General features: G+C 47.8%; 1 protein-coding gene and 1 pseudogene across 4 annotated transcripts; one reads left to right on the forward strand and one right to left on the reverse strand.

The window, feature by feature from the left end:
* Positions 1 to 18,398: 18,398 nt before the first annotated feature.
* Positions 18,399 to 38,183, reverse strand: EPHB3 (EPH receptor B3). Of its 4 annotated transcripts, XM_022570483.3 has the most exons (16): positions 37,483 to 38,182; positions 28,831 to 28,895; positions 26,931 to 27,603; positions 24,442 to 24,597; positions 23,298 to 23,648; positions 23,023 to 23,147; positions 22,701 to 22,860; positions 22,514 to 22,622; positions 22,075 to 22,127; positions 20,907 to 21,029; positions 20,550 to 20,797; positions 19,825 to 20,040; positions 19,564 to 19,713; positions 19,278 to 19,471; positions 19,019 to 19,174; positions 18,399 to 18,913 (listed from the first exon to the last, which is right to left on the reverse strand). In XM_022570483.3, the coding sequence occupies exons 1-16, from the start codon at positions 37,586 to 37,588 to the stop codon at positions 18,805 to 18,807; spliced, it is 2,994 nt and encodes a 997-aa protein (XP_022426191.2). In that variant the 5' UTR covers positions 37,589 to 38,182; the 3' UTR covers positions 18,399 to 18,804. The 4 variants fall into 4 exon arrangements, with proteins under 4 accessions (XP_022426191.2, XP_089766869.1, XP_089766870.1 ...); XM_089910743.1 differs by having other exon boundaries at positions 19,564 to 20,040; positions 37,483 to 38,183; XM_089910744.1 differs by having other exon boundaries at positions 22,514 to 22,860.
* Positions 37,587 to 120,511, forward strand: LOC111186932 (transmembrane epididymal protein 1A-like; annotated as a pseudogene).
* Positions 120,512 to 144,179: the final 23,668 nt, after the last annotated feature.

Consider the following 144,179-nt stretch of genomic DNA (forward strand, 5'->3'; position numbering starts at 1 on the left):
ATTATTACTAATAATTACCCAAACAGGAGGGCTGAGGCAATCATGCCCACGCACCACCTGCAATTCTAGGGCGGGTCTCCAGTCCTCCCCCATGCAGTGACCACCCAGTCTGTCCCTGAGGGCCCAGCTGATATGGGTGGTAGTGGAATGATTAGATGGTGGCCCCGATGCTGACAGCCCCCTCTGCCACCCTGCTCAGAACTGAGGGGATGCCCAGTCCAGAGGTGGTAAGGAAGCTGGGGGCAGGGGTGGGCTGGGTCTGGAGGAGGGGACAGTGTGCCCAGCTGATGGGAGTATGAGCCTCTGGCATCACTCCAGGGAGAAATCCCTCCCTGCTCTGCCTTCTGACCAGGTCCTCCCGTGTGCACTCTGGCACTCTCCCTGACTCTTCAGGGAAGGGTCTGTGTAAAGTGCAGTAGAGCTGGACAGGCCCTGCGTTGAGGTCAGACAGCCTTGGCCTCAAACCCCACTTCAGCCGGTTCCTGACCTTGTGACCTCAGGCAAGTCTCTTGGGACCCTTGAGCCTCCTGTCCCCTCTCTGTTCTTGGAGAGGGCAAGAGCCTAGCCATGTATGGCTGTGAGGATTTAATGAGCTCATGCACGGAAAGCACCGAATATAGTGCCTGGCCCCATGGTTCGCCATTAATAAATGGCAGCTGTCACTCTGATTGTATAACATGATAATTAATATATAATGGTAATGAAAGAAACCTCACTCATGCCCCCTGGGCTCCCACCTGGTTCCCTGAGCCTCTCTGGGAGGTCACTCCCATGGTCGACCTCCTGTGAGAAGGAGCTTTAGAGGTCTGTGAAAATCATCTCAGCAACCCCAGAATCTCTTGAGGTCAAGTCAGGACACACAGTGGGTGCTCAGCATTGACTGGGGTAGCTGGGGAGGGGTGGGGAGGCAGAGTCTGGAAGAGGCCCATGTATGCTGCGGGGGACGGCACCTCCTGGCTCTGAACCCCAGGCTCTCTGAGCACAAGGCGGACTGTCCCACTGTACTGGGTAGGGCCTGGCCCAGCTCTATACTCTTCACAGGCTGGAGGGCCAGGCTGGAAAGGTCTGGCCCAGTTGAGCGCTCCCAGTCAGTGGGGCAGAGTCACAGCCAAAGCCACCGCAGCTGCTTCAGCGGCTGCAGGGCACAGGGCACACCTGGAATCCATTAGGCCCGGCCAGGGGCTTGTTCCCTCTCGGCATAAATAGAGTGAAGGGTTTGTTTTGACTCCTTTAAATTGTGAAGATTGTAGGGCCTGAGAATTGGAAGCCCCCAATGCCCTGATGGACAAACAGACCATGAGACAGAGGGCTGAGATAGCAGGATGAGAGTCCAGTCTGTTCTTGGTTCCTTGTCACCTTCCCTGCTTAGCTAGGCCTCTGGTAATGATAATCACAGCCATGCACGGGCATGATGCTTGCTCTTGTGCCTTATCTCCCCAGCAACTGTGCAAGGTAGAATTTGAGGCCCAAACTTCTAGATGAGGAGGGGCAGTGACTTGCCTAAGGTCACTGGGCTAGTAAGGGCAGATCTGGATTCCACACCAAGCTTGTCTGATGCCAAGGCCAGTAGAGGTCTTTCCAGGGACCACCAAGACTGCAGTGAGGGTGGAGTGGAGCCCTGGGTCACTTTCAGGAACTCTAGACACACAAAACTACAGTTGCTCAGACCCTCACCTCAGCCAGAAGACAGGAGTCTGAACCTCTGCACTGGGCTCCTTCTCCCAAGTCACCAGCTCCTGACCTCAATTGCCCCGGGCAGTTGTGCCCCCCAGGTCAGGGTCAGGTTGACCTTGGCGGGAGGGAGAGTCTGTGGGCCCTGGGCTGCTGCCAGAGGCCTCACGAAATGAAAGGGAACCTTGTCCCGTCCCACACAGGGCCCATTCTCTGAGCATCTTGTGCCAGCCCAGCCCCCATGGACCAAGACCTGATCCCTCTTTGCCAGCCATTCATAGACTCACGGAAGAGCATCCGTCGCCAGGGGCAGAGCCCTTAGAAGTCCCCAGGCCCAGCCCATAGGGTTTACAGTTATGGAAACTGAGGCCCAGGAAACGGAGGGACTTCCTCAAGGCCATACAGTTAGTTATTGCAAGAGCAAAGACTCAAACCCTGTCTGTCCCTTTTCCCCAGGATCTGGGCCTCACCCTAAACAGGCAGTCTGCCTTACCTCCCTCCCTCATGGAGAATCCACAACTGCACTCCCCGACCCTTTTTCACTTCCACAGAGAGACCAGCAATGCAGGTTTGTTGGATTCTCCATTTCTAACTTTTCAATCATCCCAACTACCCAACTTAGAAGGGGTTGTCTTGTGAGGCAGTGATTGCCCCGTCCTTGGGAGTGGTCAAGCAGAGGCTGGTTGCCCGCTGGTCATGGAGGTTGCAGAGTGCGGACCCTGCTGTCTGAGAAGTGGTCTCTCTAGACATTCCCAGCTGACCTGGCTGGACTCCTCACAGCCCTGGGGTGACCCAAGTGAAGATGAGGCCTCTCAAGAGCACTGGGCCCAGAGGGCCAAAGTGCTCCCACAGTGTGCGTGCACTGGCCCCGTCCTCTGGTGGAGAAGACAGATTTGTAAAGGTTCCCTCTGAGAGCCTGTAAGCCATCCCCTCGCCTCCAGGCTTCTCACGCTTCCTTTGCCATGGGGAGCCCACACCTTCAGACAACAGAGGTTTGGTCCCCACAAGAGCCACCCAGCAAAGTCTAGGCCTTCTTAGGCCTTTGATCCATTGTCCTCCTCATCTTGGGGAACAGACCCTTGGGGCTGAAGCAGGGTATGAAATCCCAGAGGAAAGCAGGGCCTCCTGGGAAAGGGGAACCCCCGCCCATCCCAATTCTCCCCAGGCTGAGCCCTGGGCTTGGCCCAGCCCAGCGGGTCTGTTCAGACTCCAGAGTAGGGACCTGGAGTGGCATGGGCCATTGCTTCCCCACTCCCTACACACTCTGTGGTTCCCCTTGAAGAAAGGGCCCTACCGCCTGGAGAGGAAGGTAAGCCTGGGAGTGGGGAGGGGAGCTGAGAGCAGAAGGTGGGTTGGTCAAAGTTATTTTCCTGGGAAATAATCACATAATGCAGTTGCAAAGAAAATCTTATTTTCTAGGAAATAAACACACTGCTGCCCCTCAGCACTCTCACAGAGGCACATACAATACCTCAAAAGTCGGCCCTTTTGCTGGTTGAAATGTCTCCATGTATCATAATGGGGATCTGGTTGAACCGGGTGAGGCCCAGGTCCAGCAGGGACTGGAGGGCAGCCCAAAAGAGGTCCTCAGGGGCTCTGTCAATAGCCACAGGAACCTGAAGGGGGATGGAGTAAGGGGCAGGAACAGGACATTGGGAGGAGTACCTGGAGGGGAAGGGCTGAGAAAATGGCGCTGTTGGACTTTTGGAGGAAGAGGCCAGGGGCCAGCGAGACTAGGGGTTAGGACAGCAGTGGCTGATATTCAAGTGAACGTGCTTGGCTGCACTGTGCTGGCGGCATCCTTCTGCCACAGCCTAGACCTTGGTTTATGGCCCACGAGGCACAGCCCAGAGTTCCTGTGTCCTGAGTGGGGCAACGATTCAGAAAGACACCAGCCGCCACAGCAGCGGGGAGGAGAAGCACAGACATCTCAGGAGTCCTTGGAAATACTGACGGGGTGGGTTGTGAGGGTTTCCTGTGTTGCTGGCTTGGGAGCTTGGGCCACTCGATTATTATGAATACTTGAGCATTAAAGGGAAGAGGCGATCCTTGGAAGGCTAAGACTTGCAGACACCCAAGAGGTGGACACAAAATAAACAACGGCTTTTAACTAAGAATCTGCCATGCCAAGCACTTAACATACATTGTCTCACTCACTGGCATAACAGCCCTGCCAGGGAGCATTATTATGCCCAGTTGATAGATACAGAGACTGAGGATCTGAGAGGTTGTGTCCAGCCCAAGGCTGGTTATTAAACAGCAGAACCTTGACTCTTAACTGTTGTCCAGAGCAGTATTCTTTCCTCTGCTCTACAGCACCGAGAAGGGCCGGAGCATAGTATCAGGGGTTGCCAGACCCCTTGCCATGCCCATCACACACCCTCTCACATCTGCGGAGAATGAGGGGCCTGGAGAGGTGAAACACTTGTCTGCGATCACACAGTTCCTCAGGAGTTGAACCAGGCCAGCCTTCAGGGCAATAAAAGTGTTCTGAACTGCTGACCAGAGGGAAACTCCCGCCCCCATCAATCTGTCACATCCACCCTGGTTCAGCTTCTGTGGTTGTAAGTCGTTTTCTTAGACCACCCCCCCGCACACACACCTGTTGTTTGGGGGGTCTTGAGACAGGGCCCTCTGAGCAAGATACTGCCCCTCATTTCAGCCTTTCTTCCCCCACCATCCACCCCAGCGGATGGCTTGCTCCCCGCTCCCTGGCCCCAGCCCCCAAGGGACCCTGGGTCTCTGGTTTTTGTCAGGCCTGAGAGCTGGTGGGATTGATTTATGAGACGAGCCCCTAACCCCCCCTCACCCTGAGCCCTTGGTCCTCCTCCCCCTTCTCCTCCTCTTCCTCTTCCAACTCCTCCCCCCGCCCGACTGCCTGCTCAGTTTTCCACAGAGTCAGGATTTCCCTGGGGCTGGGGGCTCCAGGCCAAGAACAACACAAGACCGGTTCCCCTACCTCCCCTGCCCCTCCCATCCCCCTCTAGCTCACGCACCGCCGCTGCACGGGCCCCCTCAGTTGAGAGGGGGAGTTGAGAAGAGAGGTCTGGGCCCAGCCGGGTCCCCAAGGAGGGGCCAGAAGCCGAGGCCCCTCCCATCCTGAGCCGTGGCTGCCCTCCGCCCCCCTTCATCCCCTCAGAAGTGCCTTTCTTCAAGGGCTGCCACTGGGGAGTACACAGAGGAGGACTCTGGAAGTCCACACTGGGCTGGGGGGAAAACAGAATTCTGAGAGCTCGATGAGGTCAGGTGGCGCGTGTCAAGAGTGGTGAACACATCCTGCACTCTGACGGGGCAGGTCCGTGAAGACCCTGGGAATCTACACTGAGGGCAAAGCAGAAAGGAGTCTGGGAGCCTCTGTTGGCTCTGGGAGGGGGCAGGCAGGGCAGAGAGGTGTCCGACACACCCACACTGGAGGTGGGTGGGGAGCAAGGTCTCCAGAAGGTTAGTGGGCTCAGGTAGGAGTGGGAAGGGGGGGTCCCGATCAGTCTCTGGTTTCCTCTCCACAGGGTGGGACTTGAGTCACAGGGAGGAAGGAGATAGAGGACAAAAGGTATGACAAAGGCAGAAGCCTGCACGATGGGGATAGTGTGAGAAGAGCAGCCAGCAGGCAGAGCCCAGGGCAGGGATCAGGGTAGGGAAGGGTCAGGGCCGAAAGGGGGCTGGAGTCGTGGCCTGGGTCTGCGTCCTCCTTCCATCCCGATCCCAGACTTGATTCTGGCCCTTGAATCTAGACCAGGAGGTATGGGAGTGGGGTGGCTGAGGAACATTGTTTCCTGCTGGAGAAGGGGTCCAGACACCCAGACCATGACAGGCAGACTGACAGAACTTCTCCCTAGAAAAGTACTTCCTCGGGCTTCCCTGGTGGCGCAGTGGTTAAGAATCTGCCTGCCAATGCAGGGGACACGGGTTCGAGCCCTGGTCCGGGAAGACCCCGCATGCCGCAGAGCAAGTAAGCCCGCGCGCCACGACTACTGAGCCTACGCCCTAGAGCCCGCGAGCCACTACTACTGAAGCCCGTGCGCCTAGAGCCTGTGCTCCACAAGAGAAGCCACCGCGATGAGAAGCCCGCGCACCGCAACGAGAAGAGTAGCCCCCGCTCGCCACGACTAGAGAAAGCCCGCGCGCAGCAACGAAGACCCGAGGCAGCCAAAAATAAATATGTTAAAAAAAAAAAAAGGAAAAGTGCTCCCTGGAGCTCCGCCCACAGCTGGCCAGCCAGCAGGACAGGAAGCTGGCGCTGGAGGAGCGAGCGACCTGCTGTCCCGCTGGCCACTCCCTCCCTTAGCCCGTTCCCTAGCCGCTCCCCCACCCCACCCCCATCAGAAGAGGCCTTAATGCCTCTCCAGGCGGTGTGAACCCGGTGACCCCTTCAAGGTTGCCTCTTTCACACAGCAGCTCCTTTGATGAGTCTCTGAAGGCCTTGGTTTTCCTCTGCTGTGTGTGCCCCTGCCTGGCCCCGCAGTGAACCCCCCATTGCTCACCCCTCCCCTTATTTCAGAGCAAGGCCTAGTCCTGGCGCTAAGTGGGGAGGAGAGGCCCTCCCCAGGCTGCCCAGGGCAGCTCTGCCCCGTGAGGGCCAGCCCCAAGACACCTCCGCAGCTAGGACAGGGAATGAGGATCCATCTTCAAGTCACACCTCAGAGCCTTGGCAATCAACTCCTCCCCAGTCCGCTGAGGGCCCTCAGCCAAGTTCATCCTTGTACCCTCAGGCTTAGTACAGAGCCAGAGACTTAAAAGGGAAACGGAAATTTTGAATGAATACTTGGTAAGATGGGGAGTCACAGGGGCTCCTCTGCTTCAGAAGTAGAACAGGAACAGAGACAGGGGGAGGGATGGGGCAGGGTCACAGCTGGGCAGTCCTAGGGAGTCAACGATGGCCTAGCCCCGTCCCCTTCAGGAAGGGCACATGGGTGCCTGGGCACCTGGCTTCTCCCTCCTGTAGCACAGCAGGCAGCCCAGGGGATGGCTGCCCCCTTCTACCCATGACAGCCCAGGCCTGGGCTCCTCCTGGGAACACACGTGGGAGTCCTGTCCAGCCCCTCCCCCCTCAGCCAGGGCCCAACCTCCTCCACCCCCCTAGTAACCCCCCTTCCCCTCAGGCCAAATCTGGCCAATTTGTTCTGAGACAGGGTTCTGGTTTCATCGCCTCATTTGAATGATTTCCAACCAGAATTCCCTCCTCCTTTGCAAAGCTCTGCCCTCCCCTCCCCCAGCCTGCCTCTGCCTGAGCTGCTGCCTCAGCCAAGGCTGGTGTGGAAGGAGAAGGGATGACCCTCCACCCCCAACACTCAAAGTGACACCGGCCACCACCACCCCCTTCCCCACCCCAGGCACTCCCAGCCTCCACACAACTTGCGACCCCAAAAGAGAGGCCCTGCAGGCTGGCTACTCAGAGCTCTGTCTCAGGTCTGAGAATGTGGGAGCTTGGGCTCTGCTATCTGTCCTTTCTGGGGCCTCAGTCACCCCACCTGCCCCAGGAGCCGATGATGTTCTAGAGCTGAGCCCAGAGCCCAGCTCTGCCCTCAATAGAGTTTAGCTGCCAGACTAGAGCAAATCCCCATCCTACTCACCGCCCCCGCCTGCCTCCAACACATTCTTTAGTCCCCTGGAGCAGGAAAACTCTGTTCAGATACCACAGCAAGGGTATCAAGAGCAAGCTGTCCCTGTGCACAGCCAGACTTGTGAAAAAATTACAGGCAGCCCCCGGGGTGCTGTCTCATGCTTCCTAACACTCCTTACCAACAGAAAGATCAGGCAGAGATCCGTTCCCCCACCTCTTTCCTAAGACTGTGTTCTGACCCAAAGTCAGACCTGCACGGTGTAGAAGGTCTCTCCCTCCAGGCCCTATGCCCAGAAGGTAGGCAGAAGAAAATTTCTACCTTTGTTTACAAACAAGGAGCATGAAGCCCAGAGATATTTAGTAACTTGTCTAAGATCACACAGCAGGACTTGAGCCCTGGCCAGTGTCCGCCACCCCACACTGCTGGGTCTGGGTCAGCCTGGAGGGCACTCTTCAGCCCAGGACACCTGGCCCTCCTCCCTCTTAGGGACCGCTGAGCCACCATCTGCAAACTCCTCTCCTGGGAGGTGATCCTAGAGATGGGTCCAACAATCTGTTCTGCAGTGCAGGTGTGTCATTTCCTGAGCCCTCGGGTGGGGGCTGGGTTGGCACAGATTCAGCGACTTCGTTTTATTTACTTATTTATTTATTTATTTTTGGCTGTGTTTGGTCTTTGTTGCTGCGCGCAGCCTTTCTCTAGTTGCAGAGAGCGGGGGCTACTCTTCGTTGCGGCGCGAGGGCTTCTCATTGTGGTGGCTTCTCTTGTTGCAGAGCATGGGCTCTAGGCGCACGGGCTTCAGTAGTTGTGGTTTGCGGGCTCTAGAGCGCATGCTCAGTAGTTGTGGCGCAAGGGCTTAGTTGCTCCACGGCATGTGGGATCTTCCCGGACCAGGGCTCGAACCCGTGTCCCCTGCATTGGCAGGCGGATTTTTAACCACTGCGCCACCAGGGAAGCCCCAGCAACTTCGTTTTGCACACACAGAAGAACTAGGCTCCCTGCACAGAGTGGCATGTGAAGCCAGAGCTCTGGCACTGAGTCAAACAGAAAAGCACCCCACTCCTCCCTGTGCTGCTGGAGCTTCTTGCCTCCTCTCCCAACCCTCGTGGGGGTCCCTGTCTTCAAGGCCCCCTCTCTAAGGTACCACTTTTGCCAAGTGTCAGATACCCTGGGTTCAAATACAGGCTGTAAGCTTCAGTAGGCACGTGCCTTCAGATAAGGCAGTTTCCTTATCTGTAAAATGGGGCAATAACAATTTCCTTATAACCTCATAGGGTTGCTGTGGGGATGAAAATACATTAAAAAAAAAAAGTCTAGTACAAGACACAGTCATTCCCTTCTCCTCCCTTCATACATTCTGTGTTCAAGCCCAGTACAAGCCCAGTTTAGGAGGAGAAAGTGCCCCCAGCAGAGTCAAAAATCCAGCTATTCAGTATTAGAGATCTCCGTGAAACCCAAGGCAAGATGCCCAGCCTCTGTTCTTCCACCTGAAAACATATCAACATGGTAGAGATAAAATGAGACAAGAGAGGTGAAAGTAAGAGCAGTGGGAAAGGGAAAAGGTACAAATCCCAGTTTCTAGCTTCCTTTAATCCACATGCTCCCCACCTGCTCACACACTGTGGGAGAAGGCTCATTCCTGGATAAGAGGAGGAACCTTCTGCCCCTCTTTTCTCCCAGGGCCATTCTAGGGTCTCCATGACTCATCCTCCACAACAAGCCGCTCTTTTTTGTTCAGCACTGAGCGGGGTGCCCTGCCTGCTGGTGCCTGGCCCAGAGAGGCAGGAGCAGGGGCTGTGGGGTGGGTCTGGCCTCCACAGGGGTTCCACGGCTAGATCCCGGTCCCACCTGCACCCTGATGCCACTTCTTTCTGCCCAGGCCTTAGAAATTGCCAAGGGGCAGAAGGCAGGGGAAGGGCTTCTCCAGGAGGATCCCATGAGGCTGTGCTGGTCCCCAGAGGCCATGGGGACCCTAGACCCATGACATCATTGTCCCCCCAAACCTACACTTCTTCCTAAATGGACGCAGAGCAGAGAGCCTTAGCTATCTACCCCTACCCTCAAGTAAAAAATGAAACCTTCACACTTTATTACCTCTTGAAAGCATTTGTTAATGGTCTACTATGTGCCGCACACTTTCTTTTCATCATCTTGTTTCATTTTTTCATTTTCTCAGTGACCATGTGAGGTGGATGCTATTAGTTCCCCTGCGGTAGAGCTAAGGACTTATAATTGGATGCCTTCAGAGATGGGTCCTGCCTTCTAGCTCAGCAAGGCCTCATTCCTTCCAGTCTGCCTGACCGCTACTTCCTAAAACCCCTTCTCTACCTGAGAAGAGATATGGCTGTCCTGCCAGCCCCAGAGAACACCCCTCTCCCCTTAACACTGTGCCCCTAACACCTTCTGTGATGCCTGTTTCCTACTTTAATAACAACCTTCCAACCCTAGCATCTGCTTGTGTCCCGGGGCTCTGGGGTTACGCCTATTAAAGAGACCACACAGGGGACAGAGGGAGGAGCCCCTCCTCTACCACTCACCTTCTTCCTAGGCTGGTTATTTGGAAGGAGCTTTCCCAGGACATCAAAGCAGAAGACGAGGAAAGGAATCAGGGTTGCTGGAATCCGTTCCAGGATGTCTCTGTACTGGGGGGTGGGGAGGTGTTTAGGACCAAGCTTTGGTGTCTGGTTGTGGGTTTGTGTGGGGTGGGTAAGACAGGACAGATTCCATACACCAATGTGGAAGAAATGGCCAAGAGAAGTCATAGATATATCTAGGGAGAAGGATAGAGGCTATAATTTGTGGGTTTTCTTATTCTCTTTTATAGCCCTAAATACAGGAATTCATTCCTTTATCCAGCCAACCATCTAAACATCCACTCATCCATCCAACCATCCATTCATCCAATCATCCAGTCATCTAATCATCTAATTATCTGTTCATTCATGTATCCTTTCATCCATATACCCATTGTCTTATCCATTCATCCTACCATTCATCCATCTTTCCATCCACCCATTCATTTATCTACTCATCCATCCATTCATCCATCCATCTGCCTAAAAATCTTCTCATCTATGCTTGTGTATCCATTCATCTTTCCATCCCTCCATCCATCTTTCTATCCAACCATCGATTCACCTATTCTTCCATCTCTTCTCATATTCATCCATCCATGCATTCTCTCATCCATACACCAAGTTGCCTATTCTTTCATTCATCTACTATTCATCCATCCATATATCCATTCATCTATCCATTCACCTACCCGTCATCCATTTATTCAACTATCTATTCATACAGACATTCACTTATTTATCCATCTATCCCTCTATCCATCCTGTGATTTACTTTCTCATCTACTCATTCCTTCATTAATCCATCATTCATCCACTTGTTCATATATACATACAAACATACATACATATTTTACTCCATCCATCCATACATTTATCTGTTAACTCATTTATATAGAAATAAATTAAATAACTTAATCAAGTTCTTAGCACAGTGCCTGGCACAGTAAGCATTCAATAATGGTAATCAGAGTAGTTGTTCTTATTCTAAGATTTTATTTGAGAAGCAGAATACTGTGGGAGTAAAAAGAATCAACTCTAGAGCTAGCCTACCTGGATTCAAATCTTGGCTCTTCCATTTACTAGTTCTGTGACCTTGGACAAGTTATTTAACTTTTCTTAGCCAAGTTTTCCCATGTGTAAAATGGAAATGGCAAGAGTACATTACCACTGAGAGTTGGAAATGTAGAGTTGTCCCGGAGACTAAATGAATTACTAAATGTAAAGCACTTAGAATGGTGCCTGGCACATAGTAAGCCCTCAACACATTACTATTATCATCCATCCATCCCTCAGGCATTAACGTGCTTCTGTCTTGTGCCAGACCCACGTACATCTTCCTGGGAAATATGCTTCATAAGGGCATGGTGCCTCCTTCAAGGAGCACACATCCAGGCAGAGAAGACAAGCAGGAACACTTATAATGCATGTGATAAGAGCTCTCGGAGAGGCATGAAGGATGCCTAGGAGTAATGAGGGGGACATTCCCCACATACCCACCTCAGCCTCTTCTCTTCTCTATAAACTCTCTTGGGCAATCCTACCCACTATCTGAACTTCATCCCTGGACTCCATCCTATGCCTGATACTCCAGCTCAGACCTCACTCCTGAGCTCCAGATCGGTATATTGAATGGCTTACTGGCCATCTCTCCTTGAAAGCTTCAAACTGAGCCTACTTTTCTCCTTCACACATCCTGTTCTTCTTCCTGCACTCCTGAATCCATAAATGGTGCCAAAGGACACCCAATTGCCCAGTCCTCAGAATCACCCAGGCCCAGACATCTACTATATTTCCCCTCCCACATCCAGTCAGTCACTAAGCATGTTGCTACTTACCTTTGCAAGATCCCTCACACCCTGTCTTCTCCTCACCATCTCTACAGCACCACTTCCTCACCCCATCTCCATCCAGGACCTTATTACCCTTCCCCCAGACTGTGGCCTCCTCCCCTGCCTACCTGCCTCTATCTCAGTGTCCTCCAATCCATCCCACACCTGCCTCACTCCACTTCCCAAAACAGTGTGCTCATGATGTCACTCTCTTCAAAATCCATCAGTGACACCTGGAATATTCCTATATCACCCTGTCACTTGTCTTTCTCCTCCCCTGGACTGGAGGCTTCTTGAGAGCAGCTCACTTATCTACATTGCCTGAGGCTCCATGCCTGGCAAAGAAGAAGTCTAAGTGTTTGTTGAGAGGATGCATTCTTTTAGTAAAATAGGAGGTGAGAATGGAAGAAGGTGCAAGTGGGGGCTCGAGTAGTGTAAAGTCTGCACAGCTGCTGCAGAGGGAATTTTATTGAAAATTAGAAACAAGAAACAAGAAAAGGATTGCTCAGAGAGATCATGGTGGGAATGTTTGGGAGTGGGAAGAGTCCAGGTTGGGCAGGGAGAGAAGTGCACCTCAAAAGGCCCCCAGGTGAGGAGAAAAAGGGGTTTGGGGACCAGAGATTTTGAAACTAGGCAGACGGGAGGAAGTGGTGGGAGCCAGGGGTATCAGACTTGCAATCTCGAGGAGATGGCTAAGTGATAACCAGGATTGCAGTGTAGCCCACTGTGCTGCACTAAATGGAGGCCAATTAGAAATGAAAGAGGAGGTCACCGGAGGTGAGAGGTCAGCATCTGGGTGTGAAAGCCAAGAGGTTGGAGCCAGGAAGAGAGGTTGGCCAGGTACCAAGTCCCAGAAGAAGCTTAACTGTGAATCTGAGGCTCAGAAAAGTCAAGGGAGGTGAGGATGGGAGGAAGGTAGTACAACGGAAGAGTTCAAAGGTGGCTTCAAAAGTGAGTGGAGGGTTTCCCTGGTGGTGCAGTGCTTGAGAGTCCGCCTGCCGATGCAGGGGACACGGGTTCGTGCCCCGGTCTGGGAATATCCCACATGCTGCGAAGAGGCTGGGCCCATGAGCCATGGCCACTGAGCCTGCGCATCCGGAGCCTGTGCTCCGCAACGGGAGAGGCCACAACAGTGAGAGGCCTGCGTACCGCAAAAAAAAAAAAAAAAAAGTGGAGAGGATGGTGGGAGAACAATGCCTGGGAGCAGTGCTGGGGGTGGCTGAGAGGAAGGAGTGGCAGGGTGTCTGGAGAAAGCAGGCTCCAGTGTCCCCCACATTCCTGCAGACACTCCCTTCCTGATCCCCTCAGGCAAATACCACCTCTCTCTCTCGCCCCAAGTTCAACGCCCAGGGAAGGAAGACGGGTCCAGGGAGAGTTGTCTCCTGCCTTTCTCCTTCTCCCTATCAGGCCACGACAAAGCAGGGAAGGGGGTCTTCCCCAGCCCCCAATAGTCAGGGTCAGGGCAGCCACCTCCGGGCTGATGTCACAGCAGGCCTCCAGCCAGAGCCCAAGTCTGTTTTCATTCCTGCTCCATGAGACAGGAATAATTAATGAGAAACAGAGAAGGGCAGAGAGGCAAAGCGGAGGGACAGAGCTGCTTGCCTGTCAGACCGCCCCCTCCCCCAAGGTGGAACCCTGTACCATTCCTGGACTGTACTCCTGACAAGGGCCTTCAGCACCTGGGCGCCCAGCTCTCCTCCTCCCTCTCCACTCCATTCTCTGAAGAAGGAAAGCTGAGGCAGCCCTTGCCCATGTGTGCAGAGCTCCCCCCCTTGGGGGGAGAGTGTCACTCTGAAGTGGCCCAGGTGAAACACTTCTAGTTTCCCTTAGGCTCCTTTCCAAGCTATCCTGTAGTGGGAAGAACACAGAATCGTGGGTAGGTTAGGTCTGATTCAGATCTTGGCTTTGCCATTGACTGGCTCTGTGACCTCAGCCAAGCCATGTCATCTCTCTGAGCTCTTCTGTAGAATGGGGATAGAAGGCATCAGGTGCTCAGAAACGCTTGTAGATAAATGTGCCTTGCAGCAGGGAACAGGTAGAGCAGAGGGCTACAGAAGTAGCAATGGAGAGGGTGCCCAGGTAGAGTTGTAGAACTGCTGGGACCAGGTGCCCAAGACTAGTCTTCTGGGCTGTGAGAAGTGAAAGGCCCAGCTGGGGAGGAATTATGGGAGAGGGGGAAGTCTTGGTCAATGTCATTTGTCCATGACCCTGTTGCTTCCTCATCCTGAGTTGGAATGTCCTGTGTGCCCCTGGACTGCCCTGCTCTTACCTGGCACAGGACCTTTGCATATACTGCTCCCTTCTCCCCTCTTGCCAACTGCAAACAGCCTCCAAGGCTTAATTCAAGTCACCTTCTGTGGCAACCTTCTTTGATGGAATTCCCAGCCCAGGTCCCTTCCTTCCAGCCCCTGGTGCTTACCTAGCTGTAGCACTTACCTCACCACATTGTATTAGTTGATTTATATATCAGTGTCCCCCTCTGAGCTGTGTGTACCTTGAGGAAGTGGGAGCTGTAACCGGTTCATCCCCACACCCTCAGCTCCATACACTCGGACTGGCATATGGAAGAGCCCAATGAAGGTATGTTGAATAAATGGAGGGAGGAAGGGAGGGAGGGAAGGAGGAAGGGAGGGAAGATATACTCAGGGTCAGACACCAAAAGGCTAAATAAAGGGACCTGGATAGTAATGGGGGTCCCAGCTTCCTCTGCTGGGCATCAGATAACTGGTTAGAGGACCCCTGGCCTTGTCCTAGACTGGCTCAGGTCACTAAAGCTGTGATTTTATCCTGCACCCATAACATTTACTTTGCCTTGTAATTATATACATTTCTTTGCATGATTATTTGAAGAGCATCTATGTTCCTATTAGACTAAGCTCTTTGAAGCAGCATCTGTCTTTGCTCTTGTTCATCACAATATCCTAGTGCCCAACACAATGCCCGACACATAGCAAATATCCAGTGAATATTTGAAAAATGAATGAATATTGGAGGGAAGGAATCCCCTCCCCCACCCCCAAACAGACCCAGGATCAGGGCACTAAGGGGAGAAATTGCAGAAACCATGGTCCCTCGGTTCCTTGGCAAGTTGCTGCATTCTCTACCCCTTAATAAGCTTCGTCACCCTCACCCTCACTGCCATCAAACCACCCAGGCCCCAGCAGCCCTATCCCAGGAAGTGGGCCAGTGCCTGGGCTAAGCCTGCAGCATAATGTCCAGCATCCCCGTGGCTGAAACAGGGTTGGTGGATTTCCCCCCGTGCCTTGGTTTCCCCCCTGCTATGCCACCAAGCACTACTCAGCATTTTCCTATCTGTTCTTATGTTTTATTCAAACGTCATACTAATAAAAATGGTAGCTGACATTTTTGAGTACTTACTATGATCCCAGCACACACTTTACATGTATTAACTGATTTAATGTTTGCAACAATCTCATGAGGTAGAAATGATTACTACACCTTTTTATAGATGAGGACATCCAGGCACAGAGAGGTCAACCTGCCCAAGGTCAAAGACTAGGAAGCTGGGCTTTGACCCCAGGTCTGCCTATACTCTAAATCTGCAGCCATTCCCACTGCACTACCCCAGTCACCCCAGATCTCCGGGTTCTAATCCAGGGTCTGGCCACCCAGACTTAGATCCAACAGCTGCTGTCCAGGGAACTCTCCCTGGGGTCATCCTGGAGGAGGGGGATACTGTCAGGGGCTGAGCACAGTCTAGAGCAGCTTACTCTCTCTACTTATCCCTACTCTCTGTGTTCAGGCACAGAGAGAGGCACGAAATGTGTCATTTGGGGCTGCAACTCCCTCTCTGGGGCAGATGGCATGAGGGAGGTGAGGGGAAGCTGCCGGTACCCCAGGGCTAACACTTCCCCCCAGCCCCCATCCCACTGGCTTCCCTTTTTAAGCACTAACTTGGGAGATCTAATTTTCTGCCCCCAGGAATGTGTAATTAATTAACGAAGACTGTAACCAGATTAAGACCTCACTACCTCTCATTCCTCACCTGGCCGCAGGAAAGCCAGACCCCTCCGGAGTACCCTCATCCTTCCTATGCCCTATCCCCATCCCTCTTTACCCAACTGCTCCTGGGTCTGAGGACTCATCCCAGCCCCCAGTGAGACAGACACAGGTTAGCAGGGTTAGGTGGCCCAGGTGGGAATGCACTGGGGGGGAGGAGCCTTCCAGGAAGGGGGATGGCTTTTGTCCTTCCTTCTCGGCATCCCTTCCCCCACCTCTTTTCAGTCGTGGGAAGCTCTTATGGTGTGTGAGTTGGGAGATGGGGCCAGGGAGGATCTTGTAACAGGACGTGAGAACCTGGGTAAGGGAGGTGACTCGGGGACATAGCGTGCATGCAGGGGAGTACAGATCTGATCACACGTGAAGGGAGGTATGTGCCCTGTGCTGCACAGGGCACATCCAACAGAGTACCTTATGCACCCCGATTGCTGAGCTCCAGACGCCCCTTGAAATCTTCAGCCTGGAGCGCACACACCAAGTGTCCCTTCATTGTGCGGCTCCCAACCCCCTACCCCATCCCCCCCACCAGCCCCGCCCCCGGCGCTCAGCGCCCAACTGTCCCGCTCCCTCTGCCTACCCAGTAGGCGGCGATGCCTTACCTCTTCGTGCGGAGCCCCCAGCCCAGACTCCCGCTAAAATGATTAGAGTGAAGGAATAAGTTAGGGGGTCACTCCAGGAGACGCGGGCCACGAACCCTCCCCCATTCCGCAGCCTCGGGAGTAGGAAGTGGACACTTGAGCAGGAGCTTGGAACGCCCCCTCCCCTTTATCTGAGCCCTCAGCCCGGGAATGCGGCGCAGGTTGTGCAGGACGCCACTCAGCACCGCGTCCCCTCCCCTGGCCGCCCGCCACACCTCGCGCCGTTGACAGCGGCGGCGCCTGGGCCCAAGGCGGCCTCGGGGCCCCGCATCGTCCCTTCGAGCCCCCGCCCTCAGCAGAGTCCGCAGCCAGGGAAGAAAGGAGGGCTCGGTGGAGGAGCTCCGTCCCACCCGATCCCCGGTCCCCGGGTCCTCCCCCACCCCCACCCGCCTCCTGCCCCACCCCCTCGGGTCCGCCCCTCCCCCTCTGCAGCGCTGCTGGGCTCCGTGGGGGGAATGCTAAGGAGCGGCGCGGCGGGAGAAGCCCCAGAGCCCCAGAGCCCCAGAGCGGGAGCGCGCGGCGAGGGGCAGAGCGGGCCCCGGAGCCGGCACCGCGCGACAGCCGCGCCCCTGACCCTCTCCCCGCCAGGTTTTGAGCCGGCGGGCCGAAACCCTCCACCTCCGCCTTAGACCAACTCCATTCCCGCCGTCCTGGCCTGCCTCCCGGGGCCGGTCCCCTGCACCTGAAATAGCCGCCTGGGCCTCCCCCTAGCTGCAGCATCGCCTCCCCCTAGCTACTGCCCCCACTTAGAATTCCTCTACGGAGCTCTGCCCTGCCTGGAAAGATGTGCGAGATCTGTGAGGCTTTGTCCACACTCCCTCCCGGGTCCAGCCAGACCCGGATGGGCAGATTCTTTAGAAACCTGTTCCATGCCCCACCAAGGTTTATTGCCCAAGGTTCCCTCCTTCTGACACTGGGAAAGTGACTGCACACACCTCCCACCCCGCCTCCCTGCGTGTGTCTGCATCTATGGGGCCTCTGAGCCCCACGCCCACTCCACCCCCTTTCTCCTTTGACATTTATTTCCAGAAGCTGTTTTCCTAACCCTCTCCCTGGTTCTGGTTATTTATCCTCTGAACCTTTCAAGTGTGCAGGCAGTCTCTGGGTGGGAATCCCAGCCTCGGGCCTCACTTACTGGCTCAGCGACTTTGGGCAAGTTACTTAACCTCTCCCTTTCCTCCTCTGTAAAAAAGAGATAAAAATACTTCCTTCCCTGGCTGGGTTGTTGTGAGATTAAATAAGATCCGTGTATAAATGGAGCGGTTTAGCCCAGTGCCAGGAGCATAGTAATCGTTCAGTAAAGAGGAGCCACACTTCTCCACTGACACTTGCTGAAAGGAGCTGGCCTCTGCATCCGAACACCAGTGGGTTCTCATCCCCTTTGTCCAGGGCCATGTGACCCTGGGAGCTGACCAACTCCCTCTACCCCCAGCCCCCTCAGAGACAATGGGTGTGAAACACCATCCGTAAAACACCTTCCAGACTCCGACAGCCCCTGGGAAGGCCTGGGCCTTAGAAAGAAGGAGCTCTGGGGTAGTTTCCTCTCTACTGTTACTGCCCCACTTCCAAGAAGTTAGATGCAGCAAGGCTGAAGCATAAAAGGGAAGTTGTACTTGGAGAGGCTTGCATCTGGCCTCCCAATGACTCCTGGGAATTCTGAAGGGCTGGTGCTGAGGGACTGTGAACTCGAGGGCATCAGGGAACCCTGCCTTGGGAGGTCGAATGAGAAGGGGCAAAAGAATCATCTTATTGCCTTTATTTCGCTGACGGCCCAGCTGGCCCCACGGCAGGGCAGAGCGCCAAGCTCTCACCCATACTCTCTGTGCAGGCCAGTGCGTACACGTACACACACACACACACACACACACACACACACACACTCACATCCGACCTCTGGCTCTGAGAGTCAGTCTCTGGGGGGCAAGGGGTTGCTCCTCAGCCTGCCCCTGCCTGCCCTTTTATGACAGCACCAAGGGCGGGGGTGGGGCAGGGCCCTCAGCCCCCAGAACAAGTCCCTGTGCAAACTGGAGGGGCCAGCTGGCTTCGGGATGGGGGTGTCACATTTCCCCATTCCCGGAGTTCCCTCCTCCAGTTCCTGAGGGAGGGACTGCTCTCTGCCCACCTGGGGGTCCAGACCCCTGCCAGGGCTGGGCCCTATGGAACCCAGGTTTATTCCCCACCTGACCGCGCCAGGACCTCCAGCACTGAAGAACAGCCAAGTCTGAGGTGGTGGGGATCCCCCACTGGAGAACAGGAAGGCCGGGGCCCCGAGGGGCTTGGGAGGGGTCATCAACCCCCTCTCCTAATCCATCTTCAATATGAAGAGGTTTGGGGCAAACTTCCTGGGGAGGGAGCACAGGCCTGGAGGAGAAGTCCTAGCTTGGGCCTTCCCCAGACTTCCATCTTCTGGGCCACAGCCGAAGGCCAGACATCCCAAAGTCCCGAAGTCCAGCCAGCTGGTCAGAGTCCCTGCACAGTCCTTGGAGGGCACCCATCCAGTGGGAGCTGGGTGTCAGACCTGCACAGGCAGCGTCTGGTTCATCTGCAGCCGCATGTCCTGGATACTGCTGAGGATCTTCTTCTGGTGGCCCGCCAAGGTGACCCCGATCCGGAGCAGGTCTCTGCAGACGGGCCAAGGGCACAGTCAGTCCCTCCCCGACTGCCCACCACTCTGGGCCCAGCTCAGGGCCCCCAGCCCTGCCCCTCCAAATGGGAGGCACACTCACTCTGCGGTCATCTGGGCCACCAGGTCAAAGGATGCAAACCCCGCACTGACAAAGCTCTCCTTGTACCGCCCCATCTTGATGGCATCTAGCCAGTCACCAACTGTCGTGAAGGTCGTGTAGTCTGGGACCGTGCGGTCCAGGAGGGGCTGTGACATGCTGTGGGGAGAAGAGAGGGACTTGATGAGTCCTGACGTCAGGGGAAGCAGGGGTGGTGCTGCTGGCTCGGGAGCAGGGCAGGGGCAGAGGCAGAGGAACTGACCCAGACTGGGCACTGGCGATGACCTTAAGGCTGGCGGCGTTGCGGATGAGCTTGTCCAGGGTGTTGACGATCTGGGAGAATTTGGGCCTGAGGTTCCGGTCCCGCACCCAGCAGTCCAGCATGAGCTGGTGCAGTGCTGTGGGGCAGTCCATGGGTGGGGGCAGCCGGTAATCCTGCTCCACGGCATTGATGACCTGAGCCAAGAGCAGGGAACCCTGGAGTAAGCCACCACTCTGCTCCCCAGCCAGTTCCCACCCACCCGAGCGCTCTGGCTGGCCCCACTCACATCCTGGTTGCTCATGTCCCAGTAGGGTCGCTCGCCATAGCTCATGACCTCCCACATGACGATTCCATAGCTCCAAACGTCACTAGCAGAGGTGAACTTCCGATAGGCTATAGCCTCTGGGGCGGTCCAGCGAATGGGGATCTTCCCGCCCTGGTGGGGGGGGCACACGCCCTTCACCCTATGTCTCCGGGCTGATCCCCAGCCCCGAGCCCCTGCCTGGTTGGCCCCGCCCCCAGTCTCCCTCCCGGCGGCTTCCTGTACCAGGGAGCTGGTGTAGGTAGGATCAGAGGGATCATCCTCCAGGAAGCGGGAGAGGCCAAAGTCTGAGACTTTGCAGACCAGGTTGCTGTTGACAAGGATGTTGCGGGCAGCCAGGTCTCGGTGCACGTAGTTCATCTCAGACAGGTACTTCATGCCGGCAGCAATGCCCCGCAACATGCCCACCAGCTGGATGACCGTGAACTGTCCGTCGTTGAGCTGGAGGCAACAAGCAGGCTCAAGGGGGTGCCCATTGCCTCCTGCCTGGCCCCAGGCCCACCCGAGACCCTCCTGCCTGCCCGCCTGCCCACCCTCTCCAAGTCCTCCAAGACCATGCCTCATCTACCCCTCTGACCATGTCCACCGTGCACTGAGAGTAAGGAAGCTGCCCTCCTGTGTGGCCGGCATCTGTATATATCAACCCAATTAACCCCTGTGAGGACCCAAATAACTTACCATTCTCATTTTACAACCAAGGCAGCTGAGACTCAGAGAGGTTAAGTAAGGCCTGAGGTCACACAGGCAGTAGGGGGTGGGCAGAGTCCGGATGAGAACTCTGGTCTTTCTGGCTCTGAAGGCCCAGCTCTTTCCCTGCACCATGCCACCTCAGTAAATGTTTGGACTTGAATAGTGTCTGCCTGACTTGTGGGAGGGGGTGGTTTGCCCAACCTAGCTCTCTGGGGGGGTGGGGGGAGGAAGAGGGGGAGGGGCCAGGGGCTGGCTCTTACCCGGAGGAAGGAGTCCAGGGCACAGTTCTCCATGAACTCAGTAAGGATCATGACCGGCCGACTTTTGGTGACCACGCCCTCCAACCGGATGATGTTGGGATGGTCAAACTGACCCATGATGGAGGCCTCGCTGAGGAAGTCCCGCCGCTGCCTCTCTGTGTAGCCCACCTTGAGCGTCTTGATGGCCACAAACACTTCCCGGCGGCCAGGCTGTTTTAGCCGACCCCGGCACACTTCCCCGAACTCCCCTGCAGGGCACAGGGCACAGATAGTAAGCTATTTCTGTACCCAACCACCTCTGCCCTCCCTCGGGGTCACCACCAGCCTCTCCTCCCCACCGTGCCCCAGGGGACTCACCAGCTCCAATCACCTCCTCGATCTTGACACAGGACACATCGATCTCCTTGGCAAACTCCCGCACAGCCTCATTAGGGTCTTCGTAGGTAAAAGGGTCGATATAAACCTTCATTCCAGGAGCAACTAAGGAAGAAAAGGTGGGTGTGAGAGGGGGTGAGATCCTTGAGCTGGGGACAGTGAGGGAACTCTGCGACCCGGGATACTGCCCCAGGCTCTTCCCCCAGACAGGAACACATTCCCAGCCTCTCTGCTAAACCTGCTCCGTATTCCTCTGTTGAAGCCAGAACTTGCCCCTCCCCACCCCGCCACTGTCCTCTTGGTGAGAACTAGTAACCATGACGGCTAGACACCTAGGATTCTTCTTCTTTCTCCCTCATCTCTCATCGTGTCAAAACCTATTTCAGATCCGTCCCTCTCCTCATTCCCACTGCCCCCGACCTTGTCTAGGCCATCAACACTCAGACTACTGCAATAGCCTCCCAGCTGGGCTCTCTGCCTCTAGACTTTGCTCACCAATCTAGCCCACATACCTGTCTTCCTACAACAATACTTTCATTGTATTGCTCCCCAGCTTGAGAGCCTTTCAGATTACCAGTGGTGCAGTCAAGTCCCAACTCCTCTGCCTGCCTTTCAGGACCCTCCAAGGACTGGCCGCAACTACCCAGCCTGGCTTCCCAGCAGCTGTCAAACCAGCCTTCTCACTGGCCCCCCTGTCGGGCACTCTCCCCACCCCACCCACTACCTTCCAGAGGCTCCTCTAGCCAGGAATGCTCTCCCCCACCTCTCTAAACCCTGCTTATCCCACCTGGCTCAGCTCAGCCCAAGGCTACGTCCTCCAGGAAGCCTTCCTCTTTTCTGAACTCTCACTGCCCTCTGTCCCAGGAACACCCGGCTTAACACTTAATTGTTCTCTCATTGTTTCCTGTGTATACCTATGTCGTCTTTCTTACAAGACTGACTACCCCTGAGGACAGGGGTCACATCTCACTCATCTCTGGGGCTAGCAGGCGTGAGGTAGGGGCTCAGGAAGTGGCACTTAATTGGAAGCAGGAGGGGGCAGCCAGGGCAGGAGTTAAAGGAATAAAGTCCCAGACAGGGAAAGGGGTGCCTCCAAGCCCTGCAGGGATGAAGGGAGCTTTGGGAGGTTGGGATGAGGAAGGAAACTCACTGTATTGCTGCAGCTTCTCCGTGTACTCTGAATCAGAGCTGTGCCGCTGCTTCCTGGAGGGGCAGGGTGGAGGGTAGGCATGAGACAAGTCCGCAGCTCCTTCCCTTCAGGGGACCCTTGGGCTCACAGGAGGGGCAGAGAGCATAGGGGACCACCCAGTGCCTGGTGCTATGGTCAGTGGCTACAGCTGCCACTGGGTCTCCGGGCAAGAGGCTCAGTGGACTTGGTCCCTGAGGGAATCTGCCAGTAGATTCAGGGGACAGGGAGGGGACAGGACGAGGACACAGGCATGGACTGGAGAGAGGCTTTCCGACAAGGATAGCCTGGGCCTAGGAAGGCTGTGGTTCTAGGTCTGACGTGGGTGATGGTTCACCTATGTGGCGAGAGGGTTCTAGGGCACTAAAGGGAGGCTCAAGTCAGCCCCTGGGCCTGGGAGTACCTGAGGCAGACGACAGCAATGACCACAACAGCTACCACGAAGACAAGCCCAGCTGTGGCAGAGCCCACAATGAGGGGGAGCTGCTCCTGGAGCTGCTGGGCACCAGAGCCTAGAGACGGGGAGGGACAGGTGAGTGGTGGGGTGGAAAGTGTGGCAGGGGCAGGGACGGGTGTGTGGCGGTGTGTACCTCTCTCACTTGTGGTATCAAACTCAGCCGGGTGGCTGTACTGCCCGTAGCCAGCTACGGTGCGGGCGCGGACCTGGACCACGTAGCGGGCGTCAGGCCGCAGCCCGTCCAGCTGCACGGAGTTCTTCTGGCTGGTCACTGTGGAGGCGATGCCCTCACTCTGCAATACCAGGAGGAAGGCTATGTCTCAGTGGGCCCTGACGCCCATCGGCCCCTGCCCACCCCCCACTCAGTACCCAAGGCTTTGCTCTCAAGGGCCCCTGGCACTATCTGGGGTAATCTTCTTGTCCCAAGGCTTCCTCCTGCCCCTGGAGGCTCTGACCTTCTCAAAGTACTTCATCTCGTAGTCCAGGATGACTCCGTTGGGCCGCTCTGGGGGCGCCCAGGACAAGGTCAGGCTGCTTCCGGAGCTGCTGTGCAGGTGTAGTGTTGGCACTTCAGACGGGGCTAGGGGAAGAGCGGGGGGCTCATCACGGGCCCTGGCACCCTTCCCAAGCACCCAGTTCCCCTGGGACCCCCGATGATCTGTGCCGCAGGCAACCCCAGCTCTATGTGGGGAGATGACCCAGGCCCTACCCTCCTGTGTGCCCTCCTCACCAGCCTGGTTGGTGGTGATATTCACAGCCGCGTAGCGGGGGGGCAAAGGGCTCTTGCCCGAGACACCGTTGACGGCCTGCACCTCAAAGGTGTAGCGCGTGTGGGCCAACAGATGGCTGATGTGGACCCGGCGTTCTGTGAGGCCCAACTGCCGAGGCACAAACTCCACGTTGTCATCACAGCGTGAGCAGGTCATGGTGCCCCCGGGCCCAAGGCCCCCATGGCACTTCTTGCAGATGACATTGTATAGGAGGTCGTCCCGGCCACCCAGGTCCCGGGGCTCACTCCACTCGAGGATCAGCGAGGTCTCATTCACATTGGAGATCACACCCCGGGGCGGAGACGGCACCGCTGTGGGAATGGTGGAAGAAGAGGACAGTGAGCTAGGGCCCTAGCACCGTCTGTGCAGAGTTCCTGCACACTCCAAGCTGCTTCCTACCTCCTTGCCTTTGCCTCTGCTTTAATAAGCGGAATACCTTTCCTATACTTCTTCACTGGGCACACTCCTATTTATTTGGCCTTTAAGGCTCAACTTGAGAGGTCACCTCCTCTTGGAAACCTTCCTTGATTCATTCTCTTCCCGTCCTCTGCATTCCTGTAACAATTCCTGGGCATCCCTCCAGCCCAGCACTTAGCACATTATATGGTCATTATCTGTTTCCACATCTGTTTCTCCCACCAGGTTGCAAGCTCCTAGAACAGTGACTGTATCTTTTCCTCCACATCCCTGGCGCCTGGCAATTCCTGGCACTAAAGGCTGAAGCAGGGAAAAAGCAGGACACCAGGCTGCCCCAGGGTTGTGAGGTCCCCTCTCTGGTTAGAGTTGGGCCAAAAGAATAGCAGTTCTAGACAGAGGAAAGAGTAATGGACTAGAGAGTCCTAGCCAGTTTCTGATACCCAGCGAGGAGCTAACAAATGCTTATTAAATGTTGGTGCAAGGGCTAAGCCTTTCAGCTCACCTGGATTCTGGCTCAGGGCCGGTCACTTCCTACCTGTGCCATGTTGAACACAACATCTAAGCCCCCTGAGCCTCAGTTATCCTATCTGGAAAGTGGAGCTATTCATAGAGACTGTTTGGGCACCCCCGGGCTGGCCCGCAGAGGGAAGGCCTGGAGTGGGAGAGTATGAGGACGCGCTCACTCACTGGTACAGGCACTGTCTGCGGAGTCGGAGTCTGCGCGGTAGAAGTTACTGTGGCAGGTGCAGATGCTGGAGGCTGGCGAGGTGGTGCGGCTGTTGGGCGGGCAGGGCAGGCAGGGCCCCTCTCCCTGCTTTGCCTTGTAGCTCCCAGGCGGACAGGCTGGGGGGGAGAAGAGGATGGACGTCTCACCTCTATCCCTGCAGACACCAACCCGCCACACCTCTGCGGGAATCTGGCCCTTCCCAAGCACAGGTCTCGGTCCCCCACCTCCCAGACTGCGGGGGCCGTGCTGGTACTGCCTAAGTCCAGCTGCAGCTACAAAAGGCCCTTTTGCCCCGTGGAAACCCCACGTCAGCGGACTCCTCCCCGCCCCTGCCCTGACCCCGACCCCCAACTCTGGGGCCTCACGGACGAAGACGTCAGCTCCATCACCCGGACAGCCTGGACTTGTCGAGGCAGGGATGAGAGGGAGGAGGAAGAGGAGGGAGGGGGACGGGAAGAGACCATTAGTGGGCTGGCAGCAGCCTCTACTCTGCTGGGGTGCCCCACCCCTCCCTGAAGCTCGAGGATAATTATTCCTGAAGATCCTGAAGAACGCCCCAGAACAGCCAGGAGGTGGGGCCTCTGAGTTTCACAGCCAGCCTCTCTCCCCACCCAGCCAAGAGCAGGGCAGCAGCTCCTTTCTGCCCTGGGGCAGGGGTGGGTGCTGAGGAGGGGTGAGAAAAGGAGAGAAAGAAAGCAGGCAGGAAGGCTGGGGTCACCTGGAGTTCAGAGGCCTCAAAGCATCCACGAGGGGAACCCCAATCCCCAAAGGGAGACCAGAGCTCGGTGCCTGAACACCCCTTCAGAGCCTCTATTTGGGCCTGGCTCTGGAGAGTCCCCATATCTACGATGGCCATATAATTTATTATTCAAACTGCACTATTTTGAGAGTGAAAGCGGGCACTAGTAATAATCACGTTAGCATGACAGGCATAAACCAGGACTGCCCTGGACACACTAAAGCATATGGTCATCCTGCCCATATACAAACTGCCTTTGGGGAGGTCGTCCGGGGTGTTGGGTCTGTGCCCTTCTCTGGGGTTTAATCTCCCTCGACTAAGGTGATATTCCATCCCAGCTCTTTTGAGCCACTGGGAGAGGGGGCAGGGGCCAGGCCAGCCTGGTTGCTATGGGAACCATAGTGCATTTCCTGCTAGGGACCTGCAAAGTGTTAGCCGCTCTTCAGGTTGTCAGGCTCATCACCCCCACCCCTTTCTCCACTTAGGAGGAGGAAGTCTGGGGGCAGGTTCCCATAGAGAAGTGGAGAGGAGCAGGGCAAGGCACTGTTCACCTTCCCACAACAGCACCCGACACTGGGCCTCACAGCCAGGTTGGGCCTCCAGCCCCCTTACACTGAGGGTTGTGCTAACAGCCAGCTCCCACCCCTAGTAGCTTCAGGTTGCAAGTGCCAGGTGGGAGAACAGGGCAGAGGGGACAGAAGACAAGGCCCTCAGCACCTTGGCCTGCATGGTACAGCACTGGATGAGGCTGCAGTCCCAGCTCCCACATTCCCAGCTATGAGGCCTAGAGTGCAGAACCTCTCTGGGCCTTCTTATTGGCTAAACAGGAGACGTAGCTGGAATCTACCTTACAAAGTTGTGGTAAGCCTCAGATGAGAGAACCTCTCGTGAACGGGTGTTATAGCTGGAAAATCTAGCACACCGTGAGATCTTATGAGTCTCGGCAAGCCACCCAAGACAGGCCTCCTAACCTCCTCGTATATGAAACCAGGACCAAACAACCCTTGTCCCCCATGCATCCCAGGGCTCCCAAGAGTCACAGCTAACACTTACATGGTGCTGTGCTTCCCCACGTCCCAGGCACTGTTCCAAGGGCTGCCATGCACTGATTCAGTTAAGCCCCACTACAACTCCACGAAGGAATAACCATTAATGTCCCCATTTTGCACATGAGGAAACCGGGGCTCAAAGAGTTAAATAACTTGCCCAAGGTCTCACAGATGGTAAGTGGCAGAGTCAGGACTCAGGACTTCAGAGACTGGGCCCCTAACCTCTGTGCTATAAATACTGCTTCTCAAGATGCAGATGAGACCCCTCAGGTTAAACGGCCAATCACGAGGTGCCTGCAGCTCTGGGTCCCACCTAATACTTGCAGGGTGAAACGTAAACGTGGCACTGGACAAACGGGCATCTCTGCTGGCCTCCCGAGACTCCGAGCACGTTCTTCAGCTGCCTCCTTGTCAAGGATTCTCCATGTCTTCCTTCCTCTCTCTTTAGTTTCATTTTTTTCTCCTGGTATTCTGGTGTCTCTCCTCATTTTCTCTCATCTCCCTCCTTGCACCATGTTTTCTGCACCTGATACCCTTCCTCCCTTTCCTCCCTCTGCCCCAGACCTAAGGCCAGACCCCCCTGTCTGGCAGGTAGGAAGCAGTGGGTAGGGGGCAGCGGGCGGCTGTGGCCCAGACCCTCCCCAGGCCAGTCCCCACTCACGGCGGCATTGGGACTCCTTGGCGGCTGGCTCGTGGCCGGTGGCACAGGTGCAGGCACCCACAGGCACCATCCACTCCCCGTCACCGTTGCAGTAGAGCTTGAGGGGTACCGACACCTCCACGGCATTGGCGATGCAGGTGCCAGGGGCAATGACCAGTGAGGTGGGCTCAGCCCCAGTGAGGGTCTCGGGGAAGAGTGCAAAGCCTGCGGTGGTGGATGCGCACTTCTTGTAGAAGGCACGCACGGAGATGAGCGACATGCAGGCGCCCTGGTCCTGGAAGGCCAAGTAGAAGCCGGCCTTGGAGAGCGGCCCGAAGCTGCGCACCTTGGTGTTGACACGGCCGGCATCGAGCCGCGAGAAGCTCTCATCGGGCGCGATGGTGTCCACCTTCACGTAGGGGTTCTCCATCCAGAAGGGGGAGGAGGCCGAGGCCACGTCGCTGTCAGCCTCATAGTAGAAGAGGTTGAAGGTCTCCTTGCAGGAGCCAGGGATGTTGGGGATGCTGTTGCAGTCACGCACAGTGAACTTGAGCTCCACGTAGACCCGCTGCACGTCCTGCCGCCAGATGAACCCTGTGCGAAGCCAGTTGTTCTGGCTTGACTCGCGCACGTTACACACCTGGTACGTGCGGATGGGGTTCATGGCCTCGTCATAGCCGCTCACCTCTTCCCACTGTGCAAGTGAAAAAGACAGAGAGTAAGCACCGGCATTTGCCGGGTGCTTATCACATGCCCAGATCTGCTATATTTACTTCACAGAGATGCTTCCATGGTGTAGTGGTTGAGCACACAGACTACGTGGGCTCAAATCCCAGTTCTCTGCTTGTGGTGTGACTACAGGTAAGTCACTTAACCTCCCTGTGCCCCCACTTCCCCATCTGTAACATGGTAAGAAGAAGATGTATAAGGAATAAATGACTTTAAATGACTACAGCACTTAGAATGGGGCACTTGGTAAGTACTATGTGAGAATTAGCTATAATGTTTATTATCTTTATGCCTCAATTTCATTGTCTATAAAGTGGGACTGATTGCAAGTAAATGAGGCTGTGAGGAATTAAATCAGTTTAATATATGTAATGGGCTTGCACCAATGCCTGGTACAGACAGAGCAAGCATTCAGTAAACTTTGGTTATCACTATTACCATCACATTTAACCTTCACAGCTCCTTAATAAGGTATTGGGCTGGCCAGAAAGTTCGTTCAGCTTTTTCCGTAACATCTCACGGAAAAACCCAAACAAACTTCTTGGCCTATCCAATACATCTGTTGTCCCCACTCCAGAGGAAAGGAAGTCAAGACTCACAAAGGCAGGGACTTGCCCAAGGTCACAGAGTCAGGTCTGGTGACTAAGGGCCCATAATATCACCCAAATCCAGTGTTCCAGAACTTAGTGCAGTTGTGAAGGACATCTAGGGAGGCTAATTAGAACACTTTAGAGACGTCAGGACTACAGGAATGTAACAGTCAAGAAATGGAGGCCCAGAAAGGCAAACTGTCTTGCTCAAGGTCACACAGCAAGTCAGAGATCTGGAACCAAGGTTTCCTTGTTCCCAAGCACCCAGGAAGGAGGGAGATGGGCAGAACAGACATGCAAAGGGACGTCAGGCAGGAGAGGGATGGAAATAGGCTGAAGACAGGCTGGGGGGTGGGCAGAGGGAGAATGAGCCAAAGGTGGTGTGTATGGGGGAGGGGGGACAGAAGCAGGCTGAAGAGTCAGAGATGAAAACACTCACAGAAATGGACCATCGGGCAAAGGAGGAAGGTGACAGATGAAGAGGACGGGGATGCCGCAAGAGGGGGAACTGACAAGCAGTGGGCAGAGGCAGCCCTTCTTGAGCCCTGCTGCAGGGGTTAATTGGCAACCAACACTCAGGAGAAATGGTGGGGAAGTCTTACCCCACTTTCTGGATGAGATGTCCATGCCAACTCAGACGTCACCCATTTTGTATCCATGAGGGTCTCTGGGGGAGCAAAAGGAGAAAAAAGGTCAGGGGCCAAGTTTAGGATGAAGAGAAAGAGGAGGTTGCCCAGGAAAGGCCAGGACGCCAGACATTGATTCCCACCAGGTACTCCCACCCCATCCCCAAGTTCCCCAAACCCTCAGCTCCCCTGTCCCAGAGGAGACCCTGCAGCCACCCCCAGAGATGTCATAGCCCCAAAGATGTCTTGTCCGGCCAGCTGGGAGTGAGTGTCAGCTGCTGACCCCAGGTCTGGGTTAATGAGGCAGAAGCCAGGGCCAGTTCACACACCTACAGGCTCTGCTAATCTCCACACAAAGGGGCTGGCAGGGCCTTTATCCTGGAACAAAGGGCCGTGTGCTTCAGACCCTGTTGCTCAGGCCTCCCCTGACTCCACTCCCAGCACAAAGGCCCAGCTCCACACACGCCCAGAGGAAGGGAAGAGCAGTCACAGGCCAGAGCCCACTCTCACCCAGCCTCCCACAGACCATCTCTGGAGGACAGGACAGGAATGCTCTTTGAGGACGGGGTGAGGGCCACCAAGGCCCAGGCTAGTTCCTCTAGTGCTGGTTCAGCTCTTCCTGCAATCTTTGGATAAAAGTACTGTTGGCGCACCTCTCTCACAGGTGAGGAAACTGATGCCCACATACAGTACATATAGGGCGTAAAGTAAGACTGTTAGGACTTGAGGTGAAAACTTGAAAGGTGACTCAAATTCAGGTCTATCTGATTCCACAACTAACCCCTTAACCAGGGCACTCTGACTGCAATATGCCCCTCTGTAAAGGGGGAACAGAGAAAACCTGGAAAGCTCCTGTGTATACTTTAAGTCCCAACCAAGATGTCATCTCCTCCAGGAAGCCTTCCCTGAACCACCAAGTCAGGGTTGGATGCCTTCCTCTATGCATCCAGGGCCAGGTGCTTTGTCATAGCACCGATCCTGTTCTGAGCTTTGGATTTTTTTATCTGTTTCCTTTTGCTTGGCCACAGGAGGCGCCTATTAATGTTTCTGACTTAAACTTGCTCCCCTAGGAACCTGGATCGTGGGTTCTGGCTTGAAAACTCTCCTGACAGTGTGACCCCAACATTAGACCTAGGAGCAGAAAAGAGGCCCGAAGTCCTTTCCCATAGCCTGGAAGACAGCCAGCAGTTCTCCCCTCAACTCCAACCTGGAATGGGGCAGGGCCGCCCCAGAACTTCTGAAGGCCTCTACCTCAACAATGGGGCAGGCTGGAGGTATCCAGGAAGGGAAAGACCCAAACCCCACAGGCTCCAGGCTTTCGGCCTTCGCCAGTTTCCTGCAGTCTGGGTCTGAGCCTAGGATGGTGGATGAGGCAGCTGTGGCCCCAGGCCCTCATGTGAGGCAAAGGGAGCAGCGAGCAGCAGCCATTCACTTTGGGGAGTGAGGTTCCCTCGTCTTCCTGCAGCAGCAGCTGGTCCCTGGAGGGCCCGGCTGCAGGATGCGCTATCCCAGCTTCATCGTCGGTGGCCTGACAGGCCCCTCTGGCAGACAGACAGACACAGACATTTAGCAGGGGGGTAGAGGGATACGGAAGGGAAGACGGGATGGGCAGAAGCAGGGGCCCCAGAAACAGGCAGGGAGGAAGACAGGCGGGCGGAGCAGGCGGATGGTGGGCGGCACCGAACTGGAGGGATGTGCGGAGCCGGCTGGCTAGGACCAGACAGCCAGGATGGCCGGCGGTGGACTACAAAAGACAGCGAGATGGAGAGACAAGGAGGCCCCAGGAGACAGACACAGAGACAGAGAGGGAGGCTGCCAAGTAGCCTCTTCGCTAGCCAGCGGCCCAGAGTACCGCTGTCCCTGGGAGCCGTGGAGCCAAGCGCGCCCCCTCCCCCCAGCCAGTCCGCCTGCTTGTCTGCCCGCCGCCCGCCGCCGAGCAGGCCAGGGCTCCCACCGCTCCCTCGCGCTGCCTCCCTCCTCCATCTCCCTCACTTCCTTCTGCTCAGCCAGCGCCAAACCCATCTGGAACTGTTTAAACCCAAATATTCAGCCCCTCCCCCCTCCAGCCAGATTCCTCCGCAGTTTAAAACAAGCCCTGCGCCGGCTCGGAGAGGAGTGGGGGGAGGGGGCGGGGGGGGTTGGTGGGGTAGGATCTTCGTTTCTGTTTAATTTCTGGGGAGCGAGAGAGGGAGGGGGCGGGGATCGGCCCTCGGCCATCGCTCAGCCTTGGCCATCGCTCAATCTCGGCACATTTTTCCCATTAATGAGGAGAGGACTTAGATTTCGAGTCATGTGTGCCTGAGGAAGGGCTCGGTCACCCTGGTGGGGAGGGGCTTGCTCTCTGGGGGAGGGGAGGGGCCTGCTCGCTTCAGCAAGAGGGAGACCCTGAGGTGCCTGGGTCCCAGCCTCAGGAAGAACATGGGGGGGGTCCCCAGAATCCATCTGTCTGGGGGTGGGGCAGGGAGAGACCCAGCCCAACAGAGCCCACCTTTTCTATGTGTGTGGCATGTGTGGGTGTGGGTGTGTGTGTAGGTACACACGCGGGGGTAAAGGATACAGGTACAGGGGACAAGGACAAAAGAGGAATGAGGGAGCAACCTCCACATTCCCCAGCTGCCAACTGCACCCGCACCCTCCTCTGTCCCACCAAGTGGCTGCTCCCCGATACAGCCCCGCCAACCCACGAAGCAAGCAGGGAAGTGGCCACCAGGCCTTTCTGGGATGTTCTGGGACTGGGGCTTCAATGCTCAGAAGGAAAGCAGCACCCCTTTCAGGTTTCACAGGGCCGCAGGGAACAGCCACGTGGCAGCAGCCGTGTGGCCCCGGCCTGTGCACACACAGATGCACACACATCACCCAGTTCTCAGTGGCTGGGCTCGTTCCCGCCACTGGGGCCAAACAGCGACAAGTCACACGTATGGTGGACAAACACACACAAAGCCACAGCCACCCGCAAACACACACACGGCTTCACACACAGCTACAGTCTGTTTTGGACGGACACACGGATACATATGGTACAAGCAGATCAGTCTTCCTGAGACATTCGTATACAATGAGCCTTTCCTACACACAGACCGGGCTTGCCTTAGGCAAGGACCCACTCTCACAGCCCTCAGATGCGCGGATTTCCTGAGACATATGCATACGTGAGGGCACGTGCATTCAACAGTGCGTTCTCCCTACACACCCAACTGCACACTGTTGCCGACCACAAGTCACAGTCTTGAGTGTACTCAAGTACAAACACAAACACCAGTTTCTCTGTGCAGACACGGTGACATGCTCTTACAGTCACACACAACTAGCATCAGCTACACATGCACAGACGCCCGTTTGCACCAAAACATTCCGCAAGAGCGTGCAGACACAGTATAAGTATCAACATCTAGAGGTTGTGTAAAGCCTCAGAGGTGCATCCTCCATGCACATCTCACACACACCCACACACCCACACACACGCTACAAGCACGATCTTTCTATGAGGTGAGTTTTCAAGTGGGGTGGAGGAAGAGTTGGGAGAGGGCACTGTCTGCTGAGAAAGCAAAGGTACTGGGGCAGCCTCGGCCAGAGGCTCAGGGAAGGAACAAGCCCCAGACCAGCTTCCTGTGGCCCTGACCCAGGCAGGAGCTGTCACAGGTCACGAGGCTAGGGGTGGGGCAGGGGCATGAAGATGATTCTGGGTGTGGCTGGGTGCAGCCTCCCCAGGTGCAGCCCTTGCCCAAGCAGCAGGCCACTTCCCGGCCAGCACAATGCCACCATCCCCAGCACTGAGCCCTTGGGGAGGGGGTGGCACGATGAAGGCATTTAGCCTCAGGAGCTTCGGTCAACACGTAAGTTGGGGACCCAGGAGGAGGAGAACATCGTGGGCACCCAGCCTGTGTCTGAGGGCCTCACTGGGCCGCCCTGGTGCTGGGAGCCTGCCACCTGCCCTAGTGAAGGGCCAGGGACACACAACTTTATGGAGCTGCCAGACCCCACAGCGACCCCAAGCCCCAAGTCACACAGAGCACCCCACCCTGTGAACAGGCATGCCAGTGAGACCAGAGAATCAAACAAATCTAGAGACAGGAGCAAGAAACCCACCGGCCCAAACTCCAGACCGAGGACGTTGAGGTGGTGGGAAAGGTCACGCTCCTGGGCTGGGCCAGCAGCGCGTGCAGGGGCAGGAGGACAGAGGGGCAGGGTGCGGGCGAGAAGGCACACCCTGGAACCCTGCCTGCAAAGAGAGGGAGGAAACTCCCGGTCACCTCGGAGTTGGTCCCCCTCTTCCGCCTGGGGTCCCTACCTCAGCCAACCAATCCAAGGGATCTGTCCCGTCTTCTCCCATCCTTCTCCTCCCCTGCGTGTCGGTGTGTGTACACGCGTGTACCAACCTGCACACTCCGGGTGGTCAGCCCAGGGAGAAAGGGGTCTTAGGCAGACCCTGCCATGGGACCTGGAGGGCCACCTCCCTCCCCCTGCCATGGCCCCGAGGGCCTCCAGTCTGGGATGGAGGAGAGGGGAGCATCCCAGAACAGAACACATTTTGGTTCTCATTCTTCCCCTCAGATCACGGAGATTTATAATTAAATAAACCTGAGAGGGAGGAGAAGGGAGGAAGAAGCACAGGACAGGAGCCCAAATGCCTCAGTGCTCATCCATAGCCCCCCATAGCCCCCACCCCAGTTGTGGCCCTGCCAGCAGCCAGAAGGACGGATGAACAGCTAGCTTTTGAGCCCTTCCCTGGGATCCCAGCCACAGCGGGTCTGACCAGGAGTCTGGGGGCGGAGAGGCAACAGGAGACCCGATGCCAGGGCCAGCCCTTGGGGCAGGGGGCCTCTCCCACCCCATCAGGTGCCCAGATGTATCCAGTCTCCCTCCCCCCACTCCCAGCTGCCCAATCCCGACAAACCAGTTTGACTCAGCACAACAGGCAGGGCTACAATTTTCAAACTCTGCAGGCCTGGTGATTCAGCCTCTTCATGCTGTTTAATTAGCGTAAGGCGGGTGGCGGAGGCCTTGCCCACAGCAGCTTTGGGTTAGCTTGCTGCTGCTGAGGCCGCAGTGGCCGTGGTGGCAGCAGTTCTGGTTAAAGGGAAGACAGCGACGGACAAACTGTTTCCCCCCAATCCCTGCTGCTGTCCCTTGTCGCAGCTCTGAGGTGCCAGCTGAAGACAAACAGGGGCGGGGCGGGGGGGCTGGAGAGCCAGAGGCCACTCGAACAAGTGAGGAAGCCATAGAGACCCCAGCCCGCTGTCCCCTCTTAGCTGCCACCTACTCGGTAGTCACTGCTGCTGCCTCTGAGAAAGAGATGGGTCACACACTGCCTCTCCCCCGCCAGGGCCTGCTTCCACTACAGCAGCAACTCAGCTACAGGGCTTGCCTGGGAGAAGGCTGTCCAGCCCCCCCCTTACATCTGGTAACTGTTTCTTTTTTCTCAAAAGAGTCTCTTCCCAGCAGGGACCTCCTCACCCCATCTGAGGTTAAAGGACCCTATGGTCCAGACATCCTTCCTATCCCACGCCTTGTTCCTGGTCCGCTCACCTACTGGACCCCACTCCCTGGTTCATGGTCCTGAAGGGGAGAATGGTCTTGGCTTGGGGGACTGGGGAACATTACCTGAAAGCAGAGTGAGCAACAAGGTGGCCCTGTTTCCCTTGTGAGTGAGGGTAAAATCGAGGGCAATTTGTGTGTGTGTTTGGTGCGGTGTATGTGTGTGTGTGTGTGTGTGTGTGCGTGTGTGCAGGTGGAAATCAGAGGGCAAGAAGAGAGGTGTTTCTTCAACCAAGGAGGATAAGCAAGGACCCTGGCTCCATCCTCATGGAAAACTGATGAGATATTTGGATGCAGAATCTTCATGAACCCCAAGTGTATAGGGAGGAAGAACAACCAGGTGCTTGACAGCATCTAATCAATGAGACCATGAGGGACAGCACCCACAGCTCAAGGACCCTGGGCCTAAATATAATGACCTCAGAGGCCAAGAGCCTAAAGGCTCCCTAAGGCCAAGGGCAAACCAAATCCTGGCAAAACCAAAGGGAAGGCTGGATGGAGCAACGGAGTGAGATCCTCCACCCATAAAGCTTGGGGGGCTGAAGAGAGCTTCAGTGCTGGGCATCCCACCCAGCCCTGTCCTCTGGCCAGGACCCCCAGGTCCACCCATCCCGCCATTGGAGCTCCAGAATAGGGATGGGGTACAGGCAGGAGTCAAGGACAGCTGTCTCCTGACCCAGCTCTCTTCCCATCCCATCCTTTCCCTCCCAAAGCTGGAAAAAGATGGAGGTGGGGGGACAACTTCCTCCCCAGACGAACTTTTCCTCCTCCCATTATTGCGTCCTCTAAGCTCCCTCCAGCAGGGCAAGGGTACACACCAGTTTCACTTTCCGGTGCTCCCCAAGAAGCAGACCCTAGGGTAATAATAATAACAGTTAATCCTTGAATAACAATGGCTGTGCTAAGCACCTGACACACATTAAGGATTCAATCTTCATAACAGCCCTAGGAGATGGGTTCAACTACTATCCCATGTCACAGTGAGGGAGAGCAGGAGTGTGGTTAGGTAGACCACTGGGCTGGGGTCAGCACCCTGAGGCGTCATCTCTCTTTTCCCTTTCATTCTCACGCCAGCGGAAGACCCTAAGTTCTCATATATGGCAAAAGTGAAGGAACTCGTGAAAGCCACACTTGGGAGGCACTGCTACCTTCCTAGGGGCACCCCACACTGGCCTGGCCTCCCAGCCACCACCCACCCAGCCAGGGAATAGCCCCAGATCCCACTTCACAGCCTGAGGGAGGAGGGGACAGAGTAGGGGCAGTGGCCCCACTGTCCTCTCTTTCCTGGGCTGCTACAGCTCATCAGGCCTCTGCCTCCTGGTCAGCCCCTCGGGTCCTGGGCCTGGAGGCCTGGATGCCAGCTCCCAGCTAGGGCCTGCCAGCTGGGGTCTAGAGCGACCAGCAGATTGTGAGGGGTGAAAAGGAGGACGAAAGGAAGGGAAAGAGGAAGAAGGGAGGGAGGAAGGAAGGGGTGAGCCTTTTCAGGTACCCCTTGCTCACCTGACCCAAACCACGCCCCCACTCCACTCTCAGAATCAGCACCCACCACGCCCCACAACAAGGGCTCTGGGGCCTGGCACACACAGTCCTGTAAGTGTGTGTGCCTGTGTCGCCTCTCCTGGGCTAAGACACAGACCTGGGAACTCCAGCAGGCTCCCTGGCTCACACCCTTGAGGCAATCAACAACAAAGCCCCACACCGGTTTCTCACGCCTGTGATCCTATCACACACATGTGGGAGAGTGTGCACAAGCGTGGGCGTGACCTCGGTGTGTCTGTCTGGATTTGCATGCGTCCACCCGTGTGAATCAGTCTGTCAGCACCAATGGGCTCAGAGATAAAAGACGTTCAGAAGAATGTTTTTTTCCCCCTGGAGAAAATGAGAACGAACCAGAGAATGCCTTTCTCTCCGAACTCTGTTCTTTTTTCCTTCCAACCTTCAAGTTTACCGATTACGAACATATGAACAAACCAAGTCACATGGAATTCATGTGTTTGTTCTCAAACTAAGAAAGTGACCGGATTTGTTAAAGATACCAAATATAAGTACTGCCTATAATCCCAATTTCCCCCAAATTTCTGTGGTGTCCTTCCCTCCACCTTAAGGAAGGTTTTTTTCCCCTCATTTAATGGCTCCAAAAATTTGGGGAACTGTGCGTTTGTGTCTGCATCTGTTTGTATGTCTATTGTTTAACCAGTGTCAGTGCCTCTGTCCCCTCAGGTTTGTGTCAAGTGGATGTGTGTGAACTCTCCCACCGGGGCCAAAAACACTTGGGCTGTCCATCCAGCCACAGTCGTTTGGAAGTTAGAGCAGTCTCGGCAGGTTTTACAGAACCCATCGAGAGAAGCCCGGCCTTTTCCCACCGGCTAATGCGTAAGGCACCGGCTCCGGCACTACCTGGGACAAGCCCCGGAACCTCAGGGGTTCGGTGGAGACCCCAGCACACGGGATGTCCTGCTAGAAGGCAGAGGGGGTGCCGCAGAGCCGCGTGTAACGCCGGGTGAACACAGCACCTCGTGGATAGTTGGCGCTCGTAAACCGTAAACAATAACAGGCCCCTGCCTCTCCATCCCCGCAGTCATTCCCTGACAAAGCGGGGTGCACGCACTCACTCTCACTGATCACTCCAAGGGGTTCCGAACCAACGCCGCCCCTCAACCTGGGGAGTCCCGCTTCGCCTCCACCCTCCACAGCCCCGCATCAGCCTCAGAGCCCCCGCCTTGCCTGGTGGGTCGCCCACACTTCCTTGCCTCCAGAAGGTGCCCGGGGCCCCGCTCCTCTGCCCTGAGTGCGGGGTACTCCCTCAGAAGCTCACGGCCGGGCCATGACATTCGGGGACGCTCTTCCGAGTCGAGCAGCCCGCGATCCCGCAACTGGCGGACTGCCTGCCACAGAGGTAGCTAGAGCCTCCGAGGCGGCGCCGAGAGCGTCCTCCCCACCCCATCCTCCGGACCCTGGAAAGGGCGCGGGTGACCGAGCTTCCTCCGAAGTGCGCCCAGCCCTCATCGGACCAACACCGCAGACCCTCCCCGGCCCACGCTCGGGCGACCCCGGACACCTTAACCCTTGGACGCGCCCCCCGACGCCGCTCACCTTCCAGCGCCCGGCAGCCGGAGGGCAGCAGCAGGGGCAGCAGCAGCAGCGGAGAGAGCAGCGGCAGGAGCCCCGGCGGCGGCGGCGGCGGGCGGGCTCGGGCCATGGCCGGGGCGGGCTCCGGGAGCCGAGCCGAGCCGAGCCGCGCCGGGCCGCGCCGGCGGGGCTGCGGGCACCCGCGGGAGGGTCCGCTCGGCGGGCTCCGAAGAAGGCTCGCGCACGGTGGTCCTACGAGATCCAGGCAAGGAGAGGGTGCAATCCAGGCAGGCGGCTCCGGGACCGAGGCGGCGCCCTGAGCCGGGCGATGCTGAGGGATGCGGGCAGGTCGGTCCCAGGGGAATCTGGACGGACCGGTCCTGGAGGATCCGGGGCGCTTGGAGAGCTCGGAACCAGTGGACTCGGGGGGGCGGGCCGCGGAGGGAGTGCGCAAGTGGTGGTAGTTCGGTGTGCACAGTAATCCAGAGGTCTGCTGCGGGTCCGACTCGGATCGGGGACTCCGGGTGCGCGCGCCGTCCGGGGTGCGATCTGGGCTCTTGCTGCGCCGCTCACGTACTCACTTCTGCTGTCCCCAGCGCTGGCGCGGCCGCTCGGGGCGAGAGGGGTGGGGCCGGCCGCCTGCCTGTCATCTCTGAGGCCCCACCCTTAGCCATTCTCCACCCACTCACAGACCGCCAGGCGCGCTGGTTCGGCCTCGAGAGCACTCTGCCGGAGTTCAGTTGGCGGCGGCTCCATCACGCCCACCCTCGTTCTCTGAGGACTGGGGTGGGCGGGGCCAAGGAAAAGATGAATCAGATTGGGCGGAGCGATACTGTCCGTCAGAGGGAGAAGCCCGCCTCCTGTCCCCCATTGGCGATTAGTAACCGAACCTGAGTCCGGCGAGGTGCCATCCACGTACAACGAGCCGGGGGCGCCCCCGTGTGGTCTGTACGTGCCCGGGGCCGCCGCCATGTGGCTGTGTTTCCAGGCACGTCCTGACACTAACGAAACTCGGCTTAGGCAATACCAGGTGGGCGTCCTCCGCGACACATCCTGCAACGAGGGCCTTCTCGCTTGTTTATTTATTCATTCATTCATTCAGCTGTGTATTTCATCATTCTTTGAGCCAAAGACTCTAGGAACTTCTGGCGATACAGCAATGGGTAAGACAGAGGTTCGTGTTCTCTTGGAGCTAGTTTAGCGATGGAAGCAGGCATGAAGTTATCACAGCAGAGTGTAACTTATTATTATGGAGGAAGGACAGAGTTGCTGGAGCACATGTGAGAGGGACGGCTATGTCTGGCCCTGAGGAAATGACATTCAAGCTGAAATGTGAAAGATGAGTAGCAGGTGAAGGATGTGTGTTTGGCGGGGGCAGTTTCAGGCAGAGCAAACACTCTTTGTGTGAAGTCCCAGGGGCAAGAGAAACATTTATCGGAGGAAGCCGAAAGAAGTTCAGAATATCTTAAGTGTAGAGTTGGAGGCTGAGGGGGGCCAAAAGGAAGCTTGGAAATCGGTGTGGGGGACCAGAGGAATTTTTTTTTAGATTCATAAGGCCTTCCTGGGGTAAGGGGGGAAGGTTGGGATTGACATATGCACACTACTATATATGAAATAGATAATAAGGACCTACTGTATAGCATAGGGAACTCTACTCAATACTCTGTAATTGCCTACATAGGAAAAGGATCTTAAAAAGAGTGGATATATGTATATGTATAACAGATTCACTTTGCTGTACAGCAGAAACTAACACAACATTGTAAATCAACTATACTCCAATAAAAATTAAAAATAAAAAAGCCCTCCCTGAGAGCTAGGGTTTGAAGCAGAGCCATTACTTTATCAGATTAACATGGCTTCTCTGGGAAAGAAGAATGGGAGGAGGAAAGGGTGGAAACAGGGAGATCAGAGAGGAAGCTGTGCAGTGGTCAGGCAGAGGAAGATGGTGACTTGGACTAGGGTGGTGGCTGTGGGGATGGAGAGAAGTGGGCAGGTCTAAGATATTTTAGGAGGGCTTCCCTGGTGGCGCAGTGGTTGAGAGTCCGCCTGCCGATGCAGGGGACACGGGTTCGTGCCCCGGTCTGGGAAGATCCCACATGCTGCAGAGCGGCTGGGCCTGTGAGCCATGGCCGCTGGGCCTGCGTGTCCGGAGCCTGTGCTCCGCAACGGGAGAGGCCACAACAGTGAGAGGCCCGCGTAACACACACACACAAAAAAAAGAAAATAAGATATTTTAGGAGGGCTTCCCTAGTGGCGCAGTGGCTAAGAATCCACCTACAAATGCAGGGGACACAGGTTCGAGCCCTGGTCCAGGAAGATCCTACGTGCCGCGGAGCAACTAAGCCCGTGCGCCACAACTACTGAGCTCACGTGCCACAACTACTGAAGCCTGCGCACCTAGAGCCTGTGCTCTGCAACAAGAGAAGCCACCACAATGAGAAGCCCACACACCACAACAAACAGTAGCCCCCGCTCACGGCAACTAGAGAAAGCCTGTGTGCGGCAACAAAGACCCTTCGCAGCCAAAAATAAATAAATAAATTTATTTTTTTTAAAAAGATATTTTAGGAGGTAGAGTCACAGGATTTGTGATTGGGTGGTTGAGAGGTATGGGGCAGATAGAGACATCAAGAAGAACTCCCAGGTTTCTGGATTGGGCAAATGGACTTGTACCCCATTTGCTCAACAAACATTTGCAAAGTGCAATAAACACTCTGAAAAAAAGTCTTGTTTATTAAGAAGTAGAAGTTATTATAGCCTCATTTTACAAACAAAACTGACATCTAGAAAGGCTTAGTGACTTGCCTCAAGTCACAGTGCTTATAAGTGGCAGGGTGGGATTTGAATCAACGATTGTATAGCTTTTAGACTCACTCATTCTACTTAATCAGAGACCTAAGGATCACCTAGATTCTTGTTAAAAACTAAGAAGTCTGAGCCACCCACCCATCTTGGATGTTGGGACTCAGAATCTCTGGGGTATGGGGCCCAGGATTCTGCATTTCAAATAAGCATTCCAGGTGATTCTGATGCACATTGAAGTTCAAGAGTCATTATCACCATGCAGCCTCTTACTGTCCTAACTGGAGAAACATCGCTCCATGGTCCCTCTGAACCTTCCCCAGCTACCCTAAGATTTCTGAGGACAGAGAGTGTGAGAGATCAGATTCTAGGTGGCCTTGGAAGCAAGATGGTCACTCTTAATCCTCTGACCATGAAGTACCCTAGATGTGGTGCTAAAAGCTCCATTAGTGTAAATGAGGTCATGGATCCATTGCTTAAAGACATTGCTGCTCTAGAGAGCTCAATCCTCCTGGCCAGAGGTATGCATGGGTACCTGGGGCTGGGGTGGGGGTGGGGGGAGGAGGATGCCATGAGATTCCCAGATTCCACACCCCCACCCCCACCCCCATCCCCAGGAACTTCTGCCTTCGATCTCTTCTTAAGCCCTAGAGACTCCCAGCAACATCATTCAAGGTTCTAGACCACAAAAGGGATCTTGGAGATCATCTTGTGCAACTCCCGCATTGTAGAGCTAGAAAGCCTGAGGCTCAAGAGATAGGTCAGCTTGCCCTAGAGGCCCCTCTGCCCTGGGGCGCTGGTTGCAGCAGGGCAGGGTAATATTTCAGCAGGTGGCCTCGCAGTAGCAACACCTCCCAGCGGAAGCCCTGCTCGTTGTAAGGCAGATCCGTGAGGCCGACACTCCTGTTTGCCCAGCATCTGTGCCAGGGTAGGCCTCGCCCTGGACAAACACAGCCTGTCTGGCAGCAGGCACAGTCTCCTTTGTTCTTGGGCCTGATAGCAGAGGCAGCCAGGCCAGCAGGTAACAGAGGGCCCGTCCTCACCGGATGTTGGCAGCATGGTTCCCACGGGAATGGTTCCTGATCAAGAGGCCGACAGGCTGGAGGGCACCTGAGTACTGGCTACAACAGCCTGGGGCAGGAAGTTGACCACCTGGCAACAGAACAGACATGAAAGGAGGGTAGGTGGAGGGATAGGAACTAAAAGCCAGGCCAGATAAGGAGAGCTGGGACACCTCCATCTCTCCAGGCCTGCATGGGCAGAAGGTCCTAACCCTCTTATCTTTCCAGGCTGACGAGGTACCAAGGAACCCAGGGAGTGGGCCACAACCTTTGATCCGGAATGAAGGAAAAACGTCCAGACTGAGGTCAAGATGCCTCTCTCTGTGCCCATCATTCTTTGTCCATTTGTTTCTAGGAGGAACCTGAATATAGAAGCAAGACCTTGGGCTTTGGCATCAGAGGGACCTGAGTCCAAATCCTAGCTCAGTCATTTACCAGCTGGGGAACTCATGATAAGAAGCTGAACCTTTCTGAGTCCAAGTATCTACAGGAATGAAGGTGGGACAATAATCATACCTCCCTTGCAGGGCTATTATGATGCTCTGGCCAAAGGGTCAGGAGCACTGCAGGTGCCTAATAAATGCAGGTGCCTTATAGCAATTAACACTCAGGCCCCAGAACCAATCTTGAAACACGATCAGTTTAGGGATAATTAGAAGAATGTGTGTGAATTGAATTGGGGCTTAATACTCCTGTGGCTGTGACCAACTCCAGATTCTCTTTGAAAAAGATAATAAATATGTGTCCCTGGGTTTGCGGTTTGGGGATAGTGGCAAGAAAGACAAAACTGGGAGAAGAGGGCTTTGGGGCAGTAAGTGATGGAGGGATGAGTGCTCTTTGGGCTTCAGTTAAGAACTAGGGTGGTGGCAGGGAGACCAGTGAGGAGGGCACAGGCAAGATGTGATGGTGACAGGGCTGGGGTCATAGCACAGTGGTCTGAGCAATGGGGTGGCTGGTCATTTATGGGAAGAGAAGTAAAAACTTGGGGAGGAGCAATTTGGTTGGGGGAGAGGGGAAATAGGGACTGAGGGTGTCATTTTGGACTGGCTAGGATCGGGAGGCCTGTCAGCATGGAGCAGATGGCTGGCTTCACCACTCCCACCTCCTCCACTGACCCTCTCCATTGCCATCTAAGCAGCCTCAGTTCTGCTCTCTCTCTGTCCCTTGGAGGCACCACCTCAGGACCTTGGCACTGGCTGTTCCCTCTGTCTGGATCTCTTCTTCCAGCTCTTACAGAGCTGCCTCTCAGAATTTAGGTCTCCGCTTAAATGTCAGCTCCCTGACCACTTTGATCTCCTCCCTCCTCCCCCACACCATCACTGTCTATCCCATTGCACTATTTTATTTTCCTTATACTACTTAGCACTAGTTGAGATTATATTAGTTAGCCATTTGTTTACACGTGCATCGTCTGTCTCCCCTTCTAAAACGTTAGCTTCCTGAGAAGGAGGGCTTGTCTTATTTCCCACTAAATCTGCAGTGTAAGGACCACTGCCCTGCATGAAGTAGCAATTTACTAAATGAATCAGTAAGTACAGCAAATATGTGCGATTCCTGCTGCCACGTCCTCTTCCCAAGCCTATGGCAGACGTTGTTCATCAATTATGGGCTCTTTCCTCAACGTGATGCTGCAGACAGCCCTTGTCAATCTCAGAGTTGGCATAGAAGTTCCACCTACCTGCCATCACTGTAGTGGACAAAGGCCCTCTGCTGGCTACCGTGTGACCTTGCATGAGTCTTTTACAGTTCCTTGGGCTTCAGTTTCCTCATCTGATGTCTCATCCAAGAGGTAGGGGAGATTTCCACCCCTATGGGCGGGGCCTCCTGTCAAGAACTGACATCACGTGCAGACATGCCAAATCCCCTCAGACAGGATGCTCAGTTGAGTCACAATCACTCCTGCACTTTTCTGTCTCTCTGCTTTCTCCATTTTCTCATCAGCCCCAGAAGGCAAGCCTAGAAAGGACCTTTGACACCTGGCCCAACAAAACCCTCATTTTCAGTTGAGGAAACTGAGCTCAGAGAAGAAAAGTCAATGGAGCCAGAAATCTAACAAAGCCTAGTTGTCCACACCCAGTGCTTTGGCCGCGGCCATCCCTCTCCCTTGATCCCCACCAGGCCAGGCACTCGCTGCCATCAGCACCTCCTCTCCCGGATGGGAGCCGGGCCGCAGCTTCCTTATTCTTGGGCACATTCCCAAACTCCAGGAGGAGGGCGGCCTGGCTTCCCTCCAGGCCCTGGACAGTTGGCCGGAGAAGGATGCCCCGTGGATTCCTGGCTCCTTCCTCCACTTCTGAGCTGCCCATTCAAGGAGATGAGAAGGGTGCCAGCCTCCTCCTCCACAGTTGCTTTCGGAAATTGGAAATTGCCTCGGGGTGTTTGGACCAGGGCGAGGTTCTCAGCTGTTCCAAAGCCAGCTGATGCCCTGTTGGCAGCTTCTGGCCCTCATCTTCTTCTGATCCAACCTGGATCATCCCCTCCACTCTCTTGAAACTATTCTGCAGCCAGTATCCTCCCTGACAACAGCTCAGTTCTGACTTCCCTTGAGAAAGGGCGGAGGAGGAAATAGATGTGTTGACTAAACCTCTCTGTGATCTTAAGTGGAGGTGCTCTAAACATGTCCCAGAGGGGGGGACACCTCAGTTGCCTTTGAACCTGCCTGTGCAGAACTCTTGTTTGCAAACTGTCTTTTCTTGTGGAGAAGCTGCACTTCCTTTTCTAGGAGCTATTTGGGGAAATGTTTGCAGGAACAGAGAGCCAGCTCCCTGCTCAGGAGGATAGCAAGCACCCAGAGGGATCCAGAAGTGCTAATTAAAGACCAATACCCATAGACATTTGGGGAAAGTTTCAAACACAGAAAAGACTGGGCCTTTCATGTTTAATTAGGAAAGAAGAAATATCAGGGACTAAGGGTGACTTTTAGGGAGACAGATTTTAACTTGATATTTATCATTTCAGACATTTATTGAACAGTTACTGTGTGCCAGGTGCGGGGGAACAACGGTGATCAGGGAGGTCATGGTCAGAGGAGGAGGGCGCGTGTCAAGAATTCACAGGACAAGCCCAGGACAGCATGGGGCCGAGGCACAGATGGGCACCCAGTCCACCTTGTCAAGGAGAGTACCGTGACGGGGTCCAGGAAGGCTTCCCAAGGAGGCAGACATGGAGCTGAGACAGGGCTGAGGCCCGGAGAATAAGAGGAGGTGGCCAGGAGAGGGTGACACGGGGGAAAAGTCTGAGCAGCAGGGGTTCTCAGCTTAGACACATTGGAGTCACCTGGGCAGTTTTTAGAAATGAAGGCTACCCACTCCCAGGGATCCCCGGCTGGGGGCAGGGTCTGGCACTGATGTGTTTTAAAAGCTCCCCAGATGGGTCTAATGTTGGGGGAAGGTAGGGAGAAACACCAGATCATAAAGCATGTTTTGGGGGTGGGGTCAGCAGTGGCCACGTTGCAGAGGACTTCACCAGCCATGTGAAGGAGTTTGGAGTTCAGCCCGAGGGAGATAGGAAGCCCCTGATAGGTTTTAAGGTTTCAAGCAGAGAAGTCAATCAGTCACATTTGTTTTTTAAAAGAATGCCTTTCAGTCTTGCATTTCCCTTCTTCCTCCCAAACCTCCACCTGATGTGGAAGGATCCCTAGAGAGGCCCACTCAGGACCTCTCTCAGTGGGACCCCCTGGGGGCTCTCCTTTCCTCTGCAGAGCTCAGGCCTTTGCCAGGTCCTGCCTCGGGTCCCTGGGCAGTGCAGGTCCTTTGTACCTGCCCCAGGTGGGGAGGGGTCATTGGAATGTCCAGTCCTTTCTCCCCGATTATCCCTGCTCTCCAGCACCTGCCCTGATACTGGCTCTAACCAATTTCACCCCAGGCTTCTTTCCCAGCCCAGCCAGAAATGGTACTTGATCTGCCCCAGAGTTCCACAGGCAGAGGAACAGGTGAGGGATTTTCTTCTCCCTGTTTGCCGAAGCTACCATTCTGGGGTCAGACCTAACAGCTTTTTCCTTCTGGGAATGTATTTTGTCAGGCCCGTCTGGGTTCCTGCTGCTACTGTCAGAATCCGCACCACACCTCCTGCTCCCAGCTGAAGGGAGAATAGCACGGCGAAAGAGCAAGGGCTTTGGAGTACATCAGACCTGGGTTACAAACCTGACCACACCTTTCATCAGCTTTGTGACCTGAGCAAGTTGCTTCATCTCTCCGAATCTCCATTTCCATATTTCTAAAATAATGACACCAACCTCATAGGACAGTTGGGAGCATTAAATGGGAGAAACATGTAAAAGCTGAATGGAGTACCCAGCACACAGTAGGTCATCAATAAATGGTAGTGCCATTTACCATTATTAGTTAATGTTAATTATTATTATTGCTAGCGCTGGGCACTCTGCTAAATGACAGAGTTTCTTTGAACAAAAGTTGTAGAATAAGGGGAAGACATGATATTAGCTTGTAGAGTTGCTGTGACATGTAGCATGCAGGCAGTTTGAGAGAATTTTTTCAGATCTGGAGGCTAGTCGTGGGCCAAGAAAATGCTGACTACCTAATAGGCCCTTCAGACCTTTGGACTCCTGCTCCGTTCTGGAGGTTTCCACTGCTACTTGCTGGCAGACCGGCAGGAGCCTTTCCAAATGCATCAGGATGAAGCCGGGGACTGTGGTAACGTCACCATCGTCTGGCACAACGTGTGTGGACTGTGCCCATGAGAGCACAGCCCAGGGTTTGCATTGTATTCGAAGCTCCAAGACAGATCCTCCCAGGGACAGATCGTCATAAACGGCTGGAGGGCAGAAGCCAGCTCTGGTCTGTGCATGTCTGCCTTCCTTCTTTCCTTCTTTCAACTGATTAAATGAGGTAAGTGGTCTAGTAGATGGCCAAGTCTTGCCCTCCCATCACCCCCCTTTCCACAAAGTTTCCAAGGCAGTGAGGATAAAAACAAGTGAGAAACCAACTTGCCTCTTTATTATTAGCTGGGTGAGTGCATGACTGCCCCAAAGCGGGTGTCTCTTTGAACCGGTGGGGCACATTCTCAGCCTCACAGCCCAGACCAGGGCCTTACCAGGGGCACTGGCCTAAATGAGGAGCCCTCCCAAGTACCCTGTACTCGTGTGGAAAGACAGGAGAGGAGAAGAGGCCAGCTCCCAAGAGAGTGCAGGCTGTCACAGATTCAGGAGCACAGGTAAAGGAAGGGGAAGAAGAGTCACAGGAATGTGGGTGCGTTTTAATACCCTGTGACCCTGTCCCTATCTGAGCCTTGGAATCTGACCAAGTAAATGAGCATCCTGGAAAAGGGAGGGGAGTTTCTCCACCTCCTACAGGGATACAACAATAAGCAAGACAGTCATGGTTCCTGCCTTCATGGAACCTCAGGTCTAGCAGGGAAGATATTTACTGACCTCGTTAAGTTATTACAATGTAGTAAGTGCTGAGGTGTCATAAAGCTCGCTCCAGAGGCCAGGCCAGCTATGCTCAGGAAATGCTGCAGACACTGAAACGTTAAGATTGACTTACAGGCCGGGTGAGGCAAGGTGGGGAGAGGGGGACAGGGCAGGAAGAGGCAGAAGGAACCACAGTGATGCGCAGTAATGAATGAGATCGCTTCCCTGATGTTTTCTCACGAAATCCAGGCCCTGGAGAGTATTCTGAACAACCCTTAGATGCTGTGATCCCCAGGCTTGCCTTTCTGCTCCTCAGGCCTTTGTGAGTCTCATGCTACACAGTGCCCTCGGGGACACCAGCTATGCCTGTGGCTCTTTCCCATGCTCCAGACCCCATCTCTCCACTGGCTCCTGGACATCTCCATCTGGGTGTCCTTCAGGCTCCTCAAATCCAACATGTCCAAAGTTATCCTCATCTCCCTTCTATGCCCAATCCCACCACCTCCTCCTCTGGGTTCTGCTTCTCCAGGAAAGACAGTCCCATCCACCAAGTGCCCGCATAGGAACACTGAGCGTCTGCACAGACTCCTTCTTTCTGTCCTACATCCCACTTGTTATCAACCATGACAGGTTTTAGCTACTTAACATTCCTTTTCCTGCTCTCCAGTCATTCATGTCCTCCTGTCCATCTCAGCTCCTGCCTTGGTATAAGTTAGTTCTTCCTCTCCTGCCTGTTTGATTGCAATTAGCTTCTAATTGGTCTGCAAACTCTTAACCACTATGTTATTCTGTTAAATTACTATTTGTGGTCAAGTGAGGTATCCCCGCAGTCCCCCTTCCCTGGCATAGAGGTTAAGACTATGGGCTCTGCAGTCAAGCAGGTTAGGTTTAAGTCCTGTCACTCACTGTCAGTGTGACCTTGATCAAGCCGTTTAACCTCTCTAAGCCTCAGTTTCCTCACCTGGAAAATGGAGATAATAACAGCCTCTAGGTGGTACACAGCTGCTGTTTTTGTCCGCCCCCAATACACTTCTCTCCTTCTCACCCTTCCTTTGGATGACAAACCCTTCCTCAACTCCACATGACAGGGCTGCCAATCACAGAGTCTGATCCCAGAGCTGGGCACCGGCCCAGGTCAGGCCAGTCAGAGCCTTGCCCTGGGAACTGAACTCTTGAGAGAAGTCACAGGGACTGAAGGTAGATGATGCCGAGCCAGTCCACACATAACCATGGCAAGCCCTGGTCCCGTCCCAGCCCACCCCAAAGCCTGGCTGTTCATGGTTTCCTTCAGTTCTGTGAACGAACTCTCTCTCTCTCTCTCCCCCCACCCCTCTCCCCACACCCCTACCTCCTCTCTCCCTCTCTCTTTCTTTGCTTACCTTAGGGCCTGTTTCTGACTCTAAATCCTGAAATCTGCATCACAGCACTGTTGCCAGAGTGAAATGGAGCCGTGCCTGTCAAGCCCATTTCCAAGAATGTTAGCTGTTGGGAGGATGACCCCACCCCCATCGTCCTGGAACGAAAGCCTGCTGGGAGGGGAGGCTCAGTGGAGGCCATTCAGTGGACATGGGCGTCCAGTAGAGGGCGAGCCACGGGAGGGCAGGGATGTGTCCTGTTTGCTGACCGCTGACCACTCCCACCCCCACCAGGCCTGCACGGTGGCTGGTGCGAAGCAGACCCTCAATAAACATCAGCCTACTGTTGACCGATGTCCAGAGCCCGCACATATGACAACCTGCTGTTCTTGCAGAGCGGATGGTCCTTGTAAAACGTGGCTGGGCCCACGCTCCTTGGCTGTGGTTATTAGAGGCGCAAGTGTCATTCCTCCTACAAGAACGGTCCTCCAACTCTGAATCTCTCTTCCTAGGAATTCCTCAAGCCTTGACGCTGTTGCTCTAGATGTCCGTTATCTCTGTCTCTTCGGGATCACCTCACCTACCCCCTCTTTGGAGAACTGCTTCCTCCCCACGGCAATCACAAGATTCTAGTGGGCTCTCCAGTCAGAGGACCCTGCCCCATGGCCTCAGGGGTGGTCAAGGAACTAGGGGAAGACCATGGAGCTGCCTTCCTTTCCCAAAGCTGAAATGCTGTGATTTAGGGCTTGCTGGTGACCATCCTCCCCAAACATGGAAACATTCTGTTTGCATAACAGAAGATGAGAGAGACAAGAAATGAAGAAAGCAAAAAGAGACTTGACAATATCATTTGAGTTCCTCTATCCAGTCAGCTTCCGGGATTAACCCCCTTTCGGTGAAGGACTGACTCATTTCTTCAGTTAACAAACTTGTATTCAGCACCTAGTGCATAAAGGGGAATACAGAAATAAATGAGATACTGTCACTGTCCTTGGGGGAATAAGTGTACTGTGACAGGAACGTGCATGTGTGTGTACACACACACACACACACTCATCATGGATCACGGGGCAGGCACCAAAGCAAGAGGGTACACTATTATCTGGGCCTAGGTCGGGGTGAGGGCAGCTCAGTAAAGACTTTGCGGAGGTGGTGACCCCCAGAGGCATCTTGGAACGCCACTGGTAGGCGTCATCCTCAGTGGGTCTACCCTTTAAAGTAAGAGGCTCGGCCGCTGCGGCTGCTCAGTTGGAAATCCCATGTGGATTTATTTCTAAGGATAAGCCTTTGTCCTATGAGCACGCTGCTGAGCTGGTGGCCTTTACCTGGGAGGTGGCCCCATGCTGGAAGGGAACCCCTGAATGCTGGTGCCCTGAGCTGTCTCCCACCACAGATCTCCCATTGTGACCTGTCATTTCCTCCGGAAGTTTTAATGCTGGAAGGCTGCCCTGACCTACCTCTTCAGGTTGATCAAATGGCCCAATTATCCATCTAGGATCCCAGATTGTCTTGAACTGAATGGACGGGAGTGTGGGGGCTGTCTAGAAAAGAAAGCACCAGAGGGAGTTCAGCCATCCACAAGCTGTTAGCTGGAGCCGGCTGTCCACAAAAGATCTCTTTGTAATTCCAGGAGGTGTTGTCACAAGAGCTTGGCCACAACTCATGCAGCACATCCAGGAACTGTTTTTGTGAAAAGGCTGGCAGGGAGCACTGTCTGGTGGCTTGGAACGGATTCTGATCTTGAGGAGACGGGGAGGGAAGCACCCGCCAGGCTGCCCGGCACCACCCGCCCCTGGAGCTGGCCATGGGCAGTGACCAAGAAGCACGGCCAGGCCTCCTCACTGAGAGCACCAGACCTCCTCAGGGGAAGGGCTTCTGGGCTGTGGTCAGCTCCCTCTCTGAAAGTTTCCGAAGGCTCCTACCTCCATCTTAAATCTTGCTTTGGCAGCAACAGTGGATTCTCAACACCTGGGCTCTTGGACCCTCCATCATCTCTACATTGACCCCAGCAGAGTATCAGAAATCTGAATACTTTGGATAGGAAGCTGATCTGAATTGTCACTCATAGCTACAGTGACCGTATAATTTATCTTTCAGACCTAAGCACTTTGAAGAGTCAAAGGACGTGCTCTTAATAATTTCTCTGGGACAACTGGCATGAACTGGGATCACCGCAGGCAAACCCAGAAGTTTGGGCTCCCTATTTATTGCCTCAAACCAAGGTCAAGACAAAAGGATGGTGCCTTGAAGCAGATTGCTGGTGGAGAAGGCCGACAGGCCCGTCCAAGTTCCCAGCGCGCTCCACATCTCTCACTCCATGTCTCTTAGCAGGATGTTCTTTCTGAATTAATAACGGCACAGCTTGCCTTAGCGATCTCCATCCAGACTTTGCTGAGGACTTAATAGCCAATAACATGGTCTAGATGCATTCCCTGTGTAACTGTTCTTCTGTCGTTTTCATCACGAAAGGCTATTCGGCACAGAATAGGAAGGTAGGCTTGTACATGTGAGATCTGGCTCCACCAAGTGTGGGTGAGGGCATAGGGCAAAGGGCACACAGCTGGCATGTAGACTACACAGGAATTTGAAGTGCACAATGTCCTGAGCCCTGTAACTCCACTTCTGGATGTACACCCACCCTTGTGAAACTCTCATGTGTGTGTACAAGGACACCCATACAAAAATGTCTGTGGCAGCACTGTCTATAATAGCAGAAAATTGAGAGCAACCTAAGGGTACCTCAACAGAATCATGGCTTTTAAAAAGTGATGATACTCCAAAATATACAAGCAGCTCATGCAGTTCCATATCAAAAAAATAAACAACCTAATCCAAAAATGGGCAGAAGATATAAATAGACATTTCTCCAAAGAAGATATACAGACTGCCAACAAACACATGAAAGGATGCTCAACATCACTAATCATTAGAGAAATGCAAATCAGAACTCCAATGAGATATCATCTCACACCAGTCAGAATGGCCATCATCAAAAAATCTACAAACAATAAATGCTGGAGAGGGTGTGGAGAAAAGGGAACACTCTTGCACTGCTGGTGGGAATGTAAATTGATACAGCCACTATGGAGAACAGTATGGACGTCCCTTAAAAAACTAAAAATAGAACTACCATATGACCCAGCAATCCCACTACTGGGCATATACCCAGAGAAAACCATAATTCAAAAAGACACATGCACCCCAATGTTCATTGCAGCACTATTTACAATAGCCAGGACATGGAAGCAACCTAAGTGCCCATCGACACATGAATGGATAAAGAAGATGTGGCACATGTATACAATGGAACATTACTCAGCCATAAAAAGAAACGAAATTGAGTTATTTGTAGTGAGGTGGATGGACCTAGAGTCTGTCATACAGAGTGAAGTAAGTCAGAAAGAGGAAAACAAATACCAAATGCTAACACATATATATGGAATCTAAAAAAAAAAAGTTTCTAATGAACCTAGGGGCAGGACAGGAATAAAGACGCAGAGGTAGAGAATAGACTTGAGGACACGGGGGGGGGGAACGGCAAGCTGGGACGAATTGAAAGAGTAGCATTGACATATATACACTACCAAATGTAAAACAGATAGCTAGTGGGAAGCAGCTGCATAGCACAGGGAGATCAGCTCGGTGCTTTGTGACCACCTAGAGGGGTGGGAGAGGGAGGGTGGGAGGGAGACACAAGAGGGAGGGGATATGGGGATATATGTGTATGTATAGCTGATTCACTTTGTTATACAGCAGAAACTAACACAACATTGTAAAGCAATTATATTCCAATAAAGACGTTTTAAAAAAAAAAAGTGATGATAAAAACAATTGAAAAATGGGCAGAGGATCTGAATAGACATTTTTCCAAAGCAGACATAGGCAGATGGCCAACAGGCATATGAAAAAGTGCACAGCCATTTGCAACAACGTGGATAGACTTGGAGGGTAATATGCTAATTGAAGTAAGTCAGACAGAGAAAGACAAATACTGTATGATCTCACCTATATGTGGAATCTAAAATATAAAACAAACTAGTGAAGATAACAAAAAAGAAACAGACTTACAGATAAAGAGAACAAACCAGTGGTTACCACTGGGGAGAGGGAAAGGGGGAGGATCACATTAAGAGTAGGGGATTAAGAAGTATAAACTACTATGTATAAAATAAATAAGCTACAAGGACATATTGTACAGCACAGGGAATATAGTCAATATTTTATAATAATGATAAATGGAGTATAACCTTTAAAAATTGTGAATTACTATGTTGTACACCTGAAAGATATATAATATTGTATATCAAATATACCTCAATAAAAAAAATTTTTTTTTAAACTGTATTTTTGGCTGCGTTGGGTCTTTGCTGCTGCGCCCGGGCTTTCTCTAGTTGCAGAGAGTGGGGACTGCTCTTCCTCGCGGTGCGCGGGCTTCTTATTGCAGTGGCTTCTCTTGTTGCAGAGCACAGGCTCTAGGCGCGCGGGCTTCAGTAGTTGTGGCACTCAGGCTCAGTAGTTGTGGCGCACGGGCTTAGTTGCTCCACGGCATGTGGTATCTTCCTGTACCAGGGCTCGAACCCGTGTCCCCTGCACTGGCAGGCGGATTCTTAACCACAGCACCACCAGGGAAGCCCTCGATAAAAAAAAACTATTAATGCACTATGTACAAGGTGCAATGAAGTGAAGCTCAATAAAACGAGGTATGCCTGTACCTTTAAAAAAAATAAAAAGAGAAGTTGTTCAGGACTTCCCTGGTGGAACAGGCTACTGAGCCTGCGTGCCACAACTACTGAAGCCCGCGCGCCTAAAGCCCGTGCTCCGCAATAAGAGAAGCCACCGCAATGAGAAGCCTGGGCACCGCAACAGAGAGTAAGCCCCTCTCGCTGCAACTAGAGAAAGCTCGGGCGCAGCAACAAAGACCCAACGCAGCCAAAATATAAATAAATTAATTAATTTTTTAAAAAAGGTGTTCAGCATCACTAATCATCAGGGAAATGCAAATCAACATCATAATGAGATCGTTACTTCACACCTGTTAGAATGGCTATTATCAAAAAGAGATAACAAAAATGCAGGTGAGGGTGTGGAGAAAAAGGGAACCCTCAGTCACTGCTGGTGGGAATGTAAATTAGTGCAGCCACTATGGAAAACAGTATGGAGAGTCCTCAAAAAGCTAAAATTAGAGCTACCATATGACCCAGCAAATCATGTCATTCTGGGTATTTATCCAAAGGAAACGAAATCACAAATCTCAAAAAGACACCTACACACCCCATGTTCAGGACAGCACTACCTGCGATACCCAAGACATGGAAGCAATCCACTGACAGATGAACGGATAAAGACAATGTGATAAATATACACAATGGAATATTACTCAGCCACAAAGAAGGAAATCCTGCCATTTGCGACAACATGGATGGACCATGAAGACATTATGCTAAGTGAAATAAGTCAGACAGAGTAAGACAAATACTGTGTGATCTCACTTATATGGGAAATCTTTAAAAAAAATGAATTCATAGATACAGAAAGCAGACTGGTGGTTGCCAGAGGCGGGAGGTGAGGGGTGGGCAAATGGGTGAAGGCAGTCAAAAAGCACAAACTTCCAGTTATCAGATAAGTCCTGGGGATGGAACGTACAGCCTGATGACTATAGCTAACAACACTGAATTATAGATTTGAAAGTTGCTCAAAGAGTAGGTATTAGAATTTTCATCACCGGAAAAAAATTTGTAATTATGTGTGGTGACAGATGTTACTTAGACTTAATTGTGGTGATCATTTCACAATATGTATAAATATCAAATCATTATGTTGTACACCTGAAACATACAATGTTATATGTCAATTATATCTCAATTTTCAAAAATACATAAATAAAAAATTTTAAGTGATGATAAAACATTAATTAGAGATATATGTATCAGCATGGATAAATGTCAAGAACAATTTTGAGAGAAAAACACCCAACTGCAAGAGGATTTCATTGCTATGACACTGTCTTTATATACCTTTACCATACACTGACATGTATGGTAAAGGTATATAAAGATGCATGAAAATGATAAACACCAAATTCAGGAGAGTGGTTGTAGGGGAGAGAGGTAAGGCGTTCAGGAGGGGAATACAGAGGCTTCGACTGTGTCCATAACATTTTATTTCTTAAGCTGGATGGTGAGTAAGGCAGACTCTTTCGGGTTTTGCCTGAGACAGGTCTGCATTCTAATTCAGTCCAGTATTTAACTTCAGGTGCCTTAGACACACTACTTAACCCAGTGCACCCATTTCTTTCTCTGTAATGGAGGTACTCCTGGTACCCACCTAATAGGGTGGCAGTGAAAATCCTTCCACAATGTTTTGTAAGGATTTACCGTGGTCCCTACATGAAGGCGCCATCTTGGCTCCTTCTGCAATGCACCTGGCAGCAGATGCTCCAGAAATGACAACAGGATTGCGTGGCCTGGGGTGCAGCCAGGCCTGTGTGATGTGGCCATTTGCAAAGACCCCTGCCCCCAGCCTGGTGTTCTCTGGCCAGGTATGCTGCTCAAGAAATCTCTCCTTGTCTCCTTCTCTCTCCCTCCCTCCTTCCTGTTCTTCCTCCTGATCATTCCCAGGACCACAGAGGTAGATGCCACAGGCACAGCTATCAAGACGCAACACCAGGATCCTAATCCAAGTGTCTCAAAGATGAAACTCTTCCCAACTAAACCAGGGGTCCACAACCTCATTCACCTTAGAACCTCCGAGGATCTTTAAAAACCTGCCAAGCCTGGGCCCCACCCGTGGAATCTCCAGATACCACAACCACATGGTTCCCTGGGTGATGCCGATGCCCAGCCAGGGTTGAGGTCTGACACACTCCAGTTCCTGTGTGCTCTGCCCCTCACTTACCCACCCCCCTTCCCCAGTCCAAGTATCATCCTTAAGGGACTGTAGCTGCTAGCCAGCCTAATCCCCCTGGTCTGTGAGCTTCCTGACTGCACAGTTTGCACTTTGCATCTTTATGCCCCAAACACACCATCTCCAGCATACTTTTGGAAGAGTGCTGAGAACTCTGCAAGGAGGAAGAACTGGGGCCGAGAAGAGGAAGTTTTGGGGAGGCAGACAGACTTGGCCTGCCCAACATCTCAAGTGTTGACCGACAGAAAGGGCTGCCCATCAGCTACTGCGCTCTTCCCTGGAGGAAGTGTTCCAGAAGAACCAGAGGCTAACACTTCCTAAACAGCTACTGCCTATGTTCAGATTCTATTTATCTTGCCACCACCAGTAAAGAGGGAATTTCCTTCTCACATTTCTTATTCCTAGAGATACAGAATTCTGGTGCGGGAAGGCAGCAGGAGATTACCCGCTCCAGCCCCCAGGCAACCTCGCACAGAGATCTTCTCAGGAGCAGCTCTGCACTGTCCACAGCAGGACCTTACCCCTTATTGGGAGGACAACCTGAACAGCTTTGATTATTAGAAAATTCCTCCCTTCCTTGGGTCAAAGTTCAAGCTCTGCAACTCCTATCATTTGGTCTTGGGCCCACCCTCTGGGGTGACATCTTTCTACACAATGCATCTCGTAGGCCACAGGAAAGAGTTTGGATTTTATTTCAAGGGAACGCGGGCCTCTCACTGTTGTGGCCTCTCCCGTTGCGGAGCACAGGCTCCGGCTGCACAGGCTCAGCGGCCATGGTTCACGGGCCCAGCTGCTTCACGGCATGTGGGATCTTCCCGGACCGGGACATGAACCCGTATCCCCTGCATCGGCAGGCGGACTCTCAACCACTGCGCCACCAGGGAAGGCCAAATGAAGTATTCTTAAACAGGGGCATGACAACGTGATCTGGTTTATGATTTTAAAAGAACATTCTGGGGCTTCCCTGGTGGCGCAGTGGTTAAGAATCCTCCTGCCAATGCAGGGGACACGGGTTCAAACTCTGGTGCCGGAAGATCCCACATGCCATGGAGCAACTAAGTCCATGTGCCACAACTGCTGAGCCTGTGCTCTAAAGCTTGTGAGCCACAACTACTGAGCCTGTGTCCTAAAGCCTGCAAGGCACGACTACTGAAGCCCGTGCGCCTAGGGCCCATGCTCCGCAACAAGAGAAACCATCTCAATGAGAAGCCTGTGCACCTCAGCAAAGAGTGGCCCCTACTCGCCCCAACTAGAGAAAGCCCGCATGCAGCAACAAAGACCCAATGCAGCCAAAAATAAAAAAGATAAAAAAGGAACATTCTGGTGCTACATGGAGTCTGGATTGTAGGGGAGGAAGAGTAGAACCCAGAGGGTGGGCTGGGAGGCTACTTGGATAACTCAAACCAGAGATGATGGTGGCTTGGGCAATGGTCTGGCAGTAAGAATGAATTTGGGATGTGTTTTGGATCTAGAACCAACAAGACTTGCTGATGGATTAGATGTGAGTGTGCAAGCATTAGCCTGATACAAGAGAATTTTTATCTCTGTGTGCCATCTTGTCTTAAGTACCCTTTTTAAATTAAGAGAATCAAGGCATCAATTGAGTCATTTCTGCCTGAGAAGAGAAAGAGAAGAGAGGGATGGGGAGAAACTATGTGGTCTGGCTTTCCCCTACTACCCTGCCCACAGGCTCTCATCTAGTTGGCTGACTTCAACCCTCTCCCAAGTATGACCCCAGCCTTGCCCCCGCACAGCCTCAGCTCCTACTGAGCCTTGCTCTCTGCAAGGCAGAGGAATGACCAACAGCAATGGAGGCCAAGCCCAGCTGGATTCCCAGGACTGACTTCTGAGCTTTACAGCTCAAGGACTATAATTTAAGAAGTTCAGAGAGAACCCACTAGAGGGCACTGCAGCACTACCCAGAAAAGACCATCCCATGACAGCTTTTTTTTCTTTTCTATTCAGTTAGGGAAAAAGTACTACAGAATTGAGCACCCATTTAGCCAAGGCCCTAGGTTAGACGCTTAGATACAAATATCAGGGCACAGGTGCTGTGTGCAGTCAAGTTGGAAGAGCAGGGAGGGGCTCAGAGCCCTCAGAGGTGGGTGGTGGTGGCGCCCAAGGTGAACCCAAGTCTGTGGTTCTTTCCTGCTTCTGGGGACTTAACTGTAGGACACACATATATACATACAATACATAAACGGCACACACACATACATACAAACAACACACTTATGCACACACCACACAAACCACATACATACACGCTGCAGTCCTGGACTTGGGGCAAATGTGAGACCCCAGGCTGCAGAGCAGGTAGGCTGGAGACCCCGAAAAGAATGTGGAGCAGAGCAGTGGCGGGTTTACAACCTGAGAGAACCCCACAGCCCCCAGATTATCCGCACATCATTAGAGTCACTATAAACGAGCCTATTAAAACGCACACACGTTAACCACAGGTGACCCAAGGGTTCCATGAACTCATTGACGCCCACTAACACATTAGCATACATTTACTGAGCACTGAGCTTGGGGTGGATCTTGTGTCAGAGGGTCACAGGGAAGGACGCTAGCCAGCCCTTAAGGAGTGCTGACTGTGTGCAGACGCCACTCCGGGGCCTGTGTGTTTTCTCTCTCTTAAGGCTCACAGCGCCACGGTGGGCTCTGACTTTATCCCCGGTTTACAGAGGGGGACACTGAGGCTCTGAGAAGTGAGGTGGCTTGCCCAGGATCGCAGAGCTATATAGGTAGAGGAGCTGTGATCCTACTTCTGCCCTACAGGAAGCCACAGCTCGTTGGGAGATGTATACATAAAAATATCCAAAGCAACACACGATGGGCCGGCAAAGAGCAACTTCATTTTCTTTCCCTTTTTCTAAGAACTTAACACGTTTAGCTTGCAGAGCCTCACCTGAGAAGGAAAGGGAAGCCCCTCTCCGGGGGCCCCACTCTAGTGTCTGCCAGTGGCCCTGTGTTACCCGACATGCAAGCAGCTCTGTCACCTGAGCCATATGACCCAGCCGACGTCATGGTGCTGAAGGTTTCAGTGGTGGGAAAGGTGCCTTGTGGGGTTGGTGATAAGCTCCAGTGGGACGCACAGTGAGACCCCTGGCTTCACTAGCAAGGCCATGTTCTCTGCAGCAAAGAATTCTGCTTCCACCAACAAAACAAGGCAAACATCTACGGGGCACCAAATGACCATGCAGCCAGAACTGCCCATTGCGAACTGGGTCTTGTCAGACCTTCCAAGTTTTAAGATCCAGCAGGCCCAGCATCGGCTCATTGTAAGGTAGAAATGGCACAGCCAGGGCTGAGCATGGGCAGGACCAAGAGCAACAGGCCAGCTGCACGGCCCCTGCCACTGTGGTCCCAGTGCCCCTTCTTCAGCTCACGCACAGAAGGGATTCCTGTCCAACCAGCCAGAGGAGGAAGAAAAAGCCCGTGTTTGGGTTACAGATGGGCCAGCTTTCTACGCACGTGTGAACTGAAAATGATGAGAGCTGCACTACAGCCTCCTCAGGGGTGGCCTTGAAAAAACAGGGAGGAAGCCCTCCAGTATATAGGCAGAGTTTCAGATGGTGCATCTCATCATCCTCTTTGTGTGGAAAGAGAAGAGTCCTGAAGATAAAATACGCACAACGTCCAGGCAGTGGCTGATGGCTTGGCTGACTGGTCAGGGAACTGGAAGGAAAGATATTGGAGGATGAGGACCAGGACTGGGCAGAGGATGTGAGTAGATGTATGGGAGCAGGTCCCAGTGTGCAGATCTCGGTATCACATGGTAATATCCATCAGAGAGCATCTAACATTGGAGAGGCACAGAACAACCAAGTAGATGAAATGACCCAGTCAACAGACATCAGCCAGCCTCCGTCATTGGACACCCCAGCACCAGCATGATAGGCACAGTGGAGATATGGAAGTTACACATGGACCCAACGGCTGGATTCCCCTTACCACACTCCATCTATGTGCACCTAGGTACTTCCTGCCCTGAACACCAACGTTCCAGGATACCCGTGAAATCAGAGCGGTTCCTAAGAGTCACCACCAGGAGGCACTAGTTGAACAGTTACAAACTTCGGTGGCAAATGACCCACCAAATGTGGAGAAACCCAACGTCGGCAGGACCAAGTGTTTCTCTTTTCCTAGGTACAGAGAATGGAGCCATGGAAACTCTGGGAATTGGGAAGACACGGACAGAAAATCTACCTCTACCCGGACTCAATCTCCCCACAGTTGGATCTGTGGTCTTAAGCAAGAGTCTCAGGCTTTCTCTGTGACTCTGTTTCCATCTAAGGGTGGAGAATGAGGTAGGCTTAGTCATCACTCTTAAAGCTTTGATCAAGTACCTTCACTTGTGCAGCCAGTGGTGCACTGGACCCAGAGTGCATCAGAGACCCTTGTTAAATGTTCAGAGCGCAGGACACTGCATGCAGGCAAAGGTGCAGTTCTCCACCCTCACCTCAGGTGGGCCTCAGCACTGCCCAGCAGCCTGATTACAATCCTCCAACCCAGTGGCCTTCAACCTGGCTGCACAACCGCATCTCCTGGGCAGCTTCTCAGTGATGCCAGGCCCAGCTCACCCCAGGCTAAGTGTGGGGCCCTTGGCAGCACAGAGACTCCCAGGTGATACTGATGCAGGTCAAGGACCCCATTCTTCCACCACTGAGGGGAAGAGCCGAAGATCCCGTCTCCTCTGGATACCCCCTTGTCAGCACAGAGGAGGGGCTATGTGACTGAAGAGAGGGGGAAACAAATTTATCCAACGTCTTTCTTCATGAAGCATCAGAGCAGTTGACACAGAGGGAAACTGAGGCACTGAGCACCCCCATCTCCCCCTGCCTAGGACACACAGAGGTTCACAGATCAAGCCATGGTAGTCCTGGGGTGTAGCCTCAGGCCCTTGTCATAGTAGAAGCCACGTGGTTTAAAAGGCCCAGGTCACCCTGTACACCTTAAACTTATACAGCAATGCATGTCAATCATTTCTTAATAAAACGGGTAAAAACTAATAAAGGGCCCTGGGATCAAGGCTAGGCTCTACCTCCTCTCTAACCATGAGCTGTGGGACCTTAAGTCAATTAACTCCTCTGATCCTCTATTTCTTCATCTATAAAATGAAGATAAATACCCACTTCTTCAAAACAACTTCAAGATTGTTTTGAAGTTCGAATTAAAACCATCTATATATGGATGTTCTGACAACCGTAAAACACTAATACAATACAGTATGTTCTTTTTAAAAACTTTAAATTTTACTTATTTTTTACAAAACAAGAAATAGATGTATATGGAAAAAATTCAAAAAAATAAATGGGCCTCCCTCCCTTGTCCCCGGTAACCATTTCCTCTTCTGGGAGGCAACTACTGTTAGCAGCTCCTCTGGTGGAAACTAATGTATTCCTAACAGGAGTTCTGCTGCGCCAGGCAATTCCCTGTACAGACCACGAGGCTCCCGAATGTGCCAGATTCAGGCTTCCGTAATGTTATGGAGCACTTAATACATGCCAGGCTCTTGCACACATAACCTCTCTTTTAATTATCAAAACCAAAACAGAACAAGAAAACCTATAAGGTAGCATTAAGACTCCTGCTTTTCAGATATAGAAACTGTGGTTAAGCAGTTTGGCTAAGGTCACTCAACAAGATAGTCATAATACCAGGACCCAAATCCAGGTCCTGTAACTCGCACGCCTTAACCACTGATCCACGGCCACCCCAGAAATCCACCCACATGCCTGCCGTTCCCCGCCCACAAGCGCAATCCCAGCTTGCTGAGTCTCCGCAGGTCCCTAGTCAGCCAGGTCTCCACTGCGCATGGGTGTTTTCACGTCATTTACGCTTTTAGTGAATAAGGTGCTCGTAAGAAAGCCAGCATCCGTACGTCTTTCCTTTCTAAGAAGACTGCACTCCCTGAGGAAGGCAGCAGGTGCGGTAACTCCCGTGGGCCTTTGCACCCAAGCCAGTGCAGCCGCAAGACCAGATGCATCAGCGGTATTGGCTGGGACCAAGGCCTCTTACTACACATACACCCACACACCCCACTGCACAATCATTCTGATCTTGTTTTGCCTGGAATCTCCTCCCCTGCCCTAGAGGAGGTTGCCACATCCAGGTGGGGACACCGGAAGTCATGCGTCCCGAATGTAGGACGTGATCCAAACTGCATCCAGTGTCTGGCTATCCTCAACTCCATGCTGTGCCCACAGGAGCGCCAGAGAGAAATCTCTGGGACCTGTCTTCCCATCAGTCCCTTGAGAGCAAGCGCTCAGCTTCCTATGGTATCTGAGACTGAAGGACAGTCATCAGGGGACAGACAGCCCCTGTGACACATCCCTGTTCCACATGAGGAAAGGGAGCCTTGGGATAAGGGTTGGGATCTAGGAAGGAATTTCTCATTTAAACAGATGGGGCCTGTTGAAAGCCAGCCTCTCCCTTCTGAGAAGTTCAAGAAGGTTCCCAAGGGTATGGCTTGAATGACAGGGAAGGACTGAGACAAGCAGGGAGGGTTGGGCCTGGGAGGGGCTGGGAGAGTCTGTGGGAGTGGGTGAAGGAAGAGAAGGAAGGGGGGAGGGTTCCCCAGACACCTGGAGGGAGAGCTTTGAAACAGAGAAAGAGCAAGTGACGGAATAGAAACTACAACGGACTTCCCGGTGGGTCGGTGGGTCGCCCCTTCTTGGAAGGTCATCAATCAATCAGTCAACATTACATAGCCCATCCCTCCCACTCGCTTTCAAGAGAGGTTAGATTTTCACCAGACTAGTTAACTTTCCATCCTATTCCATATTTTTACCTGAGAAACTAAGAGTATTTTAGGATTTTGGAATTATCTACCTGAGTGGAATTCTCAATCTACCCTCAACCCTGTCAATGGAAAAATCCAAAAAGAGATAAACTGTGTTAATGAGGTTTCAGAAGCTATTTTGTTGGGGGCAGTTTTCTGCTTTTAAAAGTAGTGTATCCACATTGAATGTCTCCAAGCCCCAGCCCCCTCATTTGTACAACAGGGATATCAACAATATATACCCCATAGGTTCGCCTCAAGGATTAAATGAGACAAAGTATGTAAAGTGCTGAGCATAGTGTTTGAGGGTGTTTGACTCACAGTGAACACTTGGTAAGTGTAGCTATTACTTTGTAACAGCCGAATCACTTCCAATTTGCCAGCTCCCAGTTTGGTCCTTTCCTCTATCTTGACTTTAACAGCTGCTAATTGTTCACAAGCTAAATTTTCACTTCTTGAGGCATTTCTCCTAGACGCTCTTTGAGGGCAGGCTCCCTTAGTAAGTAAAACATGTGATTCAATTTATAAAACTTCTATTTTTGTCCCCCCGTTTTTAGAACTATCTTCTTCCATCAGCTGAGTTGGACCAGATAAAGCTGTGAAATCTCTTCCAATGAAAAATTGATGACTCCGTTGTATGGAGTGAGGAGCTGTCTGTCTACTCAAGTATCTTAGGGCCAAATATCAACAAAAGCAGATTGATATTTTGTAGAGAGTAATTTGCAGACTGACAGAGCTGAACCAAAACATTTAACATCCAGTGATGAACGTCTTGTCAATAATGAGGTCCTTTGTATGCAATGCATAATTCAGAAAGGAAGCAGAGTTTCATCTGCCTAATTTAGCAAACTTTAAAAGATAAAAAAGAATGAATCCTAAGGAATTAATCTGTGATGGAGGGGAAATAAAAAACTGTTAAGATGTTCAGCAATGCATTACTTACACAGGCCCCAATGATACATAATCTAAATCTCTCCCAATATGAAAATGGTTAAGTAAAATCTGGCTCATCCAAACATTTAGAATATTATGAAGTCTTTAAATGGATGCAGCATAAAATGGTGGTTACGGCCTCATTCTCTGGGCTTAGGCTGCCTGAGTTCAAATCCAGACTCCACTTCTTATGAGCTGCATGACTTGGACAACTCATTTAATTTCTCTACACCTCTGTTTCCTCACTTGTAAAATGGAGATTAAACTAGTATGTACCTCAGAGAGTTGTTGATTAAACGTAAAGCTCTTAGAACAGTTGCTGGTGAACCATAAATACTTAACACATGTTAGCTAATATGAGAGTTTAATAACACAGTGTGTCACTGCTAACTTATCATCAGTTCCCTTTCATCGTCTTCTAGGGCTCTTGGCTAGACTACAAAATGACCAGCCTTTCTTCAGTTAGGTGTAGCTATGCGGCTAAATTCAGGCCAACAGAAGGAGAGCAAAAGTGATGCATGTCCCTGCCAGGCATGGTCCATACAGAATTCACATGTACTCTCTCAGCTTTAACCCTGCTGCTGGCTTGATGCAAACAAATGCAATGATCAGGAGCATCCATTTGGGCTTCCTGTGAATGAGAAACATTTTAGTGCTAAGACAGTGGAATTTTGGGATTCATCAATTACAGCAGCAAACATTAACTACTGCACAAAGGGTTTTTTTTTATGTTAAGTGAAAAAATATAGGATATATAAATGACATGCCAAAGACTGGGAGATATGAATATTTGTTGACAATATTTGTTTTTCCATTTTTTTTTGATTGAGGAAAACTTAAGCACAGTGAAATGCAAAGGTCTCAAGTGAATAAGACAAAAGGTTTTAATGAATTTTTATTCCTATATAACCAGCACACTAAATCAAAATATAGGCTATGTCCATCACCCCAGAAAATTCCCTTGTGCTCAAACCTCACAGGCAACCACCATTCCAATGTCTATCACCATAAATCAGTTTTACCCCTTCTTGAGCACCATATGAATGGAGTCATGCATCATATACTCATTTGTATCTGGTGCCTTTCACTCAACAAACATAATGTTTTTGAGATTCATGCATATTGCTGCATATAACGATAGTTCATTCTTTTTAAGTTGTTAAACAGTATCCCATTGTCTGACTATGCCACAATTTGTTTATTAGTTCTCCTGTGGATAGACATTTGGATTATTTTTAGGTTTTTACTATTGTGAATAAAGCTACCAGGAACATTCATGTACAAGTATTTTTGTAGTGCTTTTCTGTTTTCATTTCTCTTGGGTAAATATCTAGAAGAGGAATTGCTGAGTGTATTAGTTTTCTATTTCTCCTGTAACAAATTACCACAAACTTAGTGGCTTAAAACAACATGGATTCATTATTTTATAGATCTGTGGTCAGAACTCGGACACAGGTCTCACTGGGCTAAAGCTGTGGTCATCAGGGCTGCGTTCCTTCCTGGAGGTTCCTTCCCGGAGGCTCTAGGGGTGCCATAGTCAGCCCGGCTGCCATAATGAAGTACCATAGACTGGGTGGCTTAAACGATAGAAATTAATTTTCTCAGTTTTGACACCCGGAAGGCTGAGATCAGGTGACAGCACAGTCAGGTTCCAGTGAAGGTTTTCTTCCTGGCTTGCGGATGGCCACCTTCTTGCTGTGTGCTCACAGTAGCAGGGGGGAATGGGGATGGAGGGGGTGGTGCTCTCTGGTGTCTCTTTTTTGAAGGGCACTAATCCCATCATGAAGGCCCCACTCTTATGACCTCATCTAACCTTAATGACGTCCCAAAGGCCCCATCTCTGAATACCATCACACTGTGTTTAGGTCTTCAACATATGAATTGTGAAGGGTGACAGTTCAGTCCATAGCAAGGGTGAATTAGTTTCTGTACTTTTTTCAGCTTCTAGAAGCGGCCTGCATTCCCTGGATCATGGCCCCCTTCCCTTGTGATTACACTGAGCCCACCTGGATAACCTGAAACAATTTCTCAATCACAAAATCCTTAATTTAATCACATCTGCATGGCCTGTCCCTTTTGCCACATAGTGTAATATATTCACAAGTTCTGGGGATTGGGATGAGGACATATTTGTAGGGGGTCAGAGGATATTGTTCTGCATACCTCACTGGGTCATAGGTGGTATATGTTTACCTTTATATAAGAAACTGCAACACCGTTGTCCCATTTACATAGTCACCAGCAATATGTGAAAGTCCAGCTGTTCCACATCCTGCCAACCCTTAGAATTTTCAGTCTTTTTAATTTTAGTTATGCTAAGGGGTGTAAAGCAATGTCTTATTTTGGTTTTAATTTGCATTTCCCTGATGACTAGAAAGTTGAACATCTTCTGTGCTTATTGACTGAGAACTTTGTTTTGTGAAGTTTCTGTTTTCAAGTCTTTTATCTATCTTTAATTGGGTTATTTGCCTTTTTATTATTGATTTACAAGAGTTGTGGGGTTTTTTATTGGGGGGGGCACGCCACGTGGTTTGCAGGATCTTAGTTCCTTGACGAGGAATTGAAACCATGCCCCCTGCAGTGGAAACTCGGAGTCCTAACCACTGGACCACCAGGGAATTAATTCCCTACAAAAGTTCTTTTTATATTCTGGATAAAAATTCTTTGTCATATATAGGTACTGTGTTGGGGAGGGGGAAATCCCTCTCTACCCCTCTTGAGTTCTTTTGGCTGGTCTAATAATTAAATTGACATAAGACAGATTAGCAGGAGAAAAAAAAAAACAATTTAATTCCTACACACAGAAGTCTTGTAGAGCTGGAACCCCCAAAGTTATCCAAGCAGGCTGTTTATATATCATTTTTAGACAAAGAAACAATTATTTGTGAAGATTTAACAAAGGAGCTTGTGCCTGGGGTAGCAGATGAATGAAGAAGTAACAAAGTTTGTTTATCCAGCTTTCTTAGCCTTGAATTCCCTAACTCTAGTGATAAGGATGCTTTCTATTCTCCTGGTACAGGGAGGATACTTTCACATGGGAGATTTAGTTCCTGCTTTCAGGGGGAAATAGGGGAGTCAGAGTGTTTTTTTTGTTTGGTTTGGTTTTTTCTTTTTTTTAAAATATCTTTTTTTCCCACCAGCTGTTTCTCACATAACATTAATTCAAAATAATCAATACACCATTGTGGCATATCTTAAGGCAGTCTGCTCTGAACGCCAGTGGTTCCCTCCACATATTGAAAGCTAAGTTGGTGGCTGTGAAGAGCAAAACCAGGTGAGTGCTGAGAGGTAAGATCTGCAAAGGGGGGAAAGACTGTAGATTGGGATGAGGACGAATAAACAGAAAAGAAAAAATTGAAGCACATTTCCCCAACCCCATTAATCCAGTTCCCCAATCCTGGGATTAGATCAGTCCAATAAAATGCCTTCATTTATGTGATAGAGAGTGTTAATCTTCTATTTTAATAGATGTAAGTTAGACACTACTTGTCTGGTTTGATTAACATAGAAGCAACATTTTTCACCAGTGATTGGACAAGCTCCTCCTTACTGATCTGCCAGCATGTCCAGAGCACGTCAATTTTGGAGCATCACAGACTCTAAGCCATCAGCTTCCGACTGGAGTGTTTTTGAAGTCTGCATAGTGATATTGAACTCTTGGTCCCTTATCATGGAGAGATTTAAGATAGCTTTTTCCAATTCATAATCTCCAAAGCTTGGGAATAAGACCCTCAATGCTGAAAAGAACTTGGAGTTGTGATACACAAGGGGATTTTCTACAGTTCTGACTGCCATGTTTATGTGACACAACTTTAGGACCAAAGGAGCCCAAGTCTATAATTTGGCTGGCATTTGGGTGGAGTATTTGGTGACAGAAGGAGCCAGGTACCCAAGTCCGCGTCATCCTGACCATTTAGATGGGAACACTTTATATACTTTGTTGCCACATTAAACAAAAAGACCAGTGTGGTTTACAGACGAGGTTAGAGTGGAACCTGTAATCTCCAGGGTCTGCAGTATTCCATGGCCTTTGCCATGGGGACTGTTAGCATCCATACACCGCCATGTGCTCCTGTCAATCTGTGAGAGCAGAACAGATTCCGCAATAGCTGGTATAGGAGGCCTGTAGTGTGGCTTTGATAGCTATAAAGCTTAGTTCTGTCACCTCATCAAGTCAGTACAGATTTTTGGTCCACTCATATAGAGTTTGTGGTATTTAGCAGTTTAATCAGGGGAGCAGCTTTAATACCCCAAGCTATACAAGGACAGCTTGTGAACTACCCAAAACATTTGGTGATTTGGCAGACATTTGTACCAAAAAGGGTAGTGCTAGAGTCACTTACAATCTCCCTGAGAGGTTTGAAGATGCCATTTGTGGAATCAAACCACAAGGTCTGACTGCAATATTGTCTTGGTATGTCACCCAGAAAAGGTCCAGTGTCATGTTTGTTTTTAATACAAAGGGAAAGTTTTTCACCTGTTGTCTTTATCTGGGCAAGAGACACTCCTTGAACTTCTATACAGGTTTGCCAGGGCCCAAATAGCTCACCAGAAGGAGAGGCAGGGTGATGTTTTTCTGATTATGGGTACCATACCCTGTCATCCAAGCACCTCCCACCTAGTCCACCAGGTGTTAACGTCAGCAGGAACCAAGGCCAGTTCAGGTTCTCTTGCACTACCTAGATGCTGACATATCCAACAGTCAGACTGACTGGTTAATGTGGCCAGGGTTTGGTAAACTGGCATAATAGGGTGTTTGGTTAGTGCCCAACCCGCTGAAAAAGTAAGTGTTAATAAGGGTAAGACATAGGCTGAAAAAGAGCCATAGTGTAGACTTAGAAGGGGAGCAGGATAGATGGAGACAAGCACTCTCTAGCCAGCCTTCTAAAATGACTAATACATGTGAGGAAAGTGGCCACTGAAGAGAAGGTGCGGTTTTTGTTTGTTTTTGTTTTTTAACATATATACAGGGAGTCTTAAAAAAAAAGGGAGGAAATAGGTGAAAGCAAAATTTCTTTTTTTTTTTTTTTTTTTGGCTGTGTTGGGTCTTCGTTGCTACATGCAGGCTTTCTCTAGTTGTGGTGAGTGGGAGCTACTCTTGGTTGTGGTATGCGGGCTTCTCATTGTGGTGGCTTCTCTTCTTGTGGAGCACGGGCTCTAGGCATGCAGGCTTCAGTAGTTGTGGCGCACGGGCTTAGTAGCTCCGTGGCATGTGGGATCTTCCTGGACCAGGGATCGATCCCGTGTGCCTTGCATTGGCAGGCTGATTCTTAACCACTGCACCACCAGGGAAGTCCAAAAGCAAAGTTTCTTGATCTATGAACTTGGGAAAAGCTGTCTACTTCATGATGCCAGCTGCTTCTGGGGCCTGGGAATTGGCCCTGGAAATCCTTACTTTGAGGTCACCTATAGGGATTATCTCCCAACTGTTTTGAGAGCAATGATCCAGGTCTATTTTGGTATGGCTTGCATGAATCCAGGGGGATTTTTCTTTTATTTTGTTAGTAGTGTATGTGGTCAGCAGTACCTCATAAGGCCCTTCTCAGTGAGGTAACAGCACGTGCTTCCTTCTAAGGACCTTGATGTACTCCCGGTCTCTTGGTTGAAAAGGATGGCAAGGCTTGTAGGTAGGTGGAAACCATGCCCCTTTTTCCTGTTGGCAATATGCTTTAAGTACACTGGTTAGTTCTTTTATCTAGCTAGTCATAGCATCAAATAGTTCACTCACATTTCCATAACATTCACTTAATCCAGGAATGGAAGGTTTAGACATGCCAATAAGCACTGGGTATCCAAAGGGATTAATCCATACCTCCTACTTGAGTATTCTAGATCTTTCAAGGGCCAGGGGCAAAGGTTTTGGCTATTTAAGTCCAGTTTCTTGACAGATCTGTCCTAAAGTACTTTCTATGGCTAGATTTTTACATTCCACTTGCCTTGATGATTGAGGATGGTATGGGGCATGGAATTTTAATGAGGGCCTCAAAGTTTTTGCAAGCAGTTGGTTCATCTCTGCTGTAAAATGAGTTCTTGCTCTGATTCAATCCATAAAGGCATGCCAAGACGAGGAATATTCTAGGCTATCAATGTCTTTACCACTGTGATGGCAGCAGCATATCCAACCAGTTAGCATTCAGTCCATCCATTAAACAAGCAGACAATAACCAAACAGTGAGAATAGCCTAAAGCTGGGATCAAATCTATAAAATCCATTTGGAGTGCTGAGAAGGGCAGTGTGGGCCTGGGAGAACTTCCTGGGGTGTACTGATTTCTTCCAGAATTTTGGTGAGATTTACAAGTTGTGCACGGGGAAATAATTTGGTCTGAAATTTTGTGGATGCGAGGGCAAAACCAATTGTCTTTTGGTTCCTTAACTATCCCCTGTCTATAAATGTGTCCCATTTGATGAGAGTTAAGTGCAAGCCGAAAAGTCAAAAGAAAAGGAGTACAGGAAGTCTGTTTGGACCAATGTATAATCAATCTGATAATTGTTTGGCACCTTTTGTATCCATTTGTCTTTTTTGGATTGTGGGGCCTTTGCCTGATAGTTAATAATATCAATCAGAGATAAAGGCAGGTTTAAAGATTGGGTGGAGAAAGGATAAGGGGGGTCCATTTGCGCTGCATGTTTAGCAGCTCTATTGTTTCCCAAAGATATAGCATCACTCTCCTTAGTATGGGCTGAACAGTGAACAATAGCAATTTTAGAAGGGAGGTGACTAGCTTGTAATAGGGCAGCAATTATATGCCATTAGCTACAGGAGTACCTGCAGAAGATAAGAATCCACGGGATTTCCGAATTATGCCAACAGCTTGGCAGACTCCAAGAGCTATGAGTTCGACAGCTTGGGCTGATTTTATAGTGGGCAAAGAGTAGTCCTCAAGTGTTTCATGTGGGGAAACTACGGCATAACCAGTTAGGTTTCCTCAGAAATTTCTTTTACAAGAGTCATCACAAAATAAAAGTAAGTCTGGGTTGTCTAAAGGGATGTCTGAAAGATCCTCTCATGGCTTTGAGACCATATCTATAGTTGCAAGGCAATCATGTGGAATGGAATGGGGCTCTCCATCATGAGGCAGGGGTAGTAGAATAGCTGGATTTAAAGTGTTACAACAATGTACGGTGATGGAAGGGTAAATTAAAAGATCCTCGTCCTAGGTGATCCGTCACTATGTAGAGAGGTGCTGCATTCTATGAACTTGTAAGATAGCAGACACAGCGTGGGGAACATAGAGATGAATGGGAGAGCCTAATTAGAGTACTGGCTTTGTCAGTCAAGGTGGCAGCTGTGGCCACCACACAGCAGCATACTGGATGGCACAGGGCCTAATTGGCATGAGAAATATACTATATGATGTATCTGAGAGGCAAAAGGCTATCCTAGAATGCCTGCAGCAATCCCATTATTTTCGTGGCAGTACTGATGAAAAGGTTTATCAAAAGTAGGTAAGCCAAGAACCAGAGGTGTGACAGAGTTAATTCTAAGGCTTCAAAGGATGGTAATGCCTCTGAAGGCCAGGAAATGGGCTCCGGGGTGATATCTGGGAGGAATGCATACAGAGATTTAGCAAGAGCTGCAATATTAGGAATCCAACAGTAGCCAGCTGCCGGTAAAAATTTATGTAACTGTTTTTTTCGTTTTGGGGAGAATGATGGCCTAAAGTGACTCAAGGCATTTGGGGGTGAGTCTTTGAATGCCCTGAGATATGTCATATCCTAAGTAAGCAACAGTTATTTGTACCCATTGAAGTTTAGATCTGGAGATTTTATGGCCTTGTTCAGCTAGTGCCTTTAGGAGAATGAGGGCATCTATAAGTGCTCCCTGCTTAGTTTGAATACAAAGTAAAAGGTCATCAATATAATGGACAAGCGTGGAGACCTGGGTAAAGGCTATGGTTTCTAAGTTGGCTCTGAGGACTTGGGAAAATGTTGAGGGAGATTAACAATATCTCCTGAGGTATTCGAGTCCATGTTAATTGTCTCCCTTTAATAGAAATGCAAAAAGAAATTGTGAGTCGGGGTGCAATGGAATTGAAAAAAAAAGCTAAACAGAGCTCAGTTATCGTAAACCACGCTGAATCGGCAGGAATTGAGGTGAAAATAATAGCTTGGTTTTAAGGGGGCGTCAGATTGGGAACACAGAAATCCAGAAGATCTTCTGGAGGGTCAGAAACAGGGAGCTGGGCATAAAGTGGAGTATAAAAAGGAAGAGAAGGGGTATTTACATCAGATTTGGTTTTTAATTTTTGTTCCAACTTCTATCTTTCATTTTATTAGGGGATTCCCTAAGGATAGCTGGTATGCTTTTTTTGTGTTCTTTTTTCAACTTAGTCCTCCCATAAGTACCAATATGACAGCTGTTTATGATGAGAGCTCTCCAAAATTTTTTTCAAATACAGAAGTTTTTCCAATTCAAAAAATTTGGCCCTTGATGAGTAGGCTCTCCTTTAGCATATTTATTCCAATAGTGACTCAATTCAATAAGCCTTTTTATGGAAGGACCTAGAGGAAATTTTCCAGGCTTAGAATAAATCTTTACCATGGATGCAAGATGAGTTCCTGGAGAGGGTACAGACAATGAGTCCTCAAAATCCAAACGTTCACTCCCAAAGTTAGTCTAAGAAAGCAAAGGCCTTCACTGCCCGGGCGGTAAGGATGGTGTAGTAAAAACAGTGTCTCCAATCTCTCACAAAAAATGTGAGATGCCTCGAATTACAGACGAACTAATCTATGACACCAGGCAGGCACTACTGGAATGGGACCTTACCAGTACTAACAAGCAACAAATGATGATGTGACAAAAGCCCCTTATGGACTGGGACCCCTTATGACAAACACCCCTATGACCTGGCACGGCTGGACGAAGAGAGTGCTGCTTATGACGTCATGTCTCAGAACCCCAGTCTATTCAACTGTCAACCAGATGCACCCCGATAAGTGCACCTTACAGATAATGGAGACCATAGAGACTATTCTCACTAGTCACAAAGCCAAGCTCTCAGGACGCAAAATGAGATGGAAGGAAAAATCTCATCCAGTTTACATAGGGAACCCACAGCAAAGTTTGTCTAAACAGACGCCATTCTGGTGAGAACGGTTAACTCACCCAGTCTGTGAGGCCAGCTCAAACAGCAAGATTATAAAGGGTTAATGCCTGCATTTTTCTCTATGATTCTTCCTCCTAATGACAAACAATACAACAGACAGAGACAAAGAAAAACAGTGACCATCTCTGAAAGGAGAGAATCCATAAAAACCTAGAGTACTCATTTCCCAAACACCAGAGTTGGTAGGTCCAAGGAATCAGTTCCACAAATATTTTCTCCTGTTAATCTAAGTTTAGAAAGAAAGCAAAGGGACTCTCATGACTTTCCGTTCCACCAGAGACCCAGGTAAGAGCTCTTACATTCTGCCAGCCTTTGTCAGAGGTTTCAGGATTTCTCAGCTGCAGCAGCCTCAGGGGGGAGCCTGGTCCAGCCGATATCCTGCCCACTATGCCAACTGCTGGGGAAGGGGAAATTCCCCCATCCCCCACCCCCTTGAGTTATTTTGGTTGGTCTAACAATTCAATTGACACAAGACAGGTTAACAGGAAGGAAAAAAAAACAATTTAATTCATACACATGGAGGTGACATGGAAATGGGACTCCCAAGGTGAACAAGCTGGGTGTTTCGTATAAAATTTTTAGACAAAGAAACAAATATTTGTGAAGATTTAGCAAAAGGACTTGTGCTTGAAGCAGCAGACTAATAAAGAAACAACAAAGTTTGTTTATCCAGCTTTCTTAGCGTTCAATTCCCTAACTCTGGTAATAAGGATGCTTTCTATCTTCCTGGTACAGGGAGGATAGATTCACATGGGAGATTTAGTTTCCGCTTTCAGGGGCAAAGGGGTGGGGATTGGGGGGGTCAGAGTGTTTTATTAATGTTTTTTTTTCCACCAGCTATTTCTCAAGTAACTTTACTTCAAAATAATTAATATGCCATTATGGCATATCTTGGGCAGCCTGCTCTAAGGCCCAACAATTGCAAATATTTTCTCCCAGTCTGAGTGGTGAGTTTTCATTTTCTTCAGAGCATCTTACAATGAGTAGACTTTCTTGGTAAGTTCAATTTACTTTTATTTTCTTTTATGGTTTGTTCTTTTTGTATCCTAAAATCTCTGTCTATCTCAGCCTCACTGTGGCAGACTGTAATTTCCAAATACAGCTGCAACAATATTTCTTATCCACGTGCTCTTCTACAATATGATCTTGCCACGCCTTCCATTTCCCTTAAATGCTTGAGAGAGTTCACTGATGAGACCTTCGGGGCCTCCAGCTTCTTGTGTGGAAAGTTTTTTAAAAAAATTATTATTAGAAATTCAATTTATTTAATGGGCATAGGGATATTTATTTATTTATTCTTTTTTTAAAAAATACATGTTAGTGTATATATGTCAATCCCAATCTCCCAATTCATCACACCACTACCACCCCCCCACGACTTCCCCCCCTTGGTGTCCATATGTTTGTTCTCTACATCTGTGTCTCTATTTCTGCCCTGCAAACCGGTTCATCTGTACCATTTTTCTAGGTTCCACATATGTGCATTAATATATGATATTTGTTTTTCTCTTTCTGACTTACTTCACTCTGTGTGACAGTCTCTAGATCCATCCACATCTCTACAAATGACCCAATTTCATTCCTTTTTATGGCTGAGTAATATTCCATTGTATATATGTACCACATATTCTTTATCCATTCGTCTGTAGATGGGCATTTAGGTTGCTTCCATGACCTGGCTATTGTAAATAGTGCTGCAATGAACATTGGGGTGCATGTGTCTTTTTGAATTATGGTTTTCTCTGGGTATATGCCCAGTAGTGGGATTGCTGGGTCATATGGTAATTCTATTTTTAGTTTTTTAAGGGACCTCCATACTGTTCTCCATAGTGGCTGTATCAATTTACATTCCCACCAACAGTGCAAGAGGGTTCCCTTTTCTCCACACCCTCTCCAGCATTTGTTGTTTGTAGATTTTCTGATGATGCCCATTCTAACTGGTGTGAGGTGATACCTCGTTGTAGTTTTGATTTGCATTTCTCTAATAATTAGTGATGCTGAGCAGCTTTTCATGTGCTTCTTGGCCATCTGTATGTCTTCTTTGGAGAAATGTCTATTTAGGTCTTCTGCCCATTTTTTGATTGGATTGTTTGTTTTTTTAATATTGAGCTGCATGAGCTGTTTATATATTTTGGAGGTTAATCCTTTGTTTATTCATTTGCAAATATTTTCACCCATTCTGAGGGTCACCTTTTCGTCTTGTTTGTAGTTTCCTTTGCTTTGCAAAAGATTTTAAGTTTCATTAGGTCCCATTTCTTTATTTTTGTTCTTATTTCCATTACTCTAGGAGGTGGATCAAAAAAGATCTTGCTGTGATTTATGTCAAAGAGTGTTATTCCTATGTTTTCCTCTAAGAGTTTTATAGTGTCTGGTCCTACATTTAGGTCTCTAATCCATTTTGAGTGTATTTTTGTGTATGGTGTTAGGGAGTGATCTAATTTCATTCTTTTACATGTAGCTGTCCAGTTTTCCCAGCACCACTTACTGAAGAGACAGTCTTTTCTCCATTGTATATTCTTCCCTCCTTTGTCATAGATTAGTTGACCATAGGTGTGTGGCTTTATCTCTGGGCTTTCTATCCTGTTCCATTGATCTATATTTCTGTTTTTGTGCCAGTACCATATTGTCTTGATTACTGTATCTCTGTAGTATAGTCTGAAGTCAGGGACTCTGATTCCTCCAGCTCCGCTTTTTTTCCCACAAGACTGCTTTGGCTATTCAGGGTGTTTTGTGTCTCCATGCAAATTTTAAGATTTTTTGTTCTAGTTCTGTAAAAAATGCCATTGGTAATTTGATAGGGATTGCATTGAATTTGTAGATTGCTTTGGGTAGTAAAGTCATTTTCACAATATTGATTCTTCCAATCCAAGAATATGGCATATTCCTCCATCTGTTTGTGTCATCTTTGATTTCTTTCATCAGTTCCTTACTGTTTTCTGAGTACAGGCCTTTTACCTCCTTAGGTAGGTTTATTCCTAGGTATTTTATTCTTTTTGTTGCAATGGTGAATGGGATTGTTTCCTTAATTTCTCTTTCTGATCTTTTGTTGTTAGTGTATAGGACTGCAAGAGATTTCTGTGCATTAATTTTGAATCCTGCAACTTCACCAAATTCAGTGATTAGCTCTAGTAGTTTTCTGGTGGCATCTTTAGGATTCTGTATGTATAGTATCATGTCATCTGCAAACAGTGACAGCTTTACTTCTTTTTCAATTTGTATTCCTTTTATTTCTTTTTCTTCTCTGATTGCAGTGGCTACAACTTCCAAAACTATGTTGAATAATAGTGGTGAGAGTGGCCATCCTTATCTTGTTCCTGATCTTAGAGGAAATGCTTTCAGTTTTTCACTATTGAGAATGATGTTTGCTGTGGGTTTGTTTTATATGGCCTTTATTATGTTGAGGTGGGTTCCCTATATGCCCACTTTCTGGAGAGTTTTTATCATAAATTCGTGTTCAATTTTGTCAAAAGTTTTTTCTGCATCTATTGAGATGATCATATGGTTTTTCTTCTTCAATTTGTTAATATGGTGTATCACATTGATTGATTTGCATACATTGAAGAAGGCTTGTATCCCTGGGATAAATCCCACTTGATCATGGTGTATGATCCGTTTAATGTGTTGTTGGATTCTGTTTGCTAGTATTTTATTGAGGATTTTTGCATCTATATTCATCAGTGATATTGGTCTGTAATTTTCTTTTTTTGTAGTATCTTTGTCTGGTTTTGGTATCAGGGTGATGGTGGCCTCAAACAATGAGTTTGGGAGTGTTCCTTCCTCTGTCATTTTTTGGCAGAGTTTGAGAAGGATGGGTGTTAGCTCTTCTCTAAATGTTTGATAAAATTCACCTGTGAAGACACCTGGTCCTGGACTTTTGTTTGTTGGAAGATTTTTAATCACAGTTTCAATTTCATTACTTGTGATTGGTCTGTTCATATTTTCTATTTCTTCCTGGTTCAGTCTTGGAAGGTTATGTCTTTCTAAGAATTTTTCCATTTCTTCCAGGTTGTCCATTTTATTGGCATAAAGTTGCTTGTAGTAGCCGGGCATAGGGATACTTAAATTTTCTGTTTCTTCTTGAGTCAGTTTAGGTAAGTTTTGTTTTCCAAGGAATGTTCATTTCATTTAAGTTGGTGAATTTATTGGCATGAATTATTCCATAGTAAACCATTTTAATTTTTTCATAGTCTGAGAATCCTTATTGACCTCCATCCTTTGTTCCTGATATTGGTAATTTGTGTTTTCTCTCTTTTTATTTTCTTGACGAATCTTATAAAAGGTTTATTGTTTTTATTAAACTTTTCACAGAACCAACTTTTGGCTCTGTTCGTTTTCTTTATGGTTTGACTATTGTCTGTTTTATTGATCTTCATCCTTATCTTTATTATTTCCTTCCTTCTACTTACTTGGACTTTGATTTACCCATATAATTCTTACTTCTTAAGTTGGAAACTTAAATCATTGATTTTTAAACCCTTGTTGCTTTTCTGATGTAAACATTTAAACCTGTAGACTTCCCTCTAAATGCTGCTTAGATGCATCTCACTGATTTTGCTGTTTTATAATTTCAGCCTTTATCATTCAGCTTTATTTTCTAATTTATTTTCTAATTCCTCTTGTGTTTTCTTTTTTGACCCCTAATTTATTAAGAATTATCTTGTTTAATTTCCAAATACTTGGGGATTTTCTTTTTTTTAATTTATTTTAATTTTTTAAAAATATTATTTTGATGTCAACAATTTATAAAGTCTTTATTGAATTTGTTACAATATTGCTTCTGTTTTATGTTTTGGTTTTTTGACCACAAGGAATGTGGGATTGTAGCTCCCCGACCAGGGATCAAACCCGTACCCCCTGCATTGGAAGGTGAAGTCTTAACCACTGGACCACCAGGGAAGTTCCCATTTGGGGATTTTCTAGCTATCATGTTGTTACTGATTTCTAACTTACTTATGTTATAGTTAGAGAACATACTTATAAGATTTCAGTCTTTCAAAATGTATTGAGACTTACATTATGCTCCAGCATCTGACCTGTCCTGTTGAACACTCTGTGTGCACTTGAAAAGGACGTGCAGTTGTTGGATGTGATGTTCTATACATGAGTTTCTATCTAGTTGAACTTTTTTTTTTTGGCCATGCTGCACAGCATGTGGGCTTTTAGTTCCCCCACCAGGGATTGAACCTGTGCCCCCTGCAGTGGAAGCATGGAGTCTTAACCACTGGACCACCAGGGAAGTTCCTAGTTGAACTTTTCTTGTACTGCAGTTTTGCAGGCAATGAGTTCTCTCAGCTGTCATTTGTTTTATCATTTACTTTTAAATGACTGTAATTTATCCTCATTTTTGAGGGGTATATTCACAGAATAGAAAATTGTGGATTATCAGGTTTTTCTTTCAGCCATCTGAAGATGTTATTCCACTATCTTCTGGCCTCCATTGTTTTTCATGAGAAGTCAGCCACCATTCATTTCATTGCTCTCCTGTGTATAATGTGTCTTTTATCTGGCTACTTTTAAGATTTTCTATTTATATTGGGTTTTCAACAGTTTGACTATGACGGACCTGGGTATGGTTTTCTTTTTATTTATCCTGCTTGGAGGCTCACTGAACTTCAAGGATCTGTAGGTTGATGTTTTCATGAAATTTTGGGAAAATGTGGCCATTATTTCTTCATGTACTTTTTTTTTTTTTCTGCCGCATTCTCTCTTCTCTTTTCTTTCTGAGATCTCTGCTTTTAACTATGTTAGTTATGGCAAGTAGATCTGGGGGGTGGGGAGAACAGCTAGTAATTACAGTTTTCACATTCCAGGCAGCAGGAAAAGAAAGCAAAGAGAACTAGAGGCACAACTCATTTGCTTCTGCTCATACTCCCTTGGCTAGTTCCCTGGACGGCTGGGTATCCAAATAAAATTCTCTACCTAAAGAAAGAAGTGACTTTGATGATATACCTGATGGAGTAACTGATATCAGATTCCCATCACCACCACCACAAACAACTATAAAACTAGACAAAATGTATGAGGCAGCTGTTTTCAGGCATTGGACAACAGGCAGTACCTGCAAACAGACTGCAATCCTGGACAGAAAGAAAACACATGCAGTGAATCCCACATTGGCCCTGGCTTTCTTCCTGGGGGTACCTCCTGGGCCCAGTGCAGGGAGACGGAGTTTATACAGAGCTAAGCAATCTTGCTGAGCTGAAGAGGGTAGAAATTCAGGGATGCTGAATTGGCTAAAATTTTCAGGGCAAGGTAACAAAGATGAGGGAGCTGCATGGGGAGAAGGGTGCTAGAACATTTACATGGGGGTTCTCCAGCAGCCCTTGGCTGAGGGCTTGGCTGAGCACGTGCAGGTAGGACACCATGAGGCCTAGAAGAACGTGGCTGCTACGGGGCTGCAAGCTGAATGGGAGTATCAGAGGTTGCACGGTGTTGAAAGATGGGGGAGTTCTAACCAATCCATGGTTAGGAGTGAGGACCATGCCCTAGAGTAAAAACAATTCCTTAGGACTAAGGACTAAGCCAAAACAGACCAAGCCTGAGAGTCCATAAGATCCACTAGTAATTTAACTGCCTTTCAGAACAAAAGGGGCAGAGTCAGAAGCCAGTAAATTAAAGGACAGAATTTTCCTGTGTAAAAACCATGCCTAAAGAAGGACTTTGACTGGTGACTTGCACATGGCACTGACAGGAAACAAATGGACTAGAAGCCTATTAACTCTTGGAGGGAATTTTATTGCCAAAAAATCCACAAGTGTGGCCTGAAAAAGCAGGTGATCGTTTTGACTCCTAAAGTAACTCCTAGGCCCCCAAAAGTCACCAGAGGAAACAGGCTGTGAAATCTACAAGCCCCCCCCCAAAAGGGCATACTCTTCAGTGCCCACTTGGGATGACGTCATGGAGGATAACAGATAAGAAATAACCTTCCTGAAAATTAGCCTATCCCCTCTGGGGGGTCAATGGACAAGTGGCTACCAGATGGAGAAACTAAGGCACTAACTCCACTGCCAGGGAAGGGAGTGTTTATCATTCCGGTGTGGTAGGATTTGATAATTGCTCTGAACTAGAGACTGCTGTGTGTTTTCCATCCTTCCCTTTTCTGAGTGGAAGTTTTAATTTGGTATTCTGTTCTTTCTCCATAGGTGCATGTTGGGTATGTGTGTGATTGGAGAGAGATAGGTAACTTTTCTCTTTGTTTACAGGTCACCAACAATAAAGAGTCGCACCTGGACCTGCAGGAGAGAACCCTGCAGCACCCAGAGATCCTGAATTTTGAGCTGGAGGAGGGCAAGTACATTCTGTGGGTGAGATATATGGATATTTGGGTGGCTGCTCAGATGAAGACTTTCACAACCTTCCTTGCAACTGGGTGCAGCAAAGTGACCTAATCCTGGACAACAGCATGTGAGCAGATGTGATGTGCAGGACTCCCAGGTCATGCCCCTAAAGGGAATGGGGAGGGGTGTGCCTTCAATGCGCTATTTTTCCTCTTCCCACTCGCTGGAATGCAGGATACCAGGAGCTAGAACAGATGTCTCAGACAGTGAGCTAGAAATCACATGTTGAGAACAGGAGGGCAACAAGATAGGCGCTTCAGTCCAGACCCCCCCAAGCTGCCATATCAGATCTGCACTGCCCACCTAGACTTTCATCCAACAGAGAAACCAGCTTCTATCTTTTTAAGGCACCATATTTTAGGATCTTTTTATTGCATTACCTTACCCACTATTTTAACTCAAATACTCCTCTTGCTGCTAATTCTCTGAGATAGCACTTGGGTGTATAGGAGGTGGGGTTTGTATGGTCTCGTGGTGAAGGTGCGGAAGGGGCCCTAAGTTCCTGAGCATAGGTACTTGTTGCCTCTGATTTTTGTAGCCATGTTTCTTGTTGGTCACTATGCACACATCTTGCTGAGGTTTGTGGCTTACATCTCGCTGACGTTTGTTGCTTACATCTCTGACTAATAAACTCGAAGTCTATCTTAGCTTCCTCAGAGTCCAGTGGTCCTTTCAATGGACTCTTCTCCACTTCAGTCCTACTGTTGCCCCGTGAGGCTTGGCTGCAACTCCCATTTGGCTCCCAGACTGGAAGACCTCTCAGTCCTCACCTATAGGGTCAGCTCTTCCTTCCCAAGGATATGCAGGAAATTCTGGACACCTTTCATGCCAGTGAATGCCAGGAAAGACTTTGGGTAGCTAAATGCTGCCCTTCTCTCTGCTTAAACAGAGAGAAGAATTGCTTCAGGACGGGTACGTGGTGAGGCTTCTCTTCCCAGAACCCCAAACGAAAACGGGATCAGAGACCTCTCTTCTGCTTTTGATGTCTCCTTCCATCTATCTGTCTACAACTCTGGGACAGTCAGGATGCACAGCTCTCACCTCCTCTTCTGCTTCATCTCCCCTCCTTTTCCACCCATAATCCTCCCTGGAGAAGGGCTGGCTATTTTTCCCACTTCTACTTGGTAGTAGTTCTCCCTGCATAGACATTTATGATGAAGTCCACCCAGGTTGGTCCTTGATTTATTAAAGGGTAAGCTTCAGGATAAAATCATCCTTTCTCTTTTCTCTGCAAAGGCTGGCATCTGAGGCCCCTGTCTTGCTAATGGGGTGAAGGAAGTCAGCGTTGAGACCCAGTTTCTCAAGGGCCTCTCTGCCCCAGGCAGTCCCTGCCCCTCTTTTTCTGGGCTATGAGCTTCATGGCTCAGCCTTGGAGGAGAGAAGCTGAAAGAGAGAGTGATTTATGGGGGAAATTAAAATACATGAGTTTAATATTGTTCCTGTTGCATATTTTATCTCATTTCATCACTCATATTTTCACTTTGTTTATGGTGTCTTTCAAGGACAAGGCTTTTTAATATTTATGGTGTCAAATCTGTTAGCTTTCTTTTAATGGCTTCTGGGTTTGGTGCCCAGCATAGGAAATCTTTCTTCACTCTAAAACCGAACAGAACTTTTAATGGCTGCAAAATATGCCACGTGAAAACATGCAAATGTGTCCTAATTTATTTACAGATGAATACTTAGTCTGCTTCTGCTTTTAAGATATCATAAATAATGTAATGAACATCTTTGTAAATACATTTTTTTCTTCTGTGATTTAAATCACTTCTTTAGGATAGATTCTCAGGAGGTTCATGGGTCTTTTTCACTATTTTAAAAGACTTAACAACAGTTAAATATTTACCTTTTATAAAGCTGCACAGGCAAACTAAATGCCAAATTCCCTTCTTTTGCATAGAATTGCAGCTGTTGTGTGGTGACATTTACATTTCATGTTGATTAGAAGATGTGGTAGTTACTAGTGACTTTAATAAAAGAACGAGAAAAGCAATTATTAGTCAACAAATGCAGCTGGTTTGATATACTAAATCTTATCAAAGATAGGGGAAAACATTAAAAAGTGTTTCTTATTTTGCAGAGTCCAGAGAAGAAAAAAGATCATCTCAAAGATATACATTTAATTCCAAGTAATCAGCTTCTAGATTTCATAGTCACACAAATAAACTGATCAGCACCATCCCTGCCGTCATCACATCACCCCTTCCACATGCCCAGCTTCGCTCTAAGGGAGCCCACGCGACTCCCCCGCACCACAGCCTGAGCTGTGCTGTAGAGGCTTCATCACCCCCCCAACACACACACACACACACACACACACACACGCTCACACATGAGAAAAGAGAGTGCCAGAGATATGGGGTACGTTTCTGAACCTGAGTCCAGTATCTTATGAGATGCAGTACAGCACAGTAGTCAAGAAATTAGGTTCTAGAGTCAGACATTCTGGGTTAAAAGCCCCAGTACCCTGCATCTTACCAGCTGTAGGCCTTGGGCAAGTTTATTTAACTCCCTGAGGTTTACTTTCTTCTTCTATAGAAGGGAGGCAATGAGAGCACTTACCTCAGATGATAAAATGAAGTGATCGATATGAAAGAATAAATTACAAGATGACATATAAATGGAAGGGGTTATCCATTCATGGCATTAACGTCTCCAGGCTCAGTGAGCCCATATGATACAAGCAATATAACAGCCGCTAAGAACATTTTTCTTTAACGCTTCAATTCAAACTTACTCCTAGAGTTTGCCGTAACCAAATTTACCTCAGTAGGACCTTGTCCTGTGTGCTCACACAGGTGATCACACATTTATTGGGGGTCTCTGCAAAGCTTTAGCAGGACAAAGGTGAGCTCAGAGGCCAAGTTTCAGGGGCTGAGGGCCCCCTCCCCATGCAGTGTGTAAATAGATGCTCCAGGAGGTTAGATGAGCAACTAATCCAGTTGAGGGAAATCTGTGAACTTCTGCCTGAGTTCTCTTTTTAAAATAAGTAACTTCTGTGGTTTTAAGAGAATATTTTTTCTTGCAATAGGAGTATATGTTTATTGATGAAAATTCAATAATTTTGAATTTTGAGATAAGCAAAAAGCAGAAAATATCATTTGTAATCCCCTCTCCTAGGGAAAAAGAGTTGGTGTATTTTTTTGCATCTTTTTTTCCCTGTGTGTATATATGCATTTATGTTTTGTGTAAGACACACACTTTTTAAAAAACCAAAATGGGGGACTTCCCTGGCAGTCCAGTGGTTAAGACTCCATTCCAGTGCCAAGGGCATGGGTTCGATCCCTGGTCGGGGAACTAAGATCCCACATGTTGCACGGCAAGGCCAAAAAAAAAAAAAAAAAAGCAAAACAAAATGGGGTTCATCCCATATAGACTATTTTCTCACTTTACCATAAACCTAAATATTTCTCCATGTCAATACACAATTCCTTACACCCTTGCCGCTCAGTGTGGTCCTGAGGTACAGGCATCACAGGGAAGCTAGTGAGAAATGCAGAATCCAAGCCCCACCTCAGACCTGCTGAGTCAGAATCCGCAGCTGAATAAGCTCCCAGCAGAGGATGTGCCCCACACAGTTGGAGGAGCATCATCTGATAGCACAGTGTTTAAAGGCCACAGTCTCCCATAGGATGGCTGAACCATGATCTATTTCACCTCTCACTGGTGGGGATTTTCCCCTATGACAAGATCATTTCCCCTATGATCCCTGGAGGATCTTGGGCTTCCCAAAGCTGTCCTTGACCTTCTTCCCATCCTCCCTCTAGCAGGGTGCTCTTCCCTTGCTGTGGGTCCCCCCCACTTCCCAGGGGGCCCTCTTGGCCCCCTCAGAGGCCACCCCTAGGAGACTCCTGACAGCTGGGGAAGCACATCCTTGCACGTTCTCCATGGGCTGAACGCACACTGCCCACTTCTGTCATCACCTTCCTCCGGACTTCCCTTAGGTCCCAGGCTTCGAGCAGAGCCCTTGGCAAAAGCAATGCCCAGTCCCCTGCGGGGCGGACAGCCCAGGCTTGGCAGTGCCTCAGCCCCTCCTGAAATTCCTTTCAACCTGCTACTCTCACAATCCCTTCTCACTCCTGTAACCTCCAGCTCACTCTGAACGGCCCCCTAATTGCCACCCGAGCCTCCTCCCCATGCCCCCCACCCCACCCCCCGTCTCCCTATCCCACCCTCAACCCCTCCCTTCCTCTGGTCCCCTCTCTGGTCCGGAAACCTCCTCTCAGCCCCCCCTCTCCACCCCACAGTGTTCCTCTCCTCTGCCATTCCCCGCATCCCTAGAAACAGCCTCCCACTTCTCACCCGTCCCCTCACTCCTCCCTTTCCAACTTCCTCAATTTTCACCTCTCCCCCAAATTCCAGGCCTGTCCCTGGGAAAGGAGAAGCTCCTCTGGTCCCACCCTGCCTGTGTGTGGTCCGAGGTGGGGTGGAGGTCGCTCCCGCTCCCAGGGTGGGGAGGATGCCCTGCCCAGTCCGCCCACCCGGCCTGGGGAGAGTGAATGGAGCCCTGTGTGCCCCTGCTCTGTGGGAGGATGTCAATGGCCAGTGTGTGACGGGGTGAAAAGAGGCCAGTGATGGCTGTGAGGCAGCTCTGAAAATCACCCGGCCCACCAGCCCGGGGGTGAGCCAGATGCGACTCGTCGGGCAAGAAAGAATGACAGTGAAAAGTAAACTATGACCCCGACCACCTCGCTGGGCTTCCGTGGGGGCTGGGATCCCCGGATCAGAGCCACCTTCCCCAGGGCGCCGAGAACCAGAGTCCCCGAGAACCAAAGGAGAACCAAAGGCGGATGGTCTGAGCTGCACCTGCCACGGGGGGTGCACGATGGGTCCCACGGCGCCCTCCACAGTAAAGCTTTTTCCCTTTATACACGTTTGATAAGTAATTGGGGGAGATATTTTCAAAACAATACAGATAAGCTTCTATTTTCACCAATCAAAATAGTAAGGATTTTTTTTTCTAACGAGAATATTTAGCGCTGACAAAGATACAAAGAAACTTAGTCAACCTTGCACTGCTGGGGGTGGGGAAGTGAATGGGCTCAACTCTCTGCAAAACGTAATAATATCCAGTACTAAGAGTCTTTGAATGCTCACACAGTTTGATACTGTAATTCCACAGGTGAAAATGTATCAGAAGGAATAATCCCAAATATTCCCCAAAGCACAGACGTTCTTTGTGAGAAAGAGCTTATTAAAATTGGAATCAACATATTGGGAATTAGGTAGGTATATTATGATACATCTACAAGTTGGAATATCATTCTGTCATTAACAACATTTATGAAGAGCTTTTGATAACATGAGGAAATGTCTTCCCAAGAGAAAGAAATAGAATATAAATTCGTATATACAGGATAATCACAAGTATACAAAATAAACATAGAAGACTAGGAGAAAATCAATTAAATGGGAGTGGGTGATTTTCCCCTTTACCTTTTTCTGCTTGATGAATTATCTCAGAGATACATTGATGTATAGAGAATAATGTAGCCACACTGAGCATTAGAAATGCAACATTCTTCCTGAGGCAGCCCGTCAGGGACTCTCCTTATTCCCCATCCTCACCCTCACCCCTGAGGCAAAACTCTATATCCTTTTATTACACGTGAACAGATTCCTGAACATTATATAACACCATTTTAAATATTTCAAACTTTCTTACATGGTAAAGTACTACTTGTATACTTCTGTGACTTGCTTTTTTCAGTCAACATGATTCTTTGGGGGTTTATCCATCCTGACTCATTGTTGATAAAGCCAAATCTGGTTCACTCAGTAAATGAGTTAATAAGGAACTTAGAACAGGGTCTGGCACATGGTGCTACATGAGTTTTGGGGGGTTTTGATAAACAAAAATTTATTTCCCCTGCAGTATACTATTGTGTTAATATTATATTGCATTTATTTATCCACTCTCCTACTGATGAAAAAATCAGACTGTTTGCATTTTGTCCTGATTACAAAACAATGCTGCTATGGACATTCTAGTCCATGTTTCCTTGTGCACGTGTGTGAGAGTGTGTCAGTTTCTATAGAGTACACTTCTAGAATTGGGGCTGCAGTGTTGCTAAGGATGCCTAGCTGCAACATGGCAAGTTACTGCCAACGGACGTGTTACTGTGTTTCCAATCCCCATCAACACTTGCTACGGTCAGATTTGTTCATTTTTTCCCCCAATTTCATGGGTTTGTAGTATATTTCTTTATGGTCTTAATTTGCATTTCCCTGATAACTATGAGTTTAGAGGTTAGGTATCTGTGCATACATTTACTGGTTATTTGTACTTTTTATTCTGTAACCTCCTGTTTATCACCTTTTCCTATCTTTCTATTGGTTGTTGTAATTTTCTTCTTGATTTATAAGAATTCTTATATATTTTGGATATTAATGCTTTGTCAGCTGGAAATGTTGCAAATATTATCGTTCACATCGTGGCTTGCTGCAACTTTTTTTTTTTTTTTTTTTTTTTTTTGCGGTACGCAGGCCTCTCACTGTTTTGGCCTCTCCCGTTGTGGAGCACAGGCTCCGGACGTGCAGGCTCAGCGGCCATGGCTCACGGGCCCAGCCGCTCCACAGCATGTGGGATCTTCCCGGACTGGGGCACGAACCCATGTCCCCTGCATCGGCAGGCGGACTCTCAACCACTGCGCCACCAGGGAAGCCCTTGCTGTAACTTTTTATGTTGTTTTAAGGCACAGAAAATTTAAATGTTAACATAGCCGTATTTATTTATTTATTTATTTATTTATCGTTTGTGCTTTGGGTGACTTGGTTAAAATACCTTTTCTTACTCCAAGGTCATAAGTCTCCCTATATTTTCTTCTCAAAGTTTTAAAATTTTGTTGTTTTATATTTGGTCTTACATACATCCGCCTGGATTTGATTCTTTGTGAAGGTAGCTATGGAGGGAATCTTCTTTCTCATATGGATAACAATTGTCCTAGAATCATTTATTCCAGTCATCTGCAAAGCCAGCTTTGCCATAAATCAAATTTCCCCAATGTGTTGGTCTGTTTTAGGGCTCTGTATTTTGTTCCATTGGTGTATTTGTCTTCCCTGAGCAATACCACACTCTTTTACTGTGACTTGATAAATAAGTTGATTTCTGTATAAGCATGTATTCCCACATTTTTTCAAGACTATCTTGATGATTTGGGGCCCTTTACATTTTCATACACATTTTAGAATTAGCTTGTTTTACTAAATTCTTGTTGGTCTTCATTTTTAAAGTCTTTCATATTTTCCACTCTTTTTAAAAATGAAGCATTTAATATCTACAACAATATACAAACATGTATATATATGGTATAAAAAATAATAAATACCTGTGTGCCCATCAGCCAGCTTAAGAAACAGAGTATTGCCTGCATTTTAGAAGTCTCCTACGTGCCCTCTCCTTCTCAAGGAATTTTTATTCTAAATTTTGTGTTTGTCATTCTCTTCCTCATTATTATAGTTTTCCAACATAATGAAATGTTGTTAAGTTTTGTATGTTTCTGAGTTTTATATAACTGTTATAATGTAAAGAAAAATACAAATGTGTAGAATACAAATTAATGACAGTTTTATTTCCTTCTTTTAAATTTGTATTTCTTTGTTTTGCTTTATTATACTGTCTAGGACTTCAAATAATAGGTTAAATAGAAGTGGTGAAATTGGGAATTTCCATTGAGCCACCAGGGAAGTCCCAAGAAATATACTTTTGATTAGAAAAGCCCAGTAGCACTTCCAAATTCATAAAGAGGAAGGAAGAAATAAATAATAATGGGGATAAGCTAGAAAAAAGGAAAAAGATGAAAAATTAAAATAAATATTAAAAATAAAATAAGATGGAAAAAATAAAATCAAGTATATCAACTGTGGCACTAAATGTGAATGAGCTGAATTTCCACATAAAATATAGAAATTGTCAAATTGAACAACCAAATCCAAATATATAATGTTTATAGGAAGCACACCTAAGACGAAGCGATAGAGAAAGGTTGATGATTAAAGAAATTCTAGACAAATGAAAACAAAAAGAAAGAAGAAATGACAACATACATGATCTGAAATTTAAGATAAAAAGTATTAAATAAGATAGAGATAATGTGTAATGACAAAAGGCACATTTTAACAAGAAGGCATTCTTCATAAACCTCTAAAACTAAACATCTTGGCAGCCAAATATATAATGCAAAAACTGTTAGAAATACAAGAAGAACCTCATTTTAAAACATGCATGCATGGGCTTCCCTGGTGGCACAGTGGTTAAGAAACTGCCTGCCGATACAGGGGACACAGGTTCGAGCCCTGGTCTGGGAAGATCCCACATGCTGTGGAACAACTAAGCCCGTGCGCCACAACTACTGATCCTGTGCCCTAGAGACCATGAGCCACAACTGCTGAGCCCGCGTGCCACAACTACTGAAGTCCACGTGCCTACAGTCCTGCTCTGCAACAAAGAGAAGCCACAGCAATGAGAAGCCCATGCACTGCAACGAAGAGTAGCCCCCGCTCACTTCACCGCAACTAGAGAAAGCCCACGCACAGCAACAAAGACCCAACGCAGCCATAAATAAATAAATAAATTTTTTAAAAAATGCATGCATAATTACAGTAACAGATTCCAATATAAATCTTTCAAAATCTGACAGATCTAGAAGATAAAAATTTAGCCAGGACATAGAGGATCTGAGTATTAAAATCAACCAGCTCAATTTAATAGATGCGTATAGAACTTTGAAACCTACAAATACAGAATATGCTTTTTTTACCTTATGTCAATAAAACATATATTTATATATATTTCAATGTCATGTATATTTCTATATCATACATATACATATATATCCATCATGTACTTGGCCACAAATAAAACTTGACAAATTCAAAAAAGTGAAGATTTTTGTAGGATATATTCTTCTGATCAATGTTTTAGAATACAAATGAATAATAAATAGAAGACCCCCAAACTATTAACTACTTAGAATAAAAATAACCTCTAAATCAATACAGAAATCAAAATAGAAACCGAAAACTATCCAGAAAGTAATGAAACTTATGTTTTGGTATGTTAAACGTATATTCCAGGGAAAATTAGTTTTAAATGCATTCAAGAAAATTGAAATTAAAGGAATCAAGAACTCCTCTTAGGAAATTAAAAATGAACAACAAAAAATCCAGCCAAAGGGATTAATAATAGTAAAAGCCAACAATAGTGAAATATACAAATAGCAGAAAGAATAAATAAATCCTAAATCTAATTTTTGTATTGTGGTAAAATATACATAGTATCTATCATTTTTAACAATTCATAAGTATACAATTCCATGGCATTAAATACATTCACAATGTTGTATAACCATCACCACTATCTATATTCAAAACCTTTTCATCATCCTCAGCAAAGTCTTTGTACCCATTAAACAGTAACTGCCCCTTCTTCCCTCCCCCCCAGCCCCTGGTAACATCTCTCCTACTTTCTGTCTCTATGAATTTGCCTACTCTAGGTACCTCAGATAAGTGGAATCATACAGTATTGGTCCTTTTGTGTCTCGCTTATTGCACTAAGCATAATGTTTTCAAGATACATCCATGTTGTATCATGTATAAAAATTCATTTCTTTTTTATGGTTGAATAATATTCTATTGTATGCCTATTCCACACTTTGTTTATCCATATTTTGGTTATCTGTTGACAGACACTTGGGTTGTTTCCACCTTTTGCCTATTGTGAATAATTCTGCTATGAACATTGGTGTACAAATATCTGTTTGAGCCCCTGTTTTCAAATCTTTTGAATGCATACATAGGTGTGGAATTTCTGGGTCATATGGTAACTCTATGCCAAATCTAATTTTTTTGTAAGATCAACAGATACCTCATGCCCACCGTTAGAGACAAGGGAGAGATCAAATACAAACAATAGTAGAAATTAGAAAAGCCATATAACTCCAGATACAAAAGAGAGAAAAATAATCATAAGACAATATTATAACCAATTTTAAAACAACCAACTCGAAAATCTAGAGAAAATCGTTGAATTCCTGGAAAAATACAAATCGACACCAAAAGAAACAGAAAATTTAAACAGATCAGTTACTACAGAAGAGACTGGAAAAGTAAAAATAATACAGTATAGGAACAGAAGGACACTCCTTAACTATGATAAAGAACATTTATCAAAAATCAGTAGCAAATATCTTACTTCAACAGTGAAACCTTCAAGCTATTTCCATGAATAGTAAGCACAAGGAAGGGATACTCACCATGATCATTATTAGTTAAGCTTACTTTAAAGGCTCTATAGCATTATTAAAACAAAATGAAACTAGAAGAACAAATTCTGACAGCAGAAAAAATTATCTATACTTGCGGATGATGTGATTGTATGCTGAGAAGGACCCAAGGGACTGTAGTGAAAAGAAAAAAAAAATCTATCAGAGAAGAAATAAATAAACAAGGTGTTTACAGACTTAATAACTACTCTTCAGGAAATAAACAGAGTAATGGTAAAGAGTAGCTATAGGCAAAGGGCCCTACTCTAGAAAGACTGTCCAGAAAAGACTCTTTTGTAGGGGGGCTCCTGAAGCTGGACCTGGGCAATGAGAAGAAAGAGCTTGGGGTGGCATTCCAGCCAGGGGGAACAGTGTGTACACCGGGAGTTTGAGGAACTGCAGGAAGGTCACTAGGGCAGCAGCAGGGAGGGAGGGGTGGTGTGAGATAGGGTGGGGTGGGGGTAGGAGCCTGTCGTCAAGAGCAAGGAGATTGACTTTTACTGTAAGTGCCATGAGAAGACATTGAAGGACTTCAAGCAGGGGAGAGATAAAGGTTTTTAAAATCTGATTTATATCAGTGTGAGTTGATGGATGTTCACTAAACTTATTGTAATCATTTCATGATGTATGTAAGTCAAATCATTATGCTGTACACCTTAAACTTATGCAATCCTGCATGTCAATTATATCTCAATAAAATGGGAAGAAAAAAATTTTTTTAATCTGATTTATGTTTTTAAAAGAACATTTTATCTGCTTTGTAGAGAAGAAGGCAAGACGAGCAAAGGGAGACCAATTAGAAAGCTATTGCTGTAGTCCAGGTGGGAAATCACCATGGTTTCACTTAGGGAATGGCAGTGGGTGAAGAGAGGAATGGGTGGACGTGAGATGTATTTTGGAGCTGGACTCAGGCTAGACAGATGGAGGGATGTTAGCTTTTCCCTGGTACATCTTCACTGACCTCTTTGTTTTCAAACTCTAAGTGTCATTTTGTTTTAGCTATGTGTTTTATCAACAGAAAATAGGTAGATGGGTTGTAGTAGGTTTTCACTGGGGGATTTTTTTAAATATTGGGATTTAATCCATCTGATGTAATTATGATCTCTGCTATGTAGCTTCTACTTTTTCTTTTGTATTTTTTAGTTCCAGGATTTCCCTTTCCCCTGGTATTTTGTCCCTGATTCTCGAAGGGTTGCCTGAGTTTTCTTGATTTCTCCTTTTTTAAAGCTTTAACGATTTGGAAGTTTAACATCCTATTTTTAGTCTTGTGGTCTAGTAACTGTTCAAAGTCTTGAGTCACGTTAAGTATTAACCTTACCCCTCTGTTCGTCTCCACCATCCACCCCCCGCCCAGTTCCTTTTCCCTTTCTTTAGCATCCTCATAAACATTTGTGATCACTTCGAATTCTTTTTAGTAGTGAGTTTCCACAGGAACATGTGACGACGCTGCCTGGCATATACATATTCATTTCTCCTTTCTAGTCTCTCAAGGGGAATGAAGACCTGAAAGAGTGCAGGCAGAAGGCCTCCCCGCCTCCCCGGGTGGAGGCTGCCACCGCACCGTCCTCACTGCCCCCACCCCACCGCCCCAGCCCCGGGTCCGCACCTCCCCAGGGTTACCTGGCGCCGGGCTCTCTGCAGGCTGTGGGTGGGCGGAACACCCGGGTCTGGCGCTCTTGGTCCGTATCTCCCCGCAGTCGGAGTACCGGGACCTCGGGAAGTTCAGATCTTTCCCACTAGGGGGCAGTGGCGCGCTTCCCAGAAGAGACCGCCCGGGGGGCGTTTGGTTCTCGGTCCCCTCTCCAGAGTCCCACGACCGGTTAGGCTGGTTCCGCCTAGTGTGGGAGATGCGGGGTGAAGGAGCTCACAGACCCCGCAGGCCAGGTAAAGTCGGGGAGGACGCGGAGACCCGGCACACCCCCCTCCCCCCACCAACCCCCACCCCCACCCCACCCCCCGCCCCACGACATACACACAGGCATCTGAAGGCCCGAGTGGAAGAGGCGGGGGCGCGGGGCGACCCGCGGAAGAAGCCTGGTTAGGGATCAAGCCAAGAGCACGCGGTGGTTCTTAACTTGGAGGGCAGCAGGGGTACCTAGTCCAGTTTGAGACCAAAACCCTTCTCACCCCAGCCTCAAAGCAGTTCTCCCAGTGTTGCCACCATGCCAGAATCCCCACCATTAGAATCACTCCAATTATTACGGAAGACCCCAGTCAAATGCTCATGTGTTAAGAACTGTTACCCAAGGACAACTCATTAATCCCTTGGGACACAATGACACGTTAGCACAGATTAATTTTGCACTGAAGTGGGATTGAGGCAAGGAGATCTTTAGGCTGTAGGTCATTGGGGATGTTGTTATTATCTCAAGGATTGCAACGATGGTCATTGTTTATTTCACTTGTTCCTTGCCAGGCGCCTGAGAGCTTTGTCCCATTATCCCTTCTAATAAAACAACATCTTGAGATCACTTGGTCTGCTGGGGTTTTCCACTGTAAAGTTACTATTTTTCCCTTTGTAATTAATGAATATTTGGGGGGAGATACTTTGAGACTGCAATATTCCATTTATCCTCAAATTTCCCCCCACTTCTCAGTGTCCTTGGACTGCCTCTGGGACACCTCTTCACGCTGGCATTGACGGTTTTTGCTCTTGGCTCACAGTTTTCCTTTCACCCCAACCCTGCCTGAGTAAATCACTGTATTTGCATCTCCCTCCCCGTCAACTCCCATTCTCTGCTTAATGCCTTTCACCCTGCACCTGGCATTGGCACTCCCAAGTGTTTTTGACTTCCAGGCTCCTGGACCCCTCTGCGGGCCTCTTCTTCTTTCATCTAACTCCTCTCCTTTCCTTCCCTCCCCCCCCCGTCCCCCTCCCCCAGTGGATTCTTCCTTGGTAGCTCCTTCTCTGTTGAATTCCCACATCCTTCAAACTCTGCAAATAATATCTCTTGTCATTTTCTGGGAATAACCAAGCCTGGAGCCTGAACTACATTGTTGGGCTGTACCCGCCAGGCCTACAAGCCCTGTGCTTGCCCAGCTTCAAGACCGAAGAAAGAGCCCAGAGTCAGCGACAGAAACATTAGTGGTTTAGTGGATGGGGGAGCTTACATGTCTGAAGCCAGGTCTGGGAGCGACACCCTACCCTGTGGGGTGGAGGGAAGGCAGGACATGGCGGCAGCTTCACTCCCGGAGGCAAGGAGAGATTACCAGTTATGGGGGAATTGACGTCAGGTTGTCTCATCGGTTACCAGGAAAACTAGCAGAGGGGCCCGCCCCTTACCGCCCCTTTGATAAGCTATCAGGTGGAGATGTTCTGATCTAAAGTTAGAACAATCATTAGCTGGGGCAGAAGCAAGTATGTAGGAAGGTCAGTCAGGTGAACAGGGTGTAGGTGAAGCAAGTGCTGGTCAGCAAAAGAACAACCACCTTGGGTGGCCTGATCATTCGCTAATTTCCTAATTCTTCCTCTGTGTTTTCCAAACATCTCCACCTCCACAAAGCATCCTTTCCTCCTTTCATCCAATCTCAGACAACTAGGAAAGGCCTTTGGGGCCAGCTGGAGCTCTGAGACCTCCTGGTAAAGTAGAAAGAACACCAGCTTTGGAGAAAGTCAGATCTGATTTGGATCCTAGTGCAACCATTTACTAACTATACGACCACTTTTTTTTTTCCTTTGAACTTTCTGAGCATCAGTGAACATTTCAGCCATGTCTGGATAGAAATACTAATTGTTAAAGATTTTAAGAATTGATATTTATGTGTGACAGGGACTTCCCTAGTGGCACAGTGGTTAAGAATCTGCCTGCCAATGCAGGGGACACAGGTTTGATCCGTGGTCTGGGGAGATCCCACATGGCTTGGAGCAGCTAAGCCCCTGTGCCACAACTACTGAGCCTGCGCTCTAGAGCCCACAAGCCACAACTACTGAAGCCCCCGCGCCTAGAGCCCATGCTCCGAAACAAGAGAAGCCACCACAATGAGAAGCCCATGCACTGCAACGAAGAGTAGCCCCTGCTCGCTGCAACTAGAGAAAGCCCACGCGCAGCAACGAAGACCCAATGCAGCCAAAAATAAATAAATAAATATTTTAAAAATTGACGTGTGACAAGTTCCTGAAACAGACTCTGACATGTAATGCTCAGTAAATGGTAACTATTATAATTATTCATGGTAGGGGTCCCTGCTCCCTCTAAAAACTTCATGCATTACCTCTCCTCTCTCCTACGTTTTCAACCTCTCACTCTCAACTGGTTTCTTCCCTCAGCTTATGAACAAGGTCAAACCTCCCCCATCTTTAAAAACAAACAAACTAAGTAAATAAATAAAAAGAAAAAAACCCCTCTGTAAAAAACCCACCAGCTCCCTCAAGTACGTTCACACCTTGTCAGGAAAGGAGAACTTCCACAGGAGGGAATCCTTGGCTTAATCAATGCCTGGTTCTCCCAAATTCCTGTCTCCTGTGGGAATCTCTCATTTGGCTTTTCTGAATCAGAGGATTGGCTTAAGTCATCAGTTATGGAAAATTCTCAACCACTATCTTTTCAAATATTTTCTCTGCTCCATTTTCTCTCTCCCCTCCTTCCAGAACTCCAGTTAAATATATACTGGATTTTCTCACTGTATCTTCTATCTTATTTATCTTCTCATCTATATTTTTCATCTTTATGCCTCTCTGGGCTTCATTCTGGATGGCTTCTTCTGACTTATCTTCCTTTCCACTATGTGTTATTAACCCACTATTGCATTCTTATTGCATAATCATACTTTTCAGTTCTATAATATCTAGCTGATTCTTTTAAAACTCTGCAATGTTGCTTTCAAAGTTTCCATATCCTTACTTAAAACTTTAAATCTTGCTTTTATGTCCATGGACACAATAAGCATTGCTTTATTACAAGTTGTATCTAGTAACTCTAGTATCTGGGATCCTGGTGGGTCTGTTTCTATGGCTTCTGTTGATTCTGCCATATTTTTATTTTTATTTATTTATTTTTTTTGTGGTATGCAGGCCTCTCACTGCTGTGGCCTCTCCCATTGTGGAACACAGGCTCCAGACGCGCAGCCTCAGTGACCATGGCTCACGGGCCCAGCTACTCTGCGGCATGTGGGATCTTCCCGGACCGGGGCACGAACCCGTGTCCCCTGCATCAGCAGGCGGACTCTCAACCACTGCGCCACCAGGGAAGCCCTGCCACATATTTTTTTGTTTGTTTTTTTTACATGCCTTGTGTGCCTGTGTACTTCCTGGACCTTTTATTTGACATTACTATTTTGAAAATTAATTTGAGACCTGGGCTCTTCTGCCAGAGAGGATCTTCCTTTCCTTCTGCCAGCATCTGAGGACACTCAGTCCAGGAACGGGCCCTGAGAATATTCTAGATGACCACAGAGTCAGTCCCTGACCCATTTCCAGTTACAGCCCTTTGGGGTCCTTGTCCAGAGCAGAGAGTGGGCATATACTATGTTTCCACCATGATGGACGGTGAACACTGTCCCTGCAGCAGATCACTCGCGTATCTTTAGGACACTGTGGAACAGACGCAATATTACCCCTCCCACTCGCCCAAGAAGCTTGGCCTGTTCATTGCCTTCTCCCATTGGGTGAACACATCTAAGATACAGAGCAAAGGGTCACCCATTTAGGGTCTTACCCCCTCCATGTTCTATTCTATTAATTCCTCTTTTTCTGTTAGGCCTTCAATGTTATTAAGAAGAAGTTTGGGGGCTTCCCTGGTGGCGCAGTGGTTGAGAGTCCGCCTGCCGATGCAGGGGACATTGGTTCGTGCCCCGGTCCGGGAAGATCCCACATGCCGCGGAGCGGCTGGGCCCGTGAGCCATGGCCGCTGAGCCTGCGCGTCCGGAGCCTGTGCTCCGCAACTGGAGAGGCCACAGCAGCGAGAGGCCCACGTACCACAAAAATAAAAAAAAAAAAAAAGAAGAAGGTTGCTGTCTCCTCCTTTAACTTTTGTAGTTTCTTTAGAGGGAGGGTGGTTCAGCCCTTAGTCTACCACTACCGGAAGCAGATGCCAGGGAATCTCTAATGCCCCTGTACCACTTCTTTCCTGGCTGAATCTAGATCCTTCCTTTTATTCATCCACAGTTGAGCTTTACATGGAGATAACAGGAGGGCATTACAATACAGAGAGCAATGTACAACTGGCCACTAGAGACATCCTGGTCCCTACCCCTGCATCCACTAGAGGTCAGGAGGCCACCTTCCTTTCTCCCTGACCATCCATCAGGATACATTAGCATCGCTGGTGTGAGTGCTGGGCTTCTGGTGTGGCAATCTGATATGGGTTTGATTCCAAGGTCTGTATAAGTGCATAGACAGGTTCTGTGTCTATGTGTAGACAGGTTCTATGATGAGCAGACCTCTCTGATGTGAGCCACCTGGGAAACAGGCCTGTTCTTAGGTAGGTAACATTAACTCAAACATGAAGCCTGCTCTGATTCCTCTCTCCCTGCCTTGTGTCCGTGGCTCTTTCTCAGTACCTGGTCTGGAGCCTACGTCACCCTCCACCTTGTATGATCAAGATTTTATGTGCAGGGCTTCCCTGGTGGCACAGTGGTTGAGAGTCCGCCTGCCGATGCAGGGGACACGGGTTCGTGCCCCAGTCCGGGAAGATCCCACATGCCGTGGAGTGGCTGGGCCCGTGAGCCGTGGCTGCTGGGCCTGCACATCCGGAGCCTGTGCTCCGCAACGGGAGAGGCCACAGTGGTGAGAGGCCCACATACCGCAAAAAAAAAAAAAAAAGATTTTATGTGCACATCATGTCTTCCCTTTTGTGGTGGTGGTTGTTTCTGTTTCATTTTGTTTGCCTTGGTTGAAGAGGCTTGGATTATTCCTATTGCTCAGTCCATGCCATATTATTTTCCTTGGTCTGCACACAGTCCATTAGTCATTTTATTAATTAACTTATTCTCTTTTATTTCTACTTCCTACTTTTATTACCCCCTCTCCACAGGTCATTATTTTACTGTGTTAATGGACATCTTTATTTGAATGTGTTCTTGAAAATGTGCATTGTTGATTTATATGTGTATATTTTTTTTAATGTGAAAGATACTATGAATTATGTTCTATTCTGTTTCCTTCTCTCTGTGTTTTTAACATCCAACCATGTTCTGTACAACATCTAACTCAAGCCATCTAACCTCTGCATAACATCCCATCATGTGCACGTGCTCCACTCTCCCAGCAATGAACACTCAGGTTGCCTTCAACTACTGGTCACTATGGAAATATGCTGGGATGAACATCTTAATGAGAGTTCCCTTATGGGTCTGTATGAGGACTTTCCTGGGATGTGTATCCAGGAGCAGGAATGCTAGGTTACAGAGTGTGCTCACGTGGGACTCAGTTTGACAAAGTAGGACCAGACTCCTTTCCAGAATGGCTGCACCTACCTACACTTCCAACAGTGATACATGATTGACTTCCATGTTACCAAATCCCCTCCAACCTACATTACCCAGCTTTCTAATTGTTGCCAGTCTAATAGGTGCCAAATGATACCTTGTGGAGTATTGAATTTGCATTTTTCTGACCATCAGAGATTTTAAGCATCCTGTCATATGCTTAGTAGCTTCTTGGGTTTCTCTTCTGTTGTTTGCTTGTCCATGTCCTTTGTTCATTTTTTCTATTGAAGTTGCTGGATTTTTTTCTTTATTGATCAGCAGTATTTCTTTGCATAGTCTAGAATAATTTTAATACCTTGTCAGTTTTAGACATTGCAAATGTCCTCTTCAATTCCACAGTGCCTATTTTTTTTATAAACTTTTTTAAAATTTATTTTTGGCTGCATTGGGTCTTTGTTGCTGCGTGCAGGGTTTCTCTAGTTGCGGCGAGCGGGGGCTACTCTTCATTGCGGTAAACAGGCTTCTCATTGCGGTGGCTCCTCTTGTTGTGGAGCACGGGCTCTAGGGGCACGGGCTTCAGCAGTTGTGGCTCGCAGGCTCCAGAGCTCAGGCTCAGTAGTTGTGGTGCACAGGCTTAGTTGCTTCACGGCATGTGGGATCTTCCCGGACCAGGGCTCGAACCCCTGTCCCCCACATCGGCAGGCGGATTCTTAACCACACCACCAGGGAAACCCCACATTGCCTATTAACTTTTCTATAATGTCCTTTATAGAACAGAGCTCCTTCATTTTATGTAATCAAATTCATTAAATAAATTAATCATTTTCCATATGATTTGAGCTTTTGAAACTTTAAAGAGCTCTTTCATGCCCCTGGGATGTAATATTTTCCTCCACTGTCTTCTGCTAACTGGATCGTTTTATCCTTCACATTTAGCTCGTAACTCCATCTAGAGTCCACATTTGTATGTAGTGTTAGGTAGAGATCCATGTTTATGTTCCTCCCTAGAGTGAGTCTGTTTTTTCAACATCACCTGCTAAACAATCCATCCTTTCCTCTTAGATGTGTGGTGCTCCCTTGTCGATTAAGTTCCCATAGCAAGGCAGGCCAACCACAGGAAAAGAACCTCAGCTCCGCCTCTAGTGCAAGTCCCTGTCCACGCCCACTCGTGGCTCTCACCTCCGCAGGTGTACAAAGACTAGGCTTGGGGTCTTTGGGGGGCTGAATCATCCCCAAAGAGGCCTGTGTAGCAGTGACAAGGCCCCTGCGTGGCCGGAGCTCAGCAGGGGCTGGCCTTGGCCCCCACGAGGCTCAGAAAGGCCACTCCAGAGCTAAGGAACTAAGGAACTGGAGCTAAGGAGCTCCAGAGAGGCAACTCAGGGCCTGAGGCAGCCACACTGGGTCAATTCTAAGATGAGCTCAAGGGAAAAAGAATAGAAGAGTCCATTCATAATAGAAAGGAGGGCAGAAAGGGAGGGAGAAAGGAAGGGAGGAAAAGAGACAAGGAAACGTATCTTTAGGCAATAGGGTGGGGCTGGGCTCAGGTAGAGATGAAACCCCTTGCCTCAGGCAGGGTTCTTAGCCACAAACCATGAAAACTGGCTCTGGCAGATGTAACTAGAAAGGAGGTTTATTATAGGAGTCATTTGGAGGGCTAAGAGCCAAGGCAGAGTCCAGGGCAGGTGTGTAAGGCCTGTGCCCACTCCAAGGGAGGCCATGAAGGACGAACCTAGCATTTCTAGGTCCCTGTGGGGATCTGGGCCCTCCCCGCTACCTACCCATTAGGTGGGGAATTCCTTACATAGAGGAAGGGGGTTCAAATACTGAGCGGACAAACAGAGTAACTATGTCCACTAAGCTCCTCCTCTCCTCTACCCATCTGTGTCCCTGAACTGTGTGGGCGTGAGGTATGTCTGGAAAAATAAGAATTTGAACTTTGGTAATAGTCAGCGTTCAGAGATCACTGACACCCTGGAATCCTTGACAAGAGCCACTGTAAGACGAAACAGTATGACACCAAAGAGAATATTTGCTACAAAGGATATTTGCCACTTATCTTCAGACCCTGAGGGTCCACATGATAGTGGCTTCAGAAAAACTGGGAGACTGGTCCTCAGCCTTCCTCCCCATCCAGCCTCCCACAACCGCAGGTGTACACTTTGAGAAGACAATCTAGGTGGAGGACCTAGGAGAGTGGCTCACAGAACAGTAAAGCCCCACAGAGCTCAAAGAAACTTCCTGCAGGGTCCCCCTCCAGTGGAAGAAGAGCTGTTGCCACCTCACTTGACCCGAGCATCAATCCCTGGGGAGAACTGCCAGAGACCTAAACCAACAAGACCAGGACCCCTCCTAGCTGTCGAGGCCATTGCCTTTGGAGCCCCAGCCCCAAAGACCCAGCTCAGCCAGCAGGAAGAGTGGGCTCCCCACAGCAATGGCAGCATCACAGGCCAAGACAGGGCTGGAAGCCTACAGCCCAGAAGGCTACGGCATCCCTGGCGGGCCGCTGACGGCGGCAGCTGCAGCATCAGTGCCCCGCGCGCAGCTCGGGCAGTAGTACCTCTACACCTGACCAGCAACCTGCTGACAGAGCAGTAACCAGAGCTGACTCTTGGCAGACGAGACTCCACAGAAGACAAGCTGTGCAAGATCCATAGACTCTCTGTGACCTTGCAAATGTTGGGGGCAAAGAACCACTAATACGTGGACACTCGTGTTAATCAGACTGGACTTGTAGTCCCAGACTGGTGAAACCTGGTGTGCTGGTACCACAATTGCAATAACAAACACAATTGTCACGTCATGTCGCATTCTCATGCATTAGCTTAATGCCGGGCAGACAGAGGCGCCAGTGAAAGCACAGGGAGCAAAGTGGTGTTACCGAGGCACCACCTCCTGCCCCCGGGAGCACCTACCTGAGCGGTGAGCCTACCTGTTCACCAATTGTTGGGCCGTCGTCCGGCTCCTCCTGGTGGGATGGAAGGGGCAGTTGTCCCTTGTGAAGACCCCTGGGCTCTTCTCCTTAGGGCTGGCGTCCCTACCCTGCTGGGCCCATGTCCTACTAAGAGACACGAGGGCAGAGGTAGTGGCAGCAGGTACCCCTGGAAGAGGTGGGGGAAGCAGTTGCCTTCTTAATACCAGCCGTGCTAAGTTCTTCTGTTTTTCAAGGATAAAGCAGATGGCAATAGGGGACTAAGAGGCTGAGGATCTGGTCTTTCTCCATACGCCAGGGCAGCAGGGTACCATGTTCTTGCCGAGCATGTGGGGCCATAATGAACCGGGCATGGCTGGCAGAGAGGCACGTGAAGACGGGCTGGGCGGCTGAGGCCTTTGGTGTTGGTGTTCAGGGCACGAACAGCATGTCGATCAGCCACCTGGCTGCTGCGGTTTGTGTGATGATGTCCCTCCTACCCACCGGAGACCCTGAGCTTCCTCGCCACCTTCTGCCGCTGGCGCCTGGCCTTTGGGGCTACCGTGCCGGCACCATCTGCAGCCTCTGGCACCATCGTTGCCCCTCCGATGGAAGGGCAGGTGCCAGGTCCCACCATGCCTGGCAGGCCCCAGACGTAGAGCTCAAGAAGCTCAGGGCAGAGGTCATGCTGCAGGATGGGGCCTCCTGACTCAGACCTGTCCTTGGAGGATGCCCACACGTGGACAGACTATAGTGTCCTGAGAGCCACAGTTTGATTTCCTATCCCGTGAATCATGTTCTTGTTTCCTGGGGTTGTTTAGCTCCTGGGATGGCTTCAGGACCTGTCTGTCTATCTGTCTGTCTCACTGTATGGAGGTGGTTTCCGGGCCTTTCTGGAGGCTTGGGGGTTCTAGAGGGTAGGCTGATATGGAAGTGTGTGGGGAATCAGGGTGGGCCAATGGACACCCTGGCCCTGGGCACCTGGACGAGTCTTTCCAGTTATCACTGGCATGATTGTGACAGTGATATTTAGGAAGAAGGGTATGTGCAGAGCTGTCTCTGCATAGGCTCATCATTGACAACATGCTTGTGTGTCTGCATTTCTCTCTGTCTTTTTTGAAAACACTGCTAACAGGTCAAAAGCAAAACCAACTTCCAGGAGGTAGATGCTGGGTGTGGGGATGCAGACTCTTTCTACTGATCCGGACAGGGTCTGGACGGAGAGAGAGGATTGAGCAACATGTCTGGACATGAGGTTGCGGACTGACTTCTTCTTTTATTGAAGCATAACAAAAATGCAGAAAGGTGGATAAATTGCAAGTGTGCAGCTCAATAGCTTTTCCCCAAATCACCTGTGTAACCAGCAACCAATCAAGAAATAGAATGTACCAGAATCCCAGAAGCCTCTCCTGATTCTTTCGTGTCACTCCCCCTCACGCTAACCACTATCCTGACTTCTAACACCTTAGGTTAGTTTTGCCAATTTGAGGACTTAATAAGAATAGAACCCCAAGATATTACTGATGGACTTTAAAGAACAGAAATGTCTAATACCTAATATTGGGCGTTTTGCTTTGGGATGATATAATCCCCTACCATCATCATCCTTACACTTGTAATAAAGCCTGCTGCACAGATGAATGCCTTTTGTGTGTCTTTCGTTTTGCTTTCTAAAGGGTAGAGGTGAGAATCAGTGAAAGTGGCTGAGCCTCCCCTCTGGGCAGTACAGAAACAGAACAAACAGCGCTGCTGCAGACCGTGTTTATGGCAGATTCACACGCTCAGAGTCTGATGGGGGCCCTGGAATGCTCAGGAACCGTGGACAGAGAGTTGGATTTCCGAGAGTATGGGATGGGTAGGCAATGAGTCAACTTCACCTACATTTCAAAAGATAGGGTGATGCTCCGCTAGCATCTGGGTCACAAACTAGATAAGCATGACATTTCATTAGAGGAGATACAAAGAACCACCCGTAGTCATCTCTATTTGACATTAACTGGCAGATTTATTCCCGTGTGAGTTACACATGCATGAGTCAGGTTTCAGGGCTGAAGCAAACCAAGCATATCCGAGTCTGGAAAAAGAGAGGGGAGGGAGGAGGTTCCAGCCACAGGTATGGAAAGGGACCAGAAAAAAAAAAAAAAAAAACCTGCTGGCAGAGGGGTAGCCATCCAGCCACCTATGCAGAAGTGCTGCAGAGGGCACGGAGGGGGTCTCTGGGGCCAGTCTTGGGTAGCGAACGGACCAAATCGCAAAGCAAAAGAGAAAAGTGAAACTTCTTTGCACCCACCTCCCACCCGGCAGCAGCAAGAGTTAAAACCAGAACAGCGCCCAGCTGAGCCTCCCAGGGGTGTAGGAAGCCAACTCGAGCAAGAGGGCAGGACCCGCCCTTCTGACAGTAACTGCAGCTCAGATAGCGTGAGGTGGTTCTCAGCCTGGCTGCAAATGACAGTCACCAAGGGAGAATTTGCTCTTCACTTTAAAAACAATTGTGGTAGAAAATACATAACATAAAATGCACCATTCTGAGGGATACAGTCCAGTGGCTTTAAGTACATTCACGCTGTTGTGCACCTATCACCACCCTCCATCCCCAGAACCCTTTCATCTTCCCACACAGAGATTCCGTCCTCATTAAACACTAACTCCCCGCTCCCCCCTCCCCAAGTCCCTGGCAACCACCATTCTACTTTCCATCTCTGTGAATCTGGCTACTCTGGGTACCTCATATAAGTGGAATCCTACAGTGCTTGTCCTTTTGTGTCTGCAGGGGAGATTTTAAAAGCATGAATGCCCAGGCCCAACAGCCCCTGATCAATAAATCAGAATTTGGGGTGAAGGCAGGAACCTCTCCCGATAGCAAATACATCTCAGCACCTGCTGGCTGATGCCTACAGGTCCTTTAGCTGTGGGTAAAGCTAAGGATTTCTCCTTTTTCAGCTGGAGATGAGGGGCTTAAAATGACTGATTGAGGTGTCACAGTGACTGAAACTCATCTGCTAAAATTGATCTATCAGTCAACAAGCATAAATGACTATTATCAGGCACTGTCTACTTTTGAGAGCCAGGAGCGCTCAGACAGCAGCAGACGATGAGATGGGGTGAGACAGACACACTGGAGACTCAGGGTCACTTTTGGTGGGGAGTGGGAATAAAGGTTAGTTCTGTTTACCTTTAGTTACCCTGTGGACAAAATAGGAGTTGGGAGCAGAGGAATTTAGGTCCAACGCAGCTGTGCACTTGCCTGGTTTACTGGAACGTGGCCACCCTGACATATGGTTCCCATCAACTGTATTTTTGCATGATTCTTGAATCCCTCCCCTTTTTTTTATTTGACTGCACTGACTTCATTGCAAAGGAACTTCACTTCCACGGGTTCTGAGGCATGACCAGTGCCTTGTTCAAAAAAGAGTCCCTTGTGTTGCTTGTTTCTGCAGAACTAGAAATACACAGAAAACAATCACATGGGTTAGAGCAGGGGTCCCCAACTGCCAGGCTGCGGACCAGTACCAGTCCCTGGCCTCTTAGGAACCAGGCCGCACGGCAGGAGGTGAGCTGCCGCAAGAGAAAGAAGCTTCATCTGCCGCTGCCCATGGCTTGTGTTACCCCCCCCGAACCATCCCCCACCCTCCTCACCCCCGTCCGTGGAAAAATTGTCTTCCCTGAAACCGGTCCCTGGTGCCAAAAAGGTTAGGGACCGCTGGGTTAGAGAGACAGAGAAAGACAGGCAGAGATACAAACATATACAAAATAACAGAATGACAAGAAAGATTCACATCAAGCTCCTAAGACTGGTTCCTCCCTGTGAAGGGAGAAAGGTATGGGAAGGGGACTGGAAGGATTTGAATGTTTATTTATTTTTTAAAATCCTGAAGCAAACATGACAAAATGTTAACACTTATTCATTCTGTGTTGGCATTTGCTATGTTATATTACTCTTTTTACTTGTCTTTGTGCCTTTTGGTGTCTTTAAAAGTTGCCAGTATTGCAAATATACCTTTATAAAGAATTGTACACATGAATATACATGTATAAAGAAATATTTTGATGACTAAAGAGAGTTCTTACAAAGTTTTTTATGTTGATAATTTTACCATAAAGTTAAATTAATAAAGCCTCACAGAAAAGTTGAAAAATACCAAAAATAGAGACGCAAATTAACATTTCCCATAAAACTACCATCCAGAATTTACCACATTGTGATGTCTTGATATCTAAGCTTTTTCTCCATGCATTAAATCATTGCATCATTGGGACTTCCCTGGTGTCGCAGTGGTTAAGAATCCGTCTGCCAATGCAGAGGACATGGTTTCGAGCCCTGGTCCGGGAAGATCCCACATGCGTTGGAGCAGCTAAGCCCATGTGCCACAACTACTGAAGCCCGCACACCTGGAGCTCGTGCTCTGCAAAAAGAGAAGCCCCAGCAATGAGAAGACTGCGCACCACAGCAAAGAGTAGTCCTCCTCACCACAACTAGAGAAAGCCAGCGCACAGCAACAAAGACCCAACACAGCCTAAATAAATAAATAAATAAAAACCTTCATTTAAAAAAAAAAATCATTGCATCATTGATTTCAAGTTTTCAGGTAGTCTCTGATTAAAAAAAATAATACTTGTTCGTTGTAAAATGCAGAAAAAGATAAAGAAATAAATTACCCATGGTCTTACGACCTGGAGTATCCCTATCAACATTCTTTTTTTTTTTTTTTTTTTGCGTTACGCGGGCCTCTCACTGTTGTGGCCTCTCCCACTGCGGAGCACAGGCTCCGGACGCGCAGGCTCAGCGGCCATGGCTCACGGGCCCAGCCGCTCCGCGGCACGTGGGATCCTCCCGGACCAGGGCATGAACCCATGTCCCCTGCATCGGCAGGCGGACTCCCAACCACTGCGCCACCAAGGAAGCCCCCTATCAACATTCTTGATGGCAAAACCCCAAATCTGATTCTAGTTAGGAAGAGAAAGACATTACTGGAAAGATTGGAGTAGCATTCATCGTCAGTGTGGAGATGGGTTTACCGGTGTTTTTTATTTCATTCATCTCCTCCTCTGGTCTTTATGTGATAGAGTGACCCAAACATTCAGTCAGATTTTGAATGGCTGGACCCTAATGCCAATTTGACCTTAAATGTTATTTCTTTGATGGCTTACTCTGAAGGAGTCACTCACTATTGCAATCGCCTTTTTTTTTTTTTTTTGGAGGGGAGAGGGCTTACCCTTTATCATCCTCTAGCATTTTTCTTGTTTTCTTGAGTACTTGTTTCTTGTCCCTCTTCTTCATTGTTGTATCCTCAGGGCCTGGAACAGCATCTGACATTAGCAGTATTCATTGTTGAATGAACAAATGAATCAAAGAGCCTTTGGTGGTCTTGCCTACGAAATACCTTCCTTTAACTGCCACTGAACATGTAGCCTAAGAAGGCAACCTGGTGAAGCACTGTGTTTCATCTGCATCCCTGCCCCCCACCTCCTTGTAGAGCAGCAATTCTACATCCCTGTGTCCACTAGCCACAGCCAACACCATATCCCTCTTTTTTTGCCTGTTTGCCTTGTGCCTTGAGGAACCTGAAATATCCATGTGAAGCCTCAGCTTCCAGTTCAATGACATCATCAATGTGTCCCTTGATGAGTATATTCTTCCCTTTGGTGCTAAAATTTTACCCTCAGGGTCTAGTGTTGCTAGGATGGGAAAAAATATTTTTTTTAGCCATTCACTATTGAAGCAGTCTTAAGATTTTTTTGACTTATCATTTATCATTCTTTACCACTTTTCTTATTTGCCACTGAGGAGTGGGAGGAACTATGTCATCCTCTGTGAGGGGAAGTCTGTATTCTTAAGGCCCCAGATAAGCTCCACCCCAGCCACCATGGCCACACCGTACATGACCCCACTGAGCACACACTGGGTGGAGGGGAAGGGAGCAGAATGCCATCCACAGAGTGGACTGTCCTGGTCCCTGGTCACTGAAAGCCTCCACCGTGGGAATATTTTGTTCAGCATTCACATGAGATGCATATTCTGGGCCCATTCTGAGAATTCAAGCCATTAACTCTTCCCCAAACTTTTTTGTCATAAATCCTCTAATCTTAGTTCTTCTAGGTCATTGATCATATGATGAGATTTTTAATCACACCCCAGGGTTTAGTGGTCCTTGAGCCATTCCAGAAAAAGTAGAAAATTTTTTAAAAATTTAAATACTCTGTTCAAAGTTCTGCCTCCTGGAAGTGTTTCTTTCATCTGCTGTTCTTCAGGAACATCTGGAGTGGGACTATAGCACTGCTCAGGGCATCCCTGGTAGAGCCATCTGGAACCAAGCTTGAATGTTTCCCCCTCATCAAGTAGTCATAGAGAGCTCTACACATGGCCCTACGTGTTGGCTGAGGGAGAAGAGGGCAGAGAAAGCATGCTGGGAATGTGAGCAACGCTTTCACGCCATTTATTTGTGCTTTCAAGTCATGCTCAAACCTGGCCTCATTGTACCATATCTGTCTGATGATGGAGCATTGTTATGCATGCCTGACTTTAGACTGAGAAAGCACCCAGATCACATGGTTACCTGATGTCCAATATGAAAAGTGTTCACTCTCCACAAGAGTCCAACAGCAAGCTAAGAACAGTTTATCAAAATGAGGATGGATGGTCATTTGCCAACATAGTCATGGTTTTGCTCCAGCATTATGGCACCTTCACTGTGATTCTCCTATCTGGACTTGACACAGCCTCCAGGAAATTTACTACCTCTGGATCCACTAGGCAATAATAAAGCTGCTTGTGCTGCAACCTGTGCCAGTTGGAAGGTCTTCCCTTACACGGATCTCCACCTAAAAACAAACATATATGGACACTTTACCCAACAACAACAGAATACACATTCTTCTCAAGTGCACATGGAGCATTCTTCAGGATAGACCATACGTTAGGTCACAATTCAAGTCTGAAAACATTTAAAAAGATAGATATCATGGGGCTTCCCTGGTGGCGCAGTGGTTGAGAGTCCGCCTGCCGATGCAGGGGACACGGGTTCGTGCCCCGGTCCGGGAAGATCCCACGTGCCGTGGAGCGGCTGGGCCCGTGAGCCATGGCCACTGAGCCTGCGCGTCCGGAGCCTGTGCTCCACAAGGGGAGAAGCCACAACAGTGAGAGGCCCGCGTACCACAAAAAAAAGATAGATATCATACGAAGTATCTTCTCCAACCACAATGAGATGAAGTTAGAAATCAGCTACAGAAGGAAAACTGGAAAATACCGAAATTTGTGGAAATTAGCACACTCTTTTATTTTTTTATATACAGCAGGTTCTTAAGAGTTGTCTATTTTATACATATTAGTGTATATATGTCAATCCCAATCTCCCAATTCATCCCACCATCACACGCTGCCTCCGCTTTCCCCCCTTGATGTCCAAACATTTGTTCTCTACATCTATGTCTCTATTTCTGCCTTGCAAACCACTTCATCTGTACCATTTTCTTAGATTCCACATATATGCATTAATATACGATATTTGTTTTTCTCTTTCTGACTTACTTCTCTCTGTGTGACAGTCTCTAGGTCCATCACGTCTCTAAAAATGACCCAGTTTCGTTCCTTTTCATGGCTGAGTAATATTACATTGTATATATGTACCACATCTTCTTTATCCATTTGTCTGTTGATGGGCATTTAGTTTGCTTCCATGACCTGGCTATTGTAAATAGTGCTGCAATGAACATTGGGGTGCATGTGTCTTTTTGAATTTTGGTTTTCTCTGTGTATATGCCCACTAGTGCAATTGCTGGGTCATATGGTAATCCTATTTTTAGTTTTTCAGAGAACCTCCATACTGTTCTCCATACTGGCTGTATCAATTTACAATCCCACCAACAGTGCAAGAGGGTTCCCTTTTCTGCACACCCTCTCCAGCATTTGTGGTTTGTAGATTTTCTGATGATGCCCATTCTAACTGGTGTGAGGTGATACGTCATTGTAGTTTTGATTTGCATTTCTCTAATAATTAGTGATGTTGAGCAGGTTTTCATGTGCCTCTTGGCCATCTGTATGTCTTCTTTGGAGAAATGTCTATTTAGGTCTTCTGCCCATTTTTTGATTGGATTGTTTGCTTTTTAAATATTGAGCTGCATGAACTGTTTATATATTTTGGAGATTAACCCTTTGTCCATTGATTTGTTTGCAAATATTTTCTCCCATTCTGAGGGTTGTCTTTTCATATTGTTTATAGTTTCCGTTGCTGTGCAAAAGCTTTGAAGTTTCATTAGGTTCCATTTCTTTATTTTTGTTTTTATTTCCATTACTCTAGGAAGTGGGTCAAAAAAGATCTTGCTGTGATTTATGTGAAAGAGTGTTCTTCCTATGTTTTCCTCTAAGAGTTTTATAGTGTCCAGTCTTACATTTCGGTCTCTAATCCATTTTGAGTTTATTTTTGTGTATGGTGTTAGGGAGTGTTCAAATTTCATTCTTTTACATGTAGTTGTCCAGCTTTCCCAGCACCACTTGTTGAAGCAACTGTATTTTCTCCATTGTATATTCTTGCCTCCTTTGTCATAGATTAGTTGACCATAGGTGCATGGGTTTATCTCTGGGCTTTCTATCCTGTTCGATTGATCTATATTTCCGTTTTTGTGCCAGTACAATATTTCCTTGATTACTGTAGCTTTGTAGTATAGTCTGAAGTCAGGGACTCTGATTCCTCCAGCTCCGTTTTTTCCCCTCAAGACTGCTTTGGCTATTCGGGGTCTTCTGTGGCTCCATACCAATTTCAAGATTTTTTGTTCTAGTTCTGTAAAAAATGCCATCGATAATTTGATAGGGATTGCATTGAATCTGTAGCTTGCTTTGGGTAGTAGAGTCATTTTCACAATATTGATTCTTCCAATCCAAGAACATGGTATATCTCTCCATCTGTTTGTGTCATCTTTGATTTCATTCACCAGTGTCTTATAGTTTTCTGAGTACAGGTCTTTTACCTCCTTAGGTAGATTTATTCCTAGGTATTTTATTCTTTTGTTGCAATGGTGAATGGGATTGTTTCCTTAATTTCTCTTTCTGATCTTTTGTTGTTAGCATACAGGAATGCAAGAGATTTCTGCGCATTAATTTTGTATCCTGCAACTTTACCAAATTCACTGATTAGCTCTAGCAGTTTTCTGGTGGCGTCTATAGGATTATCTATGTATAGTATTATGTCATCGGCAGACAGTGACAGTTTTACTTCTTCTTTCCAATTTGTATTCCTTTTATTTCTTTTTCTTCTCTGATTGCGATGGCTAAGACTTCCAAGACTATGTTGAATAATAGTGGTGAGAGTGGCCATCCTTATCTTGTTCCTGATCTTAGAAGATATGCTTTCAGTTTTCCACCATTGAGAATGATGTTTGCTCTGGGGTTGTCATATATGGCCTTTATTTTGTTGAGGCAGGTTCCTTATATGCCCACTTTCTGGAGAGTTTTTATCGTAAATTGGTGCTGAATTTTGGTCAAAGCTTTTTCTGCATCTGTTGAGATGATCATATGGTTTTTCTTCTTCAATTTGTTAATATGGTGTATCACATTGACTGATTTGCATATATTGAAAAATCCTTGCATCCCTGTGATAAGTCCCACTTGATCATAGTGTATGATCTGTTTAATGTGTTGTTGAATTCTGTTTGCTAGTATTTTGTTGAGGATTTTTGCATCTATATTCATCAGTGATATTGGTGTGTAATTTTATTTTTTTGTAGTATCTTTGTCTGGTTTTGGTATCAGGGTGATGGTGGCCTCATAGAATGAGTTTGGGAGTGTTCCTTCCTCTGCCATTTTTTGGCAGAGTTTGAGAAGGATGGGTGTTAGCTCTTCTCTAAATGTTTGATAGAATTCACCTGTGAAGCCTCTGGTCCTGGACTTTTGTTTGTTGGAAGATTTTTAATCACAGTTTCAATTTCATTACTTGTGATTGATCTGTTCATATTTTCTATTTCTTCCTGGTTCAGTCTTGGAAGTATATACCTTTCTAAGAATTTGTCCATTTCTTCCAGGTTGTCCATTTTATTGGCATAGAGTTGCTTGTAGTAGTATCTTATGATGCTTTGTATTTCTGCAGTGTGCGTTGTAACTTCTCCCTCTTCATTTCTAATTTTATTGAATTGAGTCCTCTCCCTCTTTATCTTCATGAGTCTGGCTAAAGGTTTATCAATTTTGTTTATCTTCTCAAAGAACCAGCTTTTAGTTTTACTGATCTTTGCTATTGTTTTCTTTGTTTCTAGTTCATTTATTTCTGCACTGATCTTTATGATTTCTTTCCTTCTACTAACTTTGGGTTTTGTTTGTTCTTATTTCTCTAGTTCCTTAGGTGTAAGGTTAGATTGTTTGAGATATTTCTTGTCTCTTGAGGTAGGATTTTCTTGCTATAAACTTCCCTCTTAGACTGCTTTTGCTGCCTCCCATAGGTTTTGGATCTTTGTGTTTTCATTGTCATTTGTCTATAAGTATTTTTTGATTTCCTCTTTGATTTCTTCAGTGATTGCTTGGTTATTTAGCAATGTATTGTTTAGCCTCCATGTGTTTGTTTTTTTACATTTTTTCCCCTGTAATTGATTTCTAATCTCATAACGTTGTGGTTGGAAAAGATGCTTGATATGATTTCAGTTTTCTTAAATTTACCGAGGCTTGATTTGTGACCCAAGATGTGATCTATCCTGGAATATGTTCCATGTGCACTTGAGAAGAAAGTGTAATCTGCTGTTTTCAGATGGAATGTCCTATAAATATCAATTAAATCTATCTGGTCTGTTGTGTCATTTAAAGCTTGTGTTTCCTTTTTAATTTTCCGTCTTGATGATCTGTCCATTGGTGTAAGTGAGGTGTTAAAGTCCCCCACTATTATTATGTTACTGTCAATTTCCTCTTTTATAGCTGGTAGCAGTTGCCTTATGTATTGAGGTGTTCTTATGTTGGGTGTATATATATTTATAATTGTTATATCGTCTTCTTGGATTGATCCCTCGATAATTATGTAGTGTTCTTCCTTGTCTCTTGTAATATTCTTTATTTTAAAGTCTTAATGATATGAGTATTGCTATTCCAGCTTTCGTTTGATTTCCATTTGTATGGAATATCTTTTTCCATCCCCTCACTTTCAGTCTGCATGTGTCCTTAGGTCTGAAGTGGGTCTCTTGTAGACAGCATATAGATGGGTCTTGTTTTTGTATACATTCAGCAAGCCTGTGTCTTTTGGTTGGAGCATTTAATCCATTCATGTTTAAGGTAATTATCAATATGTATGTTCCTATTATCATTTTCTTAATTGTTTTGGGTTTGTTTTTGTAGGTCCTTTTCTTCTCTTGTGTTTCCCACGTAGAGAAGTTCCTTTAACAATTGTTGTAGAGCTGGTTTGGTGGTGCTGAGCTCTCTTAGCTTTTGCTTGTCTGTAAAGCTTTTGATTTCTCCATCAAATCTGAATGACATCCTTGTTGGGTAGAGTAATCTTGTTTGTAGGTTCTTCCCTTTCATCACTTTAAATATGTCATGCCACTCTCTTCTGGCTTGTAGAGTTTCTGCTGAGAAATCAGCTGTTAACCTTATGGGAGTTCCCTTGTATGTTATTTGTCATTTTTCCCTTGCTGCTTTCGATAATTTTTCTTTGTCTTTAATTTTGGCAAATTTGATTACTATGTGTCTCGGTGTTTCCTCCTTGGGTTTATCCTGTATGGGACTCTCTGCACTTCCTGGACTTGGGTGGCTGTTTCCTTTCCCATGTAAGGGAAGTTTTCGACTATAATGTTTTCAAATATTTTCTTGGGTCCTTTCTCTCTCTTCTCCCACTGGGACCCTTATAATTCAAATATTGTTGTGTTTAATGTTGTCCCAGAGGTCTCTTAGTCTGCCTTCATTTCTTTTCATTCTTTTTTCTTTATTCTGATCTGCAGCAGTGAATTCCACCATTCTGTCTTCCAGGTCACTTATCCATTCTTCTGCCTCAGTTATTCTGCTGTTGATTCCTTCTAGTGTATTTTGCATTTCAGTTATTGTATTGTTCACCTCTGTGTGTTTGTTCTTTAATTCTTGTAGGTCTTTCTTAAACATTTCTTGCATCTACTTTTTTTTTTTTTTTGCAGTACGCGGGTCTCTCCCGTTGTGGCCTGTCCCATTGCGGAGCACAGGCTCCAGATGTGCAGGCTCAGCAGCCATGGCTTATGGGCCTAGCCACTCCACGGCATGTGGGATCTTCCCGGACCAGTGCACGAACCCATGTCCCCTGCATCGGCAGGCGGAATCTCAACCACTGCACCACCAGGGAAGCCCTCTTGCATCTTCTTGATCTTTGCCTCCATTCTTTTTCCAAGGTCCTGGACCATCTTCACTATCATTATTCTGAATTCTTTTTCTGGAAGTTTGCCTATCTGCACTTCATTTAGTTGTTTTTCTGGGGTTTTATCTTGTTCCTTCATCTGGTACATAGTCCTCTGCCTTTTCATTTTGTCTATTTTTCTGTGAATGTGGTTTTCATTCCACAAGCTGCAGGATTGTAGTTCTTCTTGCTGTCTGCCCTCTTGTGGATGAGGCTATCTAAGAGGCTTGTGTAAGCTTCCTGATGGGTGGGACTGGTGGTGGGTAGAACTGGGTGTTGCTCTGGTGGGCAGAGCTCAGTAAAACTTTAATCTGCTTGCCTGCTGAGGGGTGAGGCTGAGTTCCCTCCCTGTTGGTTGTTTGGCCTGAGGCGACCCAGCACTGTAGCCCAGGCTCTTTGGTGGGGCTAATGGTGGACTCCAGGAGGGCTCACACCCAGGAGTACTTCCCAGAACTTCTGCTGCCAGTGTCCTTGCCCCTGCGGTGAGCCACAGCCACCCCCCACCTTTGCAGGAGACCCTCTAGCACTAGCAGGTACATCTAGTTCAGTCTCCAATGAGGTCACTGCTCCTACCCCCTGGGTCCTGATGTGCACACTACTTTGTGTGTGCCCTCCAAGAGTGGAGTCTCTGTTTCCCCCAGTCCTGTCAAAGTCCCACAATCAAATCCTGTTAGCCTTCAAAGTCTGATTCTCTGGGAATTCCTCCTCCCATTGCCAGATGCCCAGGTTGGGAAGCCTGACGTGGGGCTCAGAGCCTTCACTCCAGTGGGTGGACTTCTGTGGTATAATTGCTCTCCAGTTTGTGAGTCACCCACCCAATGGTTATGGGATTCGATTTTACTGTGATTGCACCCCTCCTATCATCTCACTACGGCTTCTCCTTTGTCTTTCGATGTGGGGTGTCCTTTTTGTTGAGTTCCAGTGTCTTCCTGCCGATGATTGTTCAGCAGTTACTTGTGATTCTGGTGCTCTCGCAAGAGGGAGTGAGGGCACGTCCTTCTACTCCGCCATCTTGAACCAGTCTTGAAATTAACACACTTTTAAATGACCAATGGATCAATGTTATTAGTCTGCTTGGGCCACCATTACCACAGACTCAGTGGTTTAAACAGCAGATACTTATTTCTCCAGCTCTGAAGGCTGGGAAGGCCAAAACCAAGGTGCTGGCCAATTCAGTTCCTGGCGAAGACACACTTGCTGGCTTGCAGATGACCACATTCTCTGCTGTGTCCTCACATGGCAGACAGAGAGTTCTCATCTCTCTTTCTCTTCTTGTAAGGACATTAATCCCACCAGGGGGGCCCCACACACATGACCTCATCTAAACCTAATTGCCTCCCAGAGACCTCACCTCCAACCAACTACCATCACACTGGGGGATTAGTGCTTCAACATATGAATTTTAAGGGGACACAAACATTCAGTCCATAACATTCTGCCCCTGGCCTCCCTAAAATTCATAAAGATATACAAAAATATCCATCCCATCCCAACAGTCCCAAAAGTCTCAACTCATTCTAGCATCAACTCTTAAATCAAGAGCCTAAAGTCTTATCTAAATCAGGTATGGGTGAGATTCAAGGTATGATTCATACTGAGGCAAAACTCCTTTCCAGCTGTGAACCTGTGAAACCAGAAAAGTTACCTGCTTCCAAATACAGTCCTGGAACAGGCATAGGCTAAACATTCCCATTCCAAAAGGGAGAAAGTGGAAGGAAGGTGTTATGGTCTCAAGGAAGTACAAAACCTAGCAAGGCAAATATTGTTACATCTTACGGCTGGAGAATAATTCTCTTTGGCTCTACGCTCAGCCCTCTGGTCCATTGGAGCAATGGTCCTGCCTTCAGGACCCAGTGGATTGGCAACGCCATCCCTATTGCTCTGCGTGGCAGGTTACCACCCCCTGCCTCCAGATGGCCCCACCCCCAAGGCTCCAGAAGACCACTATCTGACCTGTTGAAACTGAGGTGATGCCCACCCCTCCTACCTTTTGAAACCAAGGAAGCAGCCCTGATGATCTCTGAATTGCCTTCAGGGTCATTTTTCCCTTGTCTTGAAGAATAGCACATGTTCACAGCCAAATAACTTTATGGTCCAGTTCTGTCTATAGGATCTAACAAGCCCAATAGCCTTCCCTCATTTGGTCTGAGCTCCATTCCTTTGGGTTGAAACTGGCAGTGTTGCTGATGGAGTGGCTAATTAGGTCTGTAGTCTATTCCCATACTAATCCCCTTATCAAAGGGTTGTTGGGCCCCACCTTACTGTTCTCTTCAGAAAAACTTTCTCATTTTTTGCAATATGGACAGGGTGAGAATTTTCAAAACCGTAAGTTCAGGATCTCTTTTTTTTTTTAATTTATTTTATTTATTTTTGGCTGCGTTGGGTCTTCGTTGCTGTGCACAGACCCTCTCTAGGTGCAGCCAGTGGGGACCATTCTTTGCTGCGAAGCGCAGGCCTCTCATTGCAGTGGTCTCTCTTTGTTGTTGAGCACGGGCTCTAGGCACAGCGGGCTTCAGTAGTTGTGGCATGTGGGCTCAGTAGTTGTGGCTCACAGGCTCTAGAGTGCGGGCTTGGTAGTTGTGGTGCACGGGATTTGTTGCTCCGCGGCATGTGGGATCCTCCTGGACCAGGGCTCAAACCCGTGTCCCCTGTGTCGGCAGGCAGATTCTTAACCACTGCGCCACCAGGGAAGCCCTCAGGATATTTTCTGCTTAACAATTGCTTCTTCAATGCATTCCTTTCTTTTCACATTTTACTATAAGCAATCAGGAGGCACCAAGCCTCTCCTTCAACACTTTGCTTAGAAATTGCCTCAGTTAAACATGCATTTTCATTTCTCACAAGTTCTACCTTCCACAAAACACTAAAACGTGAACATAACTGTGCCGAGTTCTTTGCCATTTTTATAAAATTTATCACTTTTTTTCCATTGTCTTATAACATGTTCCTCATTCCCATCTGAGACTTCACCTGAACAGGCTTTATAGCCCATATTTCTACCAACATTCTGTTCATGACTATTTATGCTTTCTCTAAGAAGATGGACATTTCTCTATAGCTCTCCTCTTTTCCTTGTAGGCCCTCAGCTCAATCACCTTTAAGTGCCTGTTCATGGCAATCTTGATCTTTTCTAGCATGCACCTCCAAACTCTCCCAGCCTCTACCCATTATCCTGTTGCAAAGCTGCTTCCACATTTTTAGGTATTTGCTACAGCAGCATCCCACCTCACAGTACCAAAATTCTGTCTTAGCTCAGTCTGCTCTAATGAATACCGTAGCCTGGGTGGCTTAAACAACAAATATTCTTTTCTCACGTTTTATAGGCTGGAAATCTGAGACCAGCGTGCCAAGATGGTTGGGTTTTTGTTTGTTTTATTTTGGACGCAATGCATGGCATGCAGGATCTTATTTCCCTGACCGGGGATAGAACCCGTGCCCCCTGCAGTGGAAGCGCGGAGTCTTAACCACTGGACTGCCAAGGAAGTCCAGATGGTTGGGTTCTGATGAGTGTCTTCTTCCTGACTCACAGACAGGCACCTTCTCGCTGTGTGCTCACATGTCCTTTCCTCAGTGCATGCCCATGGAGAGAAACAGCAGAAAGAAGATAGGTAAGGAAACAGAGGGCTTGAACAACACAATAAACCAACTAGATCAAACATACATGAACACTCTACCCAACAACAACAGAATTCACACTCTTCTGAGAGAGCTTTGTCTCTCCTCCTCTGTCTATAAGGGCATTAATCTCATCATAAGGGTCCCACGCTTATGACTTTATCTAAACCTAATCATCTCCCAAAGGCCCCACCTCCAAAAACCATCACATTGGGGGTTAGAGCATTAATATATGAATCTTGCGGGGCGACAAATTTTCAGTCCATAACATGTATCATGTTGATTTTATTATTATTCATTTGTTTACCAGCGAGATTCATTATCTTGAATTTCATAGGTTTGTTAAACATTTATAGTTTTTTTAGATGAGTAGCCAGTTTATGGCCTTTGCCCACTTTCCTACTGAGGTGTTCATCTGTAACTTCTTGATTTGTAAAAGCTCTTTATATTGTAAGTAGACTAACACTTTGTTACATATAGAGTAAAATTTTACAGTTTGTTTTTCTCTTGAAATTGGTTTTTTAACAGTAACTTTAACATATAAATAATTAATCTAATGTTTAATTTCTATTAATAAAAACTTTAAAAATTTACATATAATTAAGCTTTTCACTTTTTTATGATTCCTGCTTTGGTATCACTCATAGAAATACTTGAACAACTTCAGAATCATAGGAATTTAGCAAGGAATATTAGTAATAACAATAGCAAAATTACTAATAATCACTGTCATTTTTTGAGTATTTATTATGTATCAGACACTCTACATACATTATTCTACAGGGATACCCCAGAGGTATTGCAGGTTTGATTCCAGACTACCACAGTAAAGTGAATATCGCAATAAAATGAGTCATGGAAATTTTTTGGTTTCCCAGTGTATATAAAAGTTATGCTTGGGACTTCCGTGGTGGTACAGTGGTTAAGACTCTGCGCTCCCACTGCAGGGGGCACGGGTTCGTTTGTTGGGGAAATAAGATCCCACGTGCTGCATGGCACGGCCGAAAAACAAAAATAGTTATGCTTGCACTATACTGTAGTCTATTAAGTGTGCAATAACATTATGTCTAAAAAAACAACATACATACCCTAATTTTAAAATACTTTATTACTAAAAAACACCAAAACAATTACAATAGCAACACCAAAGATCAGTGATCACAGATATAATAAAAACAAAAAGTCTGAAATATTGTGAAAATTACCAAAATGTGACAGAGGCATGAAGGGAACAAATGCTGTTGGAAAAATGGCACCAATAGACTAGCTTGATGCAGGGTTGCCACAGATCTTTAGTTTTTAAAAAAACACAATATCCACAAAGCCTGATAAAGAAAAGTGCAATAAAATAAGGTATGTCTATATTTAATCCTCACAACAAACCTAGGAAGTAATTATTATTCCCATTCTACAGATCAGGAAACCGAGTCTCAAGAAGACAAAGTTAACTTGCTCGCAGTCATGTGAGTTGCAAGCGTTGGAGCTGAAATTCAGTCACTGTGCAGATAAATGAATAGACCCGGTCCCCATCCAGCCTCTGCTGTGCTGGCTGCTAGAAGGGACTTCATGCATGTCCCTTCCCCACCCCACCCCCCGAGCCTCATGTCACCTGTAAAATTTGTTTAGCAATAACTTCCTTACAGAGTTGTTGAGGGATTTTTTAAATTAATTTTTATTGGAGTATAGTTGCTTTACAATGTTGTGTTTCTGCTGTACAATGAAGTGAATCAGCTATATGTATACATATATCCCCTCTTTTTTGGATTTCCTTCCCATTTAGGTCACCACAGAGCACTGAGTAGGTTCTCATTAGTTGTCTATTTTATACACGGTATTGTATATATGTCAATCCCAATCTCCCAATGTTGATGGAGTTAAATGAGAAAAAAATTATGTAACATGCCTGGCACCAAGAGACTGTCAGTGGAAGAGAAGTCTTTTTCCTGGAGCACCTAACTCTTTCCCTCCCCTCTCCTTGTGGAGGGGTGGGGCAGAGACTGTGAGAGAAAGGGCAAACCAGTGCCTACAGTGAGGGGCAGAGGTTGAAATCCCAGGCCTAGCATCTAAGTAAGGAACAGAGTGTGGTGCAACGCACGCACGCCCACCATCACGCCTCCGAAAGAGGTCCCACCCAGGAGTGACTCAGATGCTTTGGACACCTTTCCCTGTGTGGGAAGCATGGGTGGGGCTGGATCGGGCAGATCTCCCCGCTGTTCAAAAGTAGCCACTCTTGCTTGTGAGGGGTGCCTGCGAGGTTGCTGCTCATCTCCCGCTGTCGCCCTGGTGGCCCTGACATACACACTGAGACCGTGGGAACCCTCGGGGGACACCTGGTAGCAGGGATCTTCTTCTTCTTCTCACTCTACTACTCGGTGCTGGTGTCCTTGGCCCTGTTACAGAGACAGAGGTTCCTCAAAGCCCCTCTGCCCCCAAGGGAGAAGCGAGGGCACAGGTGGTGGCAGCTGGTCCCTGTGGAAGGAGTGGGGAAGGTGGTTTTCTCCCTGATTCTCATCTTCCCCGAGTTCTTCTACCCGCCAGGAACAAAGTGGCTGACGACGGTGGACTGGGAGGCCCCTCGGTGACCGTTCACGTTCAAGGACGAGTGGCGGCACTTCACTGAGGTCCTTCCTCCTCAGTGGCGTGGTGGACATCGCGAGCCAGGCGTGCCAGGCGTGTGAAGCTGGAGCAGGTGGCCGAGGCTTAGGCCTTCCGTGCGCTGGTGCTGCTGGTGGTGACCCACACCGAGCACAAGGGCACCCTGGAGACACGCGTGCACACGCTGTTCACAGGGCCTGCCTTCCCGGTCGGCCTGGCGCTCGCCATCGAGATCTGGGTCCCCAGCCAGCCCCAGCTCTGGGTGCCCAAGACTTGGATGGGGCTGGTGCTCAGCAGCTGGCTGATGCAGCTAAGCATCTGATGTACACGCCGCCCTCGGGGCAGCCCTGCAGAGGGGAAAACCCCACGGACCTCACCTTCCTCACCATCTTCTTCTGCTGGCACCTGGCCTTAGGGGCTGCCTTGCTGACCGCCATCTACGGCCTCTGCAGCCTCTGGCATGATTGCTTCTCCCCCTGGAGAAAGGTCCCAGGTGCCAAGTACCACCTGTGACCCATAGGCGAGGGCAGTGAAGAGCTTGAGAAGCTCCGGGCAGGGGCCCAACTACGAGATGGGGGTGTCTAGGTATAGAATCTGTCCCTGTGCTGCACCCTTTGTAATGAGAGTTTTGAGGATGCCCACTGTGTGCCTAGTGCAGAAATGTCCTGGGATCTGCAATGTGGCTTTCCATCACAGGGGTCGCCTTCCTTGTTCCTAAATGAACCTTCCAGTTCCTAGGATTCCTGCTATCTATCTCTCTGTTCTCTCCAGGCCTGTCTCGCTATTCAGTATGGTTCCTAACCGTGGACTTACATGAAGTGAGAGCAGGAGTAGTGTTTTTCTTTGACAGCTTTTGGGATCCAAGAGGAAGAAATGAAATGAGGGAACAGAGAGAGATGGAGGGTCTCTGGGGACTCGGCAGGGCTCTGCGTGTCTGAGGCGGGGCTGGCTTAGCGTGTGCATGTGTGTGCCGCCGGTGGCTGAAGTGGTGAAATGTGTGAAAGGGAAGGGGCTCTGTTTTCACATCGTGGTGAGGACTTCTGTTTTCTTCATGTCTTTCTGTTTTTTATTCACACTAAAGTGTAACAGGAAGAAGAGCTGGTTTTGTTGTTGCTGTTTTCTAATCTAAACTGGACGAGGCTACTTCTGCCTCAGGGAGTAAGGGATGAGGGGAAAGGGGGTGGCAATCAGTTTAGCAGGGCTCAAGTCTGGGGAGAAAGGAGGCAAGGGAGGAATTCCCAAAGGTGGGTGTAAGAAACGAGGATTACATTTGTATAATTTTAAGTTGTTTGGGTTCTGCTGTGACATAAAACAACTCCACCGCTTATGCAGAGTCTTTCAGTAAAGCCTTATGATACACGTACATGTGTCTTGTGTGAGTGATTCTGGGGCAAGATCAAAGAAAGGGCCCAGATTTCAGGTGGTGGGAGCAGAAGGGGAAGAACCGCCATGAAACATGGGGCACAGATGACCTCAGTGGTTCTGGAGATGAAGGGACTTGGAGCCAAGAGGGAAACTGCAGCCCCTGGAACCTGCAGAACTTTCCAGCCAGTCACTGAGTTCCTCCCAGAATGAGGAGAGGAGGTGCTAACAAATTCACATACTCAGTGAAATATATGAAAGCAAACTATATAAAAATACTTATCCCTGGGTACAATTAGAAAACTGCTTCTGATAGCATGTGTCTGCTTATGTGAGATGATAAACGTAGCATTTGGAAGTCTGAAGAGGCAGGAAGAGAGGAGGAGATGCTGGCCATAGATGTGGACAAAGGACCACAGAGAAAAGTGCCCACACATGAAGCAGTGGCAATTCTGCCATGGCACACACAGTCAGAGATGCTGTCCTCAGAGACAGAAAAACTCTATGAAGCACAGAGAGGGATTTGCATTTGCAGATGGAGGGCAAGATGGGCTACACATTGTCCTCTGAAATATGCCTGGACACTCCCTAAAGAAGCAGGGTGCAAGAGTGTGGAAACAGGCCCTGGAAACAGTAGGAGAGGGGTTAAAGCAAAGAAGGGGAGCAAGGGAAAGGATGGAAGTGGGGCAAGGGTCTGGCAAGTCACATGGGCTGGGCTTGCAGAGGAGCGACATTCTGGGTCTAAGGAAGAGACGTCTTCCTCCAGCAGCTGGAACCAGGCCAGCCTCAGCTTTCCTCCCCACCAAAGCAGGAACCAACCTAAGGAAAAGTCAGCACCCTTCTTTCTGTCCCCACCCTGAAAAGCCCAGAAACAGAGCCAGCTTTTCCGGCGGCTTGTGCGCCCCCAGCAGTGAAAGCACCGAGTCCTAACCACTGGACTGCCAGGGAATTCCCAGGGCCCCTCGCTTTATATCTTCTGTCCAAAGCCCTGGGAGAGGCCATAGCAAGGGGTCCATATGATCGCTTATCACTGAAAAATAGCAAAAGTTAGATATTTCTGTATTCTTTTTTTCTCCATAAAATCTGGCTGCACCCTCTCCCTGAAGACTTAACACAGATTTACTTTCAGGATGCCTTATGATAAACACCTCTCTTTCCCTGTTAGTAGACCACCCTTTATTCAAGGATAATGGTAAGACTTTTACTTCTTCAGCTTGGAAACAAGAAGCTTAAAATGCTAATGACATCACACACTGGCTGAGAACCACCTGCTAAAGTAGAATCCCTCAGTCAACAAATGTAAATAAGTCTTATCAGATGCCGGGCCTGACTTAAAGAGGAGTAATTGGAGGTGCAGAAAACTGATGGCTAGGAGAGAGATGGGAAGTAATTTACAGAGGTGGGTCCTGTTTATCTTCATTTGTGCTGTGGGCGGGAATTCTTGTCCTGCACATCTGGCCTTTGCCCAGCGAATCAGTCATGACTCTCTAGGGAATCAGAACCAATAGGATGTGGATAGACATACAGAGAATTTAAGGAATGGACTCATGAGAACTTGAGGACTGGCAAGTCCAAAATCTTCAGGGCACGCCAGCAGGCTGGAGACCCAGGGGAGAGTTGATGTTGCCATCTTGAGTCTGAAGGCAGTCTGGAGGCAGAATTCCTTCTTCCTCAGGACACCGTAGACTTTTCTTTTAAGGCTTTCAACTGATTGGATGAGGCCCACCCACACTATGGAGAGTAATCTGCATATTCAAAGTATACTAATTTAAATGTTAAACACATTTGTTAAAAATACCTTCACAGGGGGCTTCCCTGGTGGTGCAGTGGTTGGGAGTCCACCTGCTGATGCAGGGGACACGGGTTCGTGCCCCGGTCCGGGAAGATCCCACATGTCGCGGAGCGGCTAGGCCCGTGAGCCATGGCCGCTGAGCCTGTGCATCCGGAGCCTGTGCTCCGCAACCAGAGAGGCCACAACGGTGAGAGACCCGAGTACCGCAAAACAAAACAAAAAACCTTCACAGGGATTTCCCTGGTGGTCCAGTAGGTAAGACTCCACGCTCACAATGCAGGGGGCCCCGGTTCAATCCCTGGTCTGGGAACTAGATCCCACATGCCACAACTCAAAAAAAAAAGATCCCACATGCCGCAAGGAAGATCCCGCATGCAGCAACTAAGACTCAGCACAGCGGGCTTCCCTGGTGGCGCAGTGGTTAAGAATCCACCTGCCAATGCAGGGGACACCGGTTTGACCCCTGGTCCAGGAAGATCCCACATGCTGCGGAACAACTAAGCCCATGCGCCACAACTACTGAGCCCACGTGCCACAACTACTGAAGCCCGTGAACCTAGAACCCATGCTCCGCAACAAGAGAAGCCACCACAACGAGAAGCCTGCGCGCCACAACAAAGAGTAGCCCCCACGTGCCACAACTAGAGAAAGCCCGCACGCAGCAACGAACACCCGATGCAGCCAAAGATAAAATAAATAAATAAATTTATTTAAAAAAAAAAAAAAAGACTCAGCACAGCCCAAAAAATAAATAAATAAATAAATATTTTTAAAAAATACCTTCATAGCAACATCTAGACTGATGTTTGACCAAACAACTGAGTACCGTGGCCCAGCCAAGTTGATTAACCATCATACTCAGCGTAATGGAACATGGCCACTCAAACGTGATTTATGTCAACTGCGTTTGCCATGATTGTTGGAGACCTTCCAAAAGAGTAACAGTGACTTCATTTTAAAGGAACTCCACCATTATTGGTTCTGACTGCAGTCTGACTACAACTATACAATGTTCTATGGATTTTATCCCTTCCCTGTATCCTCCAGAAGGAGAATGACAGAGTGACGGGTGTGCAGGTAGGTGACACTTGTTTTTAAATTAAAAAAAATAACGCTTAGAGGCCTTTTTTTTCTTTTTCATGTTACGTATTTTAGACGTCTTAGAAAATAACAAAAAGTAGTTTAAAGTATTTTGAAATCTACCATAATGCTCTTACCCAGAATTAATTACTGCCTGGCAGGGCTAAAAGGGTAGAATGTATTTCAACACACTAAGAGGTTGGATGGGAGGGTTTACATATCAGAGAAGAGGCCTCTCCTGCTGAAGATGACTGATGCGCCTGACGACCAAGGCATGGCTGACTGAAAAGTGTTGCAGGTGAAGGTCGCTGAAGATAAGGAAATCCAGAACTGGGAGTCTAGTGCTGTGGGAAGGAACTGAGTAAGGATACTGACATGCTCGGAAGACGGCAACCTTGGGCTGGAGAAGAACTCAGAGCCCAGTCTGCGGGGAATTTGGAGGAGGGGGAGGTGGTAAGGTATCAAGGATGGCCAGAAGAAAGAAAATGTGACTAACATCAGCTTCAAAGGAGGAAGTGATCAGGGTTAAGCAGACATGGTAATACCTACCCCACAGAGGTACTGTGAGAAATAAATGAGGTTCTGCATAAACAACACTTAATACGCAGTATGGTGTACAGTAGATGCTCAATACATACTAGCTTGAGATTCTGAATACACATATGCGCAATAACCAGACCACATATAAAAATAAAACTCTGACCCACAACCTGCAGCAACCAGCCCAGGAAGCCAGCCTGCTATCTATAAATCAGATTTGTAGAAAGTCAGCTATCACGCACTACTAACCAGTCCAGGTAGCCAAATAACAACCCCTATAAAAACTGACCCAAAATGGGAAGGACCTGGTTAATAACGAACAGCTTCCCTAATTTTTGCCCTGCTTCCAACTTAGGACCAACCAAAGAAAGCCAAATATGCACCCCTAAACAATCACATGATACCCCACTTCTAGTTAGCCAGCCTGCAACTTCCCTATGCCAACAGCCTCCAATCAAGGCATAACTGATGCCTTCTCTTTTTTTTCCCACTATGAAGCGTTCCCATTCCTCTGCCTGTCTTTGAGTCTTTGCCAAAAAGCAAATAAAGGTGGCTAACTCCCTTGCTATAGCAAGCCCTTTTCTGGTTCTCCTTTGATTGGTTTTCATCTATTTTCACATGTTCAATTCTTTCATTTATTCATTCAAACAGTTATTCAATATTTATTGAGCATATATTGATACTATATGCCAGACCCCATGCTGGGACATGAGAATAATGACGTGACCCAGATGCACAGGTCCCTGCCTTCAAGCTCATTATGGTTGTGGGAGAAGAAAGGCAAATAAACAGCAAGGTAAGTACAGTCTGAAAGGGACTGTGATGAGGGGCAGCTAATCCAGACTTGTGAATCAGGGAAAGCTTCCTAGAAAAGTGATGTCACCACAGGGACCTGAAGGATGAATATGGCCAAGGGAAGAGCTGTAAGGGAAATAGTCAGGAAAAAGGGAAACGGCCATAGGAAAAGTCCCCAGGTAATTGCATAAACACCGAAGGAAGTGAATGAAAGTGGGATGACTGGACCTCCGTGTTTGAGCTTGGAGTGGTGAACCATGAAGGTGGAAAGGCAGACAAGGGTCAGAATCCTTCTAGGCCACATGAAGGCATTTGGCATTTATCCTAAAGCTGACAGTAATGATCAGATTTCCATTTTGGAAACATCACTCAGGCTCCATGTGGAGTGAGGCCTGGAGAGCAAACCTGGAAGCAGGGAGACCAGTCAGGAGACTAACAGGTGATGGTGGCTGGATGAGAAGAAAAGTGCAAGGACTGGGAAGCTGATTTAGAGGTTCCCACTCAGGACATCACGGCTGGAGGTCAGTAGGGTCGGGGGGGTTGGGGACGGTGGGACAAGCCAAAGCTTGTACAGCTGAGGAAGAAAGTAAATGCAGTCACTGAGAAAACGAAATCCACACTGGGGGCTGGAGAAGAAGAGATGAATTCTGGATGGAGACATGAAGTTCAAGGTGTTGTTCTGGAAGCAGGTGGATGAACTTGTCTGGAGCTCAAGAGAAAGGGGTGGGTAGAGAGGGCAATCTGAAAGTCATAAATGGTCATTAAAGCCATTTATGCGGATGGGTGAAATTGCTGAGGGATAGGGTATGGGGAAGAGGGCTTGGAACGGGACTCTGGGAGGCACCACACCTAACTGGAAAAAAGAAGGCAGGCACTCGTGAGGCAAACCAAGAAAGAGTAGCCAGCGAGATGCGAGGAAAACCAGGACCTTGCTGTAACATAGATACTAAATATTGATATTGTTTTAATAAAGGGAGTAGCAAACAAAGCCTTGTTTCTTATTCCCAGTTCCTCCTTCCCCTTCCAGAGAAGGATGGTCCCCAGGACACTGGGAGGGAACTTACTCTACGAGTTACTAGTGGAACTGGTCATGCATTGCCCCATAGTGTTGCCCAAGCTGCATCAACAAAGTGCTAGCGTTGGTACACATCATTAAGTAAAACTGGATGATGAAATCATGGGAAGAAATGCACATGCTTAGGACAAGGACGTCCCCCTGAGGTAGGAGATAGATAGCCCCCTTCCCCCACCCTCCCCGCCCAGGGTAAACAGCTGGAGTTCGGTCCCTGTGGACCGATACTCGAATATGAAAATAGCAGGACAATTTAGAGAGGAGGCTGGGCCCTGCCCAGATAAGAGATAAGAGACCACATATTTCTCATTCTCAAAGTCAAGGAGACCTTCCCGACTAGAAAGCTCCTTGGAGGTCAAAAGGGAAGTGATGCTAAGCTACCCATAGGCCTCTTCTCTGGAAGCAATCTTACCTGAGAGATGCGAGAGCACACATGGGAGGATCCTGAGATATACCAAATACAGACTCAGAACCAGGCAATTTAAAATGGTTGGCTAGGGCTTCCCTGGTGGTGCAGTGGTTGAGAGTCCACCTGCCGATGCAGGGGACATGGGTTCGTGCCCCGGTCCGGGAAGATCCCACATGCCGCGGAGCAGCTGGGTCTGTGAGCCATGGCCGCTGAGCCTGTGTGTCCGGAGCCTGTGCTCCGCAATGGGAGAGGCCTGCGTACTGAACAAAAAAAAAAAAAAAATGGTTGTTCAAAGGAAACCTGGAAGAAATGCCCCATATAAGTGATTTAAACTACCATGAGGGCACGACTCTTTTCTCTGAGTCCGCCTGTGTGTCTATCCACCCGTGTTGTACTCCTTTTCCTCCTAATAAACACTTTGTTTCACTGCTCTCCGTCTTTGTGGGAATTCTTTTCTGCAAAGCTGAAGGGCAATGGCCTTGTCACTGACCACTGGTCTAGTGGCTAGGATTCAGCTCTCTCACTGCCGTGACCCAAACTCAATCTCTGGCCAGGAACCGAAACCCTGCTTCAAGCCACTGCAGGCCGAGGCCACCTGAGATCAACCCTACATCACACCCAGCTGAGGATTTTACTAGTATCTTGGTTAGGTGGGACTGGAAGTTAATTACAGGACCACAGTGGGCATTATTCCAGTTTGATGGCTGAACAGTATACAGTTAACTATCTAGTTCATTAGCCCGGGTTACTGAGTGCCTACCATCATATTTCCTCTCTCTTCAATAGCCTGTGGGTACAAAAGGGACGACAGGAAGGATAATGGTTTATGTTTCAAGTCCCCCAACCTCTTAAGCCCCCTCTGAGGTACCCCTCCCCGTCCCCACAAGCCTCTCTCTCTCTCCCCCCCTCCCCTTTCCCTCTCCCTCTCTCTTCTCTCCCCTCACCCACAAACTCTGGGCCTTCCAGTTTCCAGGAGAGTCCAGAGATTACCCTTCCGCCTTCCTCACTGCCAATGGTGTCCCTGGTAACGAGGCCGCTTTCCTCTCTAATTCGCAATTCTTTAAAGACTGCATAGAGGCCCTCCTCCCCCAACCAGGAAAAAACGTCCTTCTCCCAGCACTGTGCGCCCACCCTAGGGGGCCCTCCGCCCTCCTGAAAACAGTTCCTTAACTTCCCCTAGCAACCCCACTCTCCAGGGACACAGTCCCCAAGGACCAATCTCCGCGTGGCAGCATCCTCACTGCCTAGCGCATCAACCTGTCCTGGTGTCCTGGGACAGAATCTAGGAGCATGGGGACTGGCAGACAGAGTTGGGAGAGACATTTAACTTCCTTTGTACTTCTGATTGTTTTATCATGTACAAAAGAAAGAACACGGATAATACGCTCGATTTTTTTTTCAACGAAATCAAAATTAAAACAGTACTAAGGGCACAGAACTATCTAGTAAACCGTGAGGAACGCACGGAGCCCAGTTCTGCCAGGCTGCCCCCGGCTGTGCCTGATGTGCTCCACGGCCACCCTCTTGTTAAAGGGGTTCCGGCCTGAGAATGGCCGGGGTGCCAGGGCCCCTCACCCCTGCGCAGTTCCTCTCCCCTCCTAGGGACTGGGGCGGAGGTCAGGAACTCAGCCTGGAACCCACCTCTGCGCAGGCGAGGGGCTGCGGGGACGCTGCGGCGCGTGGCGCGTCTGCCCGCCCCAGCGGGCGCCCAAGCGAGGAGCGCGCCTCCCATCGCGCCGCACTTTCTTTTCCTGCCTCAGCCTGGAGGTCCGGCCTCGCAGCTCGCCCGGAAGAGTGTCCAGACGGGGTGGTGTACCCGCCTCTCCTGGGTCGTTTGTATCGTCAGCGCCGGGCACCACACCAGATTCGGGACGCAGAGGCTGCGCGGGGGAGGAAGCTTCGCGTTCTGCGTGGGTGCCCAAAGCTAGGCCCCAGCACTGCTGAGCCTTCTTATGCCACGCCCGCCCGGACGAAGGCAGACCGGCCCCAGGTACCCAGAGGTTACACGCCTAATCTGGGGAAATGAGGAGGGAGATGGATGAGTCACTGATGGATGGACTGATTCTTAGATCTTTTCTAAGTGCACTATTTCTCCAGCTCCTTCTAAGCACTCGGGAGGAATCGGCGAACAAAACAAAGCTCCCTGGCGCTCTCAGATCTAGAGTGGGAGGTGGCAGTGACCTGATTAGTTCATATATTGATGTTTAGCCCTAAGTGTCTACACCACCTCCTCCTACACCCTATTAAAAGCAAACTTTCCTTGACAAATTGCTCTCCATTGTGCACCAAGGCAGCCAGCAAGTGGCAAAAGCATGCTGATTGGGGGAGGGTGTGGGCAGGAAGAGGTATGAGGTTGGGAAACACAATGCCTACGTTAAGCAGAGACATTTTTTTCATTCGTAAAACATCATTTATCATCGTCATTGGGGCTTCTCAAAATTTCCTAAGTGCCCCCAACCTCTTTTTTAGTCGCTAACATTTGAAAAGAAAGAAAGAAAGTTTCATTCCGCAAGGTCATAAAAACACTTCTATTCACTCGTTATTTAACAGTTTCTGGCAAGATGGTTGAGATGCCAGATGTGGTGACAGTTCGTCAGAAGAAAAAGCACAAGTTTGAAAGGCAAATGATAGGGATACGTGAATGTCCTCAATGGGAATAACAAGGTTTAATGACCAGACAACTGTGCCCCAAATGTCCGATTAACAAGAAGCATGGAGCAATGACAAAGGGATCAAAACCAGAGCACTGCCAGACAAGAGGAACTCCAAACAGGCCCTTCCCAGGCATGTTTCTTTTCTTTCTTTCTTCCTTCTTTTCTTTCTTTCTTCCTCTTGTGATGAAAACTTTTAAGATCCACCCTCTTAGCAACTTTCAAATATACAATACAGTATTATTAACTGTACCCCCATGCTGTACATTACATCCCCATGACTTATTTATTTGATACCTGGGAGTTTATATTTTTTAACCCTCTCCTCTCATTTCACCCACCCCCTCTCTGGTGACCACCAATCTGTTCTCTCTATCCATGAGCTTGGATCTGTTTGTTTTTTGTTTGTTTTTAGATTCCACATGTAAGTGGGATCATACGGTACCTGTCTTTCTCTGTCTGACTTATTTCACTTAGCGTAATGCCCTCAAGGTCCATCCATGTTGTTGCAAATGGCAAGATTTCATTCTTTTTTATGGCCAAATAATATTCCATTGTACATATGTACACTGCATTTTCTTTGTCCATTCATCCATTGACAGACACTTAGGTTGCTTCCATATCTTGGCTATTTTAAATAATGCTACAATGAACATTGGGGTGCAGATGTCTTTTCTAATTAGTATTTTATTTCCTTTGGATAAATACCCAGAAGTGAATTATTGAATCACATGGTAGTTCTATTTTTAATTTTTCAAGGAACCTCCATATGGTTTTCCATAGTGGCTGCACCAACGTAGATTCCCACCAACAGTGCACAAGGGTTCCCTTTTCTCCACATCCTCGCCAACGCTTGTCATTTCTTGTCTTTTTGATGACAGCCATTCTGACAGGTGTGAGGTGATATCTCATGGTAGTTTTGATTTACATTTCCCTGATGATTAGTGACGTTGGACACCTTTTCATTTACTTGTTGACCATCTGCGTGTCTTCTTTGGAAAAATTCAGATCTTCTGCCCATTTTTAAATCAGATTGTTTATTTTTTTTACTATTGAGTTGTATGAGTTCTTTACATATTTTGGATATTAATACCTTATCAGATTTATGATTTGCAAATATCTTTTCCTGTTCGGTTGGTTGTCTTTAACCAGTCATTTTTCTTAAGCTGCAAAGCAGAGTAGGTTGTGCCGTATTTAGTTTCAGATTTTTTTTTTCTTTTTTTGTAATCTGACACTACCTGCCTATTTAAGTGACATCCTGTGTGAAACCTACATTCACACACAGGATTTATATGCAGACAAAACAGCATACCATGATTTACCTGTAGACAGAGTCAAGTTCAGAAAATTACTATCAATGATCCTACCAAACTCAATACCCTCTTTTTGTAACAAATACTTTGTAAAGGTCCTTTACTATCTTGAACTGAAATTCATAGATAATATAATCTGTCTACATACATGATTGCAAAGACTAGAGATAGATAGATGATATATAGATAGATGACACTATAATATCTGTCAATGCCTCCCAGCCAGAGACCCTCAGGAACACACCTACAGTTGAATAAGTTAAATCTATTGTTCTTTGCAAGGAGGGAGAATATGCACCACAGGGAAATGTGGTAGAAGGGACTTGGAGGATTTAGGCTTGTTAGGTGACTTTCAGGAGGATTCATGGAAGTGGTGCTTTGCTTTGGATTAGATGCTGCTGAGAAGTGGGAATCATTCTACAGTTGGGTCTTTTGATAAATGTGACCCAGAAGGAGGGTAGATTAGAGTAAGACTAAAGGTATCATTGTAAAGGAGCAGCAGGCACCTGTACTAGCCAAGATAGGGAGATGTTTAGTCATTTCTCTGGTTTGGACCACGATCACATTCGTCTGTGTTCAGACATGATTACAGGGTGTTCTTGTTTCTGTCTAGATCCATCAAGGTCTCAGAGTGGCTTCGTCTCGTACTGGCGATCTGTGAAATTGTTGGTGTGCAACAGAAGAACACAATGCTGAGCAGTGAGTGCCAGGCCAACTCCCAGGTGTCACGGATGGCTTTTCTCATTTTCATATCCTAAGTGAAAGTAAAAGGAGAGATAAAAATGATCCATAATGAAATAATGTACATTTCGATATATAAATGCTCCAGCATAACTATATTAGAATACATAATAGAGTCAGAGGATTGCACTCCCTTATATGAGGCAGTTTGGATTTAAAAGTAAGAATATTGGAAGCATTTCCTAACAATAAATGCAGAAGAATGAAAGAGAGTGGTTCCAATTATCATCAGAATTTAAATTAGTGTTAAGATATATAATAACACCAGGCTCATTTGTATATGATAAGAGAAGGAAGGAATAACCTCAATGGAAACAGGAATAACATGTTAAGCAAATTATAGGCTGTCAAGGCAGAAAACATAAAGAACAATATTCTCATGACATTAGCCTTACTGTGAGTAGTGAAGAAAAAAAAACCTTTTTGTATGACATGGAGGAAAAGAGTGATGAAATATCTCAGAGATCATATCTCCTGTCTTGAAATTTCAATACCCATTCAGTGCATGCATATTAGTATTTAAAAAGACCTTGAAGATCATATACAATAAACCCAAAGATAATGCATATTTTAATATAATAGGATTCTCTCCAGGCCCCTGACCAGCCCTTGTTGCCAAACCTGAGACAGATGAAAAGGATAGTAACACTTACCCTACAGGGTTGGTGCTATGATTAAAGATAATGTTTGGTAGCTCAAACAACTCAATAACAAAAAAACAAACAACACAATCAAAAAATGGGCAGAAGACCTAAATAGACATTTCTCCAAAGAAGGCTTACAGATGGCCAAGAAGCACATGAAAAGATGCTCAACATCACTAATTATCAGAGAAATGCAAATCAAAACTACAATGAAGTATCACCTCACAGCAGTTAGAATGGCCATCATTTAAAAGTCTACAAATAATAAATGCTGGAGAGGGTGTGGAGAAAAGGGAACCCTCCTACACTGTTGGTAGAAGTGTAAATTGGTGCAGCCACTATGGAAAACAGTGTGGAAGTTCCTCAAAAAACTAAAAATAGAGTTGCCATATGATCCAGCAATCCCACTCCTGGGCATACATCCAGACAAAGCTATAATTCAAAAAGATACGTGCACCCCAATGTTCATAGCAGCACTGTTTACAATAGCCAAGACACGGAAGCAACCTAAGTGTCCATCGACAGATGAATGGATAAAGAAGATGTGGTGCATATAGACAATGGAATACTACTGATACTAAGTCATATAAATGGATGAAATAATGCCATTTGCAGCAACATGGATGGACCTAGAGATTATCAGATTAAGTGAAGTAATCAGAAAGAAAAAGACAAATACCATATGATATTGCTTATATATGGAATCTAAAAGATGACACAAATGAACTATTCTATGAAACAGAAACAGATTCAGACATAGTAAACAGACTTGCGGTTGCCAAGGAGGAGGGTAAGGGGGGAGGGATGGATTGGGAGTTTGGGACAAGTAGTTGCAAACTATTATATATATGTATAACTGAACCACTTTGCTCTACACCAGAAACTAACACAACATTGTAGGGAATTCCTTGGCAGTCCAATGGTTAGGACTCTGTGCTTTCACTGCCGACGGCATGGGTCCAACTAAGGTTTCACAAGCTGCAGCAGCGTGGCCTAAATAAATTAATTAATTAATTTTTTTTTAATTGTGAATCAACCATGCTTCAATAAAATATTTTTTTAAAAAAAAAATAATGTTTGGAACATATATAGTTCATGGTGCTCTAAAGCTAGCCATTGTCATCAGTTTAGTCTTTGGGCCCCGTGCGCACGCATACGCGCACGTGCACACACACACACACACACACACACAAAGATGGAGAGATAGGATGTGTGCTTGCTTGAGTCTCCATGATTACATGGAAGGTGCTTGAATGAGTGTGTGTGGTCGAGTTTGCAGGAGAATCCCAGGCAACGCTGTTGCAGGCTTTTGACAGTGCAGGCCAGGTATGGGGGGATCACAGGAGATGGAGAGGACAGGTTGAACATAACTGAGTTGGAACTTGCTCAGTTGGGTATGTGGATACTTGTGTACAACATGCTTCAATATATTTACATCTGTGCCTTTTTTTGATAGTACAGACCTCTGGGAAAATAGTTTTTATTAACATCGCAAAAATGCAGGGACTTCCCTGGTGGTCCAGTGGGTAAGACTCTGCACTCCCAATGCAGGGGTCCCGGGTTCAATACCTGGTTGGGGAACTAGATCCCGCATGCATGCCGCAACTAGGAGTCTGCATGCTGCAACTGAGACCCAGCACAGCCAAAATAAATAAATTTTTTTTTAATTGCAAAAACTGCAGCCCTACATTTTACATGCTTGACTTTTGGACCCCATTTATTTCACTGTGGCCTGGGGTTCTTTCGCTTCATCGGGTGGTGGAGAATAGAAGCTGAATTGGAAGAGTAGACAAGAGGTCTTAGAGAAGTTAGCATTGGGACTGTATCAGCGTAACAGTGAAAATCCTGAAAAACGGTGAGGAATCCAAAATAAATAAAAGAAAACACAATTTTCTTTGCATTGTGCTAAACATCTGTTGCTAATTTTTTTATCATTTTTTTTTAAACATCTTTATTGGAGTATAATTGCTTTACAATGGTGTTAGTTTCTGCTTTATAACAAAGTGAATCAGTTGTACATATACATATGTCCCCATAACTCTTTCCTCTTGCGTCTCCCTCCCTCCCACCCTCCCTATCCCACCCCTCTAGGCAGTCACGAAGCACCGAACTGATCTCCCTGTGCTATGCGGCTGCTTCCCGCTAGCTATCTATTTTACGTTTGGTAGTGTATATAAGTCCATGCCTCTCTCTCACTTTGTCCCAGCTTACCCTTCCCCCTCCCCATATCCTCAAGTCCATTCTCTAGTAGGTCTGTGTCTTTATTCCTGTCTTACCCCTAGGTTCTTCATGACATTTTTTTTTTTTTTAGATTCCATATATATGTGTTAGCATACGGTATTTGTCTTTCTCTTTCTGACTTACTTCACTCTGTATGACAGACTCTAGGTCCATCCACCTCACTACAAATAACTCAATTTCGTTTCTTTTTATGGCTGAGTAATATTCCATTGTATATATGTGCCACATCTTCTTTATCCATTCATCAGATGATGGACACTTAGGTTGCTTCCATCTCTGGGCTATTGTAAATAGAACTGCAGTGAACATTTTGGTACATGACTCTTTATGAATTATGGTTTTCTCAGGGTATATGCCCAGTAGTGGGATTGCTGGGTCATATGGTAGTTCTATTTGTAGTTTTTTAAGGAACCTCCATACTGTTCTCCATAGTGGCTGTACCAATTCACATTCCCACCAGCAGTGCAAGAGTGTTCCCTTTTCTCCACACCCTCTCCAGCATTTATTGTTTCTAGATTGCTAATTTTTTTTAATGGCCTACAAACCTATGTTGTCAGCAAATTATAGCTGAGGCTCAATCTGTGGCACATACAATGATATTGGAAAAGGGAATTATTGTTTCTATGAAATCATTTTCAAGGGTTTCGTTTTACTGTCAATGCCTCTGTATCAATTGTCATTAACTTTGAAAGTAAATTTCCACTGTGGCTTTTTTATCCCTTAACCTCATCCATATGCGCAGAGCGCTTCCTTATCCCCCAGGGGGCTCTCGTCCACTAGAAATCAAAATTTCCTAGCCTGATCCCAACTCACAGCTGATGTTCAATAGCTTTCACCATCTCTGATTTTTCTTAGAACAGTATCATCAGAATTCAGTGGAATAAAAATAACATTTCAGTTGGATTTTTTCCTATCATCGTTCTCATAACCTCTCGTTTGCTGGTAATTTGACTTTTTTTCCCCTACAATGTGTTGCTTACCCTATTTTGCAAGCCTTTATATTATTTCAAAATTCTAGCTTTCAAACTTTTCCTTTAAATCTCAGAAGTGTGATATGCTATCAACTTTATAAATGTGTTTCTTTGTAAAATCTTCACTTTATCTTGATGGGGGAGTCACTGTTTATTAGAAAAGAACTGCAGAGTTGGCATGTTCGCAAGGGTTCAACGTGAGCAGATATAAAACCAAATTTTCAATATTCAACTGAATATTGTTGACTCTTTTCCTTTATATTTGACATTTTGTCATACAGGCCAAATCACTATATTCCTATGTAAATGCAGAATTACCACGAAGGTGACGGTTAAAAGGCGGACAGATTTGGTGACTCCAATAATACAAGAGGATTGCTGTCAGCAACTTCTCAAAATGGTGAACTGAAATAAAACACAGTACAATCTTTCCTTGATGTATGCCATTGTTGCTTCCCAGGAAATCTGCTATTTAACTAAACCTTGCCAATAAAACCAAAAAGCATAAAAACACTTTGTGTTGGTTTGTAAAATGGAATTAGTTCTGGGCTCAAATAATTATAAGCAGGTGTTTCACCTACCTAATTCCAGGTTCAGTTAGATTCTAGAATTGGATCATTATAAACAGGTTTTTCACTTCTATTTAAAAGTCCTGAGGGACACAGGAGAAATCTTTTGTTGTGCCAGTGTGGCCCCACTAAATGCCGGCAGTAACCCCTATTCATTATGACCAAAAAAAAAATACAAATTTCCAAAATTCTCTGGGGAGCAGTAGCGAGCGCCCTGCAGAGGACCATTAATTTTTATGAAGATACTATTGCACATCTGTGGTTTATGATCTAAGTTACACCTGATTTACATAAAAATATGGTCACTCAAACATGATCAGGGCTGTTTTAAGAGCTTTATGAGGCTCAGTCCCTTACTTTGGAGGCCCTACCTTAATTATATCAAGCATTTAAAATGCACCCTCATCCTACAGTAAATATACTAATAGCAAGACTGGCTATGTGCCATGCACCATTCTAAGTATTTTACAACAACCTTCTGAAGTAGGCACTACTATTATTCCCATTTTGCAGATGAGGAACAGGCACAGAGAGGCTCAGTGACTTGCCCCAAATCACACAGCTCCTAAGTGGGGGAGCCAAAATATTATACAAAGCTAGGCACTCTGATGCGGACATACTATGGCCTGTGTAACTCTTGTAGAGTTTGTATTTAAGAATAATTTAAGACATCACTTATGAGTTAGTTGAGTTGCAGATGACTTAACCTTTGTCAATTTCAGTTGTGGAGCTTTTGTTTAGTGTTTTGAGCCAGTCATTTAATTTGAGGTCTCAAACATCCTTGTAAGGTCCTTAAAAGGCCCCCAGACCTCATACTAAGCCTGCACTGTTGAAAGCCTACAACAGCACCTTCCATGCAATCAGGGAGACCCACAGCAGCACTCACCTCCTCTCTCCTGGTTTTTAGTGTGTAGCTTCTAGAACACCATGATCCATGCAATTGTTATCTCTAATTTTAGCACCCACCTGTAGGATAAATGTTATTATCTCAATTTATGGAAGATGAAACTGGTATCAGAATAAGTGACTCATTCAATGTTCACATTGCCTAAGAAATGACAGAGCTGAGAATTCAATCCTGGTCCTTAGGGGTCCAAAGTCTCAGCCCCCGTGATCTCAGTTTGGGCCCCATGGGGCTTTCCTGTCTCTTTGCCTAACACTCTTTCCCTAGTAATGGAACCTCAGCAGGTTTCCAAATGTCCTGCCACCCAGTTCCCATCAGCAAGAGGCACAGCTAGTAGTTCTTTCCCTACAGCCACTGTCATTCCATTTCAGAGCCAATTAAGCCCTCAGACTCTCATTAGAGCAAAGCTAACTACAGAGGTGGTTCTGGATGGGGAACTCCAGAAGACGATTTTCTCAATGCCAGACCTCACCTGCTCCTCTTTTCCTGGGCACGAAAATCACCCATCACTTCTCCTGACCATGTTTTTTTTTTTTTTTACAAACAAAAAAATTTTATTGAAGTATAGCCGAATTATAATGTTGACCATGCTTCTTAGAGTTCCCTTTCCCCACAACCCCAGAGGCCATGACTGCACCAAATTTCCCCTCATCCTGGTTGCCTGAACCCCCCAGGGTCCAAAGAGCATGGGGAGCAGATGTTACCAGCTGGTTCCTCTTGCTCGAGACTGAGATGGGCTCCACGGGCCCTTCACTTGGAGGCCTCTGAGAATGAGGCTGAAACAGCCAAATTTTATTGGACATGTGGTAGAGAGAGCTGAGAGAAGCTAGGAAGTGGGGACACAGGAAGAGAGAAGCAAACAAGAGATCCCTTGCAGAGCCAGAGAGAGGGAGCGTGCATGTGAACAAAAACAAGAGAGAGAAACTCAGTCCCTGCCTTTCTGGTCCCCAGATCCTCCTGAGGTCTGCCCTTCCAATCCTTAGGCCTCATGAAATCTGCCAGGATACTTCCAATAGATTCCTTTCTTGCAACCAAAGTTCCCTGCATCACCTGCTGAGCCCCACTGTAGCCTCAGGTGCTGAACCCCAGGGCAGGAGCAAAAAGGACCAGCTCATCAGTCCCAACCCTCTCACCCCCAACTGGATCTGGCATCTGGAAGGTGGTGGCACTTAAGTGAGTTTTCTAAGCGCCTGTCACCTGTTCACCTCTGAGTCGCAAACACTCCAATAAATGATATGGAGTTGAGAGTATGGGAACAATCTATTAAATATGAAAATAGCAATGCCATAAAGGCTGGACTCACCCTGAAAAAAAAGCTAGAAGCTAGGAGACCAGAAATTTCAGTACAAAGTGAAGATGCTCCAAAATGAGACTAGGAAAAATTTGACAAAACATAGCATTTTCAAAGAAACACTTCTGGCGTTTAATTGCGTTTAAGGGCAGAGAAAACCTTCAGAAGTTTATTCCAAGGGAAAAAAAAATAAAGAGGAACCAAATTGGGATAGGTGTTGGGACAGTAGAAATGAAAGGGTTAGGGGTATGGAGTTTGAATCTTAATGTGGCAGACATAAAAATAGAATATAGAAGAGAACTTGCATATGATAAATACATTTGGGAACTATCAACTTGAAACCATGAAAATAGATGTATTCTACCTGAAAATAAGTATGGTGTGGTTTGTAATATTTTTTAAGGTTACCAACATTTGGAGAATGTGATGAACAGTATAAATCTTCTTCCGAGGTTAAAAAAAAAATACTCATAACACAAAAATACACATAATTTTGCACGTAATTTCAGGAGGTACTCAGACTCCAAATACAGCAAAGACAGTCGGGAATTTATAGCCAATGAGCAGAGTGAGGTCAGTGGATAAAAAAATTACTAAGAATAATTTGATTGGATATCAAGGGTAGAAGTATTCTTGATAGGCAAGCCAAAGTGATCAGATACCAAGGATAGGGGTATTCTCAATACGTTGACTTAGAGTTTCCCTGATGGCGCAGTGGCTAAGAATCCGCCTGCCAGTGCAGGGGACACGGGTTCGAGCCCTGGTCCAGGAAGATCCCACGTGGTGCGGAACAACTAAGCCCGTGCACCACAACTACTGGGCCTGCGCTCTAGAGCCCACGAGCCACAACTACTGAAGCCTGTGCGCTTAGAGCCTGTGCTCCACAGCAAGAGAAGCCACCGCAATGAGAAGCCTGCGCACCGCAACGAAGAGTAGCCCCTGCTCACTACAACTAGATAAAGCCCACACGCAGCAATGAAGACCCAATGCAGCCAAAAATAGATAAATAAATTTATTTTTAAAATAAATAAATACACTAACTTAGTAGATTCTTTGCTAAAACAGGGCCTTAACTGGGGTGCTCTACCTTATAGCCCCTCCAGGATGCCCCAAGTCTAGCCCCACTGTAGACCCCAGCCCACTTTGCTCTAGCTAAGCCCTGTCTGTTGAGTGCCTGAATCTGCTCCCTGAGGTCCTCCTTTCCATGTTCACTTTGCCACTTCCAGACTCTGGAGACTCAGCAGTGACACAGATGGTTCAAGGCCTGCCCTTCCCCACCCACTGGATGGTACCTCTCAGTTCAGAGGCTTATCTATTTACCTGAGCTTGCTGGGCCCGCACAAGGGAACATCACACAACCAATAAAGTGATGATCGCCTGAGGATCTGGAAATATAGTCACAAATCTACGTCATGGAGAGCAGGTATGTAGATACTCTTGTAACTAGACATGTCTCCACAGGAAACAGTCTAGAAAGCAACATGGCTGAATTTTCTTTCTGTCTCTTTTTTGGCTTAAACATTTTTCTGGTTTTCCTGCTCACCAAAACTTGGATGAATTTCACAGAGACAATGATAAAGAAAGCAGACACCAAAGAGCAGATACTATATAACTCCATATATGTGAAATTAAAAACAAGGAAAACCAATCTATGATGATAGGAGTCAGAATAGTGGAATTTCTGTGTTGACTGGGAATAGAACAAGAGAGCCCTCTGGGTGCTGGAAATGTTCTCCCTTGATCCGGGGCATGATCACATGGGTTTATACATATGCAAAACTTTCTCAGATAGTACCCTTAAGATTAGTGCACTTAATTGCATATAATTTATACCTCGATTAAAAAGCACAGAAACATTTATTATGGGTTCTTCCCTTGCATAACAGGGTTTCCTGACTGGGTATACATTTCCCCTTGCTGATCTGTCTTCTGGAATTCCTGGGTCCTTTTCCTCTTCCCTGAGCCTGGAGATTTTCCTTTCTGGAAGCCCTGTCTGGAGCTGAGAGCTACCAAATGGAGTTAAAATACTCTCAATCAAGGGACTCCAGGTTCTCTGTTCCATGTGCCAGTTATCAGGTTATTGCCTTTCAGCTCCAAGACTGTTCCTCGGTGATAATGCACCTGGACCTTAAAGTAGTTCTCCTTTGCCAGCTGGCCAGATGCTAAGCTTTCTCAGTAGTGGGCTCTGGAAAGAGACTGGGGGAGGAGGAGGCCAGCTTTCCAGGTTCCAGTGTGCTCCCCTGGGCAGCCTCCCGCAGCACGAGGCTTCTGCAGCACCTGGTCCAGCTACATGCATGGTTTCCGTAGAACCTAGCAGCCAGCAGCACCGGCACTTCTCCCTGGGCAGCTCCCCTCAACCCCCAGCGAAATGTTCCTCAGTGACTCCAGCTAGCACAGCACTTCAGCAGACCTCACCATCCAGTGAGCCCTGGCTGCACCTTCTTCAGTGAGGTCTGGATCTCAGCCTGTGGAGGGAGACCCTCTTGCAGATTGCTCCTTCTTTATGTCTCTCTCAGCTCTAGGTGTAGTGACTGCTCCCTATATCCGCTACTACTGTATTCATCTGAGTTTTCTCCACCAATTACTAGCCAGCCTTTCTTTATCCCAATCCCCTGTTACAGTTAATGATTCTTTATTATTAAACTTTCCCTGTTCAAGTCACTGTGTGGTTTCCATTTCCTGATTGGACCCTGACTGATACATTCCCCTTGTGGGGTTTGGGGGTGTGGGGTATTTACAGATAGAAGTAGCAATTGTCGGAGTAGTGATGCACTGAGGTAAAAGGCTGTGCTACCAAATTGCTGGGTGATGCTGGGTATCTTAGTCCCTTGGGCCGCTATAACAAAATACCATAGACTGGACAGCTTAAACAGCAGACATTTATATCTCACAGCTCTGGAGGCTATAAGTCCAAGATCAGTGCCAGCATGGTGGAATTCTTGGTGAAGGCCCCCTTTTGCAGATGGCCATCTCCTTGCTGTATCCTCACATGGCAGAGAAAGAGATCATCTCTCTTGTGTCTCTTCCTATAAGGGCATCAATCCCATTCATTAGGGCTCCACCCTCATGACTAATCACCTCCCAAAGACCCCACCTCAGAATAGCACACTGGGGGTTAGGATTTCAACATATGAGTTTTAGAAGGGGACACAAACATTCGGTCCCTAACACTGGGAAAGTCACTTTTCCTTTCTGGCCTCAGTTTCTCCTGGGATAAAATGGGGAATGTGTCTGTTCATCCTCCACTACCTTCACAGAGAGGTTGTGAGAATAAAGTAGAAGCACTGTGAGTTCCTCGGTGGAGAGGTGCTCCTAAAATTCCTGGAGCTATTCCACCTACTAAAGTGGCTCGTAAAATTGACTGTTACATAAAGATCTCTGCATTAATCAATTGCTACCCCTCGCACTGCAGGGAGGGAAACAGGGGTGGAGGAATACAAGAAGGCCTAGAGACTTTTGGAGGTAAGCAGGGGTGGCAGGACCTCTGGGAGGTTCAAGGCAAGGGCAGATGTTGACCTACACCCTGTCTCTACCCTCAGATTAAGCCAAAAGTTGGGATTCACTTAGCATCCTATCCGTAACACTGTTCCCCAGCACACATTTGACACTGACCAGTGCTGAGATGTGATTCTCTTCTACAGGATCTCTGCGCTGTGCAATTCCAGGTGGTGCCATGCACGTCACAGTTTTGCAAATGTGACAGTTTTGCAACACCCTCCCTTGTGTTGTGCAATGTACAGCCTGTGCAGCCATACGCAGTAGCCCTGCCCAGTTGAGGGAGGCTGAGGCCGTGGCCACACACTCCCTGTGGGTCATCTTCTCTGTGGTCCTGAAGGGAAGGCCCTTCAAGCAAACTGATGACACAAGGAACTTGCACCAGGCCTCCAGGGGCCACAGAACAATCATACTAATTTCCACCTGACTGTCCTTTACCACCCAAAGGGCAGCATCTTCCCTGGTTCCCATCCCTGCCTGTAGTTCTTCCACCAGTACCTCCAACTTCGGGCTTGCAAAATTCCTTATCGATTAGCATGATGTATCACACGTCATTACTTCAGAACGAGGAACCCATCTTATGGCAAAGGAAGTGTGAAATGGACATAGCATCACAGGATCTATTGCTCTTACTGTGTTCTTAGCAGCTGGAAACAAACATCGGAAGAGAATGTTGGAATGGCCTGTTAAAGTCTCATTTAAGGCACAGGTTTCAGGACAACACCCTGTGGGGTTGAGGTGCATCCTCTAAGATGAGGTATAGGCACTGGCCAGTGGATGATATACAGAGTTGTTTCCTCTGTAGCTGTTCAACATGCATCCCGGAACCAAGAGGGAGAAGTGGGATTGACTCCACCCACCATCACTCCCAGTGGCCTACTTTCAGACTTTGTGATTCCGGTACCTACAGCCTTATGCTCTATTGTATCAGAAGATCTGGCACTCATAGTAGGGGAAGGAGGGCAAAACTTCAGACAGGCATACCATAGGGTCTGAGGCTACACCTACTACCTGGACCCTTGGGAATCCCATGCTGGTAGACCAATAAGTATAGGTTGCGGGCAGGAAGGGGTGATGATTGACTCTGAAAGCCATGAAGAGCTAGAGTAGCTATATGATGGGGGACAGAAGGACTACAACTGAAACACAGAGGTTCCATGCCCAGTGATAATGGTAAGCAGTCAATTACTGCAACCACTGCCCGACAAAAGCAAGGTAGCTAAGGCTCAGATCCTTTGGGATGAAGGACTAGGTCTCCCCACCAGGCAACCAACCCACACCAGTCAAAGTGCTGGCGACAAAGAGGGAAATCTATGATGGTGATGGAGAAGGAGATGATAAATACCAATTTCAGTTTGGGGACCAGCTGCACTAGTGGGGACCACAGCTTGTTCTACTGACACCCTTATATTATGTTCTTGCAGAGATTGTAGCTGACCACATTTGATGGGGTCTCTGAGGTGGATTGGATTTGCTGGAAGGCAAGAACAGATCTGAGTGATACAGGAGCCCTCTTGTGCTCCACTTCAAATCCTCTTGGCCACAACTCTTACTCCAGCCACTGCTTTGGCAACCACTTTTGCACAGACTTCACCCAGTTCTTAGCCTGCGCAACCTGACTGTGCCTTGCCTTGGGCCCTTGCTCCCTTACTCTGAAAATCCTTCCACCCTGTGTCTCCTGGACCCTTCTCCTACATTTCTGCCCTCTCCTTCTCATGAGTTCTTTTGGTTCCTCGTGCCCTGTAAATATGGGTTCTTCCCAGAGTCCACCCTTTGGCTCCCTTCTTGGTGTACACATTCTCTCCACACGAACTTGTCTATTCACATTGCTTCTATCTTTATTTTTATTAAGCTATTTCCCAGATCTCCAACTTTACTCCTGTATTTCAGACCCATGCTTTCAACAGCTGGCTGGAGACGTGCATGAGGAAAACCAACCAACATTCCAACTCAGGTAGTTCTTGCCAGAGAATGAGTATTCTTTTGCTTATATGAGAGTTGTGGATTCTACATATTTAAAGTATTCTATATTTTTAATAAAATTATAAGGAAAGCACACACACACACACACACACACACACACACACACCACTCTTGGGATCCTGAGCCAGGGGAGCTGGCAAGCGTCCCTCCAGCACCCAGAATTCTCAGTACCTGATTTTGTTCTCTACCCTTCCTCCACCACGCATTTCATAATCATTCTGTAGATTTACATTCACCAGTAATCAAAGCCAACAATCTCAGTCATGCATCCCAGTTTCTGCCTTCATCGCTTATATTTCTAGCTCACCCCCCCGTTACCAAACTCCAGCAATGCTTTGCCTCACAATGACCTAAGATCCACTGATCCTACCACCTTTCCCAGTGCCTCGATCCCTAGATGTCCCCTCTTCCTTCCTTGCCAAATTTAATTTCCTCACCCAATTCTTATAATTTCTCTCTTTATCACAATCTAATTCCTTTGCACCTCTTTCACTTTGTGATACTAACTTAAAAAAATGACAGACCAGGTTAAATCCGGCCCTCCACCTACTCCACACCTGCCCTCATGCACCTGAACCTGGCTGCAGAAAAAGGTGCAAAACTGCTGACTGTTTTCTCTCTAAATCCATGACTATGAACCTCAAGCACATGTCAACTGTAGCCAGGCAATCATCCAGTACATCCTAATCCTATAGTCCTGAATAACGATTTCTTCACCTGTCTTCCCCTCAGACCTCCAACACCTTCTTTAGCTTCACTCTTTACTTGCGATCTTGCTTCCCGTTTTACTGAGGAAATGAAATTTGTCAAAAAAAAAACTGTCCTGGACTCCCACCTACCACATCTGTGCCAGCATACTCTGTATTTCCTCCTTGACTATAGATAAACCATCTGTGGTCCTGACTAAAGCCAATCCCTCCCCTATTCAAGGACATCTCTACAGTAAATCTACCTTCTCTCTCACAGCATCAGATTTTCCCTCTCTACTCTTTCCCATAAACATACAATCATACTATTATTTCTTCCATTTTCCTTTTTTTTAAAAACATCTTTATTGGAGTATAATTGCTTTACAATGGTGTGTTAGTTTCTGTTTTATAACAAAGTGAATCAGCTATACATATACATATATCCCCATATCTCCTCCCCCTTGCGTCTCCCTCCTACCCTCCCTATTCCACCCCCCTAGGTGGTCACAAAGCACGGAGCTGATCTCCCTGTGCTATGTAGCTGCTTCCCACTAGCTATCTATTTTACATATGGTAGCGTATATATGTCAATGCTACTCTCTCACTTCGTCCCAGCTTACCTTTACCCCTCCCCGTATCCTCAAGTCCATTCTCTACGTCCGCATCTTTATTCCTCTCCTGCTCCTAGGTTCTTCAGAACCTTTCTTTTTTTTTTTTAGATTCCATATATATGTGTTAGCTTACGGTATTTATTTTTCTCTTTCTGACTTACTTTACTCTGTAGGACAGACTCTCAGTCCATCCACCTCACTACAAATAACTCAATTTTGTTTCTTTTTATGGCTGAGTAATATTCCATTGTATATATGTGCCACATCTTCTTTATCCATTCATCTGTCGATGGACACTTAGCTTGCTTCCATGTCCTGGCTATTGTAAATAGAGCTGCAATGAACATTGTGATACATGACTCTTTTTGCATTATGATTTTCTCAGGATATATGCCCAGTGGTAGGATTGCTGGGTCATATGGTAGTTCTATTTCTAGCTCTTTAAGGAACCTCCATACTGTTCTCCATAGTGGCTGTATCAATTTACATTCCCACCAACAGTGCAAGAGGGTTCCCTTTTCTCCACACCCTTTCCAGCATTTATTGTTTGTAGATTTTTTGATGATGGCCATTCTGACTGGTGTGAGGTGATATCTCGTTGTAGTTTTGATTTGCATTTCTCTAATGATTAACGATGTTGAGCATTCTTTCATGTGTTTGTTGGCAATCTGTATATCTTCTTTGGAGAAATGTCTGTTTATGTCTTCTGCCCATTTTTGGAAGGGTTTTTTGTTTCTTTGACATTGAACTGCATGAGCTGCTTGTAAGTTTTGGAGATTTATCCTTTGTCAGTTGCTTCATTTGCAAATATTTTCTCCCATTCTGAGGGCTGTGTTTTTG

This window comes from Delphinapterus leucas, chromosome 4 (genome assembly GCF_059928025.1).
Source record: "Delphinapterus leucas isolate spDelLeu-1000000601 "Yukka" chromosome 4, BTC_Dleu_Yukka2, whole genome shotgun sequence".
NCBI classification, from domain to species: domain Eukaryota; kingdom Metazoa; phylum Chordata; class Mammalia; order Artiodactyla; family Monodontidae; genus Delphinapterus; species Delphinapterus leucas.

What these genes read in the sequence shown, in the direction of transcription:
- EPHB3 (XM_089910743.1), bottom strand. Translation starts at nt 37,588, where the DNA reads ATGGCCCGAGCCCGCCCGCCGCCGCCGCCGCCGGGGCTCCTGCCGCTG. An exon ending in CGGCTGCCGGGCGCTGGAAG is followed by an intron (nt 28,896 to 37,482) that starts GTGAGCGGCGTC and finishes TTGCTCCCCCAG; the next exon opens with AGACCCTCATGGATACAAAA. An exon ending in TATCACCACCAACCAGGCTG is followed by an intron (nt 23,148 to 23,297) that starts GTGAGGAGGGCA and finishes CTCTTCCCCTAG; the next exon opens with CCCCGTCTGAAGTGCCAACA.